Consider the following 140,173-nt stretch of genomic DNA (forward strand, 5'->3'; position numbering starts at 1 on the left):
TTCCTCCCAGCTCCATGAGCTGTGCAAGCATTCAGGGTTAGGCCAAACCACGGCAGAGCTGAGGATGCTGCAAAGATGAGTGGCTGTGGGTTGAGGGGAGCCCTCCCTTTTAGGGCCCCCTCCCCGCCCTTGGTGTGCAGGTTTCACCCCACTGGGTGAAAGAGCCCCCGGCCCTGCTCAGCTCCGTGCTCTGAGCCGTTGGGGACCGTTGAATTTGAACCTAGTCTGAGCCGTTGGACCACTGGCTGCCCTGCAGCCCCACTCACAGCACCAATGGATGCCCCTCAGGCTGCCCGGCCCTCCAGCCATCCCTCCCTGCTCCAGTTCTTCAGAAGCCTCCTTGGGTACTCACGGAGCTTGCTGGGGGCACAGGAGCCCAGAGCAGAGCAGCAGGAGCAGGGTGCTGCAGTAGGGCCCCGCAGCTGGCAGACTGAGCAGGTTGAACCCAGCCATGGGGGGATCCAGGAGCACTGCGAGGATGAGGAGGGGGACAGCATGGAGATGCTGCTGGGGGAGCTGCAGGAGGTCAGCCTGCAGGGATCGCTGGGCAGCAGTACCAGCAGGAGCTGCCTGACCACCGGCACCAGTGATGTGGAAATGGCAGTGGAGGGCAATGGGATGGAGGCTCCTGGTGGCACCGTGGCCCTGCAGAGCGATGGGGCGGCTGGAGAGGAGAGAGGGGCTGCAGATGATGCCGTCGTTGGCAGAGCTCTGGTGATGTAAGAGTGGGGGGATGGCATGGGGTTACACTCATTTCAGTGCCATACAGGCGGTGCTCTGCAGAGGGCTGCCTGTTTGGGTACTATGAACAGCCAGCAGCACATTTCACTCGGCAGCGCTGAAATGAGTCCAGCATTCCCAGGAAACATGTGCAGCATTTCGGCTGTGCCCAGCAGGCAGGTGTTCCCTGAAGCTCCCCGGGTTGCTCCATGCAGACTGCAGCATCGAGCAGCAACCTGTGCAGCACCAAGGAACCTGTACTGCAGCCCTTTGCAGTCCTTGGCCTCTCCAGGCTGCTGACAAGGGTTGCAGTTGGATTCTGGGTCACAGACAGCAGTGCTACTCCTGCCTTCCTTCAATTGTCCTAATTGCTTTGCCTCCAGGGATGAGTTCCTTCAAGGTCTGAGTGCTGCTGATGAAGATACCTGCTCTGCAAGCCCTGAGCTGATGTTTTCAATGGATCTTGACACTGAATGGGAGAAAGGGCATCTCTTGAAAGGTGAGAGGCTCAGAGAGAGAGAGGACTCCCTTCTCCCTCACCCCTGGCTGCTGGGATTGCCCAGGCAATGGTACCTCTCTCCTGCCTGTATGCTGCTTTCACGGGTCTGAGCCTTGGGGCTGCTGGCTGAATGCTGGCATTGAGGCTGTGTGTCAGAGGACATCAGCCAGGGGATTGCCCTGGGAGTCAGCTCACTGGGGTGGTACCCAAAGGCCATGGCAGAGAGCACAGAGCATCCCTCTCATCCAGCAATGGGAGGGATGGGGCACTGCAGACTGTTTCCCACAGTCCCAGAGCCACGTGTGCCACGTGGCTGCTCTCCCATCACTGGAGGACCTGGACCTGGCACTGTGTCCTCTGTCAGACGTTTGCTTGCTGTGCCACAGACAGCACGGAGGAAGGGAGGTGGCAGCCCTGGGGAGTCACTGCTTTCTTCGGATTTGTTTCAAACAGCAAAGCAGGGTGCAGGATCCCTGAAAGCGCAGCTGTCCCTGTGGAACAGGTTCATCAGTGTGAACAGACACCAGTGGACTTTGCGTAAGGTTGGTGAGAAGATGGAGTGTGGGGCTAAGGGAAGGACTGCAGTGCAGTGCCCTCAGGTCTGAGAAAAGGTGTAGGGATGGATCGGTGTAGGGGATGCTAACGATGACCACTGGCATTGCCAAGGCACAAATGCATCAGAGGTGGGGGCTTTCGGGGTTGTTTCTGAGGTTCTTTTCTACCCCTGTATCCTTCCTGGCTGAGCAAGCAATGATCTCAGGGCTGTGATGGGCAGCACATGGAGGGGTGTTGGGGTATTTGCTGAGAAGAGATGGATGTTCCTACAGAAGTAGAGACAGTGGCAAAAGCCAGGCCTTTGGGGTTCCCTTCTTGGTCTTACAGACCCTACTGTGACCATGGCTGTTTAATTGGGGCCAGGGGTCACCCAGCAGCTCCGGAGAAAGTTGCATGTGCAAAATTAGCTTGCTGTCTGCCAATCCCATTGCAATAGCTCCTGGGCTTCCCCGACACATTGAGCCAAAGTAAAGCAAGAGATGACCCCACAGAGTGGATCCTCGTGTGAAATGCGGTCTGAGCAGGGATGCTAATGATTACCCATAAAATCTGCACCAAAGCAGGAGCAAGCCCAGAGGAGGCCATAGCAGGAGGGGGATGGGTATCTGCAATCCAGACAACAAAACCTGGGCGAGTTTGCAGCAGAGCAATGAACCTGAAGTGAGCAGAGCCTCCAGCTGCTCTGCCAGGGCTCTGCGAGGTGCTGAGAAAGCAGCCGGGCCTGGTAGAGTTGCAGGAAGGAGCCGGGGTGGTGGGAGGGTTCGTGGTTTAATGCAGCTGGAGGATGGGTGTGGGGTTTGAGCAGCACCGTGTGGATATCGGGCAAATCCGGCCCCCTCTCTGCTAGCGGGTGCAGTGCACCAAATCAGCTCCTGGAGAAACGGTCGATATTTTGTTCCAGACAGCAGAGATGGACTTTGGGTCAGTGTTTTAACAGCAGCTCGAGGAGCTGCCTGAGCCTGTTTGTAAGTTTTTAAAGCAGATCAACAACCAGCATAACTGTACTGCACACCTCTGCCTGGGAAAACCGAGGGGACGAGAACTAAGGGAGCAGTTCTGGGAGTCCAGAGACCACAGTCCTGCTGGGCTTTGTCATTCACTCCCTGTGTGAGCAGGCCCAGCCTCTGCCCTGCCTGCCTCAGTTTCCCATCCAGACCAGAAGACATCCTCTGCATTGCACGCAGCACTTCTAAGACCTATGGATGGCAAACTGGGGTGGTGGCAGAGGGCAGACGTAGCATTGTTTTGTCAAGATCAGCCACTGGAAATAGCATTACATCAGAATCCAATTGCACGGAGACGTTTTGCCCACTCCAATGTCTTTTTTCTTTAATCCTTTTGCTGCAGGCTCGTGCCTCGAGGAGCTCGATAGAGCTGGAAAGCGAGGAGCAGCCGCTCCTGCGGGCGGATGAGAGCAGCCCTACGAGCCCCGAGCTCCCCGTCCTGCCCGCAGAACCTTCTGCAGCTCTGCCGGTGTCCAGGTGGGCTCCTCCCCCTGCGATGGGAGCATCTTTCCGCCGGGGCTGCGTCGGTCCGTCCCGCCTGGGTCTGCCGGTCCTCAGAGCCGTGCGGAGGGATCCCCTCGCAGCACCAGGTGGCACTCTCGGACTTCAAACCGAGCCGGGACAACGCAGCCGAACGCCGCAGACGCGCGTGGGAGCGTGCGGGGCCGCGCCGGGTCTCCGCGCCCGGCTGGGGGGCGGCGGGGATGGGAACAGCGACCCCCAGAGGCGGGGGGATACGGAGCCGTGGTGCTCATGCAGCACACAGCCGATGTGCTGACGGCGGGTCCGGCACAGCTGGGCTGGCTCTGCACTCTGGATGGAGAGAATTGGAGGATTCAGGCAAAGCACTTGTCGTGTGCACCAGATTTATCCAGTTTATTATTATTATTATTATTATTATTATTATTACTACTTTACAAAGAACCCAGCAGATCCAGGCCTTGTTCTTACAGCAGCTATTGGAGCTGTTGGGTGCTCATCAGACAGCTGGGTCCAGAAAGCCTGGTATAAGCCAGCTTGTCTCTTTCAGGAGTTGGAAGGGCTGTCAAGCTGTGATTTGTTTAGGACAAAAGAACTGAAAAATATACCTTCTGCTTTACACACCTCCTGGGAAGGGCAGTTCTGTGTGTCCCTACCAGAGGGCTGATGGTGGGGTGTGCAGGCTGAGGTCATCACCTCAGACCCCTGCCTATGGGAAGTGAAACCCAAACCGTTCTCTTCCTCATCTTTGTCCCAGTGCAGAACTGTTGCTCCCAGAACAATCCCTTCAAATTTTCCCTGTAAATCCAAATTTCCCTGTAAATCCAAATTTCCCTGTAAGTCGAAATCCCTTCAAATTTTCCCTGTAGATCCAGAATATTTCAGTACACAGAGTTGCCATCCTTTCCCATACTGTGGTCTCCTGTCTTTTTCCTAATCTTCTGGGAAAGCCGAGTCCATCACCTCCTGAGTGGCAGGGCTTTGCAGGCACAGTGACCACCTCTTTGACACACTTCTTTCTTCTGCCAAGGTTTTCCAAAAGCAGAGCAGCCGCTGGTGGCTTTGGGAGAAGCCAGGCAGAGCTGGGAGCAAACAGAGCAGGAATGCCTGGAGAAGGCTGAGGTCAGTCTGGAAGGGAAAAACCCGATTGGTGCCCTGATGTGGGAGCTGGGAGCCACTGTGGTGCTCTGTGCTCATTGCTTGTTGTCATCTGGTCAGAGGGGGTCAGGCTGTGCGCCACCTCCTCCAGCAAGTCAGGGCCAGTGTGCTGAAAGCTGCACAGTGCCAGCAGCACCGATCTGTTTAGATAAAGCTGTTCATTTCTGCAGAAACAGCAGCGCCTTTCAGTGAGGTTTTGTATTAGATGAGCCTGGTTTTAAGGCTGTGCCTCTGAGCAGCCTGGCTCTGCACTCCCTGCCTCAGTTTCCCCTCTCCACAAGGGGTTATGTGCCACCTCCTGCTCCCTACAGCCCTGCAGGGACCAATGCCACATTCCTGAATACCCCTGATACAGAGCTGATAAGGGCTCAGGGCAGTACCAGCGCTCCAACCCCAGATGCTGCTTTTGCTCCCATCACCCAAATGTTGGTGCCAATGGGACAGGCAGAGAGAGAGAGAAAAACACAGCTTCCTCCACTCTGTCCTGGGGCAGCTTCCCACTTCCCCCCCCCCCCCCCCCCCCCCCCCCCCCCCCCACTCCCCCGAGTTCTGTCCTTGTCCTCAGCAGCCACACTGGGGGATGGGAAATCCCGAATATTGTTGGAGATCTGAGTGCAGAGGCGGATTCTTTGTTTCACGCAGTGCGAGTTTCATCGAGTTGTTTGCTCTGCTTTTTTTTTCTTTTTCTTCCTCTCCTCACTGCAGTGTGTGGGCAGGCACACGTTTTCAGTGTGTAGGAAGGCACCTGGAGTTCTATTGGGTGCCAGGTTCTCTCTGTCCCTCTCCTATCCCCTGGGAGCTCTGGGGTGTGAGGCTGATCCCCAGGCCCTCAGCAGCTCCAAGGAGTCTCTGCAGACAAGTTCCCATCCACAAACACGATCCATGGGCAGGTGAGGTGGGGGGATGGCTGGAGGCCTGAGGTCAGCAGGGATGCTTCTGGTGTCTCCAAATGGCGTTGGAGGCTTCAAGAGGCTTGGTTTCATGCTGATGATTGCAGCACAGCTCCAGCACCCCATGGCTCTCAGTGGGAGATGCTGGAGGTGCCCAGAGCTGCTCAGCTGTGTCCTCCCTCTGTCCCCAGATGCAGCACCTGCAGAGGTGGGAGCAGCCGCCACACCGCCACTGTCCTGCATCAGTGCTTCCCCTCTGCTGTGCCCAACCCGCCCAGGAGCCCCGTGCTTCGTCTTCCTCCTCTTCTTTCCTTTGTGTTCATCATTCATGTGCTCAACACGTTTCCTTTCTGCTTTCTCCCTTTCCTGTTCCTTGGAGAAGGCCTGCGTGTCTCACCACGCCCATGGCGTGGACAAGTTTGGCCTGAGTTGGTTTCAATTGAACATTTTGTGTGAATGAGCTCTTCTTGCTTCTCCCTCTTTGCTCTCAAGTTCCCTTATTAAACAGTTCTCTGCTGAATTCGTATTTCTCCTTTCTTTCTTTCCTTCCACCTTCCAGATTTTTTCATGTCTTCCACTTTCCTCTCTGTAGTTTTTAAGGTGTTTTATGGATTAATTTTTTAATTTGGGGGTTAGAAAAGGCAAAGGAGAGGTGTGATCCTTCGGCCCACGATGGTCCCCTGACTGTTAAAGGTGACAATCTTGCAGGCAGTTTTGGAGTGGGGTTGGAGGACCCCCGTAGAGGAGAAGACCCTCTGCTCTTCATCTTCTGTTTGAGCACATGGGAGAAACCATGCGAGCAGGGCTGGAGGAGCTGCTGGCAGCCCGGCTCCTGCTAATCTGGGAATTGTATGCCAGGAAGCACACACCCAGCCGACCTGCCCCAGACAAAGCCTGCCGTGTCCGCACCGGCTCTCCAGGCGTTCCCTGCACGCCTTGGGATTATTTCAGAGTTATCCCAGCATGGGTTCCCTGCCCAGACTTCCACCTGCGTTGGCTGCGGGGTTGGAGCGCATTGCTCCCGGCATGGCTCACATGCTCTCCTTCTGCAAAATGGGGCTGTGCCATCTAAACTCTCCTGGCCGACCTGAAATAACAGTGGTGAGAGGGGGATCCCCTCCCTGCTCATCGTGCAGGTGTTCACTTTGGACCCTAATGATGGCAAATTAACCAGGGCCATCATTACTTTCTCTGGGTTGAGCGGAGCTATTGCGTCAATAGAAACATCCCACATCACCTCTCTGGGTAGCAGAACTCTGCGTCCTTGATGTGTCCTTAGAAACCTTGAGCTCCAAATAAACTTCTGCGGGATTTCCTGTAGAAAAGCACTGTATAAAATGTGGGTATTCTTAGCGGTGCCCCTCTGCCAGGTCGTGTGTCACACACCAGCACCGGGCGAGGAGATGCCAGGAGGAAGGGTTTGCCTCTGCTGAGTCACTTGGGTTACACACACTGCCCTGGGAAGCAGCTGCTGTCATATGCTAAATGAGGGCTGCTAGAGCTGACCAAGTCATTTCCACAGCATTCAAGCATCCCTGGGTAGCGCAGCTCTCATCCCCATGCCATTCCCACTGTGTGGGTGGGAATTGGAGGGGTCTACACGGAGCCACGCTTGGCACTGCGTGTGGTGGTGTTGGGAGCAGGCAGGGTGCATGCTGCTCTCCTCTATGAGGGCAGAGCTGGGTCCACCGCCACGGTGAGCAGCTGCACGCTCACGTGGTGCTCCCACATCCTGCACAGCGTATTTCAAGAGGTGCTGTTTACAAACACCAACACGGTGCTAGAGCAAGTGCTGCAACCTGCACGGTGTGCAGGAGCCTCTGCAAGCCTCTCTGCTTTCCTCACGCTGATGGGAGCTGCTGCAACGCGGCGGTTCTATCGCTGCTGCAGACATGGATGTGCCATGGGAGCACTCCGGCGCTCCATCCAATTTCCTGCTCCTTCCCATGTGTCAGTGCAGCCCTGCTGTGAGCTGCGTGCTCTCACTGCTTATTCCTCAGCCCTGCTCTGCTTTGCATGGGATGCTGCACCGACACGAGGTGAATTAGGCGGCCCTGTGCCCGAAATAACTTCCCGTCTGAGGTTTCCTGGTCTCACAAAGCTGTTGTAAAGTTGAGCTAAGAACGAGAGATGCGCAGATATTCTAACGATATGAGCCAACATAATAGGATATTTTCAATGAAATATTCATCTGGATCCTCAGCCTGAGGAAGGAATGGAGCTCTGCTGGCAGCTGTGGACTCACACTAATTTATTTTTTATTACGACCCATTTGTATGATGATGGCAGCTGAGAGGTTCTAGAGATCGCCTCCAGCCTAAGATCCCATTATTTCAGGTGCTCTAAAATCACAGAGCAAGTAGACAATCTGTGCCCCAAATCTGAAACCACTAAGGATGTAGCCTGGTATTTTTCAAAAACAAAGCTGCTCCAGCATGCGCAGCGCTTCCTCTGCACGGGGCATCTGCTGAGCTCTTTCAGATGAGCCTCAAAAGTCCCCTCTCAACCACTGGAATCGCTGTGAAAGCAATTGTCATTTAACCAACAAAGAGGGCTCAGAGCCCCAGCCCAGACGGGAGAAATGTTGGAGAAACAAAGAGCCCATTTTCGAGGACATCGTCCATCTTGTGTGTCCGATGAGAGAAGTGATTCAAGCCCTGGGGGTGAGCACCCGTGGGCAGGAATTTCTCATGGGCTGAATCCTCCCCTCCCTCCTCTGGGACGGAGCAATGCCCACTTTTATATGCAGATATAATTGCTGCTTTACACGCAGACTTGAATCCCTTTGCAAATGTAGGATGTGGGGGCATCTATCCCTGCTTGCCCCAACCACAGCCCTCCCATAGGGACACGTTGGCTTTGTGCAGTGGGACACACGAACCGGGGATGTCCCAGTATGGAAAGCTGAGCTGGAGGTGCACCTGGCTGGGAAAAGGAACAAGAAGTGGCCCCATCAGAGGAACCCACGGCTGTGCTGCTCGGCTGGGCCGTTCCCTCCCAGAGCATTGGAGCATTTTGCTCACTGAGAGCCGTGATTTTGATCAGAGGAAATGTTCATTACTGGTGAGCCAAACATTTGGTGTTAAAACAAAATGCCAGATGGGAAGTGTTCTTGATCCACAATAAATAACACTCTGCTTCACCAACACAAACACGTTGTGTTCCAGTTTGAAAGTCCAATGAGGCAATCATGTCCTGCCTCTGGATGGGCTTCCAATGATCCACACGGAGCCAGCTGTGCTGCTGGGACAGCATGTTTTCAAGCCATCAGCTCCCCAGGCACTGTGTGCCCACTGTGAGCCCCACCGAGGGGCCGATGCTCTCAAAAATCGCAGCCTAGATGCTGCTATGAGCCAGGAAAGCAGGAGCTGCATTGCTGCAGTGTGTGAAACAGCTTTTGGGGCTCTCAGTGCTATATAAAACCCAATATAATGTTACCTATAATTTTTAAAGCCAGTTCCAGTCTTGCAAATAAAGCACCTCTATGGTTCCCTTTTCTTCTCGTTAGCATTTATAAACTATTGCCAGCTATTCCTCTTCCCTCTCAGCTTGCCACTGACTTGCTTTGCAGCCCCAATTGATTCACATGGAGAGGCAGCAAGCAGCCTCTCCCATCCCATATCCCACAGCTCAGTGCCTGTGGGTGACTCAGCAGCACTCAGCACAGTGTGACTAACTCTTCCCTTCTGCAAACAGGGGTGGCAGGTCTTTGTTCAGTGCGTTCCCTGCTGTTGGTGGAAGTTGCTTCTAGACTCTTTTTGACCCACCCCAGTGTGACGAGATGGATTTGGGAGTGAGCGTGGAAACGTGTCCAATAGGGCACAATTTCTGTACACCTGAACCTCCCCTTCTCTCTTTGCTGAACAAGCTTTGGGCAGGAAGAAGCTGAGAACTTCTTTGGTCCAGCAACCTCTGGATGTGGGGAGAGAGAATCCGCTCCAAGCCCTCCAAGCAATGGGTGGGGAGCCTTGACAGGGGAGTGAGCTGGTGGGGGCATTTCCTATGGGGCTGCAGGGGATGCAGTAAGTTCTTTCCTATGAGAGTGGTGAGGTGCTGGAACAGCTGCCCAGAGAGGCTGTGGATGCCCCGTCCATCCCTGGAGGTGTTCAAGGCCAGGTTGGATGGGACCCTGGGCAGCCTGGGCTGCTATGAAATGGGGAGGCTGGTGGCTCTGCATGCAGCAGGGGGGTTGGAGCTTTGTGATCCTTGAGGTCCCTTCCAACCTGCGCCATTTTGTGATTCTGTGATTCTGTGATGTGATCCAGAGTGCCTGACCCCAAACAAAGACATCATGGGTCCCAAACTGTGAGCACCCATCCTGCGGGGTCTGCTCTTTCCTAAGCAGTTTGTGCCCTTGGGATCTGCTGTACTATGGCACATGAGTTTGGGATATGAACCTGGAAATCTTCCCCACCTCTGTGCAGGTGGTCTGAGAACAGACCCTGAGCTGCAGCCATGGGAACAGTTGGGCTCCTGAGCCAGTGCAAGGTGCTCGTGGGTGCAGCACTGCTCTGCACAGCTGCCCTCTGCTCCTAGATTTGCATCCCAATTCTGATGCACATGGGGATGTCGTCCTGCTGGAACAAAAGCAAAGATGCATTGTACTGCCCAGGATGGTAAGTGATGTGCTGGACACCTCTTGGGGGTGCCTGCTCCCAGCATCGCAATTGCTGAGGGATTTCTGCTGCCCAGGGATGAGTTAGATCTGACTGCATGCCGTGCTTGAGGCACAGCAGATCCTTTCTCCTTGTGAATACTTTTATCTGCTGTCCCTCTACTGATGAGCGTGGAACTTTTGGGATACGTGTATGGGACCTCACCCCATCGAGTACCCATGTCCCCATGCGCTGGGATAGAGGCACAGCCCTGAGCATCACCCTCCATCTGGAGCTGTGCCACTAGCGTGGCTCTGTGCCCTCACAGCACACTTCCTTCCAGCACTGCTCCCCTGCTCGGTGTGTCTCACTGTAAGGGAGCAGTGTCTGCCTGTCCCTCGGTGGGATGGAGCAGAGCATGGGGAGGTGGTGGCACAGCTGGGTTCAGCTGGTTCTGGCCCCATGCCTGCTGTAACCCAACCTCTCCTTCAGCAGCGAAGCGTGTAGTTATCTCAGCAAAGACTGTAATTAGGCTTCTTGGCACCAACTTGTCTCAAACGCCAAGCAGGAGGGAAGAACCTCAGATCAGCCATTTTACGTGAAACTTCACAGGGGGAAATGGAAGCTGGGGGAGGACAGGCCATGCCAGGTCTTTCTCTGCTGTGTCCCTCTCCCTTATGACATCTCAGCGTCCCACAGCAGGGACTGGTGCTGCAGTGCATCCCAACTGGCTGTGCATCCCCATCCCAGTGGGGATGGAGCTGCAGTCTGTCCCACCTCTGGTGCTGCACATGGGTGGCACTGTGCCCGCAGAGCGCATTTCCCCGCTCCGATAAGACGTCATTCATTCATTGCTGTGTGCTGACCACGGGCCAGGAACAGGGCCTGCACGGCCTGCTTGGAGGCAGAGGAAATGCTGCTTGGTGCAGCAATCCATCTCCAAAAGAGCGATTGAAAGGGGAGGCTGTGCTGCAGCTGCCGCTGGGCTGGAGCAGCTTGCAGCAGATTCCTCCAGGCTTCTCCATTGGATGGCACACACCGGTGTGAGAAAGGGAGAGGCAGAAAGGCTGCCCAGCTTGTGTGAGCAGAGCTGATCTGGTTTCACATATTCCTGGGGTTTCTCTTGAAAATGCCCCTGTCGCTGAGGCCACGGGGAGCAGGGAGGAGAGGTCAGGAGGTAAAGCAGTGTGTGCCCTTGGGATGAGCCTGCAGAGCTGCTAAGTGCTGTTCTCACATGGGCATGACTGGAGTGGGCAACAAGTCAGCTGATGTGCAGCAAAAATCTGCTGTGTAACTGTGCAGAAGTTTGCATGGAAGCCACAAAAAGGTGACAGGCACCATGCAGGGCAGTGACCAGGCAGCACTGCAAGGGAGGGTTGTGCAATGCTGTGGGTCTTGGGCAACAAATGGGTCAGAATGGGGAACAAGGAGGAGGGCTCTTGCCTCGCCTGCTCCGTCCCTGCTGCCCTCTGCCCTCCGTGCCCACAGCAAGGGGTACAGCCCCAGCCCCAGCCCCTGCTCCACCCACTATTAACCCGTATTTGCTTATTAGGGAAGTTGCAAGCCTGTGCAAACACTTCCATTTGTTCTCGATAAAGTGAAGGCAGAAAAATCGTGCCACGAGGTGTGGCTGGTGCCGGCGGGCTGCTGCGTGCTTGGGGTCAGGCTGCTGGGGTTCAGCTCAGCCCTGGGTGTCCCCAGTCCCCAATGTCACCATCCCTGCTGCTCTCCAGACAACAGCAGCATTTGTCCCAAACTCGGCCTGGTGTCGCTAATGGCAACTACTAATTGTTCTCTAGCTCCGTACTATATTTAATTCCCCGCTATTATTTTTTCCCCCTTTTAATCATAAGAAGCCTAAATTTCCTTGGGGAAGGTTATTGGCTCAGCGGTGAAATATACCTGCGACTTGCATGGCGCTGTGCCACGGGGGATTGGCTGTATTTTTAAAACCAAGTACAAAGTGTCTTCAATACCAGCTTGGCTTAACTCTTCCTGGGGAGGTTGGGGGGTTGCAGGGGCTCCTTCCCCCTCCACTCAGCTCCTGCTTCTCCCCCTGGGGCAGAGTGTGCCCATCTGTGCCCTCAGACACGGGGAGCAGAGGATGGGCAAGGAGCAAAGGTGGGTTGGGAGGTATGGCTCAGTTTTGTCCTATTTTCTGACGGCTTCTCTGTTCCTTGCTGGTGTAAACCCAGCATGCAGAGGGTTGTGTGACGGGGCATGGCATGTGCAGTGCGTGGGGTTTGTGAGCATAACTAAAGCCTTGACACCTTTGAGGATGTGGGCCAAAGTCATGCTGTCTGAGAGCTATTCTGGGGGAGCGTGGCTGCTCCTGTGGGGCTGCTGGGGAGGTACAGATGGGACGGGCGGGAGGGGGCTGTCTTTCATCTGCTCCCATTAATTAAGTCACCCACGGGGGGCTCATCCCAGCCCCGAAGACCTTGGGTTGCCTTTCAGACGGCTGCTGGTGGGGAGGTTTGGGATTTGCACTTGGGATTTGAGCAGTCAGTGCTGTCCTGCCTGCTCACTGCAGGGTGCTGAATCAGGAGGAGCACACAGGGGTGTGGAGGGCAGGCAGAGCCCAGGCAGCTTCTGTGCTGCATCCACGGGCAGCACTGGGGTCAGAGTGTGCCCAGAGCACGCTGACACAGGGGGCAAACCCCTCCTCCTAGGCAAAGAGTTCCCCTGTTCTCTATGGGCTGCCAGCAGAGCCTTCCCGCAGTGCACACAAGGGCCCAAGTGTCTCCCTTCCTCCTCCATGAACAAAGGAGGCTACAGATATTTTTCTCCTCCCATCTGCATGCAGCTTCACCCTTGCACTCCCAACCTTGATCTGGGACTCCCAGTGCCAACACTAGCTGGGGACCCGGCAGGGCATGGGGATGCTGTTTGGATACCACAACCCATCAGACTCCCCAGCTCCAAATGCCCAGCATCCCCATCCCACTCTCAGTGCTGTATCTGCACCCTCAGCCCCTGCCCAGCCAAGAGCTCCAGTTGGGCTCTGAGGGCTTTTTGGATGTTTGTGTAGCCAGTCCCACTCCACAGTGCACTGCAGTGTTGGGAGCACTCACTGCGGAGCCCGGCAGCCCAGGGCCATCACGGGGAGAGTTGCAGGAGATGTAGTTGCAGGGGAACCTCTGCCAAAGGAGCATCGTGTGGACAGGACAGTGGGGGCCGGGGGAGGGATGTGGCCCCTCAGTTGGAGCAGCTGCCTGCAAAAGGAGCAATTTCAGCATGGGAAAGGAATGTGGTTCCGGCCCCGCCAGGGATGAAGGCTGTGCCTGGGAGAGGGGTGGCTGCTGCAGCACTGACTCACCGGCCGCCTCTCCGCAGCCGCTTCCTCTCCGGGAGGCAGAAACTCCCAGTTTTTATTTATCGCTTGCCTAAAGTAGGGGGTAAGGAAGGAAACGCTCTTATTTTTAACTCCTCTATCTCCCCGGGACCTGGCTGTGTGGGGAGCGAGGCGGCCACCCAGTGTGTGTGCCTGCGAGCATCCCCAAGGCCGGGGCTGCACCACTCACCTGGGGCTGTGCTGTGCACAGAGCATCACACGGGCTGGGAGCAGCCCAGGGACCGAGCTGAGGGGACACAGGAACTTGTCAGCATTGTGGTTGTGGCTGCGTGGCGGGGCAGGGACGCACCACTAAAATGCTTTCTATTCTCTGTCCTCGGTGGAGTTGGTTGGGGATGTTTGGTCCAGAGCAGGAGATGCAAAGGAGAACGCAAGAGGCTGCGACTCGCTGCTCGTGTTCTTCTGGACAGGAGAAAGCAGGCCAGGCACAACTTGTGTTCAGTGCAAAGGAGCTTTTGGCGTCTCCTAGTGATTTCATCGCTCGGTGCTCAACAAACACAAGCAGCCCCCTGGGAAGGATGAGCGCACCGGGAGCCTGCAGAGGAGGTGCCCAGTGAGGATGTGGTGTGCACGGATGGGTGCACAGTGCTGCTGGCCGAGATGCTGTGTGTTGTGCCTTTGATCAGAGCGGCTGATTTGTGCACAGAGTTTGGGCCTCTGATTCCACTGGGGCTTTCTTTGAGCTCCTGTTTTGAAACCTTCATTTGCTTTTAGCAGCGGCACTTTTTTTTCTTATGATCTTCTTTTTTCCCCCTCTGTTGCCCTGAGATAAAGGCTTCTAAATTTGTCCTGTGCTGAAAACGCAGCTAATCCTGATGGACCTGGATTCGCATCTCCCCCAGAGGAATTGCACTAATTTTTTTTCCCCTTTGTTCTGCCAGGGGACCTGTCCGTTTCCTTGTGGAAAAAAATAAAATCCACTATTTAGGGCAAGGTTTAGGCTCCTGAAACCTGTGTGCTTGTTTGTGGAAAAAAAAAAAAAAAAGAGGACAAGAGAGAAATAAACGAGGAAAATGCATCATGTTTTTTTTTTCCTTCTCCTTCCAATATTGTTTTCACAGCAGTCAAGTTTTAATTAAAGTGTAGAACTAGGGCAGCTGTGCTGTCCAGAAGATGTTCTGAGGACATGCTCCTTTTCCACTGATGTTATACGGGGAGCCCAGAGCTGCTCACCCAGCCTGGTGCATTGGGTGATGGGCTGCAGGCACCAAGGGGGGCTTTGGGGACCGGGGGGGAGGGGTGGTCCTTCCTGCTCTCAGCTACCGGTGGTGATGAGGGGGGTGGGCATAATGAACGGGGCTGGTAGTTGGGGGTGAAGGGGGAAAGCTCGTGCATTGCACAAGGGGAGGTTTTGTTGATGGTGGAAGGGGGATGGAGAGGTGGCAGGAGGTGCAGCTGCTCCAGCACGGGGCTGGCTTGCTGGCAGCTGGGCTCCAGGGATTTTCCTGCCACAAGCACTTGCCTGGGGGAGAAAAATCCAGCCAGAGCCGGCCTGTCCTCACCTGGGGCTTTCCCCGGCTCCGCCGGTGGTGCGGGAGGAGCGCTGCCCCAAAAGCGGCTTTGTGCCTTAGGAGCGAGGCTGGAGGCTGCGTGTGCTGGTCCTGGGGGGCAGAAATGGGGCTGGGAGGGGGGGGCTGGGCGGTCACAGCAGCGGGGCAGGAGGGCACGATGGGTCGGGGGGCAGCGGGCGCATCCCAGCTACACCAGGCGCTTAGTTCGACGGTGGATGCAAAGTGCAGCCGCCTCCTCCCCTGAGCATTGCTGCCTTTCTCCGCTTTTGTGCAACACCCCGCGGGCCCCCATCTCCAAACAGCCCCCCAGCCCGGCACGGGACGGAGAACCGCAGCCCGTAGCGGGGCTGAGTGGAGGCGGAGGGGGGGGGGGGGGGAACTCTGCACCCCGGGAGCGGCACGGCGGGGTGAGCACAGGGCGGGTGCGGGCAACGCTCAGAGCGCTTCCGCCTGGCTGCGGAGAGCCCCACGTCCCCAGCTCGGCGACACGGAGACCGGCGGCAGTGGGATGCCGACCCCCTCCCTCCCCTCCAAGCCCACGCTCCCCTAAGCTGGGAGGCGGGGAGCAGAGGGTGGGGCCTCATTTTGGGTACCAACGCCCCCCCCCCCCCCCCCCCCTTGCCGTGCCGCTCCTGTTCTCCTCCCAGGCCAAAAATATTTGCATGCTTTTTCGAGCAGGACTTCCTGATTGCTCTCTATTGGCTGCAGGTAGAAAGCTGTGGGGAGACGGAGGCACGGACAGCCGGACAGATCTCATGCAGTGCTCTTCTTGAGCCTCTTCCTCCCACACTCCTCTTCCTCCTCCTCCTCCCTCCGCTGCCCGGCTCCTTTGGCTCGAGTCCTGCGCGGCACATGTAAAAGTTGAGCGAGAGCGTCCCGCTCCCCTCCGCTGCTCGCAGGGAACGGGCGAGGGGCAGAGGGCGAGAGCCGGGCTGGGAGAGCCCCCGGGCACGATCCTGAGCCCTGCTTGCTCCATGGTGCATTCGTGCCCGGGGAGGTGACGTCGGGAAGAAGAGACGCGGTGCCGACTCGAGGGCAACCATGAATGAGATGTCGAGTTTCCTGCACATCGGGGACATCGTCTCCCTGTACGCCGAGGGCTCCGTCAATGGTTTCATCAGCACTTTGGGGTGAGTGAGCCCTGTCCCGGCACTGCGGGTTTGCTTCTGGGGGGAGCGGGGAAGGGAAGGCAGTGCCGAGGCTGAACTGGGTGGGAAGAAGGGATTGAAACCCCTTTACAGGTGTTGGACGTGGGGAGGGCAGGATATGGAATCCCCTTTGCTTTTGTTCATTGCTGTTAGGGCGTGATTTGGCCCTGCAGCTCACAGCAGCTGTTGGCAGAAGTTGTTTTCCCATCTTTAGAGGGTTAAGGTGGGCTCGAACAGCAGGAGGGTCCGTGGGGCTGTGCATAAGGCTGATCGGGATGGTTTGGTGTGGATGGCAGAAGGAGGGTTCCCAGCCTGGCCTTGTGTGGCCACAGGCTGCTGTCCTGGCACCAGGCAATGATGGATTTGCTGCTCATCTCGAGGGCTGGGGGCTGGGGGGAGCAGGGCACGGCAGAGCTGTCTCCTTGCAGCCCCCAGGTACGCTAGAACAGAAGGGGATCTTGCAACCCGACCTCAGGGACCTGTCCCTTGTCCCTGCTGCTTTCGTGTTAAAATAACATTGGGGCAAAACCCCTGGGCTGCACATAGCAGGGACCCAAACCTCTCTTGCATCCCTGAGCACCAAGCCTGACGCTGCTTCTAGGACGTGAGTCTGTGCTAGTACTTGCCCCACAGTACATGTAGGAGAGGCTGAGATCAGGCAGGAATGCTGACTTGGATGGGATTCCTGGGGCAGGAGCTGCCCGGCTCTATAATCTGTGCTGAATGCACTTGCTCCCACATGCCTGTGTAGAACTGGAGACGTTCATACGTCGCCTACACGTGTACACACACCCACTGTGGGGCACACGCAGCCTCTTGGATGATGCCCGTTGGAGCCATGCCCCGGCCAGCAGCAGGAGGCTGCCCAAAGCTGTGCTGGTGGGCGCAGGCACAAAACCCCGTGCGTGCAGCTGTGTACGGTGCTGACGTTGGGTGTGGGATGCAGCAGCGCTGTGCTCAGCCCTCAGCCCGATGTCCCGTTGGGGTTGGTCTCTGTGGTGGGGTCTGTGTGCTCGGTGCTCAGCGCCTTCCCGTCCTGGTGGTGAGATTGGAGGTGGAGGAGCTCCAGCAGAGCCAGCACTGGTTATTAGCCCACGCAGCATGTCCCAATGGAATGCAAGGAGCCAAACAAAGAGATGTTGAGATACTTTCAGGCTCCAATCCCTTTGTAGCTCTGGCTCACTTTTCTGCAGGGTGCTTCTCTAGTCCTGCTTATACACATCTGGAAGGCAGGCTTGTGCTCCCAGGCCCCTCTGTGGCTTTTGCTGGACCCGCTTTTCCCAGGGCTCTGTTTTCTCTGGGTTATTTCCCACCCTCTGTTTTCCTGTTTGCCCCATGACTTGGGAGACCCAACCGCACCTTAAATCACTCCTGTGATAATGGACTGGGTGACTCACTGAGAGTGCTTCTCCCCAACCCTGCTGCTGCCTGCTTGGGACCTTATTTGGTTCATTTGCAAGGCAAATAGCTCTGCCAGCCCCAGCTGGGTGCTGCGTGCCCGGCTGAGCATCCTGCCAGAAGGGCTCCCTTCATCTTTCCTCCCCTATGGCAGAGGTTTTGGGGTGGGGGAGTCTGTGGTGGGATCTTTATGGGATGATGTAGAGTTTCCAGGTGCTCTGTTAGGGCGTGCACCCAATGTTCTGGTGCTGGGGCTTCCCTGTGCCAGCAGCCTGGTGGGGGAGGTGAGCTCTTCCCAAGTGCATTTCTTTGGGGTTTCTTGGATGATGTGGGTCTAAATGGCACCTAAATACAAACCCAGTGGTGCTTGCAGGTGCTGCTACAGGATGCACAGGGCTCTGTCTGCGTTTGGGATGCAGCAGTGTTTGGAGCCACCACAAGCTCTTCTTGGATGGATATGGCTGCAAAACACTCGGTCTGAAGCAGTGTCTATCTCTGCAGCCCGTGCCTTGCGTTAAGGCCAGTAAGCCCAGTGTTTTGCTGGTTCTGGTCAGAAGCAGTGAGTGGGAGAGTCTTTTGTCACCAGCCCAGGGCAATGCCCTGCTGCAGAATGGGACCAGCCAGCACATGAGGCTGCTCACTGCTCAGTCCCACCATCTATGGGATCTCACCAGGCTCTTAGCAGCCTTTTGAGCCGTGATGGTACCCTGGCAGGGGGGGATGTTGGGAGCCAGCAGCCCTGCTTCTCGTTGTCAGTGGGATGCTCTGGAAAGCAGCAGGGAAGCAGAACCAGGCCGCTTATCAACACTAAGCCTTAAGTTTTGTTAAAGTGGTTTCCTTTCTCCACGCATCCAGGGGGACTTTCTGGAGTGGTTGGGGCAGGAGCAGCCCCCCGGCTGTCCTCCACCTCTGCTCCCAGCCCCACTCACAGTGGGGGCACAAAGCACTCCTCCCGCACCCGCAGTGGGTGTTTGCTCTGAAGGAGGAAAAACATCACACTGCAGGGTGGGGAGTGCTTGTGTGCTCACAGCAAGATGGGGGAACGCCGAGCCAAAATACCCAAACATGCTCAGATGTTGAAGACGGAACAAATAGGAGGAGGCTATTTGAGAAGCATGGGGCAGGAGCTGATCGAGGTCTCATCCCTTGGTTCAGTGCCCTGGGAGCAACGCGTTCGTTTTGCAGAGCTGGGGGCAGTGGGACAGCTTGCTTTGAGGCAGGGAAGGGCTCTGCAGGGCTGCACGTTTGGGGCATGGGAAGCTGCCCAGGAGGTGCATGGAGATGTGGGACCCAGAGTTGGCTCATCTGCCTTCTGAGCTTGCTTTGAGGCAGGGAAGGGCTCTGCAGGGCTGCCCAGGCTTCGCTGCTGCAGGTTGAGGGTGTCTGAGGAAACAACAGCTTTGTGTTCAGAGGAAATCACAGGTACCTCCTGGGGACTTTGTGCTAAGGGAGCAGGAAGTTTTGGAACTGGGTCTGGAATGGGGACACAGCTGCTGTGGTGGAGTGCTCTGTGGGCATCATCTATACCAAGCAAACCAGTGCCAGGCAGGGGGGAGGGCTGGGAGACCTTGCTTTGGTTCCTGCTCCATTGGTGGATGTGGTGATGCTGTGTGCCCTGGGAAAACCACAGCCAGCGATGTCCCCATCTCGGCTTGTGTCCCTGCTGGGCCAGCACCGAATGGCAGGAGCCAACCAGAAGCAGTGAGACGCTGCTCGGGATTGAGCTGCCCTGTCCCTGCCATCCGAGGAGCTCAGGGACTGGCAGAGGTGGCAAACCCGCCCGGATGGCAGTTGGCTGTTTAGCATAAAACAACACCTTTGATAGCTGTAATTGCGATTGCAGGTGGATGTACAAGGTGGAGCAGCTGAGGGAAACACAGCTGGTGAAAGGGCAGCTGCAGCCACACTGGGTCAGGACATGGGGAGGAGACACTCGCCAAGCCAACAGCAGCATCCTCGTGGTGCTGGGACAGCGGGGGCAAGGCTGCATTTTTGTGGCTCACTTGCTTTATTTTTGCTTCATTTGCACTGCCAGGATGGCCGCCCCGTGGGCATTGTGCCCATCCCAAGCCTGAGAGGCTGACCCAGCCCCGTGCCTGGTGGCAAGCTCTGCTCTCCTCCTCTTCCTCTCCTCCAGGACAGCCCCAGCCGGCTGCTGTCCCCGGGGGTGTCAGGAGTGTCCAGCAGCCGCAGATTGCAGTGCTGGAAGAGCTGCTTCCCCTGACCTCCAGCAAAAGGCTCTGCCTCGTGCTGGCTGGTGGCCAAGGAATCACTTTGTGCTCGGTTTGGAAGCATGCAGAAAGCCCTGCTGGAACTGCTGCAGGGCTTAAAGCTAACCAGATGCTCGCACGCGCTGTGGGCAGCAGCATGCAGGGCTGCAGGATCACATCCCAGAGCGCCTCGAAGCTGCAAAGCACAAGGTTTGCAGCAGTGCTCTCAGCCTACAATGTCTTCCTCCAGGGGATCAGACACCGATGGCATTCTCTCATTAGCACCTGGGAAATGAAAGCCAGCAGCCCCACAGTTCTGATAGCACAGGGAGCTCTGCGTGGCGCTGGGGGAAGCACGTCCCAGCCCCAGCAGCAACCCAGGTGACTCATGTCCACCGTGTCAGGATCCTTTCTGCTTTCAGCAATTCTTAACTGAATAATGCTAGTCCGGAGTATCACTTAAAGAAAAATAATACTTTGCATTCCTGCAGAGTGTGTAATTGGAGCATTAAAGACACAGAAACTGCTCTGGGGTCATTAACTAATTAAGACTTGCAGCTTGGCAGGTCGCTGTCTGCACTGCTGCGTGGCACAGTGGTGGCACTTGGTGCAGAAGCTGCAGGAGATGGAGCTGGCACCTGTAGAAAGCTCCTGTGTTGAAAATGGGCTGCGTGGGTCAGATGCTTCCTTGGAGACCTTTAGACATGGTGGAGAACTTAGATATTGAACGTTTTTTTAAAGAGCAAAAATGAAGGCACCCTTCTGCTCCTGTAGGGGGTGGTGGAATTGAATCAGGCACTCACTGAGGGCTGTTGCTGCACTACGTAGCTCTCATTTGACTCAGGCAGTATGTGTGCCAGGCAGCACTGCAGAGTAATAGAAACCGAAAGAGCCTACAGCTGGCATTGGGCTGGGCTGAGGCTTTGCATATCTCCTGCTCAGTGAGATACGTGAGAGGGTTTGTTCCCTCTTTGCCACCCTTCTCGCTGTCCCAAATGCCCACAGCAGCATGGGGACAGTCCCAGCTCCTTCCCAGTCGTTGTGGAAGCAAGGGGCCAGCTGGGGAGCCCAGCACCCCACCACGTGTGAGCCAAACCCTGCCTAGCAAAACACCCGATGTCCGCTTATCAAAACCTCATGCGTTTTGATTGTCCAAAATCTGGATCTTTTCTCATAGTTATTAAACTGCTGCTGCCACCAAAAATATTCGAGAGATTGATTTTCTTTCTTTACTTGAAAGCTAAATTGAATCCCCCACGAGCCCCAGAAGCTGCAGCTTCAGCAAACCTCTCTCCTGGCAGCACCACGACGCCCAGTGCTGCAGCACAAGGCCTGGCTGCATTTTGGGGTCCTAATAGAAGGTGAAAGCAGAGGTCCCGCTGTGCTCTGGGCCGTGCATTGGGACATTGGCTGCTGCTCCAGCTCTACTGCCAAGGACGCAGCAGCACCAGGGTCCCTGGGGTCCCAATCCATCAGTGCTGAGGCCAAATTCCTCTCTGCCGAGCGAAGGAGAGGAATTTTCCCCTCCTCCAGAGAGCAGCTGGAGCTGCAAGTGGGATTTTTCTTGTTGCAAGCCCTCTGCAGCACGACATGCTCAGCTCCAGCTGCACTTTGCTGTGTTTGTCGGCTGCATCGAGTCCTCAGGGCAGTGCGGTGCCACATGCCCACTGCACCTGTCCTGTCCCCAGCTCTGCATTCCCTCGTGATTGCGTAGTTGCTGCATTCCTGCACACGCTTCCCAGCAGCCCAGACTCAGGTGGGGGCACGCTGCTCATTTCCTCGCCCCAGGCACAGCGCGGTTTCTCTCCTTGCCTTACTTCCCAGGGGCTGGCAGAAAGCAGACGAGCGGGTCCAGCCTGTCCCACCACTGCAGTGTGTTCCCTTGAAAGCCTCAACCTCCTGCAGAACCCGACGCCTGCTGGCTCTCGGGCCTCTGGGGCCAAGCAGAGGGATGCCTGGTGTCTGCCCGGGCTTTGCTGGTCTCAGTGACATTGCAGCGATGTCCTGAACTTGCAGGGAAGGTCCTCAGTGTGCAAAGCTGACCCTGCAGGAGTCTGGGGAAGTGAGGAGGGTGGCAGGGAGGAAGCACAGAGCTCTTTGTGTCTGATGGGTAGAGCCAGCACCTCCAATCAGATAATAATAATTTCAGGGGCCGTGCCACCTCCTGCAGCAGTTTACAGCCTGTGCATCCATAGGGTTAGCTCCCAGCTGAGAAAGGAGAACCATTATGTGAAAGCTGAACTCATCACAGATTTCCAGACTGATGGCAGCACGAAGCTGTGGGCAGCATCCCCACCCCTGGCCCAGGCAGCAGCCTGCTTGTGCACAGTGCCCTCACCCCAAGGCAGATTTGGCTCTGCTGGGCACAGCAGGATCCGCTCCTGCAGAGTGAGGGTGTCAGAGCCTCCAGTATGGATCGCTGAGCAAAGGCCCCAGGACGCAGCTCAGTGCTGTGCTGCTGTGTTTGCCCAAAGGGGCCATAAGGAAAAACCCATCAGTATCACCTGGGGGACAATGGTGAACAAGGAGCAATGAGATGCATTCAAGGCAGGTGCCAAGGAATGGCTGCTGGAGCTGAGCATCGTGCTGAATATTGGTAGAGTGCAAAGGGGTAGAAAACAGAAGACATGAGTTTGGATGCTTTGGAGCCAATGTGTGTTTGCTGCTTTGCTTGCTCGAGCCTTGCTGCTGCCTCTTCTCAAGCTCTGCTCCTGCTCTGTCCTGCAGGCTGGTGGATGACCGGTGTGTGGTGGAGCCGGCAGCTGGGGACCTGGACAACCCTCCCAAGAAGTTTCGAGGTGAGATGGGGCCAGGTTGGGGCAGTCCTGTCACTGCTTGGGAACAACTGAGCATCCATGCCAGGGGTGGGGACTGCAGACCCAGCTCGCCAAAGCTGGGAGGTGCTGCTTGCAAAGGACTTCAGGCAGCTTCTGTAGGCCACCACTTGGCCAAACCACTGACCATCCTCTCTTTGCTTCTGGGAGCATTTATGCTTCTCTTGGAACTGCTCCCAAGTAGGATGGTCCTTGGGACCCCACAGCCCTAAGGAGCAGAGGTGGCTGGAGGCTGTCCTCTGCAAAGGTGGGTCTGACTGTGCCTAAACACATCCTTAAGGATGTTGGCAGCATCACCTGGCTGCGAGCAGGGGACAGAGAGGGAAGAAAGGGCCCAGGAGGGAACAGAGAGAGTTGCAGTTGAAACAGACAAACTATTGCAAGGCAGGTCTGTTCTCACTCAGTACTAATTACATCTGCTGTGCTTGGCTGCACCTCAGAGTGAGCCAAGGGATTAAGCCGCTCTTTTACAAGGCATGCAGGGCGAGATGGTGAATCCTTCCCCATCCTCAGTGGTCACGTTTTGGGCTGTCTCCTCGGGGCTGTGCTGCTTCCTGTGCTGGCAACCCTGAGCAGGAGTGGGCCGTGATGGCCAGTCCAGGTGGAAAAGGAGTGAGTCAGTGGAGGGCTGGGACAGATGGGAAGCTAAGAGAGGCTGCTGGAGGGAGCAGCTCCTGCCTCCCCAGCTTTGCAAGCCCTGGGGCTGAGTGGTGATGCAGTGTGACCCTGGGGCTGTGCAGGGAGCAAACTGCTGCACCAAGTGCTGCATCTACCTGGGAACTGCTATGCTTGTGCCTGGCTGCCCCATGCGAAACACAGGAGAAAGGTTGTGTCCCAAAGAGCATCTCAGATGGGCTGAATGCCCAGAGCGCCCTGTGGATGGCGTGGCAGTTAGGGGATGAAACATTGCTGTGCACTGAGAAACCCCCCAAGCCAGTGCTCACGCTGCTGGATTTGAGGTTTGGTTTATGGCAGCCATTCATTTTACACCAGGTACCATAATTTCAGACCCCCTTTCCCAAAAAAAAAGCAGCTCTTTAAATATTGGTTACCCACCCTGCATCCTGCCCCAGCCCCTTCCGTGGGCGTCTTTACCTTCCTACAGCGGAGCGCCCTGCCGGTGCTGTCCCCTCTGCCGAGCAGTGACCTCCCTCTCCTTAGGACCATTTGCCCCTCCTCTGTGCATGGAGCCAGCTCCCAGGACATCTGCCAGCCCCACAGCCCTGACACGCCCCACAGCTTCTCTGTTCTTGATGGACTTTCACCTGGGAAGAGCCGGGAGCCATGGCAAACCCCCAGTCCTTCCCCTGGTCCCAGCAGCCACAGCGTCTCCCTTCCTGGATGTGGGTGGGTGCTGAATCTCTTTTCCAGACTCAGGTCTGCTCTGGGTTCAGCCCTGCTCCATGCAAACCCTATCAGGATATCCAGCTGCTTGTTTTAATGGCCGGAAAGCGAGCGGTTTGCCTTCTCAATAGCTATCACTGCGAGGGAGGTAAAAACAACTGGCTGGTGCGGTTTCCCTGCTGCAGCAGCAAGAGGCTTAAGAGGGCTGTAATGGGCTGTTGCCATCCCCATATCCTGCGGCTGGACCCTGCCCTTCCCAGCTCAGCTCCCACGCTGCTCAGTGGGTTTGGGGCATGGTGAGGGGCATGGGGCCTTTCTCCTACAGACCTACACGGTTTTTGGAAATGTCCAAGCCCATCGAGGAGCCTTTCATTGCTGTTTTCTTCCCCAGCCTTACATTCTGGTACATCAGGAAGAAGCAAATAGCATGTCTCAGTCCTGCACTCAGCAGGATTTAAGCCCACCATCCATCTTGAAAAAGATCCTTGGTACTCAGTTTCAGGGTCCCAAAACTCCAGATTCCAACAAGAATTTCTTTGGAGCTTTCCTCTGTGCAGCCAACTCCGTGCCTCAGTTTCCCTCCTTGCAACACATTGCTAAGGGACAGGGAGGTCGAGCAGCTCTGCATGCAGGGAGTGCAAGCAGCCAGGGGTTTGATTTGCGTCTATCTCTTAATAGCTACGTTAGATCTCTTCCCTCCCTGCTCAGTTTCTCTTTTGCACCAGGTCCTTTTGCAACCTAATTAGCAATTTAATGAAAACAACACAAGGTGCTGCAGGTGGCCCTGTGGTGCTGCTGGGAGGCAGTGGGAGAATGCAGCCAGGCATTGCAGCAGCTGCGCTGAGTCCCCGATTAGAAGCCCAGCATCACAAAGCCTCCCTGGCACAGGACATGCCATTAGCAAACAGACCTGTAAAACGAAATGTGAAACTTGGCTTCTCACCAGCATCCCGAGCCGGTGAGAACTGTGCTCTGGGCTTGTTTGTTCGTCACTCCCAGGTAAATAAATACGTGCTTGCCAGCAAGCCGGGAGCGGGGCCAGAGATGGAAGTGATTTTTCCTTTTGTGTCTGAAGTTTCTGCGCTGCTATTTCAGGCGTAATTCGGATGACCCAGGCTGAGGGTCCCTTCCTGCCCCCATCCCCACACAGCTTCCAACCCGAATCAGGGCTCACAGTGCAGCTGCAGTCTCCTGATTTCCACAGAGAGCTGCTCTGTGCTTTGATTCACAAAGCCTGGTCCTGGACGTCTGTCCTGACCACAGCATGGTGGGGAAAAGCATCCAAACTGGAGCACTCTGCAGGTTCCATCCACACTGCCAGCGTTTGGGAGGACCCAGACCCGTGTCCTCTGCATCACCCAACTGTCTCTTTTAGGGTGGGCCTGCAGCTGTTTGCAGCACCAATTTGTGAAGCCCTTGTTTGGAGCTTCCAGCACTGCCCACTGAGCTGTGAGCAGTCACAGGACTGTTGTGGAGCTGGTGTGTCCTGGTGGCACTTCACCATGGGAACAGCATCCTGCAGGGATGTGGGACATCAGGGCTGTGGGACGGCCTGCTCCTATCCCAGTCCTGCAGCCTGCGCTCCTCCTCCCAGCAGGATCTGCTCCTTGTGCAGCCCAGCTGTGCCTCATCAATACATTTTCTCCCCATGAAGCTTTCCTCCCCGAATTACAAGGCTGTTTCCGATGGGAACGCTTTTATTGCTGCTCCAAGAAGTGGAGTCACTGCTGAATTTCACTTTTCTCTGATCTGCAGCTCATGTGTGGGCAGTGTGACCCTCTGCCAGCCTGCCTTGTTGCTGGGGGAATGGAGAGCACTGCAGGGATGGGAGCAGTGCCTGGAGCAGTGCTGCTCCTCCCTGGTCCCATGGAGGACACTGTGAGGCCATGCAGCTGATGCTCGCCTTCCTCTCCTCCCAGATTGCCTCTTCAAAGTGTGCCCCATGAACCGCTACTCCGCCCAGAAGCAGTACTGGAAGGCCAAGCAGACCAAGCAGGATAAGGAGAAGATCGCAGACGTGGTGCTGCTGCAGAAGCTCCAGGTGAGCGGAGCTCATGGCTACCAGCATTGGGATCCAATTGTGAGCAGTCCCTGAGCAGAGGTCGGCTTCCAAACCTCTCACCGTGCAAATCCTCTGGTGTTTTGCTTCCTGGAAAGCTGCACGGCCAGCCAGGACCATCTGGGTTTTGCTGTATTCAGATGTCCGTCTGCTGTCCCACTGCCCTCTTCTTGCTGTGGATCTTTGTCCCGGGGCAGAGCTGCACAGAGGGACTGAGCTGTGGGGAGGAGGAGATGCTGGGGTGAGGGATGGCATCTGTCTGGCCATGCCCAGCCCTGTGCTGTCTCAGCCCCATAGCAGAGGAGCAGGGGGAGCTGCTACGAGCAGGACCTGCTCCAAAGGGCTGGGGAAGCGAAAGGCTCCTGTTGACTTCCATAAGATTTGGAAAAGGCCCATTTTAAACATTGCATAATCTCCTCAGACAGCTGGCAAGGCCCTGAGGATGATTCATAGAAGTGGAGCTCAGGCAGGATTCATTAAGTCATCTCGTTGGGCTCCGAGCCGGGCCTCTGTGCTCCCCCAGTTTTGCCTTTGCTGAGTGAGGGCTGAGGCAGCATCCGGCCAGGGCTGGAGGCACCAAGACAGGGTCAGCACTGCCATGACCATGCACACAGCTACACAGATCCCTGCTCTGCTGGGCCTGTCATGTTGGCAGCTGCACTGGCCATGGCTGGACGGAGAGGCTCATTTCCGAGCTTGATTGATTGAACCTTGCTTTGGATTTCTCTTCAAGAGGTCCTGTGATTTCCTTGCTCCATCCCGCTGCGCCTGATGCTGCGCTTTGGGCTCAGCAAGGTGCTACCTGTGCTGCTGTGCAGGCTTGAGCTCCATGGAGGCTTTTGTCCTTCTCCTGACGCTTCTGGGGCTGCCAACCCCAGTGCGCATCCCTGATGCCTCTGTCCCCACATGGACAGACTGCCCTACAGACTCAGGGCAGCCCATTCCCACTCAGTGAGAAAAGAATTTGTCCTTGTAGACCACCCACCCCATCCTCCTGCAGGGTGCAGACCGCAGCAGGATGGACAGGAATGGATGCTTCCCCAGCCCCGTCCCTCACTGTGGTTTCCCATCCCAGCTGCATAGGGCTGATGCTGCACCCTTGTGTCCCCAGAAACAGATTCCTGCCTTGCTCTGTGCATGCTGACAGCTCCCCTTCCACTGCCAAAGCTGCCATAGAAAATACCTGTGGTTTGGAGAGTGGCTGGTGGGCTCAGCCTGCTGCAAGCAGGGCCAAGCAATTACAATAGTTCTTGGGTGTTTTGGCCAATGTGGACCTCTCCACATCCACCAAGGCAGGCACAGACCTGCCACCAGCTCCAGGAATGGCTCTGCCTACTTGGAGCTTTCTTTTATTGCATGCTTGTTGGGGTGCTGCCAGGAGTCTCTGGTACCAGCAGCCCTGCTGGGTGGAAGCATCGCTCGTCCCCAGGTCCCTTTGGGATGCTGCCCCATATTGGGGAATTCTGGAGAAGCTTGTGCAAATTTTAAAGCTTGCATAGGCTTCATGTGGCTGTGCAGGGCCACAGCAAGGTGCTGGGCTCAGCCCTCGGATGCTGAGAACCATCTTATGGCTCTGGATGGTGGTCCTGGGGGACAGCAGGAGGTGTCCCCTGCACTTCCTATATCTCGGGGTGCAGGTGGTTCCCCAGGGTTCACACCAGGGACAGGAGGCTGTGACCATGATGAGCTCTTCTCCTTTTGGCATTCAGCATGCAGCCCAGATGGAGCAGAAGCAGAACGAGACGGAGAACAAGAAGGTGCACGGGGACGTGGTGAAATATGGCAGCGTCATACAGGTATGGGCGGCCCTGGGCTGTGCTGGTCGGTGGTTTGGTGGGAAAACACTCAGATCCAGCGACTGCAAGTTGGGCGGCTGCTGGGAAGGGGCTCACCGTGTCCCTGCTGGAGGTCCAGCCCTGGGATCTCACGCTGGTGGTTGCCTCCTCAGCTCCTGCACATGAAGAGCAACAAATACCTGACGGTGAACAAGCGGCTGCCAGCCCTGCTGGAGAAGAACGCCATGCGGGTGACGCTGGATGCCACCGGCAATGAAGGCTCCTGGCTCTTCATCCAACCCTTCTGGAAGCTGAGGAGCAACGGAGATAATGTGAGCGCAGGGCTGGAAATTCCCCCAAAGCAGATGAGTTCTTGGTGTTGGCCCTGACAGGGCTCACCTCCCTGTCGGGTGCCCATCTCATTCTCTGTGCCCTGTTCCCATTTTGCTTCCCAGGTAGTTGTGGGAGACAAAGTCATCCTGAACCCCGTGAATGCTGGGCAGCCGCTGCACGCCAGCAACTATGAGCTCGCTGATAATGCAGGCTGCAAGGAGGTACGGGGCTGCCTGCAAAGGGCCTGGCTTGGAGAACTTGCCTGCTTTTTCCTTTTCCCTTTTCTTCTTTCTTTTTCATTTCCCTCTCTGGGATCATGACCTCATTCTCTTGCTCCTTAGGTGAACTCGGTCAATTGTAACACCAGCTGGAAAATCAACCTCTTCATGCAGTTCCGTGACCACATGGAGGAAGTGTTGAAGGGGGTAAGGAAGGAGGGTTGGCCACCGGCCATGGGGACACCATGGGGTCAGAGGACCCCACGCTGGTCCCTTGTCAGGCAGGACATGCAAATAGCTGCTTGGCAGTGAGACAAGGGCAGCATGCCTCAAGGATCTTGATTTGCAGGAGAATTCATCACTTGGAGCACCTAACAGTGTGCTGGAATTGGGGATTTTAGTACCCACTGTCAGCAGGTACCCCAGAGGGCATCAGGTTTCCATCTGCCTTCTTGTATTAAGTTGTCTCTTGAGGACAATTTGAGGCACACATGGTGCCAGCAGTGTTTCTAGCCACAGGGACAGCTTTCAGCTGTTAAGCCATGCAGCAGGGCTGGCTGCTGCCTGGGAAAGGAATTTTCCCTGCAGAGCTATTGTTCAGGTCCTCCAGGAAGCAGCTGGATGGATATTGATTGTGAGGACCTTGAAGATCCCCATCCCCAGGCGCCTGCTTATCCCTGGCTTCCTCTGCATCCTCCTGCTGGGGCATGAATGCCATGACAGCATTGGTGAGCGGAGCCTCTGCCTGCTCCAGAGGTGCAAAGTGGGGAGTAGGAACAGAGAGAAGCAGTTTACACAAGTAAACAGAGTGATGGCATTGCAGAGTAAGGGTATCCCATGTCCCCACCACTCTGTACATGTGCAAGGTGCTTTCCCTCAATTCAGAGGGTATAGGATGGTAGAACTGCAAGAGCTGGCAATGCCCTGCAGCCAGGAGCTGCACCCTGCTCTGGGCCACGTGTGGGTGATCCCAGCCCCTTTGCAGGGCTGTGGGGCCAGAGGAGGAGCTGCACTGGCTTGCAGGAGGTGAACCACAGCCATGGGGCACGGAGCGAATGCTGCCTCTGTGTCCTCACTGTCACATCCCGGTGCCAGGGGGACGTGGTGAGGCTCTTCCACGCCGAGCAGGAGAAGTTCCTGACCTGTGATGAGTACAAGGGCAAGCTGCACGTCTTCCTGCGCACCACCCTGCGGCAGTCGGCCACCTCAGCCACCAGCTCCAATGCCCTCTGGGAGGTGGAGGTGAGTGGGGCTGAGGGATGTGGGGAGATTTCATAGTGCAGGCTGCCCCCCTCCAGCCCCTCCAGCTGTCTCGGGTCCGTACCCAAGTTTATTGACTTGTGGGCATTTTGAGGTAGGACGGATCTGTGTTGCTGGGGTGTTTGCTTGGGCAGCCCCACTCTGAACCCTCCTCTGCTCCTTCCAGGTGGTTCACCACGACCCGTGCCGAGGAGGGGCTGGGCACTGGAATGGCTTGTACCGCTTCAAGCACCTCGCCACGGGCAACTACCTGGCAGCAGAGGTAAGGGGGCAAGCAGAGAGGTGTAGAAAGATGCCCTGTCTTGAGAGGCTGCAAAAGCACCGTCCCTTAGAGCAGTGATGTCCTGTCTTGCCTTGTCCCCTCATGCCACGACATGGGGGCATTTGCAGGACAGCACCTGGCTCTGCTCCCATTTGCTTTTGCAGCATTCTGCCCCTGCAGGTAGAGATGCTGACACCGAGGCCATGAGCGATGTCGGAATTTGCCCATTTGTCCCCTCCAAAATCCCCTGCCCTGCAGTGCTACATGCACTGCCAACATCACTTCTCCCTCTGACCCTGGCACACAGAACTGGGATGTGGGGGGGTGGCTGGGATTTTCCTCTGTTTGCTCACCCTGGGCCAAGCTGTCCCAGCACAACCTTGTGAGATGGAAGCAGGAGATAACTCATCCGGTTGTGTTTAACTCTTCCTGACCAAGTTTTACCCTTCCTCATCCTCTGGTATCCTAGCCGGGATGTTAGGGGAGGCACGGACAAAATCTGAGCCTGGAAACACCATCTGCCAGGTGGTTTTTGCTCCCATTTAATTGTCTCAGTGCCTCCTGATAAAGATGCAAAGGGGTTTCTGCACTTAAAGAATGTGGTTTATATGACTGCTGCCAGGGGAGCAAGGCTGTGCCTGAGGGTGCTGGGTGCATCCCATGCCAAAGGTGTTCCAGCATTGCAAAAGATGACCAAAGGCAGTCACCCAGGGCCCCTTCTGCCACTGGCAGGTCTGCCTCCAAAATGGCTGCTGAACTGGTGTACTTTCAACCATAAGGCATGCAGGTGGCATCGGAGGAGGAAAGAAGATCTCCTCTCAGGCTGCTGCTGCCTGGCTTGCATTGCTCAGCGAGACCCCAGCCTGGGGCCTCAAGGGATTCCCAGCAGGAGCTCATCCTGCTGCAGTGCAGAGCCCCAGCTGTGAGCCAGGGCTCAGCCTCTCCCTCTCTTCTCTCATGGGGCTGGAGCACTCTGCACTGGGGATGGGTCCTGTCCTCCAGCCCCATCTGGGCAGGTTTCCTCTCCGCACTGTGATGAAGCAAGGCAGGAACAGGGCCTACACCCCACACTCGGGGCTTTGGAGGGGCCGAGGGGGAGGGCTGATAGCTGTCTTTCATCTCCCTCTTTAACTTTTCAGGAAAACCCAAGTTATAAAGGAGACGTGGCTGAGCCCAAAGCAGCGCCCACGGTGAGCTGTGTGCAGCCTCGCTAGCAGAAATGCTGCTGCCGCTGCCTGAAACCACGCTGCCTCTTAGATTCTGCCTGAAAACAGGGAAATGCTCCACAAGAGGGCCTGTGCTATGCTGCTGAGTCCTGCTTGGTGGCTGCCCCACCGCAGGGCTGCCCAGCAGAGCACCCCACATCCCGCACCGCAGAGTAGCATCCCCATGTCCCGCTTGCGAGGGGACCCCACCCACATCTGTTGGAGGGGTCCCAGTGCATGTTGGATCACCAGACCACGGGGGTGTGCAAGTGAAGCGCTGGTAGAAGAGTGATTTGGACTTGCAGGGGTTTTTTCTCATTGCCCTTAGTGAGGTTTGGAGAAGGGGTGGCCTCGTGCCGTGCTTGTGCTCTTGCAGCCCCTCCGTCTCTGCGCTGCAAGGCTCAGCCCAGCATCTGAGCAAAAGCTTCTGCCCTGAGCGTTGCTGCTGTGTGTCCTCCGATGCCATGTGTGCAGGGAGGCCGGGCTCAGTGGGGTGGTCACCCCACGCCTGGCTCAGAGCAGTTTCCCTGCTGCAGGGGGGGAGCAGCCGCTCCAGCCGCAGGAACACGGGGGAGAAGATCAAGTACCGGCTGGTGGCCGTGCCCCACGGGAACGACATCGCCTCCCTCTTCGAGCTGGACCCCACCACGCTGCAGAAGACAGATTCCTTTGTCCCACGGTACGTGAGCATGTGCCAGCATGGAGGGGTTGAAATAGAGAGGGAGGGTTGATCGTGTGCTGCGCTGGGGCCCAGTCTGCTCCCGGAGGGGCTTTGCTGGGTGCGCTCACCGAGGCGTGGTGCCGTTTGCAGGAACTCTTACGTGAGGCTTCGCCACCTCTGCACCAACACCTGGATCCAAAGCACCAATGTGCCCATTGACATTGACGAGGAAAGACCCATCCGCCTCATGGTGCGGCCCTGTGCCCTCCTTCCTTGCACAGATTTATCCCCCTGCTCCATCCTCCTTCCCTCCTGGCTTTACCCAGTGGCTCCCCTGGCTTCACCTGGGGACTGAGGTACCCTGATGGGCACCAAGTCCACAGCCTCCCCCAGTACCTCGAGCCCATCCTCCTCCTTTCAGGAGGGACAAACTGTGTTCCTGATGTCATCTCTGTGGTTGGCAGCTGATGGAGACACTCAGCGCAGCCCTACCTGTGTGACACTGCTTCTCTGTTCCTTCCCAGCTGGGCACGTGTCCCACCAAAGAAGACAAAGAAGCATTTGCCATTGTCTCTGTGCCTGTGTCTGAGATCCGGGACCTGGACTTTGCCAATGACGCGAGCTCAATGCTGGCCAACGTGGTGGAGAAGATGAACGAAGGTTTTCTTAGCCAGAACGACCGGAGGTAAAAAAAATAAAATAAAAGTCATTTTCCCGTGGAAATGGCCATGCCAGGGTCTTCCAGTGTTGCTGTGGGACGGGGCCCCTGGCTGGGTCTTGGTGCCAGTGCTGCTTTGCTTTCCTGCCTGCAACCCAAATCCACGCCTGCTTCTCCCAGGGGTCTGGCGAGGAAATCAGATAACACCACAGACCCACTCCGGCCCCTCCTTTGCTGCTAGAAAAATAAGCGAGGGGCTGGGAGATGGCCTCGTGATAGGGGCAGCCCAGTTAGTCACGGTGTTATTTTTAGGTGGGTGGGTTCTTGGTGTTTCCTGCACAAACAGAGATACTCTATGGGACGGAGAGAGCCGCTGCCGCCCTGCCAGCCCAGTGCTTTGCAGTGCTTGCTGTGATTGTGACTCAAGGGGCAGAAGACTTGCACACAAAACTCCAGCAGTGAATCACAAGCAGAAGCCTGTGGTGTTTAGCCTGGCACCTGACTCACAACAATAATTTCCTTAGGAAGCGCAGGGGCTGCAAAATCTCACGGTTGAGGGCAGCTGCGGGCCTTTCGCAGATGGGGAGGATCAACCAGCAGTGTCCTGAGCCCTGAGCTTTTTGGCCCTACACAATGTGCCAGCAGCATTGCAGGGAGCTGAGTGTGGGTGGGGTGTGCAAGTGGCTCCCCTGACTGGAGGGTCCCACCACCACGCTGTGCCCCTTTGCAGGTTTGTGATCCAGCTGCTGGAGGACTTGGTGTTTTTTGTCAGTGATGTCCCAAACAACGGCCAGAACGTGCTGGACATTGTGGTGACCAAACCCAACCGGGAAAGGCAGAAGCTCATGCGGGAGCAGAACATCCTGAAGCAGGTGAGTGGCCCTGGGGCTGTGCACCCAAGGAAGGCTGATGTCCTCAGAGGTCTGCTGCCCTGCCCTGAACCACAATAGAGACTGTATTTCCAAAAAAGCCCATGGAGGAAGTGGTACTGGTCTCCAGTTCACGCCCTTGAGTTCTGCCAAGCCATCTTGGGAGGCAGTGTGGAAGGCATGCAGCATTTATTTCTTTTGGACAGATCTTTGGGATCCTGAAAGCCCCCTTCAAGGATAAGGGTGGGGAAGGGCCCCTGGTGCGGCTGGAGGAGCTGTCGGACCAGAAGAATGCTCCCTACCAGTACATGTTCCGGCTGTGCTACCGTGTGCTCCGGCACTCCCAGGACGACTATCGCAAGAACCAGGTGGGTTGGGGGTGTCAACAAGAGCCCCCCTCCCACCTATGTGTTGCACAGCTCCAGGGAGCTGAAGAGGTCTTGTTGGGGCGGAGAGGGCATGGACAGATCCTGATGTACAGCTTTGAGTGCTCACCGCTCCTCTGCTCACTCCAGGAGCACATAGCCAAGCAGTTCGGCATGATGCAGTCCCAGATTGGCTACGACATCCTGGCCGAGGACACCATCACAGCCCTGCTGCACAACAACCGCAAGCTGCTGGAGAAGCACATCACCAAGACCGAGGTGGAGACCTTCGTCAGCCTGGTGCGCAAGAACCGTGAGCCACGGTGCGTGTCCTGCGCCCCAGCCCAGAGGGCTTTGTGCAGCATGGTGGTGGGGTGTGCTGCAGCAGGCTGGAAGTGGACCCCCCCCTTTCACAGCAAGCTGTCTCTGCCTTGCTCTCATTCCCAGGTTTTTGGACTACCTCTCAGACCTGTGCGTGTCCAACCACATTGCCATCCCCGTCACCCAGGAGCTGATCTGCAAGTGTGTGCTGGACCCGAAGAACAGTGACATCCTCATCAAAACAGAGTGAGTAGCCCAGCAGAGAGGTTTCCTTGTCTGAGTGCTTGCCCCTGCCTGCTGCCAGTTCTCACAGTGGCCCCATAAATCCCATAGTACCCCCGTCACCTCTTGAGATGCTGCATCCATAGGAACACCTCCAGATTTACTCCTTTCCCACCGCAGGCTGAGGCCGGTGAAGGAGATGTCCCAGACCCACGAGTACCTGAGCATCGAGTACTCAGAGGAGGAGGTCTGGCTCACCTGGACAGACAAAAATAACGACCACCATGAGAAAAGCATCCGGCAGCTGGCGCAGGAGGCCCGGGCTGGCAACGCCCATGATGAGAATGTCCTCAGCTACTACAGGTGGCAATCCCATGGTATCTTCTCCCCAGACAGGGTGAGGACATAAGGGTTGCGTAGCCTCACTCTCTCCTCCTCGTCCCCATGCAGGTACCAGCTGAAGCTCTTTGCTCGCATGTGTCTGGACCGCCAGTACTTGGCCATCAAGGAGATCTCCCAGCAGCTGGGTGTGGACCTGATCTTCCTCTGCATGGCAGATGAAATGCTGCCCTTCGATCTCCGAGCGTCCTTCTGCCACCTCATGCTGCACGTGCACGTGGACAGGGACCCTCAGGAGCTGGTGATGCCCGTGAAGTTTGCACGGCTCTGGACTGAGATCCCCACCGCCATCACTATCAAAGAGTGAGACACGCCGGGTCTCGCTGCAGCTTTGAGGGATATGGGATGGCAGGTGCCATCCTCTGTAGGGACTGGATAGGCACCAGCAGGGACTGGGAGGGGGGCACCTTCCCGACTGCTCGCTGCCCTGTGCTCATCCTGCTGTCTCCCCACGCAGCTACGACTCCAACCTCAACGCCTCACGTGACGACAAGAAAAACAAGTTTGCCAGCACCATGGAGTTTGTGGAGGACTACCTCAACAACGTGGTGAGCGAGGCAGTGCCCTTTGCCAACGAGGAGAAGAACAAGCTCACCTTCGAGGTGCGAGAGCTGCTGGTGTCACGGCGTGTTGTGGGATGTGGCGTTGGCCGTGGAGGCCATCGGCCTCATCCAGACCTTGTGGCTGCCTCTGTGACATCCCATGTTTGTTCCTCCTGCTCGTCCCTGAGCACAGCAAGGTCTGGAGTTGCCTTGTCCTTCCCCAGGTCGTCAGCCTTGCCCACAACCTCATCTACTTTGGCTTCTACAGCTTCAGTGAGCTGCTGCGCCTGACGCGCACGCTGTTGGGCATCATCGACTGTGTCCAAAACCCCCAGCTGATGATGCAGGCGGTCTACAGTGATGAGGTGACAGGTGAGTCTGTGCTCTGTAGGCAGGCATGGTTCCAGGGCAAATTGGTTTCTGCCCAGTGCTATCCAGTTTGGGCTGCAGGAAAACAAGCCACCCATTTGATCACATGGAAACTTGGGCTGGGGCTGAAATGAGTCTTTGTCACCCATTGGCAAGTCCTGTCAAGCCCTTGGCCATGGCTGAGAAGAAGCGAGTCCTTCCTGCTCATTTTCTGGTTAACATCCATAGTGTTTTCCAGTCTAAGTGGGTCTTTCTGTTGGTCCTCTCCCTCCTCTCTTTCTGTCTGCCTTAACTCTACAGGGAAGAATGTGAGGAGGTCAATCCAGGGCGTTGGACAGATGATGTCCACGATGGTGCTCAGCAGGAAACAGTCTATCTTCAGCCCTCCGAGCCTCAGTGCTGGCTCTGCCCCAGAGCCCGTGGACAGGGGGAGGAGCGTCGAAAATGAGAACATTGTGGTGATGGAGACCAAGCTGAAGATCCTGGAGATCTTGCAGGTGGGAGGAGAAGCATCATGAAGTTGCAAGGGGATCAGGGAGACATGGTTTTCTGATGCAAAGAAGCAGGTGACGTGATCAGAGGACTCACTTTTGCTTTCTTCTCTCTCTGCTTCTGCCAGTTCATCCTGAATGTGCGGCTGGACTACAGGATTTCCTACCTGCTTTCTGTCTTCAAGAAAGAATTTGTGGAAGTCTACCCCATGCAGGACAGTGCGGCTGACGGGACGGCTCCAGCCTTTGACTCCACAAGTAACTCTTCCCTTCGCTCCTGGCACAGCCAGGGACATGGAGGGGGTAGCTCCAGCAGCAATCCATACACTGGCAGGGAATTGGGGGATTGAAGTTTGTGCAGGGTGGATGAGGGGTCTCGTGTCCATCATGGGTGCTTGGACCGTGGTCTGCAGGGAGCTGGGCTGGCTCCTGCAGGAATTCTGTTGGTGCACGGGGGGTCACGTTGGTGTCCCCATTTATCTCCCTTTCCTCTCCCTTCAGCTGCAGCAATGAACTTGGACCGGATCGGCGAGCATGCAGAGGCCATGTTTGGTGTGGGGTGAGTCCCTGCCCCTGGTGTACAGTTAGCCTGGCTGGAGGGCTCTTCCCTCTCCTGCCCATACTTGCTGCTGGGGCTCAGAGCTGCAGGTGATGAGGAAGATGAAACTCTGAAGGCCCATGCAGCTGTCCCATCTGTCCTGAGAGGTGACAGAGTGCATGCCAGCTCCCACGTGGCTGCTAACACAAGCACTTTTGTCCTGGCTCCAGGAAGACGAGCAGCATGCTGGAGGTGGATGACGAAGGAGGGAGGATGTTCCTGCGGGTGCTGATCCACCTGACAATGCACGACTACCCACCACTCATCTCCGGCTCCTTGCAGCTCCTCTTCAAACATTTCAGCCAGAGGCAGGAGGTCTTGCACACCTTCAAGCAGGTAACCCTGGAGAGGCTGCATCTGATGGCCCCTTTGGAGGACATCTGGGTGAGGAGGGGAGTGGGGCTCATTCTGCAAGCAGCTGCACAGGGAAGTCCCTGCGAATGTCACTGCAGGTTCAGCTCCTGATCTCAGCCCAGGATGTGGAGAACTACAAGGTGATCAAGTCAGAGCTGGACAAACTGCGCACCATGGTGGAGAAATCGGAGCTGTGGGTGGACAAGAAAGGCAGCGTCAAAGGAGACAGCAATGTGGATGGGAACAAGAAGGAGAAGAAAGAGGTGAGAGCTGTGAGCAATATGTGGAACCAGGGTGGGTGAGGAGCTGGGGACAGACCTCTCGATGGAGCATGCATGAAGAGGAGGGCAGAGAGGGTCCTGTCACTCTCCAGGCTTTGGGGAGGTATGGTGGGACCCTGAAGCCATTTCTGTCCCTTGCAGCACACTGCTGATGAAGAGGTCATTGCTCCAGGAGAGAAGAGCAGCGAGAACTATCAGATAGTCAAGGGGGTAAGAAAGACCACAAGCTAACCCCAGGGCTGGCTGGTGCACCAGTGAGAAGGGAGAGAGGGAAACTGAGGGGAACTTCAGATCTCCTCAGCGGTTCAGTAGAAATGAATCCAAGCCAGGGCTCATTCCTGCCAGCTCAGCACACAAGGAGCCCATTAAGTCCCTGGGTTTGCAAATGAGACTCACCCTGGTGACAGTGGAGGGTAGGGGGTTGGTGATGAGTACAAACACTCTCTGCTTTGCACTTTAAGAAAGATTTCCAAGTGGAATGCTATGATCTGTGAGCGATACGCAAAGCTGGGCTTGAAGGAACCATCTGGGCTTATGATGGGCACATCTGGGTTTCAAGCAGGTCCCCAGGGCTGGTGGCCTGGGGCTCTCAGGCTCAGTTCCCCTTTGGCCAAGTCCTTCTGTCCCCAGATCCTGGAGCGGCTGAATAAGATGTGCGGAGTTGGAGAGCAAGTGCGCAAGAAGCAGCAGCGCCTGCTGAAGAACATGGATGCCCACAAAGTGATGCTGGATCTGCTGCAGATCCCTTATGAGAAGGTGGGGGGACAGAAGCCAGCTGGTTTCAAAGTGCATGGAGCAAGGGGTGGGAACATGGGGACATCCTGCATAGCTGGGTCCTGCTCTCCGTTTATTACCAACCCCAAGTGTTTGTCCTCTCTGCCCTTCTTCAGGGTGATGCCAAGATGATGGAGATCCTCAAGTTCACCCATCAGTTCCTGCAGAAGTTTTGTGCTGGCAATCAGGAAAACCAGGCTCTGCTGCACAAACACCTCAACCTGTTCCTGACCCCGGGGGTAAGGAGAGGAGACCGAAGGACTTTAGTATCAGTCCTGGGATTGAGAGCAGGAGATAGAAAAACCAGAAGAAGACACGCAGAGGAGGCAGGACCAGGACAGGAGGGGAGGCTGTGCCTCGCAGCCCCTAGCCTCACTCTGTCTCCCTGGTCCCACAGCTCCTGGAGGCTGAGACAATGCAGCACATCTTCCTCAACAACTACCAGCTCTGCTCAGAGATCAACGAGACGGTGCCACAGCACTTCATCCACTGCGTGGCCACCCACGGCCGCCATGTGCAGTACCTGGACTTCCTGCACACCATCATCAAGGCCGAGGGCAAGTACGTCAAGAAGTGTCAGGACATGATCATGACCGAGGTGAGCACCTCTTCTCCTGCCATGGGTTGTAAGCACAGGGCTCCTGGGAGGAGCGTGGTTCTTTTCTCCTTTGGGCACTAGTCTTCCCAACCACATGTTGGTTTCTCCCTGGAGTTGGAAGAAATACCTCTAAGAGATGCAAGGTCTGAGAGCCAATAAACACTTTGGCATCCTACAGGTTGTGATTTTTGATTGCACTGCAAACACCTGATTTTCCCCACGAATACACAACCCTTTTACCTCACCCTGGGTGCTCCATCTCATCGCCCCAGTGCAGAAGATGTCATGGTGAGTTTTTTCATCCTTCTCTGGAGCAGTGACTGGTGACTCTTCCCAACAGCTCACCAATGCTGGGGACGACGTGGTTGTTTTCTACAATGACAAGGCATCGCTGGCCACCTTGCTGGAGATGATGACTGCAGCCAGGGATGGGGTGGAGGAGAACAGCCCGCTGATGTACCACATCTCATTGGTGGACCTCCTGGCTGCGTGTGCTGAGGGCAAGAACGTCTACACTGAGATCAAGTGTACATCCCTGCTGCCCTTGGAGGACGTGGTGAGGGTGGTGACCCATGAGGACTGCATCACGGAGGTATGGGCTGCCCAGTGAGGAGGGTGTTGGTGGCTTTGTTCTGTTTTCTATTCCTCTGATGGTGCCTGCATCCCACTCCCTCCCTCCCTGGCAGGTGAAGATGGCCTATGTGAACTTTGTCAATCACTGTTACGTGGACACAGAGGTGGAGATGAAAGAGATCTACACCAGCAACCACATCTGGACTCTCTTTGAGAACTTCACCCTGGACATGGCCCAGGTGCGTGGGTCAGGCTGGGAAGGAGGGACACAGCAGCAATGGCTGCTGTGCTCTATGGGGAGAGCTTGGTGTCACCAAAGCCCCTTGACAAACAAGGGGCATGGGCACGACAGAGGCTTCTTCAGCCACACTATGGGCAGCACTCTGGCATAGACCCAGAAGCTGTGTCACCACCCATGCCCCCAGCTCAGCAAGGTGCCAGCAGTGTCCAGCTGTGCTTGTTCACCTGGTTCCGATGCCGTCAGCATCCTCCCTTCTCTTCACAGATGTGCAAAAAGCGAGAGAAGCGCCTGCCAGACCCCACTCTGGAGAAGTACGTGCTGACAGTGGTGCTGGACACCATCAATGCATTCTTCAGCTCTCCCTTCTCAGAGAACAGCACCTCACTGCAGGTAACGGGGTGTTGCATAGCCAGGCCATGCATGGAGTGAGCAGAGGGCTCACCCTTTGGGAAAAGGACTCTGCGAGCACCTTGTACTGATACAGAGCTGCCCATTCTCTCCTTCAGACCCACCAGACCATTGTGGTGCAGCTTCTCCAGTCCACCATGAGGCTGCTGGAGTGTCCCTGGCTGCAGCAGCAGCACAAGAGCTCAGTGGAGGCCTGCATCCGAACGCTGGCGATGGTCGGTAAGGAGCTGTGCTGGAGGGATGCCCTGCTCCCTGCCTGCTAGAGGGATGCAGCTGTTCCAACTGCTTCTGCTCCAGCAGCAGGCAACAGCCATCATTCCTACTGCAGCCATGGCAGGATGCCCTGGGGAGACTGTCTGCTGGGAGCAGGGAGCTTTGGCTCTGGGATGTGCCTTTTGAGCTCTGTGTTTTGTGTCTGGTGTGGCCAGAGGAGAGCTGAAGCTTGGGCTTGGTTGGGGAATTCCTGGTGTGTCCTTGCTGGTGCAGAGCCCAGAAAGAATGTGGCAGCTTTCTCTCGCCAAGACTTTGCCCTCAGCCTGCCTGCAGCTGCCTGACTCAGGACAAGGGTTGTTAGCACTGAGTCACCATGTGGAAAGCATTGCTTAGATGCTGGGTGGAGACACTGGCCGGAGATGTAGGATTCCCCTTTGTAATTGCAGCCTCTCTGCACTGGGCTTTTCCAACTGAAAACCAGAGGCGGTGCCTCTTCCCACCCCGTGCTGGGCAGTGGAGGCTGTAGGCAATGGGTGCTGCACTGGGGAGTGGAGGGTGGAAGTAGCACAGGTGCCACCAGTCTGGAGGGCTTTTCTCTTGTATTTTATTCATATCTTCTTTACTGCAAATGAAGAGCAGGTGAAAGGGTGCCCAGCCTGGGGCTGTGTGGTAGCCGATGTGGCAGCTGATGATTCATGGCTGTCCCCAAACCCTTCCCCCTGTCCTGCAGCCAAGAGCCGCTCCATCGCGCTGCCCATGGACCTGGATGCCCACGTCAGCTCCCTGCTCAACAGCAGCTCCACCAGCACCGTGCAGAGGAACACGTCCAGCTACAAGACGGCCACGCGGACCTTCCCCCGCGTCTCCACCACCCCCAACCAGTGGGATTACAAGAACATCATAGAGAAGCTGCAGGTATGGGGATGCGTGGTAGCAGGAAGGTGTGGGCATTGCAAAGTCCCTGTCGTGCGCCGACCTAAAGGTGTGCACTGCGGTTTGTAGGACATCATTAATGCCTTGGAGGACCGCCTGAAACCGCTTGTGGAGGCTGAGCTCTCTGTGCTGGTGGATGTCCTCCACCGGCCAGAGCTGCTCTTCATGGAGGGCACGGAGGCGTATCAGCGATGCGAGAGTGGAGGTTTCCTGTCCAAGTGAGGATGTTTTGCAGTTGCTGTGGGGTTTTTGTGATGGGTTGGGGACCTGCATCCTCTGTGGGTTGTGCATCCTGATGTGCATCTGCAGAGTGGAGGGGCGGTGGGATGGTGCCCCTGGGGACCTCCTTGTCCTCTTGGCTGCGTGGTGGTGACTCTGCTGTGCATGGCCAGGTTGGTGCAGCACACCAAGGACCTGATGGAGACGGAGGAGAAGCTGTGCATAAAGGTGTTACGGACGCTGCAGCAGATGCTGGTGAAGAGGAACAAGTATGGTGAGAGGGTGAGCATCGCGGCCCTATGGCACATCCACATCCCCAGCTCCACTGCTCAGCTGGCAGCTTCCTGCCCACTGCAGTTCTGTTCCAACGCTGTCACTGGGAGCCTTGTGACGTTTATTTGTCTTGGCAGGGCAACCTGCTGCGGAAAATGCTCCTGAACAATTACCTGCAGAACAAGAAGTCCAGCTCCAAAGGGGAAATCGTGGATGCTGCTGGGGGAGGTGAGTGCCCCTCTCCTGCACCTTCCATGTCTTACTGTGCTGCTCGTGCACGCCTTGAATGCCTGGTTCCAAACCATGGTAGGATCACACCCGTGTATGATCTCTGTGCTCCCACCTCCATGGGAGACAGAAGAAAGGATGGGCCTGGTAGTGAGTTGGCTGTGTTTATTTTCCTTCATCACTGCAGCATCACATCCATCTGTGTCCTCTCCTGCAGGCCAGGACCAGGACTGGTCTGCTATTGCTGCTGTCCAGTGCCGGCTGGACCGAGAAGGAGCCACCAAGCTGGTGGCTGACCTCATCATGAACACCAAGAACGAGAAGATCTTCCAGGAGAGCATCCTGCTTGCCATTCGGCTGCTGGATGGGGGCAACACTGAGATCCAGGTGCCTGTGGTGGCCATGAGTCCATGGGATGGTTTATGTGTGCATTGTGAAGCACATATGGGGACATATGCAGTATGGGGAGGACGGGTGCAGAGCAGTCCCTGGTCCCTGGTTGGCCTCTGGATAGCAGACTTTGCCAACATTTGGACTGCATATGTTTGCTCACCATCTGGGGGAGGAACTACAGACATTTCTCTGTTTTGGAGTTTTCCAGCTTGGTGACTGGCTAAAGCTCAGCGCTGGATGCTGAAAGGGGCAGGTTGTTGCTGACTGTTTCTGGAGTAATGCTGATGCCCTCTGCTGGGTATCACAAAAATGACTCAGAGTTGCAGCTCTCTGTTGATAACTTGTAGGTTATCTTGAATCCTTTATCATAGGGAAGCCAATAATGTGCAAAAACCTGTGGGGTTCCAAGATTGCAGCTGCTGTAACTGCTGCTTGCTCTGTCCCTAGCCCTGCTGTGGGTAAAGGAGAAGAATAGGCACAGGGCATGCTACACCCCTGTAAATCCAAAAGATTGCAACGCCAAAGGCATAGAAAGTAAAAGATTTAGGGAGAGGCTGGTAGTTGCTTGGTTACTTTCCTGGTAGGCTATCCCAAGGTCTGAAGTGCCACAGGCTACCAAACCAGAGGGGCGGGCTGGGGTGGAGACTCCAACTGTGCTTCCTCCACCCAGAAATCCTTTTACAACCTGATGACGAGCGACAAGAAGTCCGAGAAGTTCTTCAAAGTTTTACACGACCGGATGAAGAAGGCTCAGCAAGAGACCAAGTCGACGGTGTCTGTGAACATGAGTGATATTGGGAACAAACCTCGTGAGGACAAGGACGAGCCTGACCCTGGCACCAAAGGTATGGGGCCGTGTCCTCCCAGCAAGGCCAATGCCTGCCTCGTTGGACAGCCTGATGCTAATGGGGTTGGCTTGCCCCTAGGACGAGGAGAGACCTTCATGATGCCTGGCACCCCCTCCCGATACCCGCTGGCCTTAGGGTTTCGGAAGGGCCACGACGCCGGGGAGCAGGGGCAGAACAATGAGATGGGGGTGACGGTCCTGATTATGGAGCCTATCCTGCGATTCCTCCAACTGCTGTGTGAGAACCACAACCGAGACCTTCAGGTTGGTGCTGGGGGCTGCTAGGGGCTGGGGCAGAAGCCATACGGCTGGGGTGCAGGTTGGATGGGTTCTGCCTCCATTGGGTCCAAACAGGCACTGGCCACTCTGTGCCTCAGCTTCCTATGGATATAACCACCATTCCCTCTGCTCGGTATGCTGGAAGGAGCCAATCGGGGCACTCCTGTGTCCATGGGAGCAGGTGCTGCCCTTGAAGGGTCTGCACACACTATAGGAACGGCCCTGGGCCTGATTCTCCATCTCTGGAGGGGATGCTGGAAAGGGGGGTCAGGACCTGCTTCAGGCTCATAACTGCAGGCTTTGCACAACAGAATTTCCTGCGGTGCCAAAACAACAAGACCAACTACAACCTGGTGTGTGAGACACTGCAGTTCCTTGACATCATGTGTGGCAGCACCACGGGTGGGCTGGGGCTGCTGGGCCTCTACATCAACGAGTACAACGTGGCCCTCATCACCCAGACCCTGGAGACCCTGACTGAGTACTGCCAAGGGCCCTGCCATGAGAACCAGGTCTGTGGTGTTGTTGTGGGTCTGCATTGTTCCTGCAGCATTTCACCATCCATTGGGGTACCCAAGGGGGGTTTTGGGGGGAGTGCAAGGACAGCAGCAGGGATAAGGCCAGTTTTGGGATTCGGAGCATGAAGGAGAGCAGAGCGTGGGGAGAAGGGGTACGATGGTGCACAGGGATGGTGCATGGGTTTTCAGTGACTGCTGGGCAGTATAACATTGCATATAATGCTTAAATAATGCTATGATGGAAACAGTGTCATTGCTGGAGAGAGAAGGGGTTTAGGGCTCCTGGTTCAGTGCTGTAGGCAAGGCACCATTTTGGAGCTGGGCTGTGTTGGATGGTGAAGCTGGGAAGGATGGCAGCGTCCATGGGACAAAGCATTGCATTGTTTCCCTAGAGCTGCATCGTGACCCATGAGTCCAATGGGATTGACATCATCACAGCCCTCATCCTCAACGACATCAGTCCCCTCTGCAAGTACCGGATGGACCTGGTCCTGCAGCTGAAGGTGGGCAGAGCCTGGGGCTGGGGTGGGTGGCACATGTATGAGCCTGCTTGCTGGGCTGAGCTGTGGAGTGAGGCAGGCACTGGGCATGCATCAGGTCTTACATACATGAGCTGGGATAGGGCTGATGCATCCCCACCACAGAAGGTTTGGATGCCTTTAGCACAGGGGCATTTATGACCGACTGCAGTGCAAGGGATTTCTGCCCATCCTGAGGTCCTGGGCAGAGCAATGCATAGCTCCTCTCATCAAGGACTTCTCCCCACCAGGACAACGCCTCCAAGCTCCTCTTGGCCCTCATGGAGAGCAGGCACGACAGTGAGAACGCCGAGCGGATCCTCATCAGCCTCCGCCCACAGGAACTGGTAAGGGCTGAGCAGGGTGGAAGGGTGAAGGACCCCCGTGAACTTGCTGCTGGACCTCTGCACTTTCAGGTCCTGGCGGAGTTTCAACCCAAACCCACGTTGGCTGCTGCCCTACCAGCAGTCACACACTGTTCTGCACCAGCATCCCTCCTGAGGAGGAAAACAGGGTGAGGGGACCAGGACAAGCTCACCCACCCTCTGCTGCCTTCCAGGTCGACGTGATTAAGAAGGCCTATCTGCAGGAGGAAGAGTGTGAAAACGCCGAGGTCTCCCCTCGGGAAGTTGGCCACAACATTTATATACTGGCACTGCAGGTACTGATGCTGCAATCTGCTGTGACAGCAGTGACCCACCAGGCTGGGCTCCCACTCATCCATTTGCACATCTTATTTATCTACATTTCCTCCAGCCAGGCTGGGAGATGTGCTTTTTGCCTTCCGTGAAAACCTGGCATTGTGGCTTATTGGCCTTCCCACTCCAGTGCTGCAAAGGCTGCTCCATCCCATGCTAATGCAGCTCTTGTTGTTCCTTTCCAGCTGTCCCGACACAACAAGTCTCTGCAGCAGCTCCTGAAGCCGGTGAAGCGAATCCAGGAGGAAGAGGAGGAGGGCATCTCATCCATGGTACAGAAAGTCCTCGGGCATGGAGGCTGCCCCGCTGCTCATCAGCCAAGATTTGGTGGCTTTTGGTATTCCCAGGGTGAACTGGAGAAATAGAGGTTTATAAATGCCCGTGTAGCCAAATCAGCAAGCCCAATGGCACGTGCATCTGTTTAACTCAGCTGTGTTTGTACAGCTCCCTGGGGAAGGCTCAGCACTAGCTGACATCCTGTGTGCTTCAGGGACGGGCTGTGCCTTGCCAGGTTTTCCCCTGCTCCCCTTCTTCTGCCCTTCCCTTCAGAAAAGGAAGGGCTGAGTCCCTCTGCTGCCATTTCTTCCTACTGTACCTCAGCTCCTGAACAAGATTCAGCAGTAATATGATTTCCCTGGGGTTTAGGAGCATTGATTTGTAATTTGTGGATTAGCAGCTTTTGGATGTAATTATTGCAGGGAATCGAATGTCTGTCACCTCAGGGAGCACTCTTACCCCTTTGGGAAGCTTTAATTCATTTGCTTTCTCCTGAAACCTCATCAGGTTCGGTACAATTTGAGGAACGATGTTGTCAGTGCAGTTAGACTCGAACCCCCCCGGCTGTCCCTGCTCTCACCCTCTCTCCTCTCCCAGCTCAGCCTCAATAACAAGCAGCTGACGCAGATGCTGAAGTCGACGGCCCCAGTCCAGGAGGAGGAGGAGGACCCGCTGGCGTACTACGAGAAGCACACGTCCCAGATTGAGGCAAGACCTGTTTGGGTTGCTAGTACACACAGCTGATGGATCCCACGTGTGCTCTGGCTGCCTCGTGCCCCGTTATTCTGCACCAGGAACCTTCCCAGCCTGCTGCCCATAGGAAGCAGCTGCAAAGAGCAGGAGACATTAGCAGAGCCCATAGGGAGATGGGGGTACGCATGGACCCCCCCAGGCCCTTCCTCCCTCTCCCCAGAGCAGATGGGATGCAGGCAGTGGGGCAGCCCAGTCCTTGGTTGCTCCTCCCAGCGTAGCCATGCAAGTTTGCTGGGTTGAGTCGTACGTAGCATTAGATGAGTGGTGTGATATTTGGATTTGGAGAGGTATGGCTGGGTGTAGAAAAGCAGGAAGCCCAGCATGATACAGGCAGGATGTAAAGGCACCTTCCTTCTGCAGATTGTGCGCCTGGACCGCAGCATGGAGCAGATAATCTTCCCAGTGCCTGGCATCTGCGAGTTCCTCACCAAGGAGACCAAGTACCGACTCTTCACCACGACGGAGCAGGACGAGCAGGGCAGCAAAGTCAGTGATTTCTTCGACCAGTCGTCCTTCCTCCACAATGAGATGGAATGGCAGAAGAAACTGCGCAGTAAGAGCGAGCCAGACCTTCTCTTTGTAGCAGAGCAGCTGTGAGCTGGGGGGCAGCCGTGCTTTGAGGGGGCTGTGACCCCCCGTGGCAGACTGGAGATCTCCTTGTGCCCCTGGGAGGTGTATTTCCTCCACACCTGTTAGTGTAATTCCTCATAGCCTGAGAGCATCTTCCAACACATTCCACACCTGCAGCTGTGCTCACCTAGAGAGCCCTCTCTTTGTTTGCTTTCAATTGGCTTCTCCCAAGCCAGCATCTAGCAGCTACATTTTTGTTGATAAAGGTGCTTTCTTTGCACGATGTGGATCTCCTTAGATGCTTTCAGGGCTGCACCAGGACGGACTTCCTGGCTTAAAATAACAGCAGCTCAGTCAACAGTAAGAAGGCACACTATAAATACCGTGCTGTGGCTCAGAGGTAGCATGGCAGCACTGAAAACACTTGCAGATCCAGTCAAAACTATCTTAGGAATTCAGCAGGAAACAAGTTTCCAGTATGGATGGGAAATTGCTGGCTGTGTCTCCTCTGGGACAGAGAATCAGGTTGCAAACACAAAGGCACTGTTGTTTGGAAAGGCGTGAGGATATAAGATGTGGGAGACAGGGAGGAAGGTGCAGTGATGAGTGAAGCCAATCTGATTCCAAGGTGCCAAGGGAGGTCAAAGGGCCCAGAAAGCACAAAATGTGAGCAGAGACATTTTGAACTTGTGTTCCTGTTACAAGAGATGAGAAGGAAGCTTTTATCAATGGCGTGAAGCGAGGGCCTCACTGGCTGTGCTGAGCTCAGTTTGGGTGTCTGGGAGGTCACAGCCTTCCCTGCTGGCACGAGGTTGGCTGAGATGTGTGTCTGCCTCCTCTCCCCGCAGGCATGCCGCTGATGTACTGGTTCTCCCGCAGAATGACTCTCTGGGGAAGCATTTCCTTCAACCTGGCTGTCTTCATCAACATAATCATTGCTTTCTTCTACCCTTATGTTGAAGCCACTTCCATGGGTAAGTGCCCCAGTAGCTTCTGCTCCTTGAAGCAGAGGAAAAAGGGGATCCTGGTGTGCAGGGAGCGCTGTCCCTTGTTTGTGTCTCCTTGCCTTTGTCTCCTCTTGACTCCTAAAGCCTTTTCTGTTGGTCCTGGCAAGGGACTGAATCGAGGTTTCAGTTGCCAGCCCTCCCACGACTTCCTTCTTAGGGAACAGGCTCTTCTCCCTGGGCTGTACTTTCCCTATTTGGAAAATGGGGGAAGTAAGGACAGAATACGTACCAGCTGTCTGGAAATCTTAATGATCTACCGTGGTTTTGAGATCTCAGATAAAAGATGTTAGAAAAGCATATCAGCAAGGACCATCTCTCTGCAGTCAAGCACAATTTCTTTCTTCCTTCCCTCAGATAATCAGCATATTGGGTTTCTGGATGTTTTGGACAGTAACATGGTGTCTGATTGGCAACATGCATTTAACCTCATGCCATTTAATTGCTGTGGATCATCTCTTCCCAGGAGTGCTGGATTCCCCATTGATCTCACTGCTCTTCTGGATTCTGATCTGCTTCTCCATCATGGCCCTGTTCACCAAGCGGTATGGTGTCAGACCGCTGCTGGTGGCCCTGATCTTGCGATCAATTTATTACTTGGGGATTGGACTCACACTGAACATCCTGGGAGCTCTCAATGTAAGTTCTCAGAGCGCTGCTAGAAAAACAGCATAGCGTCTGATGGCACAGGAGGCTGTTCTGCACTCACGAAGCACAGCAAACCTCACTCCCTCCCGTTTCTGCTTGCTCTCCAGCTGACCAACAAGATTGTGTTTGTGGTGAGCTTCGTGGGTAACCGTGGGACCTTCATCCGAGGCTACAAGGCCATGATCATGGACGTGGAGTTTCTTTACCACGTTGGCTACATCCTGACGAGCGTCCTGGGGCTCTTTGTGCACGAACTCTTCTACAGCATCCTGGTACAGTAAATGTTTGGAGCACAGACACAGCCAGGCTGAGCTGTTAGGAGCTAGAAGTTTCCTGTGACACCTTGATCGATAACAGCAGTGAGAGCAATGCCCCGTGCTTCAATATTTGCGTAGGCTGATCTTTCTGCCTTCCGACAGCATCTATTACTGTCTCTCTCCCAGCCTTTTGCTATCACTCTTTTTCTAATCTCTGCTGCGTACTTTATCTGGGTCAGCAGGGAGACAACGTGAGGGCAGAGGCAGGGGGCATGCGTCCTATTCTTGGCTCTCTTGCTGAGCTTAAGTTCACTTCATTCTTCTGCAGTAAGATGGAAAACTTGAGTGCTTTATGTGAAAGTTAGTCCGTGTCTACTGAGCGATCCTAGATCTCGGGATAAAAGGGACGTAGGTAGGCCAGGCATTGTTACAGAAAAGCACCCTGCAGCATTTCTTTGCTCCTGGGTCCTTTCAGCTGTTTGACTTGATCTACCGCGAGGAGACCTTGTTTAATGTCATCAAGAGCGTGACGCGCAACGGGCGCTCCATCCTGCTGACTGCCCTCCTGGCGCTCATCCTTGTCTACCTCTTCTCCATTGTGGGCTTCTTGTTCCTGAAGGATGACTTCATCCTGGAGGTTGACCGGCTGCCGGATAGCAAAGCCCAAGGTGAGCCAAACCATGGACTGGTGTCCGTGGTGCTTGGGCTGGAGGGGACCGGCAGAGCACGGGTCCTTTGCTGTGGCTGCATCGCTGGGTGCAGTCGTTGATGGGTTGACGCACTCTTGGGAGAGCTGGTTTTGGGGCTGGCAGAGAAGATTCTGCCTGCACTGACATAGAGATCTCACGCTGCAGAAAACAAGGCCTGGGGGCTGGAGGGACTGCAGAGAAGGAAGTGGGCAGATAGGAATGAGTTCTGTAGCACTGCAGAAGTCTTACTGAAACTCGAGCAGAAGATGGATGACGCTGATGAAACTGTTGCTCTGGATGTTAAAAAAACAAGCAGCTTGTGTGTCAATCATAACACAGGGTTTTGGGGTAGGCTTTTACTCCTCTTTGCATCTGAAGTCTTTTTGGTATGCTTTTACAATCACAGAGATAAGTTAGCATGGAAAAAATATGCTCAGATTATTTGAATAAAGTACAGGTTTTTAATATACTTGGACTACAATACAGTAGTTTGGAGATTAGAGTCAAAAAATCTGGATGTTTTAAAGAGAGAATACCCTTGAAAAAGCAGCTGGTTGGTTGTTGCATCCAAGACTCTTAACTTCAAAGGATGAGAATATGGTTTTTATGCATCTTAGCCTGGAAAACTGGCAGCTCTTTCTGAACAAAGTTGGGATGTCAGTGCGATGATTACCCAGCCCATGACAGGGGGGTTGGAACTACATAATCTTTAAGGTCCCTTTCAATCCAAGCCATTCTATGATTCAAAACCTAGAAAAGGCTACGAGAATGGGGATCAAGATATTTTTTTTTGAGTTGTTTGAAAGCTGCAATGAGATGCAGGTGAAGAACACTTGTGACAGGAGCAAAGAGCTGACGCTCTGACAAGGCTGTGGGCTCTTTTACTTGCAGATGACCCCTTGGGGATGCATAGGAACATGGAGACCTTCATGGAGTCCTGCAGTGGTGACAAAATTAGCTGCTCCGCTGAGCCCACTGCTTTGCAAGGTAAGTGAGCTCATCAGAAAGGTCAGTGCTGTTAGCAGCAGGGTAGCCTTACAGCCTTGTTTGTCAGCGAGCTCTGAAAAATCCTACAAAGGACTGAAAGGTGGAAAAAATAGCCCACTTTTTGGCACTTATTAAGCAAAATTCTGCATTCCTTTACGTAAAAATGTTGAAATACTGATTTAATTTAGTTTAATTAAGGAAATCGAGTGCTTTGGGGATGCTCAGCCAAACACCTCCATTGCGAGGAGGAAGATGGAGGAGATGCTGGGGTGCTTGGGAGCTCCCATCTGGGGCTCTGCATCACTGCAGCTCATCCCAGAGCTCCGGGTTCTTTGGGACGGGCTGGGGTTCTTCTGCCCTTCTGTGCTCTGGCTTTGTGCTTTTATTCTTCCCTCTGGTGTTGTAGAAGCAGACACTGACCAGTGGGAACGAGCCTGTGACACGCTGCTCATGTGCATTGTCACTGTCCTGAACCACGGCCTGAGGAATGGAGGGGGTGTGGGGGACATTCTGCGCAAGCCATCGAAGGACGTGAGTGGGGTCCCTTCCTTCTGCCACTGCAGAGCTGCCCTTCCTCCCTCAAAATCACTTCCAGCTCTTTCCCCCGCTGCCGTCCTTCAGTGCTTTTGCTCATTGCACCCCCACGCCTCTCCTCACCTTGTACCCTCAGCCTGTGGTCCTTGCAGGATGGAGGGGAGGTTTGCAAGACATGTTTTTTCCTTTTGTCCACCTCAGGAGTCCTTGTTTCCTGCTCGGGTTGTCTACGACCTCCTCTTTTTCTTCATTGTCATTATCATCGTCCTGAACCTCATCTTTGGGGTCATTATTGACACCTTTGCTGACCTGAGGAGCGAGAAGCAAAAGAAAGAAGAGATACTGAAGACCACTTGTTTCATATGTGGTGAGTGCAGATCCTTGGCTCTGCGTGTGCAGGAATTGCCCCCACGTTGTTCCCCTCTTTAAGGTCAGCCTGTGACACGAGGGAAGAAGTGAAGCTTCAACCAGTTTTTAGTTTTCATTTGGTTCATAGCACAGCTTAAGTCTGTTCACCAGTGGGTCACTACAGCGTGAGGAGGCTTAAACAAGGACACAAACCGAGGGGGGAAATTATCCCTGTTCCTCCTGGCCTTCTGTTAATGAGGTGTTACACTGAATGCTGCATTGTGGTGTTCTTGTCGCCGTGTATCACTCCTGGGACCAGCATTTATCAACTGGAAAAAAAGCATATTGCTAAGGAAATAGAATAGAGGAAAATGTTCCAGAATGCTTTCAGTCATAGGAAGGCATCCAAAAAACCAACCCAACCATAAATATAGCTTCTTTTTTTCTTGTAAGATCCAGTGGGTGCATTTTGTTCTTTTAGATTATATAGGCAGGAAGCATAGCTAGTAGAACTTTAAATAGAAGCCTCCTGAATACACAACTGGGTTATTTTCCCTCTGCTTTGGATTCTTGTAGTGTGCTAAATGCCAACTAATTATTAAAAGCACTTCTTGAAAGTCACACCTGGGACAGGAGGCAATTATCTGTACTTCCTTTCACATTTGTTTGCTTGCTCACTTCTTACCTTGGCCTCCCCTCCTTTTCTCCTTTCTCCACCTTCTCCACACTTGACTGCCTTTCCCAGGACTCGAACGGGACAAGTTTGACAACAAGACAGTGTCCTTTGAGGAGCATATTAAGTACGAGCACAACATGTGGAACTACTTGTACTTCATAGTGCTGGTGCGAGTGAAGAACAAGACAGACTACACAGGTCCTGAGAGCTACGTGGCTCAGATGATAAAGGTAGCGTCCTTTCTGAGCAGCCCTGCTGCACCCTGCCTGCCCCAGAGGGATGTTTGAGAACACTGGGTTTGCCAAAAAAACCCAACGAGTTTTGAGAAGGAACTTTTGGAAAATATTTAAGAAAGTTGCTGTTCCGTAGTTCGTTCTTAGCTGGCTAATTCCCCTGTGCAATCTCAGCCAACGACGTGCTGTCTGTTTGATGTTGTGTGCTGTGCATAGAAGGATTGTGCCAGGCAGTATGGACTGTGACTGCAAGGTGATTTTGAGGCAAAAAGGGAAGGCAAGGAAATTTAGGAAAAAAAACCTTCTGAACCTGGACCCAGACTGGGGGGAAAAAAGATTAAAAGGGTAGGTGGTGGGAAATGTGCAGAGATGCAGAGAAGCCTTTGAGAATTTCGTTAGTCCCTAAGCATAGACAGACCTCCATGGAAATCCCACCGGGTCTTTTGTCTCCTTCTCACCCTCTCCCATTCTCCACGGTCCCAGAACAAGAACCTAGACTGGTTCCCCCGGATGCGAGCCATGTCTCTGGTCAGCAATGAAGGGGAAGGGGAACAGAACGAGATCCGAAATCTTCAAGACAAACTCAACTCAACGATGAAGCTGGTGTCCCATCTCACCTCCCAGCTGAATGAGCTGAAGGAACAGGTACTAAATGTTATAAAAACAGGAACGCTCGAATTAACACCCCACTGTATCAAAAAACCCTCTGCCCTTACCAGAATAGACACCCAACAAGAGCAGGAGGCAGAACCAGCCCACTCCTATTTAACTATGGATACAATTCAGAGGGCTCTTTTAGCTCTTCTGCAGGGAGTTGAGAATACTCGGGTCATGTGCTTTTTGATACCTCCTCATCAGCTGGAGCCCGACTCATGGCGTGTTCTGGCAGATACTTAGAGCAGCCCAGTCAGTCACACACCTGAGAAGCACACTAATGAACAGAATAACGGCCTGGTTTCCTACCTCACTTGTGTCCTTGTTTGAACTCCAGATGACAGAGCAGAGGAAGCGCAGACAAAGGATGGGGTTTGTGGATGTCCAGAATACCATGAACCACTAAGACACAGAAAAAGGATCAGCTTCACCCCCTGAAGGACTAAACACACCTATCAGATGATGAGGCTGCTTATCCCTGGGTCCCACGCATGGACATCACTGTCAGAGAAAGCAGGACCACGTGGAGGGGCTTCCAAGTCAATATTCTCCTTAGATTGCTTGTAAGCAATTCAGGAACCAATGGCTGGCGAGGATTCCTCATGATTCCTGGACCCACATGTTACTCCATGCCCTTAGAGGAAGATAAATTATACAAGACTTTTATTCCTCATTGCAATAACTCTTTATTTTGCAAATGTGGGGGGTTGTATCTTTATCTCCATGTGCTACATCTGGTGGCCTCCACCCAGGTGTAGTGTGACTAGCTGTAGGGCTGCAGTATTTAACTTATTCCAGGAGCATCACTAGTAAACGTGGAACTTTGCAGACCAGCCATCGTATTTGCTGTACCTGCTCCATGCTGCTTCCTGTCCATTTAAAGAATTCTGTTCATCACTTTGGTGCAGTAAAAGAGGAGCTAACCTCAGGAGATGGATTTGATAATTTAGCTCACCAAATGAGGATGAGAATCTAAGGTAGTACTGTGAGAACTGGCCTTTTGCCTTCTGTGGACAAAGAATATCTGGGGAGTAGTAGTAGGAAACTGCAGGTTTACAGGAGTTCACTGTGAAGGGGTGTCCTGTGGTTTAGATTCATCTCTGGTGTAATGTTTTACTTTTGTTGTTGTTGTTGTTACTTAAGAACTAAAGTGTAAATTGCCTTAACTAAATTAAAGACAAAATGAAGTTATAATAAAAACTTAAACATGGTAAAGAAACCTCCCTTCCTCTGAGACGCAGGGGGGCTGTTGTGAATAGAAATAAAGAGCAATCCAGATACGTGAACCAATGCAGGGCTGTATTACCAAAGGTACCACAGCCCACTGCCAACAATGTTACTGTGAAGAACTACCTGGAACACCAGCCTTGTATTCTGAAGCGTTCGATCAGAGCATCCTGCAAAGTTTCCAATTCTTTCACTACTTGCCAGGAAAACAGAGTTTGAACACACAGAAAGGAGCAGCTGTTTGTGCTGCCTGGAGCCAAGCAAAGTCCTGGCATAGCTGTGTTCTAGACACTCATCATTGCCCAGCCAAGCAGTGCTGCAGCCATCCCAGCTACAATCCTGCGCCTCTGCCTCCCAAGAACAGAGGTTGAGGCAAGCATCAAAGATTTAAAAAGCAATAAAAATAGGCCACAGCAATGGACTAATCACACCTGAAATTAATTCACGGCCCTATAGAGCAACACATCATGACAACCTATCTTCATCCCTCAGATCTGCAGTAACCCACACAGAGCCTTCTCTTCCCGCTGGGGGCAATCTGCATCGTTAGCTGAGCCAGCACCACAGCAATGCAGCACTGCAGACAAGGTGTGCAGCTGAGATCTCATCTGCACTCTTCTTACACTGCTCTGCTGTCACCATGGTAAACAGTCACCTCAGTGCTTTCTTGTGCTTTCCCAGGCTACTTCTCAAAAGCACCACAAACGTGATCATTAAGTTCTCTCTCCCTCCATTTCACTGTTAACAGTGCAAACACAGATAAGCACAGCTACCTGCCATCACTACTGTGTGCTGTCTTCATGAGCAGATGTAAAGCTTACATGGATGTACCTCCTTGCTGTGCACTTCCTGATGGTCTGTGTCTTATAATACAAATGATCTGGTCTAACAACACAGAGCTCTTTCCTTTCAAACTTTTACACCAATCCCACATGCCTTCATTGCAGATGTGTTACGGTAGGTCCTACATTTCCAAAAAGAAAAGAGCAGACATTACAAATGAAGGGTATAAAGTCTGAACAAAAAAAACCACAACGCTGTTGCTAAGAGGAATGAATGGTTTTATTCATCATGGCAACACAGAGCTATAGGAATATATACAGAGGAGAATCTGGGAGTCAGCCTATCACTTCGAGTCCTCTTCAGATTTCTTGGCGTAAAACCTTTCTCGCAATTTTCTCCACGTCCCTTTTTTCATGTCTTCCATCTGTTTCAGAATGTCTGCAAAAGGAGAAGGGGGAGAGAGAGAGATGGGGAAAGAGGAAGAAAGGCAGGAAAGCAAAGGGCTGACGGCCCTCTTATAAGAGCTTTGCCTTACAAATGTTTTCTTTTTTTGACTTTTTGTCTTAATGAATTTCTATTTCAGGGCCTGAGGCAAGTTTGTTTTCCCTTTCAATCAATTGTGCAGGGAGTCCCTTATCTCTAACAACTAATATTCAGTTGCCACGCACCACAGTCAAAGTTAGGAAGTGGAGCAGAACAAAACGGCATTGGCTTCCTGCACCGTGCTTAATAAATGATTTGGCTGAGAGTCTTTCTGCATTGTGGAACCCTGCTTTCTCTAAGTCTAACACGAGATAAGAAGCACTGAAGGAATTTGAACATGATGAAATGGAAGCCAAGAATTTTTTGAGCCATGTAGCAAACGTGGATTGCTTTCATGCAGCTCCTGCCATTCTGTCTCAAAGTGCCTCACAAACCCTCTGCCATTCCTGCCCACTGCAAAAAACACAATTGACTTTTTGTCCCAATTGATTACTGAGACTCTCCTCAATTATGCCTGAACTTTACACCTTTTTAACCATCCTAATATACCTGCATGGCAGTCCCAATCAGTCCTTTAGTCACAAGTGTTTAGTAGAAGTGATGAAGTGAACACCACAAAGAATAGAATGTAATTTATCTCCTGCACTGATTTACTCCCAAGTCACAGTATTAGTACCTGTTGCTAGGATCATCTTGCAATCCTGCACTGTCACTCCAGTGAAGCTTGTGTCTTTCAGGCGTGGATACTTCACAAACAAGCAAGTAGGTGTGAGAAGGAGAGACAGAACAAGGTGTTACTTGCAGTGCACAAAAGAGGTAATATGCCACCAAATAACAGAGCCCTACTCATTTTCGGTCAAGAACTAAGAATTGTGTTCATCCATAGCAAAAACCACCATCAGCACTGTTCAGACATGCCATGAAGGCCAGCAGTAAAACCAGGGAGACCAAAGGCACAGGCAGTGCAGCATCCATCTGACTTCTCATTCGCCTGCTGTATGCTCAGAGCCCCTGCTGGGAAGAGGCAATGCACTGCAGCAGGTGGTGACTGGCTCACTAAAGGGCTGGCAATGGCTAACAACAAACCTTACCTTGTTTTTGTAGTAGTTGTTGTGGATTCTGACTAAGCTCTCATACATTTGGTCACAGGTCTCAGGATCAGCAATCTGGAAAGCGACAGAAATATCACACAAGTCTTATTTTAAAACCTGCAGAGCAAAAGATGTCATTTGAGCTGAAAGTCTGCGAGAAGGACAGCAGAAGAGAAGCTCAGCGAGCTCCCAGTGCAATGCTGGATGCTGGTGACCCCTATTATGCTGCTCCCGAAGGCAGAGCATTTTCTTTCTCCTCCACTTCTGGCCAGCTTGGCCTACAAGAATAATGAGGCACGTAAGTTCTAGAAGGGACCTTGAGTTCTGCTCACAAAGATATGGCAGCTCAACTGTGAGTGCACAGTGAATGTGAAGATAGCTGGATGGTTTTTCCTCTCGTGCTTATTGGCCAGCACTGTGAAATCTGAGCTTTCTCTGCTCAGAGGCAAGTTTTGCCTCCTGTTTCATTCTAAGGATCAAACAGGATGAGGTACCAGGATGGAAGGTAGAGAAAATCCTGGTGCAGGCTAAAAATAGTTTATAATTGATTAGGGAAAAGCAGCACTGAGCAGCTTGCCTAGGGTAAATGGATTTCTATTTTGGTCCAGTAAGTTGGAAAGATTTTGCTAATACCTAAAACGCTCCTCGGTGCATCCGACAGGTGCCTCTGCCTCACAGAGTCTGTTCAGCACCATGTATGGCAGGTCGTCTTGTTTTTCTAATTTATAGTGGGGACCAACTTGACCAGAACTCTGCACTGCTGGCCAATGACATCAAACGCCAACGATTAAAATGGATACATGAATAAGAATAGCATCAGCCATAACAAGGCGGGATAAAATGACACAGCTCGTCTGTCCTTGGGGTGCTGGCATGGGTTCAACACAAGAAGGGTAATGCCTCCTCTGTACCAGCTTGGAACCCAGGAAAAGGCTCTCCTGCTACAGCAAGCAATGGCTACTGGAGAAGAGGGGATAAGGGCCAGCCAGGCTGCCAAGTGCCACCAAACTGCAGGTGATTTTCAGCTTTGCATATTTTACAGCCACTTTTCAAGTGACCCTGCTGATGTTTTCGTAATGACAGCAGAAATAGCCATTAAATAGTACTGCCTGGAAAAAAAATCAGCAAGTCTTCCTCCACGTGAATAAAACAGACATTTGGCTGACAGAGTATCCTGTAAGGCTCAAGCGCTTCTCTCTCATACATTCCTCCTGCTGACTGCCAGTACATTTCCTTTCGCTGTATTAAGTCTGTATACATACAAATTGACATCACTGCTGTAGGCATCAATTTAGGTTTTCAAGACCGGTGGCAGCTTGGGGATCTTGTGACCAATCGGTGCAGCGCATTCAGCTGTCCTGAGCGTGTGGAAAAGCAATAAGCACTTCCTGCAGTGTCTGCTGCAGATTATCCTGGTGACCAATATGGAATTAGGAACCTGTAATGGCACACTGTAGTAGAAGCAGCACATCTGGAACAGCGCTTTTATGCTAAGAAAGGGCACATCAGATACGTGAGGGGAAGGTTCTGTTTAACTGACTTCATTTCCTTTTATGACAAGGTCACCCATCCAGTTGAGGAAGGAAAGCCAGCTGATGCTGTCTTTTTGGATTTTGGTAAAGCTTTTGATACTGTTTCTCACAATATCCTTCTGGACAAAATGTCCAGCACAAAGCTAGACAAGAACAACCTACGGTGGGTGAGCATTTGGCTGATGGTTCGGGCCCAAAGGGGACACATCAGGCTGGTTGGTCACTGGCACTCCCCCAGGGCTCCGCTTTTAGGCTAGTTCTCTTCAGTGCCTTCATAAATGATTTGGATGTAGGACTAGAAGGTATTTTGAATAAGTTTGCTGATGATACTGAGCTGGGAGGAGCTGATGACACAGCTGAAGATGACTTCCAGAGAGATTCAGGCAAATTAGAGAGGTGGGCAATCAAAAACCAAATGAAGTTCACCGAGAGCAAGTGCTGGATTCTGCACCTGGTAAGAGGCAACCCTGGCTGTACATACATAGGGGGGATGAGACTCTGGAGAGCAGCCCTACTGAAAGGGACGTGGGAGTCTTGGTTGAAAGCAGGTTAAATGTGAGCCAGAAGTGTGGCCAGATGGTCAGGAAGGTCAACTCTACCCTGGTGTGCACTGTGCACAGCACTGCTAGCTGGTTGAGGGAAGGGACTGCCCCACCATGCACTGCATCAATACGGCCTCACCTTGAGCACTGAGGGCTGTCGTGTGCTCCACAGTACAAAAAAAGACATAAAGCTACCGGAGAGCTTTCAAAGGAGGTCTACAAAAGCTGAAGGGTGTGGAAGGAAAGATGTATAAGGAGCAGCTGAGGTCCCCTGGGTTATCCAACAGATGAGCTGAGGGGGGGGAGGCCTCACAGCCCTGCAACTCCTCAGAGAGAGCAGATGGACAGTGCTGAGCTCTGCTGATCGACCACAGAACGTGAGGGAACAGCTTGGAGCTGTGATGGGGGAGGTCAGGGGGTGTGAGGTGAAGGTTTTGCACCAGAGGGTGGTGGGCATGGCACAGGTTCCCCAGGACAGTGTTCATGGTTCTGAGCCTGCCAGAGCTCAAGTAGCATCTGGACAATGTGCACATGCCCTGATTTTTGGGCGGATCTGGACTTGATGTTATGAGCATGGACTGAGAGAGCTGAGGCTATTCAGTGTGGAGGAGAGATGGCTTTGTGGGAGATGTGATAACGGCCTTTCAGAAATTAAAGCAGGGCTGTAAGAATGGGACAGACTCTTCAGCAGACAGTGATGATAAGACAAGGGGAAATGACTTCAAACTCAAAGAGGGGAGATTTAGAGTGGATATAAAGAAAAAGTCTTTTACAGTGAATGAAGGTGGTGAAGCACTGGCACAGATTGCCCAGAGAGGTGGTGGAAGCCCATCCCTGGAGACATTCATCGTCAGGATGGACCTGGCAAAGAGAAGCCTGATCAAGCTGTAGATGCCCCTGTTCAGTGTAAGTTGACAGAATCACAGAATGGCCCAGCTTTAAAGGGACCTCAAGGATCACGAAGCTCCAACCCCCTGCCACACGCAGGGCACCAACCTCCACATTTCACAGCAGCCCAGGCTGCCCAGGGCCCCATCCAACCTGGCCTTGAACACCTCCAGGGATGCATGGGGCATCCACAGCCTCTCTGGGCAGCTGTTCCAGCACCTCACCACTCTCATAGCAAAGAACTTCCCCTGACATCCAACCTCAATCTTCCCTCCCTCAACTTCAAACCATTTCCCCTTGTCCTGCTGTTATCTCCCCTTCCCAAGAGTTGATTCCCCTCCTGTTTGTAGGCTCCCTTTAGGTACTGCAGGCTGCAATGAGGTCACCCCGCAGCCTTCTTTTCTCCAGGCTCAACAAGCCCAGCTCCCTCTGCCTGTCTCTGTAGGGGAGGTGCTGCAGCCCCCTGACCATCTTTGTGGCTCCTCTGGACCCCCTCCAACAGCCCTCTGTCCTTCTGGTACTGGGGGCTCTAGACCTGGACACAGCACTGAAGATGGGGCCTCACAAGAGCAGTGCTCATTAAAGGCCCTTTCCATCACTAAGGACTCTATGATTCCTCCCGGTTCCCTTCCAACTCAGGATACCCCACGATCCTGCCGTTCCCCAGCACCACCTCCCACGCTGTAAAGCACTGCAGCCCCACTCTCCATTTCCATTCATTTCAGTTCCAATTCTGCACCACGCCCTGCCCCGCCCCCACCGCGAGGACCGCCGCAAATGCGCATGCGCGGTCCCGCCCTTCTGCTTTCCGCCTTCCCGTTCCCGCTTAGGCCTTCGCCGCCCTCCTGGCGCATCTCCCCGCTCTCACCTGCGTGTTCTCCCCCTCGCGAAAGGCTTGAGCCACGCGTTGCCGAATGAAGACGCCCAAATCGCGCTGCCGCTTCGTCTCTTCCACCGGCCACTCCTCGCAGAGCCTCAGGAAGCGCCGGTACCTGGTGGCCGCCATGACGGTCACGTGACCGGGGCGGCGGGGCGGAGCCGCGCATGCGCAGTGCCGCATGAGGATGGGTGCGCGCAGTGCCGCGCAGCGTGGTTCGTTTGTGGGTGTTGTGCGGCTCGGCGGTGTCTGTGTGCGACATTGGGCCGGCAGAGGCGCCTCGCTGCTGGGCTGCGCGGAGCCCGTTGGCCAGCAGCGTGGCGTGAGATAGCTGCTTTGATGTTTTGTAGGAATGGAATGTTGTTTCTGCGTTAGATATAAAAAAAAAAGGGGGGGAGATTGATCTGAAGTAGAGCACAGTGTGTTTGTATTTTGTAACTTGTCCTTAGAAATGTGTTGTGAAAAGGTAGAAATGCCATCTATGTTGGTAACATGCTTTAGGAATACAGCTGCTGGATTACGTGATTAATTCTTGCTTGCAAAATGCAGTAGTTTTTAAATGTTGCAAATAGTGTAGGTATAGTGTGATGGACTAGAGAGCATGTTGTAGGGCTGTTCTGTTTGGGTAAGAGACCCTCAGCAAAAGAAAAACAGACTTAGCAAACATCAAAGCAGGCAGGGCTGCACACTGGCTGGCTTGCCTTGCTCTGGGCAGGTTGGGGTGCAGCAGGCAGGCATCAAGGCCCTCTGTCCTTCCAAGCTTATCTGTATGCAAGGACGAGCAGATGTGCAGAAACAGCGACCGAGTGTTGAGTGAGCAAATGTGAGAAGTTACTAATTAGCAATACATGCTCAGCTGCAACAATTGATGTTTAGCCAGTATCTGTGTGTTCAGCTGAGCATCAGGAAGATCGTGATCCTAAAGCACTCGGCCAATGAGGAACCAGGGGAGAAGGAGATAAGCGTCGAGTAATAGGGCATAAAAGATGGAATGCTGTTTTCTGGGTGCTCTCCTGCCTGCAGGAGGCCCACCACTGCAATTGTGAATAAAACCTGCTTTATCAGAGATACCGTCCTGATACATTATTTGGGTATTTCCAACAGTTTCTGCCTGCTTCACAACCTAGGGAGACCTGGCTGGTGTTCACAGAGCCATGGGATGGTTGGAGTTAGGGTTGGGAGGGGGAAGGGACCTTTTAGGTCACCTCATTCCATTCCTTATTATAGGCAGGGACATTTTCCTCCTGCCCAGGCTGCTCACAGCCTAACCCAGCCTGGCCCTGAGTGACTCACAGGCTCACTGGGCAGTGTGTGCAGTGCCCCACCACCTCACAGTAAGGAATTCCTTTTTCTGCCATCTCCACGGAGCACACGAGGTTTTGCTCACAGTGGTTAAATACTCAGAAACTGTGCTGGTATGTAAGGGAGGAAAAAGGGAGCGGGGTGATGCCTGTGCAAGCAGCTGGGATGCCTCCATTTCTGCAGGAGAAATGAGGGATGGCTGGGGATCACACACAGCCCAGCTGCTGGCACCTTTCTTAGAGCCTTCCTCATCCTTCCCTGCTTGCAGATCCCATGTCCTGCTCTCCAGAGGCTCAGCAGCAGTGTAAGGGCTGAGGTAGGTCTGCATGAGCACAAAAGCTGTGAGGTGTGGGCCACAATCAGCACTGACCACAGCACGTGAGTGTGAGCCAAGGCAGTGGGTGATGCAGGCTTTTCACTGCTGAAGCAATGTTTGTGGCTTTTTTAATAGTCAGCAGTGCTTGTGGGCAAGAAATATGCAATACTATGAACAATATTCAGTAAATAATGAGATATTCCCAGATGCACTTCAGGCCAAGTAAAATATGCAGCTGGGCCAGATGACTTAAATTTTCCAGCTATAAATTGCAGCAATTCTCCAGCTGTATGCAGTAAAATACAAGCGAAGGGCTCTGCCTTCAGATCTGGTATTTAAACTTGTGGGAATAACGGCTCTTTTGAAAACATGCAGCCCGATAGAAAAGATAGCATGATTTGAGGATGCTCTGGGAGTGAAAACGAGATGGACAACAGATGAGAGTTGCTTAGACAACTTTATTTGTATTCCCACTCCCCAGTAACTGGGTTCTGTACCCCTGTTCCTTGTGTAAGGACTTCCCCTTCAAGCTTCCCACACCATGCAGGAAGGAATTATGTTTGTTCCATAATAAAGTCTGTCAACAAAAGCTGTAAACATTGAATCAGGTTTTTTTTTGTTACCGTTTCCTCCAAACACACACATTATATTGGTACCAAAGAATTTTTAGGTAACCTTTAATATCCAGCCCCTGACATTTTTTTTTCTTGAATTCGAAGCATAAATACCTTGATGCGAATGACTTTTTGACTACTGACAGAATCATCATACTTCAGCCCCTCAGGAGCTTCTTGCTGAGAAAGTTCTGGAAACATGCTCTGTTATGACCCACGGGGGGTATTAAACCCTTTGCAGGGTCCACTTTTGGTCGGAGATCTACCTGCTTGTACACCTTCAGCAGGACAGAACCAGGAGCTCTGCAGCATCTGGCATATCTGTGCTTGAACAAAGCACCGTGCACCTGCGCTGTGTGGAGAAGTGCTTTGCAAGAGCAGCTCTGTGCAGGTGGAGCGTGAATGTCAGGGTGTGCATTTTTCTTCCACTTCTGTCTTTGTGTTCAGCCTATAGCGCTGAGCATGAGTTGAAAGTAATGCTGCCATCTGTTAAGACCTGCCAGCTCATTTTAATAGTCTCACTTAAATGCACAATATCTTCTCAGCTCGCTCGGCTTTGTGAGCGTGGTGGAGGTGAGCAGGTCCTATTTTATCATTAAGACTCTTTCAAGTAATGCTTTCTTTTGGCTTACAAATAAATCAAGGACAGCAGTAAAACAAGAAAGGAAAATAAATCTTCTGATTGATTGCAGACAGAACAGATTCTTTCAGCTCTTTGCTTTTTATGGTTGAGTTCAGTAATGGCACGTAGCAGTTTTTGCACTTTCCTAGCAAGCTGTCCGTGCTCTCATTCCAAACCATGCACGTGACATTCTGCAGCTGGGAGGATCCTATGGACCCAGTGCGGTGCTTCTCAGGGCCAACTCACAGGACGTGTCATTTTCCTTCTGAAATGTTCTGCAGGATTTTGATGAGGTTCTCTAAACCGAAAATATAGCCGTGGTCCGGCCCGTCGTAAGTGGTGTGGTTGCATTTGGAGCCTTTAAAAGTGGTGTGGGCAAAGTCTATCATGCGGACGTCGACTCTGGAGTGCGACGTGATGCAGTTTGTTTTTTGGAAGTGCCCCTGGAGGTGATTATCCAAAGGCGCCGTGCTCTCCTTGTGCTCCAGTCCATCGTAAATGATGAGAAGTGAGCTGGAGTAGAACCTGTAAGAGCTCTGCTTCTTAATGACGGAGAGCAGAGCTTTCAGCTTCTGGATGAGGGGCTCCAGGACGTCCGTTCTGAGATGGTTTCCATTGCACAGGAACTGCTGCAGGGTTTGCCTGAATCCCTCGGGTGAGAGTTTCCTTCCATAGTATTTATCCTTGCAGAGAAAATGGCCAGCATCCGCTTGGTAAACCTTGGGGAAAGAGAGCAACAATGCAGATTCAGTGGCTGCCTTGCTGTTCAGTTTTTTCACATGCTCTGGATTTCATCCTAATTTAAACATTTGGGACCCAGGCTGAGAAATGGGGCACAGATCCCTTGCAATGGAGCAATGCTGGCAGCGCACGGCAGGCTCCTTCCTTACTGTATCCCACCCCCTGTCTTTTCTGGAGATTTAAACTATTCAATTTAAGCCACTGGTGCAGATTCTTTTTGCATTCCAATAAATTACCCCTCTGTGAAACCTGTAGAGCTGTAAGTCATTGCCGTGTCATTACTGATTTATGGCATTTTCCCTCTGGCTACGTTAGGAGCCTGCAGTAGTACAGCAGTGCCCCAGCCGTGTTCCTGCTCTCAGTACAAGCAGCAATAATGCTGTTCTCTTAAACAGAGAGACAAGAAGATGTAGACAGAAATTTGTATGTATGTGAGGCATTGGTAATCCTGAGTTAGAACTGGAAGAGTGAATTCAGAATTAGCTCACACACCAGTTGTATTTTAAAGGATAATCTGCTCAACAGAAGGATGGCAGAGGCCAGGAAGGGACACAGCATTCGACGCTGTTTACATTGCTGTGCATGTTCTTTGTAATCATCGTTGTCATAATTATCCTTCAGGCGCAGCAGAACATTGTGAAACCCGTTTGAAAACTGTTGAATGGAAAAAATGTGTGGTTTCATTTTCTGGTTTCAGTTTCTGGGAGGGAGGGCAGCGATTTTAATCAAGAGGAACCATAATATTTAGCAGGAAAGAAACCCTTCCTTCTTGCAGCAATAGGATGAGGCAGCTCAGTGAAGGCATGTGCGGGGCAAGGGATGCCTGCTGCTTTTCCTCGTGTCACGAGCTGAGCACACAATAGCAGATGCTGCTGCTGTATACAAGCTGATCCTCAGCTGCTCCTACAGACAACCACCACCTGTGTAAGTAATCCCATCTCCAGAAGTCAAACAGAGCACGGGGAAAGGTTTGCCCTCCCTGTGCCATATCCTATGCTGTCCCTGAAGCATCCTGTTTAAGGATGGGATGCACAACCACGTGGGTGGCTCTCGCACTCTGTGTTTGTTGGCAGAAACCAATGAAACGAGTTCAATTTACACCAACAAAGGGGAGAATCCCTTCAGATCTGCAGCGTGGTTTCGAGCTGTGCGTTGGGCCGGAGGAGCAGGGCTGCCCTCACCTGCATCCCACAGATGCGGACGCCCAGCGATGCAGAGGTGCTCTGTTCACACTTCTTGATGTGCCGTGCTTTCTTCTCCTCCGAGGCGTCGTCCCCATGCTGCCGGGTTCCCATCTTTAAGTCCAGGATGCAGGGGTAGCTGTATTTCGACACCACGTTTTCAAGCAATAGGAACTCTGAACTCTGAGTTAAGGGAAACCCAATACTTTTAAATTCTAATTGAAAGAGGTCTTAAATCAGAGCAACTGCTGACGCTCTCCATAATAGCTCACAACTGTAATGAGACTTTCTGAGCCAGTTTTACCAACATGTCATTGCTATGGGCCCCTTGCTGCCGATTGCAGTTAATTTACTGTAGTACAGTCCTACCAATTAAAGCAGCAACAGCTCCATTCTCCAGTGACACCGCAGCCCCGGGCTGTCGATCCAGCACCTCTCCTCAGCACTGCACTTACTCCAATGGGTGTGGGGGAAGTTGTTGAACTATTACTCACATGACTGGTGGGTAATGAAGTGTAATAGGAAAATAAAAGGTGAGGCAGCTGCTAATTCCCATATAGTTGTGTTTTTTAAACGTATGCCAAAGGGATCTTTGACTTAAACTTGGATGCTCTCTTATGGGAAATGCTTTTTTTTCCCCTTCTTATTCAGACAGTGGGAAAGAGGGGTGCGTGCTGCTGCAATAAACCAGACCTCGATTATGAGCTCTTATCTGCAGCCAAGGCAATGCTGGAGGAGAGAGGGGAAAAAGGATACGATGCAGTTTGTTCTCGTTATACTTGGAGGACATGCGGTTCAGGTGCTGTCTGTGACAGTGCAGTCCCCAGGGGTTGGAGCTGTTTTTTTCTGTCTGGTTTCTGTTTGCATCTTCCAAAAGTGAATCTGTGCAGTACTGAAGGTCTGTCCTCAGTCGCATCCTGCCCGGGCAGCTAGGCAGAACACACAAAGGAATGTGTTTGGTTTATGAGCCCCAGAAGAGAATAGTCCCTCTCTTCCCCCTCCTCCCTTTTGTAGAACCTCAAACTTGATGAGGTAAATTTTCTGGGGCTCTCAGAGGGAACTTATTCATCATGTCCAACCTGCGGAGATCTTTTGTTACTCCCTAAAAGTAATTTTCGGAAAGGCAGCTATTGCTGGATGCCAATATTTTCTTTCATTATAATTTCAAAGTGTGCTTGGCTCCTATGAAAAGCACCATTCATAGCATCAGTGCCCAGGGATCTCTATCTACCGAACAGGCACAACACAGGCAATTGTCCAACAATGGGAATGCTTCCCAGTTTGGAGGGGCTGGCTTTGGGGAAGGAAGGGGGGGAGCAAGCAGGGTATTTGCTCTCCTTGCAGGGTCATCTGTCGGCCTTGCCCATCCACAATCCCTAAGTGCTCACACTGGGGGCTGTGCTTTCACGGGAGCAATATTGCACCCTTCAGTCACAGCTGACCTAAGCTTTTTCTGAACCAATTTGAGATGAAAGATGTCTGCTGGAAAGCTTCCGCAAGGCCTGAGGTCGGGCTGTGCTTGCAAGCACTGCGATGCCCATCAGAGCCAGCCAGGGATGGGGACAGGATGGAATCCCCCTCGATGTGCAGTTGTGTGGCTGAGCTCTGCCTGCTTGGCAGCAATGTGCCCACTGTGCTCAGCATCTCATCTCATGGGGCCTCCTCTCATTTTGGAGCTTGGTGGGTTTGGAGGCAGCAGCTTTAAAGCAGAGTTTGAAACATAAATTTGAGCGACAGCATCTCAGCCATAGCTGAATCTTCTCTGCTCTACCCACAGGGGGGAGGTGAGCCATGAGGCCAAAGTGCTGGATGCAACTTTTTGCTCTCCGAGGCTGGACTTTGCTTTAAACCAGTTGTGCCACCAAACCCCTCCTGCTCACACCCTACCAGGACCGGGACAGTTCCAGGCAAGGACTGGGAGAACATCAGCAGGGAGCGTCCTGCCCTCGGCACACCCTCACCTGTCCTTGAAGGTCTTGGTGAGCTGCGTGTGGCACCTCTTGACGAGCTCGGTGCCACTGCTGGCGCTGGCAGCCCACTTGTATTTGTGCCATATGTCACTGCTGGTGTTGTCCAGGCGGCCGCAGCCCTCGGGCTGCAGGTTGGGGCTGGCGAGCAGGGTCAGGTTGCCAAAGCTGTCCTTCTTGAGGTGCACTGAAACGACTCCTGAAGGGAAGGAGGCAAAGCAAACCGGAACGGGGTTGACCCTGTGACACCGTGGGTGCTATGAGTCCTCCTGGGCTCAGCTGTTGCCTCGTACTTTAGTGGGCTCACGCTGAGCCCAGGCTGATTTGAGACCCAATAAACACTATCAGTCTGAGGCTCTGGAAAACAGCCATGAGCTTTTCTAATGTTGCCTCCCCTCTTTCTGCGAAGCCTGCCTGCTCTGAACACCGTGTTCCTTCATTCTCCATTCCTTCAGGCTCCGTTATGCAGCAGCTGACCCAGCACAGACCCCCTGCCTTGGACCAGGAGCTCCTGCCTTATTTATGACGAGGGATTTAAGTTGCACTTTTGAGCACAGGGCAAGGTTGGAAATGCTTTGCATTAGTAGAAAGCAAAGGGAGAGCTGGGGAACAGGAATTTTACAAAGACAACCAGCATGCCAACTGCTTCATTTAATGGCAGAGCCCACAGGAGCAAGGGCAGAGGTATGCATGTGGGCTGGCAAAGCTGCAAATGAAGGCGATGCCATATGTTGTCATGGATGCATCCTTCCCCCAGCACCAAAGACCAGGATGCTGGCAGGGACTGGACCCACAAGTGGAAGAACATGAGCAAGACTGGTGATTATTAATTTCCACTCTCCGTGCTCAAAAACACCATTGTGTATTTTAGCCACGCGATTTTCCCTGACTCTAATGAGGATCACAGGGCACAAATGCCACTCAGCCCATCACGTATTTAGCCCATCTCAGCCCATCCCTGGCATCAGGAGCGCTGCCTCCGCGTGTCAAATGACAGCACAGGAATGGCCGTGCCTGGCGCAACAGACGGCTCTGACCTTTCTGGGAAAGGCTGATAACAGCAGTCCTTTGCTCGGGGCAGTGCTGCTCCCGCAGCCTCTGTCAGGGCTGTCTGAGCCTCTCAAGGCAGCGCAGGCACTTTTAGAACATCGCCCTTTCGCTCGCATCGCCTTTTCGATGCAGCCACGTGAATCATCCCGCCCCAATGCTTTCAGGTCTGGCTGCAGCAAGGCAGATCCAGACAGGACGGTCAGGGATGTTGGACCAACAGAACTCAGCGCTGGAAGGAGGCCCCGTTCGCAGCACATGGAGCTGGGTTGGGTCCAGCTGTCCCCAGGGTATCCTCGTGCAGTCTGTTAGTCATTGCGGGGAAATGCGTCTCTGCAGCTTACAAACAAGGCAGCTCTCTTTGCCCGAGCCAATTTGCCAAAGCAAATAAATACACAAACTGCCTTCTCTCCGTTTGAAGCGAGATTACAGTGAGCAAACACAGATGGGAGGATTTGCAGGGCCATGGCTGCTGGGTTTTGCTGACTGAGGGAAGATTCCCTTCCATGAGGCTTGGGGCACCCATTCCTTCCCCAGCCCCACACCTCACGGACCTGCAGGTCCCTCTGCCCCACAGCCCACATGCAGCCCACAGCCATTCCTTTCCCTCACTGTAAAAATCAGCATCACTCCAACTGGCGTGCCATAGAGGTTGGGTCAGATCCATTTGCCTTGAGCTGAAATGAGTGAGGAATACACACAGGCTGCTCTGCCCGTGAGCTATAGGTCTGGAAAGCTTAATTAGAGGGTGAGTAATGTTTTCAGCTCTCTCGGTCCTTTGCTCGCAGTTATCATGAGGTCAGGAGCTGTGCTCCCAACCCCCAGCATCACCCACATGGTCTCTAGCAGCGCCCCGCTCGTAGGAATCCGTATTACAGATTACAAGAGCAAGCAGAAGTCCTGCCCACTCCGATGCTTGCTTTGGGATTTCAGGGGAGGTGGACATGAAGAGAAGAAATATATTTTTTGCCTGAATAAAAGCGAACGGAGCCCTCAATTCCAAGCACAGCACTGTGCACTACAGCAGTGTGTAACCTTAAAATCTGCCCCAGTTCCATGCCTGCAAGTCAACAGAGCTGTGCTCATTTACAAAGTGCTGACAGTCTGGCCCTAAAAACGTTCTATACAGCATGAAACAAGTTCTCAAATACCTCACATTAACATGAAAATTAATGGGGATGTTGTCAAAGGCAAGGGAATGCGATCACCTCCTTCCACCTGGGAACTGCCTTTGTAAACCCACATCTCTGCCTTAAAATGACCTTTGTTTCCCCATGTGCTTCCTTAAGGGGTGAGCAGTTTTGCATATGAACACTCAACACTTTCTCTTCTGTTGCAAGGAGAAAACACCTATCTGGGAGCAAAGATGTCCGTAGGTCCTTGGCTTGCATTGTCACCCACAGTGCAATCCCATTGGGTTGGAAGGGGTCAAGGGCAGCTCGGGTGTGAGGTTTGAATGGTGACATTTGATCAACGCCGTGCGTCACATCAGCAGCACACAATGAGCCCTGAGCAATCCCCCAGCCTAAGAATAGAGGTGAGGAGTGTGGATGCCTATGGGTGGGGGTGGAGACCTCGGGGTTGTTCCCTCTGATGCTCATCACCCCCATGGGAAAATGTTGGCCCTTGGCAGACGTTCCACCTCTTTCATGTGCCAGGCGTTCGGGGCTGGGACGGCTGGAAGCAGGGAACAACGTGTGTCTCCCTGATGCCAAATTGGAGGAGAATTGGTGTTTAATTACCCCTATTGTGCTGGGACTCGCAATAGAAAGAGAGGATAAAAAGGTATTAATAAGCTCTGAACTGATAAGCTGGGATTGCTTAATGTCTTTATAACAGGAACGGAGCAGGACTCAGCTCTCTGGCACTGAACCCCAGCACCTGCTATAGGAAATCGCTCAGAGGAAGCCTGGTTTTCTTTCTTAAGCATCTTTTTAATATTGCCCCATAAATCTACAGAGGCCCCTGACTTGGTGGGGAAGGGAGAGATTGGATGGGAGACCTCAGCTGACACTCGAAGCTCCTTTCTGTACTGCTGAAGGACCAAGAGATATTTTAAGCTTTTATGTGACAGCTGAGCTTCTCGACTCTCACCAAACCCAGGGTCAGGAGCAGCAAAAGGGAGGGAGGAAGGAAGGGGGGGCATCTTAAAAGAAAAAGAATTAGGAGGAATGCGCTTGGACCCTCTTGCACTGCACTTGCATCAAGCGCTGCATTTCAGCAGCTAAATCTGAGACACACGGACTTGAGTTTTGTCTCTGCTTTTCCAGGATCAGTGCTTCCAGGAGCACCACAAGCAGCACCTGGTGGAGCAGCCGTCAAAGAGATGCTCCGTCCCCCCGGGCTATTTTTGCCTTGTTATGTCACCCCGGCTCAGAGGAGCGGCTCTATCCCGGCTGTGAGCCCTGCCCCTTCCCTTGCTCTCCTCCTTTCTGACGCAAACCTTCACCTCCTCTAACACCAAAGGCCACGAGGCAGAGGCACCCCTGAGCCCTGCTCCAGCTGCCGGCCCTTCCTTCTTGCACTCCGCGATTTCAGGGCAGCTCTGCTCTGTACTGTGTGGTCCCAAGTGCACGGGCAGCTCCTGAGCTGGAACCCACAGCATCTCCTTAGGAAAAGGTCATCACAGCGCTGAGCGGGAGCAGGCTTCCTAATTGGGGTTAATGGAATGTTAACGGCATGGAAAAAGACGTCTATTTGAGGCCTAGCACCCACAAAGGAATGAAAGGTATCCTGCACATGCAGCCTGCTTTGACTCGCCATAACAGAAATAGGCAGCACGTCGGCCTGGCTGCAGCCCTTGGAGTTGGCACAGCAGCACGGGGCAGTTTGGCGTTGGCCACACTCTGTGTCACTGCTTTTCAGCCCTCCCAAACCCGTGGCATCTTCCAGCAAGGTCCCCAAAGCAAGCCCTGGTGGAGGAGGCAGCCACTGTGTGCCCTGCCAGCAGCCTCACCAAGCACAACCTGCTCTGCTCTCCTCGAGGGGCTCCCAGTTCAGACCCAGCCCAACCAAGCTGTTCCCCACCGTACCTTTGTACTGAGGGGTGAACTGCCTCATGGCCAGGGGCAGCGACTCGTAGAAGCTCAGCTCCTGTGAGACCAGGGGTTTGCAGACCGTGTGCTCGTCGTACTTCATCATGCTCATGTGGCCGCCCACCTGGTGCACGAAGGGCTCCAGGAGCACTGCCCTCCTGCCCTCGCTCTGCCCCACCATGCTGCTCGGCCAAGGCTGTGGGTCAGCAGCGTGGGGAGGTCGCAGTGTGGGTCATTCCGTGCCCGTGCAGCTCCTCGACGTGGTGTCTGCAAGCAGAGGATATGAGAGAGCGTGAAGGCAGGGGTGGGGGGATGGACCACTGCAAAGCCACCGCCTGCAGTGGGCTGGAAGCAGCCTGGCCTCGTGTACAACACGGTGCTGGCGGGGAGCCCTGGTGTGACATGTCCCCAAAAGCCCCGATTTAGACCCGTTGGGGGCAAAGGAAACAGAAGGGGATGACTGAGAAGAGCTATCAAATTAACGCGGCAGCCTTGTGAAACCAGCTGGATCAGGGCGTTCCTTGGGCCAGCAATGCTGGGGTATTAATATGCTGTATTAATAACAGCCCTGCTGTGAAACAGCCTCAGTTTGCCTAATGAGACAGTGCTAATGATGGTCTTAGCCTTTCCCCAAGCCAGAACATTCCCTGTGAATGAGGTTTCTTAATAAAGCCTCTGCAAAACCCCCATCCTTGCACAGCTCCCCACCTCTCGACGCTACCAGGGGGGGCAGCAACATTCTCTACACCTTTGAGAGCACCATCCGGAGGGGATGTTCCCAACCAATTAACACCGTTGCACTGGGAATGCTTCCTGCACAAGCATGGTGTGAGGATGCATCTCAGCAGCACCCACAGCTCCCATCTGAACGCATGGATTTGGGTCCCAATTCCATCCCCAGGGAGGAATCCTCCCGTGGCTGTGGCAGGAGAAAGGAGCTGGTATAAGAGGGGGAGAAGTAAGATGGGAAAGGCACAGAAGCAGAGGAGCAGCACCTCAGCTTTACTTTGCACCCAGCAAACCCTCTCCCCTCTTTGCTTTACTCTTTGCAAGGGGCTGAGGATGCTCTTGCTCTGCAGAGGACTCCTGTAGCCACTGAGACAGACAGAAAGATGGCAGAGCTAACATTTGTGAGGGTTCCATGCCATCAATGTTCTAAAATCAGAATAAGACATTCCAGATCCCAAAATGTAACTGATGGGGAAAAAAAAAGACTGTGCATTATCCTTCCTTTGAGGGCAGCTCAGCGTTCCTGCAGCCCTCCCAAGGCAGAGTGCTGACATGGGAGGCTTTCCCCCCACTCCTCCAGCCTGGGGAGCTTGGCATCCTATTTGTGCTTGAAGGAACCCTGTGCTGCAAATGTGACACCTCTGAAGGTTTGTTTCCATGCACCAGAGCTCACAGGGCTGTCCGTGAGCATCACCACCTTCCATAGCCAAGTTCAGTAGCTAACAGACAGCAAAGGTTCTGCACCTGGAGGAGTTGGATGCAGTGGGCTGGTGGCACAAGGGGAGAAGGAACGCTCCTCCCAGCACAGCTCACTCCTTCAACACCCCCCCGAGGTGGTTTTTCACCCTCTCTTCTCTATTCTTTCATCACTGCACACCTCAGAGTGGAATCTCTGCTCTACAATTAGCAGCACCAGCTCAGGGAACAAAGTCGACCCGCTCAGATGAATGCTTTGCAGCCCAGGAAGAAAGCAGCACTTCATAGACTTTCTAGAAGTAAATAAAAGCATTTAGCATTGCGTTCAGTTGAAGCAGCTTTTAAGGAGGATTCTCCCTTCAAAGATGAAGGTTTGCTGGATTTTTGTTGTTGTTATTGAGAAAAGCAGAAAGCAAGCAGCTCGCTCCTCACAGACCTCAAGCTGAAATGGGACACTGGGAGTAGCTCCCATCTACAGCTCGAGTGGTCATGAATGCCAACAGATATCCACAGCCCTAAAAATATACTGAATTGCAGATTAATCTGTGTCCCTGACAATAAAACCCAAAACCCTGGGTGATTTTGTCCTCTAGCAAAAGTGAGACAGCCGTGCAGGCGCTGTGGGTGGAGATGGGGCTGAATATTTGGGGGTCTGCAGTGCTCACTGGGCAGAGCTCCTGGGGACACAGCATGCCAGGCTCTGTTCTGGGGCCCGGTATCAGAAGGCGCCGTGCAAAGAACTCTATTTACAGCACAGCTTTAATGCAGCCCGATGGAACCAAGCAGATGGCGTTCTCCAAGCGCCCGCCCCATCCCACCCTACTCACAACGGGGTGAAGCACAGCCTGGTCCTGGGAGCAGCTCTGCCCCAGGGTCTCATTGCCAGAAAGGCTTTGGAATATTAAAAAAGAAGAAAATCACCATGAAAACAAGTGCCCATCAGCACAGCCCCAGCTCAGTGCCGGCACTCCGGGGCACCTTGAGGCGCTGTGCTGCACAGTCAGGCTCTGTGCACTGCACGGTGCTGCTGGGTTGGGTTGATGGTTTTTATTTTGTTTTATTTTGCTTTAATTAAAAGGCAAGAAATGAACGTGGCTGTTAATTTGTGGAGATCCTCATGCCTGCAGCTCTCAGGTTGACCGGGATTCCTGGCCAGCTCCCGCACCCAACACCAGTACAGCCTGCAGGAGCGCTTTGTGAAGCCCAATTACCCCATTTCTGCCCAGTTTCTGGCCTTGTGCCTCTGAGCACCTCGAAGCATTGGCCACAAGGAACATCCGAGTGCTCCCAGCTCTGTGTGTTCCCAAACAGGGCTCACAGCAATGGGCTCCTCAACCACAGCCAAAGTCAGCACTGTGCCGGCAGCGAAATGTTCTGCTCTTGGCATGAAACCCAGCTCTAAGCACCCCATAAATCGTGACGTGCAGAAACCCTGAGCTCTTTTATCTTGTATTTCCTTCCTTGAAAGAAAATGACGTTCATAAACTTTACGGCCAGTCCCCGTGTCCCTCATGAATAAGATGCAAAGATGCAGTTTGCTGCACCAAAGGATTTATTTGGCGGCTCTGCCAAGCACAGGGTCATGGGTAGGGGGGGTGAGAGCAGAATTATCCTGGATGGAATGGCTGAAAAAGCACCCAACCCCATGCTGGGATCTGGGCGTGGGGATGCACAGTGCCCCATGGTCTGCAGCACCCACTGTACCCACAAATGGGCAGTAGGATGGGGACGTCACCTCCCCATATCTGCACAGCTCTGGGATGCACGCACCGAGCTGCTCCTGAGCCCTGAAAATAATCAGCTTTTCCACCACCATCAGTTGTTTCCAAGAAACAATTCTGCACCGATCAATTGCTCGGGCACAAATCAGAGCAATATAAGCACCCAAACTCTATCCTAGCTCTGGGCTCTGACCTGCCCGTCCCCCCCTGACCTTCCAGCCATTAATTCTGGGAGCTGTGCACACAGACTTGGCTCAGAACCTCCCTCCACTCCTCCGCACTCCTTAGCCCCACAGTACTGTTGAACCCATTCCAGCACAGACCCGTCCAGCCTCAGCCTTGCACTCAACCCCCTTCTGCCCCCCACCAACCCACCCTGTGCTTTCCAGCAATGCCAAGAACCTTTCGGAGAACTCAAAGCCAACCTTAAACCTTAACTCAACCCTGTAGCTAACCCAAAGCAAAGCAATGCAATGCAGCCAAACCTGAAGCCACAACACTCACTTTGCACACACCCCAGCTTGCTGCCGTCCCCTCGCTCCCCCATCCCATCCCACAGGCTGTGGCCATGTTTGGAGCACTTCTAACACCGCTCCTGGTGCCTCCAAGTGTTCCGCCATCCCCCGTCCCCATCCCTCACCTGCTGGCTCAGCCACTGGCTCTGGGATCTCAGTGCTGCTCGGTGTCGCTCGAGGATGGGAAATGAAGGAGCAGGGGGAGCCTGCAGACATTTGGGCCATCAGCTGACACTGCAACATTTCTGGCAGCACTCCGGTATGTCCAGCTGACAGCTGAGGTTGGGAGGGGGAGAAAACAGCCCCTGGTATTAAAGGAAAACAAAGCCGTGGGGTGAGGTTGGGGCTGAGGAAGCCACGTGTGGGGCTGTATGAAGCATGGCCACACTCTGCCTCCCTTGTGCAATGGCTCCAGAGGGAAATAACTGCAGCTTTATTCTGGTGCTTGCAAAGAAGCGATGGTGGTGTAAGGGAGCAGGCTGGAGCCTGCTGTGCAGCTGGGATGAGGATAGGTGCAAACCAACCCTGCAGCTGCTTGCTGTGGGAAATGGGTTGGGATGATGCAGGGAACGATGGAGCAAAGGAGCTGTGAGCGCAGGGAAGAGGCAGCAGAATGAGCAGGGATGCTGGGATCAAATGAGTCGATGAGCTCATAGGGCTGAGAATGGAAGAGGTATTTTTGGGAAGGGGTGAACCGTGCTGTGTCCAATGCAATGCAGCAGCTGAGAGAATTGGGGCACAGCGCCCGGCCCTGCCAGCGGCCTCATGCAGGAAACCAAGGCCGGGAGCAGAGTGGAAAAGTCCCAGAGCATTTCCTGCCAGCTCTGTGGGGACAGTGCGTGCCCCACGCTGTGCACCTGCCAGGAACCCAAACAGCCCTGTGGGATCCTCGCATGCTGCAGCCAACCTGGCACATCCCGACAAGACCCACTGCTATTTTGGGGTACATGCCATCTGGGCACCCCATGCTCACCCCCACCCCGTCCCCCATCAGTCCCAGTGATAATTCAAGGACATCAACAAATCAGTGCCTGCAACAGGGATGGCACTGGGAAGTGTGGGAAGGAACTCTGCTGCTGAGGAACCAATCAGTGGATGCAGTAATCGCCGCTAATTGGAGGGGAGCAGACAGGACCGAGCCCAACTTCGCCCTGGGAGCCCTGCATGGTGCTGGCACACACACCTCCCCTGTACAGAGCCTGCCCTGCTGGATGCCATATGTATTTTTAATGGTTATATTAATTGCAGTGATCTCATTTTGATGTCAGGAGCACTGCAGTGGCTGCTCCGTTCAAACCAGCACAGCTCGAGGCTGCTGCATCCCAGGAGGTGCCCCCACCACAGCTGCAGAGGCAATTACTCAGCCCCTTGTACAACACAGAGCACTCTAAGGGGAAAGCAAGCCCACCTCATATTAAAACTATGCTAATTAGGAACTAATTACAGCACACAAGGATATTATTACCCCGGCCAGCTTGAAAGCTGCAGCCTCCATCAGATGGAGACGTGATCCTAAGAGTGAATGCCCCCCAGCTCACGCTGGGATGCCACTACAGCTGAACCTCGTGCATTCCAGGCTTCACGTAGGAGTGGGTTCCTTGGTAACGTCCACACCGCAGAAGGCCCTCGGCCCAACGTGACCCGGCCACCCGCTGAATGTTTTCCTGTGTTGCTTCAGCTTGGACACTTGGAACTGTTTTGGAGCAGCGACGTAAACAGCACGAGCCCAGCCTTAAGGGAGTGCTGTGAAGAAATGCAGGGCAGGTGCTCTTCTCCATCAGAGGGGAGGTCACAGACCGGGGGTTGTCCTGCCCACAGGAGCCGGGGAACACAGGGGCAGCAGAGGTGCAGAGCACACAGCCACCCGGATCCCAGCCCAAGCGCGAGGGCTGCTCTTGAGAAGTTGAACAAAACCAAGGTGGAGATTCCAGCACAAGCCCTGGGAGAGATTGCCTGAGATGGGGGCAGTGCTGGAGGGAGGCGCCCTGGGGCAGAGCTCCCTGTCCGTGCTTCTGTTTCTCCAGTCCACGCTGATCTTTCCAGGAGAACTGGCACAGCGCCCCGACTCCGCATCCCATAAATAAAGCTCAGCATCAGCTGTCATGTCAGCGGGAGACAAAACATTTAACGTGAAAGGCTTTAAATGGAAGCAGGAAATGAAAAGATAAAGGGCAAATTTTATTTTAGATTCCTTGTTGGTACATATTTTCCTTCCTGACAGTGAGGGGATGCGACGGCTTTATCGGCCCACTGCTCGAGAACCTATTTATGGAACCCTCACGCTTTGCAAGAAAGTGGGAGCAAATGCAGGTTGGAAGCAGAGCAGGGAAGGGATGAACCCACTGTCCCCTCTTCCCTGAGTGGACTGGGAGGCTGGGAAAATTGCTGGTGCCATAGAAACTATCAGCACAGGCTGCAAGGAGCGGGCAGGAACGCGGCAGTGAGAGCAGCACGAAGCCACCTTCCTTGCTGCCCATGGACACGAGGTGGGCTGCCACAGCAAAAAGCCCCCAGCACGTGCCATCACACCAAACAGAAGATTCTTTCCTAACCTCAAATACGTTTCAGTTGTAACTTAGCAACCTGTGTTGGGTGAAAGCACCAAGGAGGAAAGCAGGTACTGAGGAGGGCTGGAGCCCCACACTCCCTTTAGTCCCATACCTTAGCAACAGCTCAGTACCAGCAAGGAGGTTGGACAAGCAGGGCCGTCGCACAGCCAGCACCTCTCACTGCTGGGAAACTGCCCCTCCGTCATCCAGACCTACATGGTGAGATTAATTAACGTTTCTTCCACCCAGCAGCAGTGAGTCAGCCCTGCCCATCACACAGTGATGATTCAGAGCTCTGTCGCTGTCTCACGGGCGGACTTTGAAGAAGTGGAGGCTCACAGTGCATGTATTGTGAGTCAGTGACACTCAGGTGAGAGAGGAATCGAAAGCAGAGCCCAAGGACAACTCCAAGGACTCGCCAAGGTTTGCCCATGTGTGCTCTACTCACCAGGCAACCTTGGAAACCTTGGGTATCTGGTGAATTATCTGAAACGACTTCTAGCCTTCATCCTTGATATCAAAATCCTCCCTTTCATAGCACTGCGTGATGGCTTTGCTTGAAGAGCCTTAGCCCTTGGGACACCAGGAGGGAAGTGCTGTGCCCAGGGACAGGCACCAGCCCAAGGCTCAGGGCAGGAAGGGATGTGTGTCCATCCCACCTCTCCTATATGACACCTGCTACTTCACATCCCCAGAAAAGGACCTCAGGATCCTCAGGACCACGACCTGAGGATGCAGCAGTGCTCAGGACCTGCAGCAACTTCGAGGAGAACCAAACTTCATGCAGAGGCTGCTGATGTTGCACAGCCAATGCACAAGAGATCTGCCTGCAAAAAACGTGGGAAACTCATGATGCTCCCCGTTCCCACAGCCTTACAGCTCTGTGCCATTCCCCATCTTGAACCAACGCTTTACGAAGGACCACAGGAAAACCCATCAACCCACTGAGCTAATAACTGCAGTACCCCAATCCTCAAAGCTGTCAATCTCTTCAAAATGCAGCTAAACGAGACAACTGCCTTCCACGCACTCCTTAATGCCACCTATTCCCAGAACACAGATTGAATTTGCAACTCAACACTTGAGCCTGCTGGCTATTGAGATCAGCGAGCGTCACAAGGATCCATGCTGTCTCATTAGGCTGTCATGCAGTCCCATGCCATTTCCAGGGTTATACTTAGAACCCACCGTCTCCTTGGAGCAGGATCTATTTGATCTGCGTGAGCAAAAGCAATTGGAACAGCCTGCAACTCTTCCACAGAAATAAAAGGTAACAAATCATTCGTAATAAATTTATTTTATATATTGGTTTACAGAGCTAAACTGAACGGATAATAAACAGCACCAAGCCAGTGAGATTTGTTCTACAAAACAAGTTTAATACAAAAAACATGACTGCAATGCATAACTCCTCACTCCGTGTTTGGATGGTTAAAAACAATCGTAACTCAAAACCTGCAAACAGTTAAAAAAGGCTTAATTACATAGGCACTGGTGTTTGGGAGAGCTTCTGTAACAACAGTGGAGATCTCACCACAATGTTTTAGAAGAATCAAGGCTGCCTTCAGTTGATGCCCTATTTAGTGGTAAATGACTAGAAGGCCGTTCCTGAGTCTCCTCTCTTGTTCAAACACCTTACACGTGCAACCAAAAGCAACCTATGGGCTAGGAGTGAAACCCCCACAGAACAGCTCTCGTGTGACTCATCAGGCCTCCCTGCAGAAAGCTGCTCTCCCCACTCCCCCTGGCTGATGAGCAGCAGCAGGTACTGCCAGGAGCCCCTGCCACCCTTCTGCAGAAGGAGGCACAGGTGGAACGCCCCACCAAACACCCTGGGGGGGGAGAGGGAGGGAAGAGATTTCCCAGACTTCATCCTGGGATGCGGGCAGGGTGCCCACCCTGTGGGTGGCATCGCCGATCTGCAAACCTTGCAGGAGGGCTCTGGCTGCCACCCTGAGCCCAGCTGCCCAGCAGAGCCTGGAAGGGAAGCTCTCCATGCACTCAGCATCAGAGCTGAATGCAAAAATCCACACTCTGCTCATGAAGCTGCTAAACCCACCGCCGACACACACTGCCACTGGCTTCTCTCTGCAGGTTTTGTTAGCTTAGGCCAGAAATGAATTTGGTCCTCGCTGTCCCAGCGGTGTCCTGTCAGCGGTTTGATGACACAGGGAAGAACAGATTAACAGTATTTTTGCCCAGTCTAAGCTGCCACACTCTGGAGATATTTTCTTTGAAGAAAAGAAAACAAAACAACACCCCCCAAAACAACAACAGTCCTACGCAGGACACAGAAACAAACTTAACTAACTAGATGACTGCAGATACAAAACACAACGCCTGCAGCACCAGAGGACGGGCTGCTGCTCCTTCCACCTGTCGTGAGGCTGCAGGAACATGGATTTGGCACCCCCTGACAATGCACGACCCCATGCATTGTACGCCTCTGCTCTGACCCACAGCACACACATTGCAGCTGCCCAAGATAAACAAGTACATTCAGCCCCAATAGACATTCCAAAGCTGCTATTTAATAGCCCACGAAGCAACCCCTTGTAGCCACAAGAAAGCGCTTCCTGAAGCTTCCTATATCCTTCACTTCCCACCCAAATTCCCCCCGCCCCCCAAGAAAACATAAAGCACAGAATTTGCAGACTTAAAAAGTGGAACAGGATAACAAATGCTTCCCTCCACACCCCCAGCCCAGCCCAAACCATCAAGGCACGTCAGACTGCCCTCCCTCTATGACTACCTTTGCCTCATTTTATTTCTTTTTTTTCCTATTATTTTCCCCCCCCACTTTTGAAGGGTGAAACAGACACAAACATTCTCCCTGTTGGGAAGCAGCAAGTGCTCTCATTGCTGTCTCTGCACTGCTAAAAAACAAATGCTAACAACATACATCTCAGCTGCCACCCTAAAGTTTCCATGGGAAATGCCAACCTCCTTTAAACACATTCCATGCTGGACGCTGCCTCCAGTTGGCTTTTGCAGAATTGAGGTCAAATTTTAAGAACCATTGTCAGAGAGATCTCAGGTCCTTCAACATTTAAGGACGCGTTTTTTTAACACGCTGCTTTAGGCCTGCTTGCCTACAGAAGCCAGATATCTGCTGGAAGGTTAACTGTGGTGTGATTCTAGCTTCCCACCAGCTCAAGCCCATCTTCTTTCTAAGCCAACATTATTGCCCTGGTTGTTTTTTTTTGTTTGTACGTGAAGATTTTAAGAAAGAAGAGCAAACAGAGACGTGCAATCCCCAACCCAAGGAGGTTGGGACCGTGACCTGCTCTTTCCCACCACCAGAGAAGGGACTGCTCCCTTGCAGAGGTCCTTTTCAACAGTTGTTCTGCTTCTGCTCTTCTGCTCCTCTTTAGTGCTCTGAATCTGAGACATAAGATGGCTGAGTCCATCTCCATACGAGCATGTCCTCTCCTGCTACTCTGTGTGACTCTGTCTGAATCCGTGACTCATTTGAGGCCAGAAACTCCACAGCTCTGTTCCAGACGCGCTTCATTTTTTTCCTGCAAAAAAAACAGCAATGAAAAAGAAAAATAATTATATTCTCAAAGTGCCTTCCTGCTTACAGTAATTGTAGCTGTTGATCAAGCCACTGCCAGCTTCCCGTGCAGACAGTAAAGGAGATTAAACCAGAATTCAAGTTGAGAGGTGATTTCAAGCCCAGCACATGAAAGCACAAATCCTACCAGTGGGGAAGAGGAGACCCTCTGGCAGCACAAACAATTGATGACTGCCCTGAATGTCAAGCTCAATTCACATTGCAGAGGGATTCCATCAGCAAACTGCCCCCACCTTCAAAGCACAGGGAACTCTCAGACAAGGGACACAAACTGGAGCTCCATCCAGTTTTGCAGTCTAGTAATTCTAGGTACTACACAGCTATCAATCAAAGCCAGCTGAAATAACTCCTGGTTGTATCGTGACTGATAAAGAGGGAGGATGTTTGAGACTTTGCAGCACGTGCAGTGTTCTGTGCTGTCTGGAGAACAAAGCAGCTGAGCCTAAGCAAAATGTTGAAAAAAAACAAAAAACGTTTTGCAAAGATGAAGCATCACAACCCAGGCTGCTCCTCCTGCCCCACCAACTGCGGCATAACCAACTGCGCTTCCGTTCTGAAAAGGCATCAGAATCAGACAGCTTGCTCTGCCTCCCATTCAGAGCTGCCTCATCTGAACAGGAAACTTTGCAGGCAGACAGTGTACAAAATCCCTTCAGAAGAGCCTCCCCAAAGCCCCATTCAGCTCATGGGAAGGTTTGTTCTGTGAGATTGCAGCACCTGCCTGGAGAACAAGGCACGATGGCTGAGAAACAGGATGGCATCCTACATAGATTAGACAAAGGAGGAAAAAAAAAAATTAAAAAAAAGATGCTCCAGGCCCAGGAAAAACAAAATCCAATTACTGTGTGATAGAACAATGACAATACACCAGTGTGACTGCAAAAAATATCAGCCCCCTGGACTGTCACATTAATCTACAGCAGGTTAATATATAGCCTGGGTTTTATCAACATCCTTTATGAAGTGAAAGGCCAGACAGACTCTGCTTGCTTCCCATCAATTGTCTGCTCGTGGTCTGTCATCCAGTAACTATGGTTTTGAGTTGAGTTGAGTCATGCCATGCTGACACCCCTCTAAAAGAGCAAAGCTCACCTGCTCTGAGGAGGGATGAGGCTGTCCCGAACGTGGAGAATGCCCACGTAGGGGTAGCGCTCCAGGTTCCGTTCCCATTCCTTGTAGTGGTCCTGGACAACAGCTGCAGGGCAGAAGGGAAAAACAAGGAGAGATTTCAACACTGCACAGAGGAGGAGAGTGTTAACTGGGTTTACAGAGATACTGGACTCTACCTATGATCTTCTTCACCATATCATACATGGCTTGCTCCTCTTCCTCCATCTTCCGCCAACGATACCGAAGGAAGATCAGGATCCCCCACAGAGTTACCAGACCTAGAGGAATAAAAACAAACAGAATTCAGTAGGGACATACATGTACTTCCTCGGTGCCAGCAGGTTTCTTTTTTTACAACTCTCTGGAGGCAGCTTTCCTCCTCCCTGCTTCCCAGGCCTGCTTGGAACTGCATCCGAGCAGTACATTTTGTTCCTGCCACAGAAAAGCATGTGTGCATGTGAGCAGAGGTGGCCAGAAGGCCTCATCACAGACCTTCCTCCCCCCCCCAAAACATCAGCATGACCACAGGGCTCTAATTCTCTAAATCCCAGAGCTACCTCTTTGCTAGAGGCCTCCCCTACAATAATCACTTAGGAAGACTGTCAAGCTCCACTGCTCTGCAGATAGGTACTTGATAAGGAGATAAAGCCCGGGGCTCCAGTGCCAGCCTAAAATTCAGGAGATCTAAATTGAAGGTTTAGCACTGACAAATGTCCCCATTACGACAGGAGCTAACTTTAGCATCTCAGTCTCTACAATAAACATAACTATCCCCTTTCACCCTCACCTCATCTGGCCAGATTATAAACTCCTCCAGCCAGCACTCATCTCTCATTATCACCTCGCTCAGTAAGACCTCTGTCTCAGCTGGGGCATGACAGACTCTTCCCATAAAACCTATAATACTTGAAATGCTACAAGTCATTACAGGAGAGTCCAGAAGATTTTGTAGTTTAGTGCAAGAAAAGAAAGAACAAATGAATCTTTTAGGTAGGTTAACATACTTATTTTGCAGACCACAGTAATGGGTACTTGAGGAATACTCAGGGAGCTAATCAGCTTGCTGATTTAAAGTAAGTGTTAAGCACTCAGCACAAGAGCAGGGCTACAGGTCTCTTTCTGCTGCCAGAAAAAGGTTAATTAGAAATTAACTCGTTGGCAGATTTATTTCACCTCTGCTAGTAGTTTCATATGGCTGGAAAAATACATGGGTGCACGCGTGTTCATCTCTACAGCCAGCAAGGGGAGAAGTCGATCAGAAACACTGACAACTTACACCAGAAAAACAGGAACAGGTTCATGACAGCAGTGATCACCGCCCGCCAGAAACGGCAGCTGAGCCCCATCTGAGGATGGGCCGATTCCAGACAGACCACCTCCTCCACTCTGCTGACGGGTTCGGAGGGGTCTCCGCTTTTCAACCTGATGGGAAGAGGCAGAAAATCTTCACTGAAGAACGCAAACGCTCCAACTGCAGTCTTTAATCAAAAGAGGGAGAGGAAGCAGACTGCAGATGCAGTAACTCGTTCTATGCACCACACAGAAAATGCACCAACATCTTTGCACCTCCTCTTTCCAGAACATTTTGGGACCGGCTGCTTAGCAAGGACTGGATATGGCTTCAGAAAAGGCAGCAGGGCTGGAACTCCCACTGCTAAACTGAAATCTCCCTCTGCAGACTCTCTGACAGTACCTCTCAGCGAGCAGAAGATTAAACTTTAAATTGGATTCCCACCTCCCAGCACAGAGAAATGGAAATGTTTACTGAGTCACTCATCAGCAATTGCAGAGAGCAGTTGAGGGAGACTGCAAATGTCCGTAGAGGTTGCGCTGTTTCCCTCAGTGCTGATGAGCATAAACAGTTTAGCTAGGAAAGTGACAACACATCAGCTGTGTCTGCAGTGAGAAATGGACACACCCTCAGAAAGCATTCACAGCAAAATCGATAACACATCCTCCTGCAAAATCACTTGCACACACCTGCTGTGCCAGCCGAGATGCTTTTAGCTCACTTCTTTCTGTACAGACCTACGCTGATGTGGTTTCCTTGTTAGATCCTCTAAGCCAACAGGCATCAAGCAATCCTAGCGAGAGCCATCAGATTCAGAGCAATGAGACCAAAGGGGATTTCATTTTTTTTTAAGCTAATTCATTCCAGGTTTGCAATGAATGACTTACTAGACAATGTCATTCTCTCAATTTATTAGTGCAGATCTCACCAAGTGCTTTGGTTGCTGGATTCTACAGCAGCAGACACAGCTGTTTCCCACCCCTCATCTTATTGACAATCCACACTCCATACTTTAAACATGCAGCAGAATCACTGAGCAGAGCTCATTTCCAGTTCTGCCTCTCAGATTGGCACCCAGAACACCAATCTCACGTAGAAATGCCACCCTCAGGTTGGTAAGCCTGCTGAACACTCACTCTGCACACCATGCAGACTTGGTGAAAGTAGATCCACTTGGCAAACAGCCCAGAAAACTGCTAATTATGAAAATTAAAAGAGAATATATTACACTACAAGGCTCCTGACACAAGCACTGCCCCTGTACAAAAATACGGCCCAAAAAGCAAATCCAAACCTGCCAATAAGAAAACAATGTCTTGTCCTGGGAATTTGCCACACGCCAAGAATAAAGCAGCAGGCACTGTCTGATCATTCAGCCACAGCAGCAGCTGCAGAATTCTTTTTAGGACAAGAAATCAAGCAGTGGAAATCAACACAAACTACACCCATGAAGCTCTAGTATTACTACCGTTGCAATTCGTTTAATCAGAGATACATTTTATTTATGCAGTATTATGCAATATTATACAATTTATGCAATATTGAAATGCAAACAAATGTTAGGCTTCAGAGTTAACATGGAGTGGAGGCAGCTGACACTTCCCAGAGGCAGATAATTATGTCTGTGGAAACTGCATAACAGCCTCTCATCAGATTACGGCCCGAACATTGTATTTCTCAGCTGAAGAAACCAGCACTTGTGCCATTCCACATGTACAGAAACAAGTGGCAGCCAAGAAACCCAAGACAGAAAGCCCCACTGGTGACTGACCAAGCTGCTATGCAGTCACAGTCTGTTGGTTTTGACATCTACTGTGCATTCTGCCGGAAAGAGAACTGACACTAAAGAAAAGATACCATTCAACAGTCTGTTTCCCTCCCCTCCTCACAGACTTACTTGCCCCATGAGATCCCAGGGCACGTGGGTTGTTACCTCCTGAAGACAATGCTCTGCTGACCTGTACAACCCAACCCCTTTGCTGAAAGGGGGCCCACAAAATACCAAAGCTCTGTTTTTGCTAAGAGTACTGAATAAAAGAGTGTCTGGAGAACAGCGAGGACACAGGCAAGTTTAACAAGCGAGCTGCCCTCCCAAGACACCAGAACTCTAAGCCCTGCTGTAAGCACAACGTCACAGTGAACAGGCACAACATCAGGCTTGAACTTCATTGCAGAGCAGTGTGTTCGTGAGCACGATGTCCCCCACTGCAAGGGTTGGGAAACACACTGAGAAGGAACGTCTGCAGCTGCCAATCTGTTCTAGGACCATACGTTTTATTTGGAAGCACTGACAAAGCGTGTCTCTGATTACCTTTGAAATCTAATGGAGCTTTTTGTGCACAGCACACAGGATGTCAAATTACACATCAGCCGAGCCGAGAAAGATCATTTTGGAACAGCAGGCTTCCACTTACCATATTCCTAAATCCTTGTTACTGTTCAGTATCCACTTCAGGGCAGCTTCAAACTTCTGTGGGGAACCACCAGTTATGTTCTGTGAGAAGAATCCATTAGAATGTCAGTCTCCCATTCATTTAAAATACTGAATAACGTTATTTCCTAACAGTTATGAGAGAACTTATTCTAAGCAGTCTGTCCCTAGCTTAATTCTTATCATAATTCTGCAAACTGGAGGGAGGAAAACTAAATCTGAAAGTCAGTCTGGACTGAAATCTTCTGACTCTGGTAGATGATGCGTGAAGCACTCTGTAAAATAACACTCTCCCAGACTGGTAAGGCTAACCACTAAATACAACATAATCTTACTGACAGTTTACCATGAAAAAAATGGAATGCTGGATCAAGGCAGTCTGTCTTCTGACACTTTGGGGTATAGAAAGATTTTTCTTCTGCCCAAGCCTCAATCCTGGGAAATTTCTGGTTACAAAAGACTGATGGCCATGGCAAAAAAACAAACCATTAAGTTAGATTTACAGGGCTTGAATCAGAGATGTAGGGGAAGATTATTTTCAAACGAACTGCTGAGAACCAAAGGGGAAACCAGAGGTATGGGAAAGAATCAGAACAGGATGGGGAAGTAAAACAAATGGCAAATTGCTTTAGTATCTATTATTTATTGCCTTGTAAGAGGCATAGCACCACGTTACAACAACAGCTGCTCACAGCCTACTCACCACCACGTGGTCCCTTGCTTCACTAACCCAAATGCATTTGCTTTTTAGATTCTCAGGGTTTCCGCATTCAAAATTACCTGGTAAAAAAAAAAGTCAAACAGAAATAATGTTTAGAAAAAAAGAACCCCTGACAGTTCAGAAATACACTCAGCTGTCCAGAAACAACATCCTTTAAATGCAGCTACAGCTCTGGGCAAAACGACTGCAAGGTGAGATTTATATGGTAGGCAGGTTAAGATTATGACTATTAATAAAGTGCTCAGCCACTGGATAGAGGTTGGGGAAGGGCAAGAAAACCTCATGCTTGAGAGCATGAGCTACTCAGCAAAGACAGAGGGAGGGAAAAATACTATTTCTCTTCCACAGAATACATAACCACCTCTCTGACATAACGGCAGGCAGAGGGGCTTTCCACTATGCAACAGAGACTGCAGTGTTGAAGTGTGATCAACACAAAATGCTTCTAAGAAGCCTATATCTCAGCTCTACCCTTTGCCCATGCAGAGGAATACTGGCCAGGAACTTGGGCTTCTAAATCATCCTTCACAAAGCTGGCCACACAAGTGTGCTGAGAGACCAGGCAAAATTGGTACTGAAGCTTTAGAAATCGTGTGAAACTCAAGAATCCAAAGGATTCAAAAGCATTGGGGTCTGAAATCTTGAAAATGGAACTTAGGCACTGTTATGATTAACATTATTATGCATCTTGCTGAAAGAAAAGTTCTCACTTGTCTGCTGAACTGCTGCTAGAGCAGCTTTCTCTGTCAAACAGCACTTGTTATGGATCGGACTGGCACACACGTAGTACAGAGCGTTCAACTCCTGCAGTCAGTTGGCTCCTTAGCCAAGTAAGCCTGCCTTGCTCAGCACAGAAAACTTAAAAGAAATCCCATAATCCGCTGTCACATTTCAGCAGAGAGATGACAACTTCTTAAGTCAGTCCGACTCCATGTGTAAGAACGCACTGATTTACACTTACCTGCCTCTGAGCATCTTGAAGACAATTTCAAGATGCTGTTACAAAAGAACCACAAAGCTGAAGATTTGCACCTCAAGTTCCCAATATATCGAGTGCAAAGAAGGACCACTCCACAAGAGCACAGTGATAGCATTAGCTAAGCACTACTGAGATCAAAAATAAACACACCTCGTTCTGTTTTGCTGTTACCTGACTTTCTCAGAGCTCTATGAGTGGAACTGACTGTTCCAGAAATCCCTCTCTTCAAATTAAGGTTGAAAATGTCCAGATAGCTGAGAGAGTGTTTTACAACGACAAATGGAACTCACCAGCTTGTACAGACAAGTAGTTATACAACTCGTGCAGCATGTTCATCACAACGTCCTTCTCTTTGGCTTTGCAGAACTGAAAGTCAGAAACAGGTAACACACATGAACAGCCTGGCAGTTACGGGGCAGCAGTCAGACTAGCCAGCACCGTCACAACAAAATGCCAGCAGAGGGGTTTTAGCTCAGCTATGCATCACCAGTTCAAAGTGAACACACCTGCAGCAAAGCTGCAACACAGCTAAGGGTTCTGAGGCCGAGTGGAGCTGGCACATCATGTGGAAGTGCCACGGAGAGCCCAGCTCACACTGCACCACCAGCCATCCCCTCAGACAAGCTGCATCCATCACCTCTGTGTGTCCCAGGTGTCACAAGGGACCAACCATAACTCCAAATCCAAAATTTTCTTTTTCCAAGTGAGGCACCATGATTAAAAAATAATAATAACAGGGCTGTGCAAACACTTTACAATGGAGTTGAGGGAACGAGCTGGATTAAATCCTGCATTGCTAAAGCTGAACGCAGGTACAGCCTCTTCAGCAAATCCTTATCGCTTCTGTTACCACTATTAAAGAAATTGATTCACATAAATGGGAATTTAATGTTTTATCTTTTGGAGTCTTGCACACAATCCTAACTTAATCGAGCTCATTAATTCCAACTCATCAAATCACGAAGATAAAACTAATAATTTCACAGTGATGTGATACTGGTGGAAGCTTCCCAGAATAATTACTCTTCTATGAGAATCCCATCCACAATATTTAAAGATAAATAAATATATGCTTACATCATCTGTTCTTTTGTCACAATCCACAGGCAAGAGATTAACTATGGGAGAGAAAGAGAGTTATCTGGCTGCAAAACAAGAGCTCTGATCAAGAAAATAACTTTTTTTTTTTTTTTTTTAAAGACTCTACCTTCAAGCCTGATTCTGCTGTTTTTAATCTTACTCTACACGGTACCTTGCTACACAAACAGCACATTCAAAGCACTGCCTTGGAAGGCAGCAAAAGAAACAAAATTAGTTTTGTACCAGGCTGTAAATGATGAACTCTGTTCTGCTGGAAAGTAAAAATTGTGGCCAGAATGTTTTAACAGCTGAAGTAGATGGCAGGAGATGGAAATTTCCACTGATCATTCTCAAGTGCTGCATGCCATGGTCACCTGAAATACCATGGCAATAACAAGAGTTTAAATCAAGTCCCTGAAGGCAAACACAGGGGATATACTTCAGCATGAACAGTTAGTTCCAAAGATTGTGGCCTCTGGTTTAAGAGCTGACTCCTGTCCCAACAATTGGATACAGGCTGGCCACAGGTCATACATCTACGTGCAGTGTGCCCAAATTAAGGACCAGTACCTTCCAACCCAAACCTCTTCTTTCAGTTCCAAGTCCTGAAGTGGCATTAATTCCATCTAGCTGGGATATCTGCTTTAAATGCAACACAGAGGCCATCGCAGGGCTGTGCTTTGCAGAGGCTAATGTTAAAACACAGGACAGCTACACAGGTGTTATACTACACAGCCAATAACCATAAAACACCTCCTTGGCCTGGCTTCCTTTTATGGGCAAAACCCAACAGGGTTTTGAAGAACTGAAGGGAAAAGTAAAAATAAAAAAGAACACACACTTGACTTATTTTCAGTGATGAATGAGACTTCCCAAAGGCAATGGGAGAGGGAGACGGAGATGCCAAGTGAGAGAATGATGTATCCGATAGCAATGGAAGTAACAGAGGGAAATCAGAAAATAAAAGCAAATAAAGTTAAAAAAGCACAATTAAACTGGTACACGTACAGCTCTCCTCTGTCTGTTCAAGCCAGCCTGACCCAATCATCTTCACCATGAGGATACCCAGAAAAATCAGCAGCAGCACCAAGCTGGCGAGGAAAAGGAACTGGGAGAGGTAGAACTCGAGGCCTTTGCGCTTTCCTTCCATCTGCTGCCTGGGGGCTGACCGTAGGAGCTGAGTGCGGGGTGTCACCACTGCAGCAGATGCATCCCACCGGCTGCCCGAGCCCAGCCCTGTGCCACTCACAGCCCTCCACGGCAGCCGTCGGCTCAATCCCTCTCCCCAGCTGCTGGTTTTTGGCTCTCTGTCTGCCTCCCTTCGAACGCTGGGCGCCAAGCTCTCCTCTCTCCTCTCGAATGGGTAACTCAACCCACTACATCCTGCTGAGGTTTCCCAATGAGTGCTGGGTGCCACCCTGCTCTCCCGTCCCCACCAGCTGTTGGAGAAAAGCCCCTTCCTTTCTGTCTTCCTTCCCCCTGCTGTCTCCCACTGTGCTGGGGAGTTCTGCCCTGCAGTCCGCCCTACTGATGTGTCCCAATGGCCCCTGGATGTCAGACCTGCGCTTTCATCACTGGAAAAGGACATGGAGCTGAGCCTTCCACTTCTGCCCGCAGACGCATCCCAGGAGGACACGGAGCTCAGCCCTCCCACCCCATCCACGGACGACCCTATCCCAGCCCTTGCACTGAGCCCCTCATCTCTACTTACAGACACGTACCACTGGGACTCGGCCCCCCCAAACCCATCCAGGGACGCCCTCGGCCCGCCGCTGAGCCCCTCGCTCCCCTCTGCAGATGTGCTCCACTGAAAGGAGCTCGAGGCCCGATAGCCATCATCCAGAGACGAGCCCATCCCAGCCCTGAGCCCCCCGCTCCTCTCCAGGGAGGAGCTCCACGAGGAAGGTGCGCTCAGCCCCCGGAGCCCATCCCGGGATGTCCCACCCTCGTTCCTACCGCCGAGCCCCCCGCTGCGCCCGGGCGGTGACCCTCGTGGGTCTCCCCAGGACAGCCTGCCTCCCTCAGCGGCCTCCCAGCGGGACACGGGCGCTCGTCCTCTTTCCTCCTCTTCGTCCTCCTCCATCCCGTCCTCCTCATCCTCCTCCTCTCCGTCGCGGCCGGCCCTGCCGGGGCTGAGGCTGAAGCCGAGGCGCGGCCGCGAGGGTGAGGCCTGCTGCGGCCTGCCGGAGCTGCGGCCCGGGCTGGGCGGAGCGCCGCGGCCCCTGCGCTTCGCCGCCGCCACCTCAGCCCGCAGGCAGCTTAGCTTCTTGATGTAGACCTTGCGGGTGGTCTCGGTGATGGGCCCGGGTCGGTAGCCCAGCGCCAGCAGCTCCTTCCGGAGCTCCGCGTCTGTCAGCTCCGCCATGGCCGCGGCGCTGACGCCAGGCCTAACCGGAAGCACTCTGTCAGCAAGGAAGGGCGGCCGCCATCTTGAGGAGGGCCAGCAGCAACCTTCTCGCGGCCATCTTGAGAAGGGCGCACGCTGCCCCCGCCCGGTGCCATGTTTATACGGGAAGTGCGGGGTGGGCGCCATATTGGGAAGGGCGAGTGAATGCGCCGACATCTTGTGAAGGCAGGTCGGTGGCTCCGCCATGTTGGGGAGGTCGAGAATCCCCTCAGAGCGGGTAGGGCTCTGAGTACAAGCTGCTTCCCACCTCAGGAGAGAGAGAAATGCAGAAAGCGAAGTGCGAAAGCAGCCTCAGCAGGGAGGCACAGCACTCAGAAGCAAGCGAGGAGCCGAGCTGCTCTCATTCCAAGCTAAAGTGATTTTTGATGCTTCTGGGGACGTTTTTGAGGAGAAAGAAGTGTCTTTCCCTGCCTGCTGCAGGCCTTTTCCTCATCCCCCCCCTCGCTGCCCAGTGAGTGGCACTGCGGGCTGGGCAGGACTGAGCTGGGCCTGGGGGGATCTGTGGGAAGGATCTTCCTTACAGACCCGCAGCTTCAAAAGGCAAAACCAAATGTCAACTAGAAAATTTATTTTGGCACGGCCGTGATGTACAGTAATTGCTTTTTTCCCCCCTCTTCTCCCACCTGTAAAGAAAGTAATGAAAGCGGCTGGAATACTATGGCTTAGTATCAGACTTTAATTAAAGATAATTGAGAAAGTGGTGATGGATGCATGCAGGCTGCCCGCGCATCGCCATCTCCGTGATGGACGGATGATGCCGACCCGTGGGGCTGTGCCAGAGCTCTGCCTGGTCCCCCAGAGCAGCAGCATCCTTAGGGACTGATTGCCTTCAACGCAAGGCAAATCACCCAGGCTTCGTTCCACCTTTCCTTCTTTTCATGCTTGCTTTGCTGTCACGGCCTTTTCATTCAGGGCAGCAGACAGGGCTAGCCTCGCTCTTCCTGAGCAACCAGATACTGAGATTTGTTAATCTGGTTAGCAACAACAAATGTACGCTGTGGAGAGGCCAGGCATGCTCAGCTCCGATGGAGGTGTGAACGTGCGAAGCTGAGCCTGCCCTGCTTGCTGTCTGGGAGGCACAACGGACAGCTAATAGTTTGGGGTGGTGTTGAATGTAAATACAGACATAAAATGTGCTCTTAGTAGAAGTTTCTGTAAACTCGCGGCTTTCAGACAGTTTGGAGAAGCTCTGCCTCGGCTCTTCTTGCTTAGGAGAAAATGAGTAACAACGAAAAGGGAAAAAAGAAAGAAAGAAAAAGGAATGGATAAATAAAAAGGATTCTTTTTAACTTCTTTTGCTTGTGGAGGTCAGGGAAGCTGCACCAAAACAGAGTTTGTCCCAGCAGCACCATTGCATGACCTTTATTGCGATGAACATGGGAGTGGGATTTGAGGGCTGGAGGACTGCAGAAAAGCTGTGATTCCTTTACAGGAGGGAGATTGGCAGCTGGAACAGATTGTGGAGAGAAATCTACTGCCTCTCTCACTTCCTCCCTAGCAAGACAAGCTTAGGGAGCATCACTACCCTGAAGGTATCTGATTATCATGGAGAAGAAAGCAGAAAGCCTCTCAGAGATGACAGAGCCCAGTAGCCCCATGGAAAAGCATCTTTTTGCTCCCATTAGCTTGCCAACAGTGCTGATGTTGAAGCCGATGGCAGAGCTTCTGCTTTGTGCAGAAGAAGGGGCATCATCCACGCAGCCCTGGGCAGCAGCAAAGGCTGCCAGGCGAGCACAGCCCTGCCGATGCCACAGATGGGCTGTGATGCTCAGAGATCCTTGGCTGTGGAAAGCCAGTTTCCAGCCCACGGCTGGAATATCTTGGCTGTAAATACCCTGAGATGGCTGTGGGAAGATGGGACAGCAAAGAGGGGACAGCCTCCACCTTTTCTGCTAGCCCGGAAGCTGCCTTAGGCCTGCTGGCAGTGACTCAGCTGTCATATGGGAAGAGCAGGCGTGCAGTGCCGCCTGCTTCTCCTTCCTAAAGTACTAAGGCAGGACTGGTATAAGCAGAGGGGTAGAAATAGCTCTGCACAAGGTGCCTGAAGAGGGGAGCATGCTGCATCCTCCAAAAAGCATGGCAGCAGATGCACCTTCCCATCCCTGACGGAGGGCTGCTAGAGAAACTACCATCCCACCCCCATTGCTTACCCCCTGGCATTTGGCCGACAGTCCTGCATATGTCACTGGGGGAAGTGTCAAATCTTTCTTGAGAGCCGACTGTGCTGATTTAACACCCTGTCACTCACAGCCGCTGCACAGGTGTGACCCAAGAACACCAATTCTTATCCCTTGATCATATGTCGTATCCTCAGCCTGCTGAGCCTCTTATTAGGTTAGAAAGTTGGTGCCACTTTCATTCTTTTCTATCTGTTTTCTTCCTCCTCCTCCTCCTTTCTTGCCTCTCTCCCTCAGTTGTTCAGTAGCTCATTCTACCATGAAACCATTTCTCTGTTTTTGGAGCAAGCAAGATCTTCCTCACCTACTTGCAGCCATGGACTTCAGTACTGCTGAACAAGCTGCACCAAAGCAGCCTGCTAGAGCACTGGGTGTACACATGCATCCTGTAACTCAGAGCCCTTTCTGCTTGTTAACCAAAGAAGTTGCCCTGACTGCAGCAGTCATGCCTGAGATGAGATGATTGGGTGAATATCTGCTTCATTCCCTTTACTCGAACGTCTGAGCTTGGAGAGGGTTTTCTTCCAAAAGCTGAAGGTTCCTTTGTACTTGGTGCATATTTGGGCTGTTCAGTTACTGTTCCAGAAAGGGGCTTCATATGGTTGCTGTCACAACCAGCCATGCATCCCACAGTTCATTTAGAGCTGGGCCAGCTGGGAAGAGCACACAACCAAGGACTGAGTTGAAAGCAGACAGTGCTGCTGCAGTCCAGGAGTGACTTGTCTGGGTCGGAGTGAGGGAGCAAAGGCAGACATCTCAGTAAAGTCACGTTAATGGATCTGCTTATAGAAGCGTCCTGTAACATCATTCTTGTGGGAAATGGGCCAAGAAGCAAATCCCAAAGGCTCATGTTTACTTTCCTATTTACTGTCACTAGGCAGTATTCCTTCCTCGATGCCACAGGTCAGCCAAGAATCCTCTTCAGTGAAAGCGAAGGGCAAAATGGGATGCAGTAGAGAAGGCTCTGCCCTGTAGTGAAGCTTCTGCAGTTTGCACTGCAGGTGGAAACTCTTCTTGTTTTCCTATGGCAAGGCAACATTAAGCCTGGGGTAAGGATCTGGGTCTTTCAGAAATACTAAGTGCCCCTTGGAAGCCAACAGCTTGCTCTCTGATCTTGCTGGACAAGGTAAGCATGGTACAACTCTGCCTGCACTTTCCCTGCCAGACCTCCCTTGGGTATCAGTCTACCACAGATTGATTTGCACTGGCTGAGCTCCTAGCCCAGCAGGACGTGCAGTTGCTTTCATTTTTACCCTAATGGAATGTATTATTTTCCACCCGCTCTGACTCTTTTACAGTGATTTCATAGCTCCACCTGCCTCAGCAGTAATCCCTGCAAACTTCCAGTTACACTGAGCTGATCTATCTGTGCAATAGGAGTATGCCTTCGAATCAAATATTAAAACTGGAATCCATTCTGTGCTGGATGTTGCATTATACATTGAGAAATTTCATTTCTCCAAGGGATGGCTTGCAGCAGAGAGCACACTGAGGAAGTAGAAGTGTGTCTGTGTTGTTCTAGCACAAACACAGCTATTCAAACGAGCCGCAGTAAGAACAGAATTTGTGTTAGATCAGGAGGATAAAATTGGATTGAAATTGGATATATTCAAGTACATGCCATTGATCTCATCAGTCCTTACTTTACATATGTTAGATTTCCTGCTGCCAGTATAGAGAAGCACCTCTAAAATAAGCCAAAGGTATGTTAAATGGAGAGCAATATGTTCAAGTGGAATTACGATGTCACATCTAGATTTGTGTGAGAGCCAGAAATCATGTTGGAGCTCCGTGTTGCTTCACACTGTGTCTCGATCACATCATGGCTATGAGCGTTCCTGGTGATGTTGCTCAGATTCATGTAGGCTGGATGAGCAAGACGGGGTTAAGACTGCAGGTAGGAAGAGCACAGCTGCTTTCTGCTGGCTGTGTGGGGGTGACCTCCTGTGAGCAGAGCTGGGTAAGGACTCCCACCAGGCTCCCAGCACTCCCAGTCCTAACCTGGCACCAGTATGCCTTGGTAGCCCTGTAACCGTGCCTCAGTTTCTCTCCTTGCCAAAAGGGAGGCCTAAAACCTATTAGTTTGCAAAGGTTAATTACTCAGGCTCTTCAGCATGCTTTGCACTCGTCAGAAGGACGATGATTTCTCTAGAACTGGAAACCCTCCTTCTTATCTTTCCCACACTTGCTGCTTGCCATCTGGCTGAAAAAAAGGCACAAATCCTTCGTTTAATTACACTGCGCATTTTATTATCTCACCTCAGATTTTGTTGTTAATCTCTTTTACAGATTTCGTGTACATAAGTGGAGCCTTTTAGTTTCAGCAAGCTGCATCGTTTTCTCTTCTGACGCTGCTGGTATCAGTCAGCTGAAAGAGAAGAGAGGAAAGAACAAGTGTCCTTAAAATTTGTCATTATGCTTTATATATCATTTCCTCCTCCTCAGCTCCTCACCTAAAGAGCAAGGAGGCAAACTGAAATCAGCACAAAGCAGAACAGCAGCTCCCACAGAGATGAAAAGACCTTCTTGTTGGGGCGTTTAAGCCCAGATCAGACCAAGGTCCGGAGAGAACACAGGTAAGAACGCTCCCATTACCCTCCAAATCTGGAATAGCTGCATCCATCATGCCCCTGGATTTTTCTTTTTGCAATTCCCATATGCTAGGAGCAGATTCCAGGGCTGGAGTTGTTAGCACTCAACACCTTTAGTTGCAGCTAATTCACTCATGATAAGCCCCTGTGTAGGGATCAAGGTGCTCATAGACAGCTGCAGGTGCTGAGGTGCCTCACCTGTGCAGGTTTCCTTATAAGCTCAGCTGGAAATTGCATCCTAAAGACTGAGGACTTTTGAGAAGGAGGAGTGGGGAGGTAGGAAGCAGCGCTGCTGGAAATTGTTGCAATGCTGCCAACAGCCAACATCAGCTCTAGGACACAGACAGCTCTCTAAGAGAGCATATAACCTTCCCAGAAGGGAAGTGTGTGCATGAGAGAGAGTGGGGTATCTGAGGACTCTGTAAAGTGAGCAAACATGACACAAAAGCCCTTCTAAGGAATATAAATATCTCCATGATGATGAGCTGGTGAGAGGAGAGAAAGGCAGAATTCCCAAGGCAGAAATCAACCCCCTGCCAGTACCGTTTGGGGTGTCCTGTAACACCTCTGTGAGCAGTTTCTCCAGGACACCTTGGTATTTTTCCAGCTGCCTCAGTATGAGCCGCATCCCAGCTCTGACAGGAACAGCTAGCTGCAGAGGAAAGAAGAGCATCAGAAGGAGGAGCAGAGCAGAACATGGGCAGGCATGTCAGGGTGCTTCAACCCCACTTTGCTCACGTCAGCTGAGGGTTTGGGGTTGGTGTGAGAGGAATAGGATGATCATTTTATCAGGGAAAAAAAAACAGTGTTTTGGACTCAGCCCCATCTACTGCTGATGCAATTGTGTTCTGTTCAAAGTGCCAGAGTTTTCGTGTATTGGATCATTTCTAGTCTGACTCAGAAATACAGATAAAGGCACTACTGGCAACAGAGACTGTAAAGAAGAAAAATCATTTCTACACCTTATAATCCTCCACTATCTCACACTTTGACCCTTCAAAACATCAGCTTTACTGATGCTGGTGAAGCATCCTGCATAAGAAAAGGTGTAGGATGAGACATCTCCCTGCCTGCAGCCTGACCAGCTGTGAGCCCTGGCTCAGATGTACCCACAGTAAATAGAGTTGTTCCAGTCATGGCTGGAGGCACAGGAGGGCTCGTGGCTGCATGAGCGCTGGATACTGGGAAGTGCCAGTTATTTAATGCTTTGAGCTGTGAATCCTTGCTGTTTAAATCCTATTATTGACTGCTGGTGCACCACGTTTGGGAGAGCAGTTGCACATTGACCTGCATGTTGGCCGAATTCCGTGGCCTCTCTACCTGTCCTGTGGTTTGGGCTGGACCTTCACACTCCTTTTGTTGGCAGAGGCCAGTTGTGCTGACCACAGGAACGGCTGCACTGACCGGACAAAGAGCTTCCTGCATTCAAGTGGAAAAGCACAATTTTCAGACTTAGCTAACCAAGTAAGCATGCCTTTGAGGGCTTAGACTGGCACTTAAATCCCTAAAATTGGCAATTTTCTGCTCTGTATACAGCCTTTGGGGGGTGCAGCTGTATGAGCCCCAGTTTATAAGTAAGATCCTGCCAGTGCAGAGGGCTGTGAGATAGGAGGTGAGCGACACCAGACAGCTGATGCAGAGCTGCCTGAAAGAGTGACAAGTTAAAATCAGACCTGCTGAGCTACAAATTACTGCCTTGCAGTTGGCTGGCATTCCCTGAATGGCAAAGAAAGACCTCATGTTGTTTCCATCTTCCTGTGCGAAGGTAGAGGCTAGGTGGGTCTGAGGGGTGTCCAGGCTGCTCAGTGTCTAAGATAATTTATGGTATGGAGGTAAAGTTCTTCTTTGATGAAATCTTGCTGGGTTGCCTGGCAGAACTGGTAGGAAATGGGTGATATTGCTTTCCATGACTGTGAGCTCCATAACACCACCCACTGTCTTCTCATGCGGCACCTCCAAGTGCTCATTGCAGCCAGGACCCACAGGACATCTCTTGGGCTGTTTGTCCCCACTGCATGTCCTCAAAGGATCCTTAGAGCCACACGGTTCAACGTACCTGGATAGTCTTCATTCCTTCGATATCTGCAGATTGCTCAGAGAAGCCTTCCTCTTCCAGCTGCTGCAGAGAGGTCAGGGATTTCTTCTGCCCTTTGTTCCTCTCCTTTTCCTGCAACCCCACAGCAGAGAGCAAACAAGGCAGTGATACACAGCATCGTGGGAGCACCAAGCACGCTCTATGGCATCCCAGTGATGCCGTGTGCCTTGAACAGGACACAAAACCCAAGCAGCTGGTGGTCTAACTGCTGCCTGGAGCAGCATGGTTCCCTGGGTGGGTGTCTGGGAACAGACCCATCAGCTGTGGTCATCACAGCCTTGGGGATCGTAATTCTGATATGCAGGAAGGGCTGCAGTGCTCAGAGTAAGAGTGAGTTACAGGATTGCAGGCAGTGATCTGTAGCAAACATGACAGTACTGGATGACTGCTTTGATCTGTGCAGGACAACGCTGCCAGCAGGAAGAGATTTACTGATCTTACAGAGCTATTCCGCTGGCCCACTTCTGGTTCTCTTCTGCCACAGTGGCACAAAGTTTAATGAAAGCCTGCACCCCCTCATTGCAGATGGAGAGTTCTGTGGATACATTACATATTGCCAGCCTTTCTTAGAAGTCTGCAAAGTCATCCTATCACATTTATGGGGCTAAGCTTTGCTTCAGGACCCTCTCTTTCTTCCTAACCCAAACAGAACAAAATAAAGTTGCTTTGGGATAAGACCAACACGACAGGACACGAAAAATGCATCACTGTCTGTGCTCAGTGCCATGACTGCTTGCTGTGCTCTCGCTTTGTTTCAAACGTGTGCTCAGAAAGCTAAGGCTGATTTCACCCACGTACCTCTGGAAGCCCCTCAATCACCAGCAGACGCATAGCTAAAAGGGTAACGATGTATGAACCATCTGGGGACTGTGCGTGGGTCCGTGTCCTCTCCTTGAAGGAGGCTGAAGGATGTCTGCGCTTCCCACAAGAAGAAATCACTATCCAGCAAGCAAATAGGTATTGGAAAAAAGATTTCAGCCCTGTATCAATGGATTGCAGAGTGCGGGGGAAGCTCCCTTTGGCTGTGTTTAAGGAGAAGATGCAGTCTCTGAGGCTGCCAGCCTGATAGCTTTCAACAGTATTAGTTTCACATCAAAAGGAAAACATTCTCTCTGCACATCCCAGAGGTGACAACCATCTGGAGGATGGTTAATTATTTGTTACAACAAAAAGACCCATCAACGTGGTGATGGGAGGCTGCAGCTCCTTTACAGAAATTACAGCCACTAGCACAGAAGAAAGAAAAACGAGACCTGCTACCAGCAGATGATATCCTACACAGGTTTTCTATTTCTTATGTAAAGGAGTCCCGGATTTTCCTTTCTACTCTCACACCTTACAAATTGTCTCTGCCATCTCCCATAGCCCTCAGCTTTGGAACGAGCTAGGGACTGCCGAAGTCTCATCTCCTGTTCCAGCAGAAGGGGAGATGGTGGGAATGGCAGTGGCAAGGTACACGTGGCAGAGCTGAGCAGGAAGAAACCTCTGTGTCATTCTCCAGTGCCTGTCTCATGGATTACCTGCATTTTCTGGATGTCGCTCTGGGTGAAGAAGGGCACAAAGCCTTCAGCCTGTTCTGCCAGCACTGACATCACGTACACCAGGAGCAAAGCAGCCGCCGCCTTCTTCGAAACCATTGCGAGAGTCTGCACAACACGGGAAGGAGGATGCCAGGGTAATAATAGAGGGGGCCATTTAATGAGAAATCCCTTTGGCTTTTCATCAGTTGCAATCTAATTTAGCCACCGGCTAACTAAAGGTATATTTACTCTTCCAGATGCTCCTGAGCTGAGAATAGAAGCATCTTGACTGACAATTCTCTCTCAAACCGTTTCTTGTAAACAGATTTGTTCTTGAGCAATATCTCCAGAGACTGAAAGCCCAGCCCTTCTGTACTGTTAAAGACTCCTCTGTTCTGCAAGCTTTAGCCCTCCAGCTGTAGTGGTTTAAGACCTGCATACATCCAGAGCAAAACACTCCCGTCAATCCCTCTGACAGCAAGGCAGAGAGTGATGCTGCAGGAGAGAAAGAACGTACTACAGCTGCGTTGTTAAATTTTGTTTTCGTATCTCTCACCCCTGAAAACCTGCATTGATGGGCTCAATCTTTTAATAAGCCTCATTGGGTCCAAGAGAGCTGCGAAGGGCGTTTGCCAGCCTTGCTCCATAAAAGACAAGTATAAAGGGCTTTAAAAGCTACCTTCTGAAGTGATTTAACAGTGACTTCAGATGGGAAGAGAACTTATATAAACATTAAATGCTCTCTTTAAATATTAAAATATTCTCTCTGGATGCATTTAATGAAGTCTGGTCCCGCAGCTTAACCACTCTACCTGATTGGAACCTGATCCTTAATTAGTTTCAAAAACCTCTCTGTTTGGACACCATTAAAAAGACATCGTTAGGTCAAATTTGACCCCTAAATTAGATTTCACATAAATATCAGCTAGTATTTAACTGAAGGCAGTGGAAGTTAATAAGTATTCCCCTCTGCCTCACTTCCCAGTCCCATCCATTGCTGCGTGCCAGGCCAGGGAGGGTGATGGGAGCGGGTTTGGATGCAGCAACCAGGCAAGGGCAGCTCCTCCCTGCCTGCAACATCCCAGCTGTCAAACCAGGAGTTGCTGCAGTGATCAAAAGGGGATTTTCTCAGGCTCTCCCCCTTGTAATACAACATGTTGATATGCATATGTGCTGATAACACGGTGTTATCTCAGTGTCATCAATCTCTTGTGTGGCTTCATTTATTCCAAGATTGTAATAAAATACTGCCATATACAAAGAGATAAACTCAGTCACCTCCTTCATCTCTTATTGACTAGCCCTCTGCGAATTGATTCTCACTCTTCCCCCAGAGAAACACCCCCGCACATTACTCTAGTCAAAAAAATATCTTTTATGCATGTCCCTTCCTTAGTTTGTAAGCAGGACATGTCTTCCAGACCTGAGATCATCGGCTCAGTGCCTCTCCAGGCAGATACGTACCTTGTTGTTTGTGAATTTGCTTCACTGCTACAAAGAGAAAGCACAAAGCAGAAGGGTCTCAAGTTCAGAATCAGCACAACAAAGTGCTGCTGTCACATGAGGCTGGGTGAACCAGTGCCCAGCTCTCCTTATGGCTGCATAACTTGGGGTGAAATGCCTATTTGGAGGCAGGATGGTGAACATCCGCCTGGTTCTGGTGTGAGAACAGCGACAAGATGGAGCTCAGCTGATGCAATGCCTTCCAAAAATTCGAACTGTTGCTGTCTGTAGGAACTCTGTGACTTCAGTTCGAACTGTTCAAAGCAGCTTCCCAAGTGCAGAGGGCACCCAGGTCTCACCGTGCCTGATGGGTGCTCACAGTGAGCAGGAGTTGATGGAATCAATGCTCCCACTGTGGGAGAAGAGCACAAGGCACCTTTCCCCTTGCTTAAACATTGATTTCATTTCCTCTCCTTGTCAGAGCTCTCTCATGTTCAGCAGCAGCTGCTGAAGCCAACACCAACACCAGCACCTATGTGAGAGCACACAGCTCACCCCGCTGAGCCTGGAAATGGAGCACAGACACAAACACCCACCTGGAGAGCGCTGCCCGGCTCAGACCTCTTCTTGTTCCGTGTCACACGGGCTGGGATCCTGCCCTTATATACCCACACACAATCACATGCCTGCACAGTGCCCACACTCCCCAGCACTACGGAGCAGCTGCCTGGCATGCATGGAAACGGGTGCACCAGATGGGCAGCACCTTTATCTGCATCAGGCTTTTAAGAGTTTCTAGTTTCCAGGGTGATCCCCATCCCTGCCTCCCCAGGCTGCTGTCTTTTGGTGGCAGCTATTCTCTGTATGGCCCACAGCCACAAAGGGCCCTGAGAGCAGATCACACTCTGCCTCTGTTTCCCCATCTATAAGCTGGATAACTTCCCCTCTCCTAACTTGTCTGTTTAGATTGTGAGCCCCCCAGGATAAAGCTTTTGTTGTGTGGGTATGTCAGCAGTCCAGTGATGTCATTCTTAATTGTCTTTGTCCTGTAATGTTAACAAATCATGGTAACAACAAAGCCACTAAAATCAGCACAAGGCAGAATGATGCCTGACCCCTTGCATTGCAAAAGCACTGATTAAAGGCAGTGAATACCCACCCTTGCAGGATCTAAATATTAATATAATAAAGAAAGCTATCCATGCTAAAGCTATACCAAAAGCTTTATAAAATGAGTGGAACAGTGGGGAGATGCCAAGGCAGTATGAGGGATTTATCTGTCCATTCTGAGTCCTCCTGTGGCCCGTTCCCTTAATAACAGCATCTCACAGTCCTGAACACAACAACACCCCTCAGGGACACAACTGTCCACCAGCACCTCTCTCGGTACAGATGAGGCACAGAGATTTGTCTAAGATCTCATAGGGTTGCCTTTGGTCCCACAAAACCATCAGGCAGATGCTGATGCTGGAGGATTTGGGATCAGGTCCAGGTGCTGCTCGCAAATCGGCGGCTCTGCACGAGGAATCCCAAGAGCCAGCAGCCTCAAGTGGGGGAGATGCAAGAGGAAAAAATGAGCTGGGGAAGCAATGAAAGCCTCCTGCATCAAACAGCTCCATGTGGCAGGGGAGCACAGCGGTGCTCTGCGTGGATGCTTGAGCTGTGAGCAACATTTGCTGGAGACAAGAGGAAAAGAGCTATGGCCCAGGCCTCTAAAATGTCTTTTCTCACCCATTTCGGTTGCAGCTGGTTGATATGATGTGTACACACACACCAAGCGCTGGGCCTCGCAATGGCCTCACTGCTGCCACTGCAATCAATACTGCTCAATTTGGGCCAAATTCTTCCTTAAGACACATGGCAGTCGCTAAGATCCCCGTGCATTTATTGCAGCTTATCGCAGCAAAGCAGGCTTGGAGATAAAACTTCTGGAGTGGTGAGCATAGTTTTTCTCCCTGGGACCGTGGCTATGTGTGCTGATGAAAAGGGGATGACCAAGAGTTGTTGACTCGGTTTGTTCCTTACCCACCTTTGCTACAGATTTTGTGCAATGCCCATTTGACACCAGTCCCTGTTTTAATTGACTTTTTTCAGTATCTCTATAAAGTCATGATGGATGCAGCTGACGAGTCAGCAGATGGTGTTGGGAAGTGACAAATCACCAGGAAAGGTCACTTCTGCAAAGCACTAAACTTTCCCATGTCTTTTCCCCTTTTACCTCAAAAATGTGTCTGGCTGGCAGCTTTCCCATCCATCTGTGATGAAGCTCTCCACTTCATCGGAGAGAGCAACCTTTAAAATAAAAAGAGAAAATGGGAATTAATCATATCTGAATTAGCTGGGTGCTGTCGGCCAGGTTTGCCTCTTCATTATGCAAGCGTGCTCAAAAGAGAAAGGAAACAGAACTGAAAATAAGGGCCTGACTCCCACCCTCCACATTTTCCCTTTACATTTGCCCATAAGGACAGGCTTGGCACATCATTGCAGACGCAGAATGAGGATACATGAAAATAAAAGTCACAGCTGGAATTCTGACCCCCAGCATCGTAACGGGAGAAGTCTGTCCTGCTGCAGCCCCATTAACGACTTGCAGTCTTCAGGCTCCTGGAAGTTCTCCCGGTTTTATGAAGCAATATTGCAGCAGAGGTGAGAAGCTTCACAAAAAACGGATGTGCAAAATGGAGTTGCTCTCAGTTCTGTGAAGTTAAACGTCTGCCATAATTGGGAGTAATTTAACAGGAACCGGGCAGTGGCAGCGAAGTCTGTAAAGCCATGTATCAGTAGCAATGTCAAGGAATCCGGGGAAAGTGAGTTCCCTGTGCCAGCAGCAGCGAGCATTTGTCTCCATGTCCTGCACTTTTCCCTCCAAGTCGCAGTGTGCTCGGGGTTTTTTTGGCAAGGAGGCTGCATGAAAAGCAGCTCTAGGAGCCAGCACTGAGCTCCAGTCCCAGGCAACAGCAGCGGGCACAGAGCAGGAAGAGTGTGAGCAGCTGAAATATTCTGCTCTGCCCTGCACCTGGGCAGGGATTTTGGTGCCCCCCAGTGAAGGCCGTAATGTTGGATATCAAGCCATAGCAATAGCCCTGATAGCTGCTATGGAATGAGCTGCCCCCTGTTCCCCACTATAGAACCTCTGTGCATGGGGCTGGCATATACAAGAAGGAACATCTTACCTTCGTGCTCGGCAGAGCCTGGTTTGCTCCCACAGTTCCACCAGACCCACAGCAGGATTGCGTGGGTCTGCCTCCCCCAGTCCCTAACTCTCCTTTCCCCATGGGAGCGCTGGTCTCACCCCACTCCCATCAGATAATTTTTGCTTGGGTCAAAAACCAGGCTCATGTGCTGCTGAATGTGACATCTGCAGTCACGACTGAAGTCGATGTGGGTAAGGAACTCATTCCAGGCTCCCCGCTTTGGAAGTAGGAGCAGAAAGCTTTCTCACAGCCCAGGCAACATCCTCCAGCTGCTGTCTCTGCATGGATGCATTACAGATTTAGCAGGCACTGCTGTCTGTGGCTGCTGAATACTCCTAATGAATAAAGCACCAGTGGCAAATTTTAATGCAGTTTTCAAAATATTCATGCTGGATAAATGTCTGAAGGATCACAGGCTTAAAACACATGTTAATTTGCAGCATAAATATTTTAAGCATGCAAACATTCCCCTCCTGTCCCCACTTTTGCTTCACGTCCACTTCCATTTCTCCTCGGTGGCCTAATTCATGGTAATGCAGGGAGAGAATCAATAGCAAGGATTTAACTCCTGCTGATGCCCCAGAACAACTCACCCTCCTGGTTCTAGCAGCTAATAATAATCTCTTGAATTAATGGGGAATTTGTCTCGTGTTGCTCCTCTCTCCTCTCACTCTGCTGCCTGGTTCCTATGGCCAGAGGTTCCTTGTGCTGCCAGGTGCAGATATGGGGGAGGAAGTGGAGGCTTTGGATGTGTGGCAGACGAGGAGCATCCCAACACCACCTCCCAGAGGTGACAAACTCGTGTACCTGCAAGCACAAAGCTCAATACCAGCATCTCCAGATGGAGCAGCACCACCACAGCAGAGCCATGGGTGGCCCTGGCTTACATCCCTGCGCCTTGCTGAGTTCCTCTGGGCACACAGACAACCCTGAGGGCCTCCATCCATCGTTTGGAGCCTGGCACATCTGTGCTGCAAAGCCTCTCTCAAACCAAGCCTGTGCTGATCAGGAATGGACATCCCAGAAGTGGAGGCATCTAGAAGCTCTGCCTGCTGCCTCCACTTCTCCAGACCTGCAAAGGTTATAACATGAAATGCTTCTGGACACAGCCTGATGGATTTCACTTCTCCACGAGATGTAGAGGAGAATCAGGGGCCGAAGTACCCCATTTCCTGATCATTACATTTCATTTAAGAAAAAGAAATAAAGCACACCCAGATTTCTATGCTTATAAAAACATCATAGCCTCTCACACAGGGAAAAAAAAAGAGGGGGGGGGGAAATGATTCCTTGTTTTGTTTTTCTTCATTTTTGGTCATTCCTTTGCCTTCCTCTCCCCAATCTGAAACAAGTGAAGAGAGCAAAGAGAGGAGGTGAGAAAACAAGATGGGATGCAGCTCATCTGTTTCCAATTTGGGTTTCCAAATCCAAACCACCAGTTTTGCACTTAAAGGCTCAGGAATATTTTTAGGAACATTGGAAAATGCAGCCTCATGCGCAGTGGGGGCTGAGCCTGCCTCTTCCCTTGGCTGTCTCTGCAGTCCTTGCGCCGAGCAGCCCCATCCTGGATTCATCCAGCAGCCCTGAGGCTCTGGAGGAAGGGAAGCCGTTCAGCATTTCAGGAAAGGAGTTTCCCACCCCACTCGCAAGGAATATTTATTAGATTTGATGAAAGACCAATTTAGCCTTTACATGCACCAGGCACCCGCTGACCTTTTATTTTCATGCTACCTCTTTGTACCTGCCCCTACTGTTCTGCATCAAATAACAATATATCAGGTTAAGCATAGCAAGACGAAAAGCTCAAGCACTGAGAAGTGCATTAAATCGCTGCTTTGCAGGGCTGCTTGCACTGCCAGATCAGCAGGAAGATGATGTATGATTTTCTTGCTCACGCAGGATACAGAATGCAGCCCTGTGATCCCCTTTGCAGGCAAAGTTTGCAGGTACACCCTGTCTTCCTGCAGAAGGCAGCAGTGGTTTTGCTGAGGAGGGAAGGGGAGTAAAAGCAAAGGTAACAGCATTCAGGATCCAACCTCCAGCATTTGCAGTTTTGGGCCATGGAGATTATCCATCCACGGGAGAACTGTAGCATGAAAAGACCTTGCTGCTCTCAGTGCTGCCGGCTCCCATGAGATTTCCTGATACGGTGGACTGGATTATGCTGGATGGCCAGGATTTATCGCTGCTTTCAATGGAGAGTCACCCTTTTCATTCCAGAAACCCTTGGCCGTTAATAGTGGTTTATCTGCAACAGGGGAGAAGAGTTTGCTGCTGCTTTATCTCCTTTCAGACGTTCACGACAGCAATTCATTCTGCAAGGCAGCAAGGAAACAGGGTCAGATGTCTTCAGGGTGAAAAAGGCTGCACATGGCAAGATAATGTGCACACTGAGCACACTGGGAGAAACCCAGAGCCTAGCAAAACACTGCAGGCCATGGGAACACCCCCTGCAAAAGTCAGGCAGAAGCAGAATGATCTGCAGGGGTAGGTGATGGTTCCAGCACAGGACTCAGATTTGACGAACCGCCTGCTTAATCTGTGCATCTTTTGCTTAGGTGATGAATAGCAACCTCAGTGAAAGCCTCTCAACCACAAAAGCTTTAGAAAGCTGAACAGTAAAGATTGAGAATTAAGGAGAATAAATATTAATGAAAGGAGTGGGAAATTAATCATTTTTTCCAGGTGATCTTGCCATTACATTGCTCAGCTGTGCAGGGCTGCTGCATTCACCTCCTTTCTTGAGCACGTGCCCTGGGTCCTGGTGGGAGCACTGGGATGTGCCACAGCACGAGACCACAGATTGCATGTGGGAAGGAAAATGAGGCAATGAATGGGAAGGGAATAGGAACTGTAAAAGAAAAGAGCCGCTTTACTAGCACAGGATTCAGCCTGCAACAGGAATTGGTGCAAACCCTCCTCTGGTTTTGATGGCCTGAGGCCAAGCACAGCACCAGGCTTAGCTCAGCCAGGCACAGCCCAGAGCCAGCACTGTTATGTAAAGGGATGGGGAGAGCTGGGCTGGGCTGGATGGGAGCGATGAATCCAATTATGGGATGAAGGGCAAAGGGAGGGAAGGGACACATTTGGACTGGAGCAAATCTCTAGAAGGCTTTAAAGCAAGAAGAGGACAAAAATGAATTCCAGTGCGAGGTGCCCAGCCTTCAATTGCAGCCAAGAGAAATAAGAGCCCCAAAGTAGGGCATAAGGCAGGGAATAGGGCTCTGCTGGTGGCCAAGGCAGCTGTGTGAGGGCTTCTCCTCAGAAGACCTAAAGTGTCTTTTCTGGGAGCACCCACCTGGCTGCCCACGGATCCATAGAGCTGATGGAGCACAGAGGTGGCCCCACAGAGCACCAGGAACGGCTCCTCCAAAAGCAGCAAGTAAGCCATCTGCACACATTTCCTCCATGCTTTTTCCCCAGAAGATTACTCCCATCTGGCCCTCTCACGGCAGTCTCCAAGTTTCTGCAGAGAGAACCAAGGGCTGTGCACTGGAAATGGAAAAAAAAATAAAAAATGACCCAGTTATGACAAAACAAAACAGCGTGTATAAAGCATCGCTGCAGAGGGCTGCAAGCATCCACAATAAGGCCCCGAGGAATAACAGAGTTCAACTTCGAATGGGGTTTACAAATTAAAAAATAAAAGATTATTCCTGTTTGCCTAAGCCCCATTTTTCTGACTGCTCAGCCCTTCTCAAAGCCGTGGAAAAGTGCTGCAGAACAAAGGTGGTGGAGCTGCACTCCTGCAAACCTTCGGTGTTAAACGGAAAATCTTCCTTTTCCCTCTCAGACATTGCAGTTCAGTGTCTGCCCCTGGAAGAGCCTGAAGAGCAGAGCCCTAGCTTTCCCTGCAACCCTTCTCTAACTCCTGCTTGTGGTGAAGAGCCCATAAAACAGAACAAAACCAAGCAAGGATTTGATTTTTATTTTTCAGTTTGCAAGGCAAGGATCTCACAGCAGCAGGCAGCAACTTCTCACTTGCATTGCCCATCACCCTTATCAGCGTGCAGCTTGCTCCCTGGCACAGCTGCTGATATGCAGAGCAGTGGTGGTGCTGCTTTGGTTTGCTGGGCAGTGCTGGCTGCCCATCCTGGTGCTGCAGGGCCGGTGAGGCTGTCTTGAAAACCTGCCCACTCTGCTACAGCCCTTGTTTAGCACTTAGTTAAAGGTGTCGACAGCACCATGCTGAGTAGTGCAGGTTTGCAATTGAACCGGGATTGCTCAGCTCCTTGGCAAGGAAATGTCAGTGCCCAAGGAATTCCCATCTCTCCAAGGAAATCCTGTGGTTTTTGCAGGGATGTTACCTGGATCAGCAGCAGGAGGAAAAGCGGGGGAGGTGATGGCGCCCCGCTCGCTTGCCAGCACTGCACACATGAGGTATGGGTGGCTGCTATGAAGCTCTCCCTGCTTTCTAGCTGTCTTCTAGCCCTGGTGCATCCATTCCCTGTACAGCTGTACTGGTGAGAGCCTGGAGATGGGGTGTGAAAGGAACCTGCATGGAACCCTGGAGACGGGGTCCTTCTGCACAAAGCTCCTGGTGCAGAAAGCAACGCAAGAGACAGGCTTCTGTGCATTCTTATTTTTGAGGAAAGAAGCGAGGGCATGGCACAGAGCCTCTCTGCACCACTAGGTCCTTGTCCTGGGTGGATGCAGCCATGCCAGTCCAAAGGAGCAGCAAGCAGCCACAGCTGAGTTAACCCATGCTGGGCAAGGAGCAGCCGACCAAACCACACTGCAAACGCATCTCTGTCCTCTTTCTCTCTGCCACACATTTAAATCTATTTGATCTCCTGGATTGATCTCCAAGTTTGTGTGCACACATCCTGCTTTGGACGGGGCAGCTGGCAGCGCCTCACCCATCACGTCCTGTCAGCTCCACTCAGCCTCACCTCCACCAGGAGCTGCTGGGAATGAATCCAATTACAGGATAAAGGGTTTTCTTCCCCTCCATATGGTCTCCATAACACTCTGGCTTTATCTCGCTTTAACCCCTTTCCTGGTAAGGGAGCTCACAGCCTGGCATAAGCAGCTCAGCACAGCGGCTGCACGTGGCTGCTATCTGATATGGGGAGGTGAGGTCTTCCAGGGGCAAATGCCCAAGAGGAGGAAGGAGCCCCTCCAGTGGAGCGATGCAGAGCAGTGCACTGCAGAACCATCCAAAAGCACAGAAGCAAACGCATCATTTTGTATTCAGTGTTTGTATCTGGTGCTCGTGGCCAAGGTTTAAAGTGCTGTGCATTAGTTTATCAATGGAATTTAAGCCCAACTGCTTGCCTCAGGACTGACTTCTGTTGCTTTCACGTTCCCCTTGCTCTGTAGATCATTGCATGTTTCCCTGGGCAAGTTGCTCCTTTGCTTTTGCCCAAGCAGCAGCGAGCAGTGTGCTGCCTTGCACAAGGACAGAGACAGCAGAAGGCTCCCAGCCACCCCCTCCCCATGGCTGTGTTACTGAAACCCGATGAACCAACCGTATCAGCTCGGTTATTTGATTATAATTATCATTTCTTGCTTTACACGGGACATGAAAGCCCAGAGAAGCTCAGGGCTCCTTCACGCAATGTGCTGACAAACAATGAATAAGAGAATCTCATCTCAAAGAGCTTAGCAAAGCAGAAAAGCCTGCATGAGGGAAGAAAACCCTTCCTTTTCTTAAGGACAAACACAAAGAAACAAGCCTCTCCTCCTGCATTAAACAGGGCCTGGATTTTGCTGTTGCTTTCTTTGTCATAGATTTCGGCACAGAAAGCAATTGAGAGCTCTCTGGGAGACAGCCCGTAAAGTTTCCCTGCTAAGAGACACCAAATTAAAGCCATCACTTTCCATTTCTGTGACAGGGACACCGAAGGAAGCGAGGTTGCATTCAGGACACGTCCTGGAGGAACCAGCTAACCTCTCTGGTGTCATTTTCTTCTGCAGAGTTGATTCGAGGCCTTCAGCATTGCTGCGCTGGCCGCTGACCTGCAGAGAGCTCTAAATCCACATCGACACCGACCTCGGGGGATCAGCCAAAACACCAACCTCAGCTTGTGAGGGAGAAAGCTGGGTCCTCGAGGACGGCTGAGAAGGGACAGAGCCACGTTCAGACCCTCCAGCAGGACACGTGTGGCTCCTTACCTGCTCCGTGTTCAGCTCCCCAAAGCGAGAGAAGTCCAAGTGAAATTCATCTTGGTCCCACTGTTGGCAATCCTGCATGTGGAAGGTGTCTGGGTGCCAAGCATGAAGCCAAAGTCGTACCATGCATTAGCTGGAATGCAGAAAGAAGAAGGTTTGTTCTGGTCAAAGAACTTAAAAAATAAAGAAATCAATAAATGATGGTGATGGCGATTATACCAGTAATAGTCCTACTGATCTTTTCCCACAGCATCAGTTCACAATCCAAAATAGACTTTCATTTTACCTCCTCCTCCCTCAGACCCGCTTCCTTCGTACAACTATATTACCCTTTAGAAGAATATGAGGCACTATAAAATGTGGCAGAAAGTCTCACAAAGAAACATTGGGAGGTGAAAACGAACTCCCCTGTGAGATAACCATGTTTTTATATAAAGCTTTGGAGAAAAAAACAGATCTTTCATGTGCTCCTGGCACAGACAGCAAAGTCCACGTCTTTTGAAGATGAACAATCACTGATATTTTCTATCTGAAGAGTTGCCTTCTAGCATAGAAGTTGGGAGTGGCGCACCGGAATTGAGATTCACATCTGCACGTGCTTTTTTATATGCAAAAACATGCTCAACTGAGTCAGAATCCTGACTGGAGTCAGGAAAGGCATGAAAGAGGTGAAAGCTTTGAGAAGTAGAGCCACAGGACTGCTCCACACAAACCTCTTTCCCTCGGGGATGATCTCATGGAAAGTCTAAAAGAGACCCAGACTGGGAATTTCACGGCTGGCAGTTCCATGGGATGAGCAGGGAAATGCTCCTGAGAGGCACAGACATCCCATGGGATCACTTTTCTCAGGGCACCTGAGGCTGCTGTGACCCACTTACTCTTGCCATGTCCTACTTCTGCTCCTCTGACCCGTGCAGATGGATCAGTGGGCCAGCGATTAGGGCATCATCCATCCTACCCACACCCCTCAGCCTTCTGCTCCTGCCCTCTGGTTCCAAGCCATTCCAGTCTTGCAGATCTCATTCCTCCAGCAAGACACTGTTGACTTTTTCCATCGACGTTGCCTTGGTGGAGGGCAGCAGTGGGAAGGAGGCTAGCAGCTTACCGCATTAACAGATCAGGGTCATTAACGCCACCAGATGTCAGAGATTAATGGCAGAGCTTCACTAAGGCGCCTTAGGCAGGTCTCATGGAGAAGGAGCACCCATGACCCAGAAGGAAGAAATGGGGAAGAGCTTGGGCAGGATGGAGCATTGGTGCTCTAAGCTACGGCTGACCCTGCTGAGAAGGTTTCATGATCCTGTGTGCTCTGGAATGGGAATCCCACACTATAAGATGAGTGCTTAGAGACCAGGAGAAGTTTATTTCCACCCCAATGCGCCTACAAGCTGGTGCTGCTCTCTCTGCACCATCTCTGGAAGGAATTCAGGACATCACCAAGGTTTCCTTTCCTTCCTCCACTGCATTCATACTCTGCTTCTCCAGCAAACTGCAGTACCTTGCCAGGCTGCTTCTAGTGTTGCGGCCAACCCTTCCCAAGCCCTGCCAATCCAATTAAGACAGCTGCCCAGCTACCTGGGGTGGGGAGGAGGTGCAGGTGGGAGATGATCATCCCCACCTCCTCAGGACTAGGAGGAAGAAAGAAAAGGATATCCAGCACTTTGCACTCTAGTGCAATCAGGGTGCAGCACAGCCGAACTGCCCCCCAGATGTTCTGTTAACCAAGATGGCAGCCTTTGGGCTGGCACAGCTTCCCCTCCTGTCTTTGCCCACTGCTTGCATGTAGGGCGCCCTTACTCGCATAGGCAGAGCCCAGTTGTGATGGAGACACGTACCTAAACCACGTCGTGCTCACAGTGTACCAGGCACCTGAAGCACGGTGTGGCCAATCTCTCTCTGCTCTTCCCCCCAGCAACTTTCCCAAGGGCAGTGAAGCAGAGCTGGGTACCCCTAAGGCCCCAAACACTTCTATGGAGTCCTTCAGCCACCCAGGGATGCCCCAAAGGCTGTGATCCAACATGGACTCAAGCAGAGACCCATTTCTCCCATCAGTCATCCAAAGGACCTGCTCCCCAACTCGCCACCTCTCCTCCTGCCATTGCCCCTCTTCCAAAGGTCTCCCCAAGCCCTTCCCTTCCTTCCCACAACTCCTTAAACAACGTTAAACACTTATTGCCAATTAATACGCTTTAATGCAGGTTTTGGGGCCAACTGGCTACTTAGAGGGTGCTTAAACCATCAGCCCCTCTCAATCCCGTTGCCCTTGTCATACAAACTTAGCCTAGCCCCTAATCCGGCCTCCCCCCTCCTCCCTCGAGGAGGCCCAAAGGTATAAAACCTCCCTGGGCATGCAGCACCAACGGCCCTCAGCACGGCGCGGGGCCAACGCACCACCTCTCCTTCCCCTGGGATTTACTGGTGTTCTTAGTCATTAATTAAATTTCAGAGCTCGGGGAGGGATCTTTCGGTGGGGTGCTTATTTATTTATTTATTTATTACCATTAGTTTGGGGATTCCCTCCCTTTTTTTTTTTTTTTTTCCCTTTTTTTTTTTTTCCGGTAATTGGGGTTGAAACAAAATTCATTACCATAGAGCACTTGATTAAAAAAATACCCTTAAAAGCAAAGCAGCTGCCATAATACTGGCAGGATGAATGGGACAGAAGGTATCAATTTTTACGTGCCTATGTCCAACAAGACAGGGGTGGTGCGAAGCCCCTTTGAGTACCCCCAGTATTACCTTGCCGAGCCCTGGAAATACCGCCTTGTGTGTTGCTACATCTTCTTCCTCATCTCCACCGGTCTGCCCATCAACCTCCTCACCCTCCTGGTCACCTTCAAACACAAGAAGCTCCGGCAGCCTCTCAACTACATCCTGGTCAACCTGGCGGTGGCTGACCTCTTCATGGCCTGCTTTGGCTTCACCGTCACTTTCTACACAGCCTGGAATGGATATTTTGTCTTCGGTCCCGTTGGCTGTGCCGTGGAAGGCTTCTTCGCCACGCTGGGAGGTAATGGCTGCAGAGTGGGATGTGGGAGTGAGGCTGGGCAAAGGGTGGTCTTGCTTCTTTATAGGGCTTTAGAAACCCAATCCCGTACCTCGTGGGGCTGATGAGATGGCCTTGGCTGCATGGGGCAGAGCTCCTCATGCAAGGTGCTTCTTCCCTGTGGCTAGAAGATGGAAAAGATTCATGCAAGCTTGATCTTGATGTCGAGAAGCACCCATCTCACCACTATAGCACGATCACTGCAAGGAAATGGGAGGGGTCCTGGTTTGCAGAATTAAAGCTGGGGTTGTTTGGCCAAGCTGCCCAGCATGAATCCAGGGGTCTTGGATCTAAGTTGCACAGCTAGCAAAGACCTGCTGGGGATGACCAGCCAATGTCCTGGAGTCAACATCGTGCATCTTCACCGCCTTGTTCCAAGGTGAAGCATGTGGTAGGATTCCAAGGGGAAAGAGATATCCCAGAGTGGGAAAGGGACCACAAGGGAATGGGTGTGGAGAGCAGGACTGCAGGACAAGGAGAGTGGTGACAGCTCATCTCAGGGCAAAAAGAAGCTGAGGCAGCCCCTACCAGAAGAGGAGAGCAGCAGCACAGAGGGCAAGGAGGATTCCAGGTTTAGCAACAGCTGCTCAGCTCAGCCCCACTTGCATTTGATTTAGTTGGTCTTGGGAGCTTCCTTGTTCTCTCAGGGACACGAGTGTAGCTACCGCTTGTTCCTTCAGAAAGCCCCTCTGCAAAACAGAAAAGATTCACTTTGCACCCCCGGCCCACACAGCCATCCAGGCCCACACAACACCTTCTAATTTATCTGACAGCTGCAAATCTTTGTGCAGAGACTCACAGCCTTAACTTAACTTTTTTTTCCCCTAAATGGGATATTTCCTGCAATGATGCTGGTCTGAACAAAAGATGGATATTCTGTTAGGCAAAACAAAGCAAGGCGTCCTGATCAAAGCCAAGGACCAGGGAGTGGTTTGTCTTGGATGCAGGAGACCATATGGGTCTGCACCATCTCCAGTTGTGAAATCCTGCATTACTTACACTTCCAATTTTCCTAGCTAGTAAAGAGGAGGCTCCTAAGCACAGGGAGGAAAGCTTGATGGGAAGCAGTCACTGAGCAGCAGGTCTCCAGCGAATCCTAGCACAGGGTGTAGTTATCAGCAGATTATCACAGCTGGGGGCATTAGCAGGCTTACAGCACCGACTAAACGCTTCCAATCCCCTGAAGTTTAATTATCCCTTATAAATACATGTGCATGCATGCCCACCCACACAACCACCCCCCGGTTCAGCACTGGTGGAAGACTCATGAAATACACATCGAAAGGCACCAACAGGTTTGGACACATCTGGTGTCTTTACCGGAAATTACACTTCCTTACACCCAGGTGGAATTTTCTCTGTTGATTTTTTAAATGATTAAAACACCACAGTGATCCCCTCCTCCATCACCAGCATCCCACTGAGGAGCAGATACTCCTCTCAGCTCCCAACCTTCTGCACGTTTGCAATAGATTCTCAGTTATCTAATAGGATGCTGGTTATCTGATCCCAATCTCCTCCTCTCTTTACTGTGCCTGTGAAGGGAAGACCAAGGCTGGAGGAGCTCTCACCATCACCAAGCCCTCTCTCTTTCCACCTCTCCTGCAGGCCAGGTTGCCCTCTGGTCCCTGGTGGTCTTGGCCATAGAGCGTTACATCGTTGTCTGCAAGCCCATGGGAAACTTCCGCTTCTCTGCCACCCATGCCATGATGGGCATCGCTTTCACCTGGGTCATGGCCTTCTCCTGTGCTGCTCCACCCCTCTTTGGCTGGTCCAGGTGAGTCGGGGTACACAACCACGTTGGTGGGACAGGAGGTGTGCTTATGGACTTCCCGGGCTTCACTCAAACGGCAATGGAGTGTGACAGGGAAGTGTGAGCTCAGACATAAGACTCATGAGGGCTCGGAATCTCCAGCTGCAGCAGCCCCCCATGCCCTGCCCTGAAGGGCTTCTCTAGGCACTGCTCATCCCATCCATGCTATGAAGTGTCCATTTCTCCATGCGGATCCTAAAGGGTGTTTGAGTTACCAGCCCAGTGGACAAGACAGCTCTGAGCAAACCTGATTCATCCTGCTGCCCCAGCATTGCTGCTGGGAGCTCCGCAGGACTTTTCTCATTATTTCTGCTGTGCTTTCCCTGCATCCCATCCATCCTTCTCCCAGCATTGCAGTGAATTTCACTCACACTTGCACACATCTGGCTCCTTCAGGCCCCCACATCCCCTGCCAGGATGCATCACTCAGTGCACAGGGGAGGAATAAGTTGGAGGTGATTACTCTAATGCTGCAGCTCCAGCCCCAGCCAGTACCCTACAGCAGAGCTCCCTGCAGGACATAGTGAGCCCCTTCCACTTCCTTGGGCATGGGCAGGAGGTAGCTCTGGGGCAGCAAAGTCCCGCCACCACAGGCCTATGATGGGACAGAGGCAGACAGCCCCTATCCGGCCTTGGGTCGGCATCCCTGGCCAGGCAGGTCGTTGGCTGAATTGCAGTGTACCCTTAAGCCAGGGCTACAATGACATGAGCCCAACACAACTGCAGGGATTGAGCTCCTGAGAGCTCACCCCAGTGAGCCAGCAGCTCCCATCCCTGCTCAGCATCCCTCCATCTGCAGAGGGAGCGAGCAGGTGGCTCCTGGCAGGCAAGTGCTCAGCCACGTAGGAAGGAAATAAATAGCCTGCTGCCTGTGGGAGGAAGCAGTGTCACAACAAAACGATGCTGCGCACCCAAGCGCAGTGTGTCAGCGTGGTTCAAGCCATGGGATCTGTGCTGCAAAGCCAGCAAGGGCAGGAGCATGGGACAACGAGCAGGGTGCAGAGAAGAAGCCAGGGAGCAGCTCCCACGTGCGCCATTCTGGGAGCAACCTCATCCCTGGGGCAGGTGGTCCCAGGGTAGAAACCTTTTGTTGTCCTCAGGGAGGATCCTGGTGATGGTCTGAACATTTCTTGCTGGCAGGTACATGCCGGAGGGGATGCAGTGCTCCTGTGGCCCCGACTATTACACCCACAACCCTGACTACCACAACGAGTCCTATGTCATCTACATGTTTGTCATCCACTTCATCATCCCAGTCGTGGTCATCTTCTTCTCCTATGGGCGCCTCATTTGCAAAGTCCGAGAGGTAAAACCCAGAGCCGGGGGCAGAGAGGTGGATGGGGAAAGGGTGGGCAGAGCAAGCAGGGATGGTTGTGTGGAGCCATGGGGGAGTAAACCGGAGGGCTGCCCCTCACTGCTCCACACCTGCAGGCAGCTGCACAGCAGCAGGAGTCAGCCACCACCCAGAAGGCAGAGAAGGAGGTGACACGGATGGTGATCCTGATGGTGCTGGGCTTCATGCTGGCCTGGACGCCCTATGCTGTAGTGGCATTTTGGATCTTCACCAACAAGGGAGCAGACTTCACCGCCACGCTGATGGCAGTGCCTGCCTTCTTCTCCAAGAGCTCCTCTCTCTACAACCCCATCATCTACGTCCTCATGAACAAGCAGGTGAGATGTGCTGGGGCACGACCCCTCCCCTGCCCTGGGCTCTTGTGCCCATGGGCACCTCGATCCCTACCAGCTGCATCTCAGCCTGGGGAGCAGCAGAGCTCAGGGCCGCTGGCAGTTCTCAGCCCCACAGCACACCCTCACAATCCTCGAGTGCTGACACTCTCCTTCTATCTTCCCAGTTCCGTAATTGCATGATCACCACCATCTGCTGCGGCAAGAACCCTTTTGGTGACGAAGATGTCTCCTCCACTGTATCCCAGAGCAAGACTGAGGTCTCCTCCGTCTCCTCCAGCCAAGTTTCACCTGCATAGACCATGGACAGTTTGAACTGGGTGACGGCCGAGCTCGGGGACCGAGACATCCCCACACCCACAACCACGTCCCACTCAGTCTCTCCCCTGTACGCTGCAGCCCTCCCCCGCTGTCCTGCATGCTCCTGCCTGGCAAAGCAGCTGTGCATGTGCTGCTGCTGCTACATCTCTTGTCCCCACCTGTGTTGTCCCCCTGGTGCAAACATGGCCCTTTGAGCTCTCCCACAGCCCTTCCTCTGAGCACTGCACAGCCTGCTCATTGACACTGTGCTAAATCCATCCTGGCACAAGAACATGGGAAGGGGGGAAAGAGAAATCCCAGGTTGTTATGGGGAGAATGGGGAGTGCCTTTGTAGCACCTGCTGGTCCAGAGGGGAGAACTGAGTCTCTGGCCCAGGCTGTGTATGCAAACACCTCTCCCAGGGTTCCCACTCGCACATGCAGAGCTGCAGGGTGGGCAGCAAGGAGGAGCAATACTTCTCCCACCAAGGCGCCACATCCATCCCATGTTCTTCACCCTCTATAGCATCTCTGCAGCACCAAAACCCAGCCAAATCCCTTCTCCAGCTCCTGGGAGCTGCTCCGCATTTGGGGATAGTCCCTACCCACCCCAAGTGCCAGCAGAGATCCCTGCTTGTTCGCATCACACTGCAACAGCAGTGGGAAAACCTGAACTTGAATGTTGTCCCCCCTGCTCCCCTGTTAGCGTCCCCCTCCCCCTGGTGCCCAAGGGAGAGTCTCATTTCCAAAAAATACAAAGCATACAAAGACAGCACCACCGCAAACCCCAGCAGCACAGCTCTGTGCCCACAGTGCTCCCAGCTGCCCCATCCCAGCACCTGAGGATCCATCCCTGCGGGGCTGCACATCCCACTGACGGCACCGCCGGCAGCAATCGATACCCGCGGTCTTTATAAATCAATATAACAAATGGAGCTGTGAGAGGGCTCTGCTTCAAGCCCGACTCCCTGTATCCCCAAGACAACACTGTGGATATATATATTTTTGTCTTGGAACCTGTAAATATTTGCTCGCATCCTTTGAAGTCTCTATCTTTCTTGGCCCTTTCCTTCTCCCAGCTCTGAGGCACAGAAACTGTCTCTCACCTTGGCTGCAGCTGGACACGCACCGCCAGCCTTGGAGGGTGGCACCAATCCCCAACTGCTTTCCTGTACATATTTTATAAATAAATAACATCGTGTCAGCACAAGGACTTCTACAGCTGAGAAGTAGGGATTAAAAAAAATAGGAAATAAACAGAAGCAGCACGGAGAAAAATAAAGATGCTCAGTCCTCGTCTTTTCTCTTTGGGCTGCACTGATGAGATGTTGATGTCTGGCCAGCAAGTCGCTGTGCTGCTGCTGGAGATGAGCCTGGAGCTCATCAAAAGCCAGGAAAAGGGGATCTGTGGGGTACTGAGCCCAGGTCACAGAGCTGAGACCAGTGATCATCCCCACTAATGTAGTGGTTCTATTAGCACCAAAAGGGTTGAAGGCAATGAGAGGCATGGGGAGGGCAGAGAGTAGCTGTATCACAGCTGGGGGCAGAGCTGCTCACTGCCCAGTCCAGCAACAGCCATCATTTTTTTCCCTTTCGTGTTTAAGCATCCCTCACATAGCCTTTAAATAAAGCCTCATTGGGGTGCTTTCTGCAGAGTACGAGTTCCCCTCTCCTCAGGGCTCTTAGAGTCAGCAGCATTAACAAATGGGCAGACAGGGAGAAAGTGTTCCCTTTGTCAGGGAATTTGTAACCACGGGTGATGCCAACTGCACCCGCTGCCCACATCCACCCCCTCCTTTCATCATGCCCCTTCCCACACATTTTTCCTATTCCTTTGGTCCAAATTAACCCAAACCCGTGGGAAGCCCAAAGCTTGTCCCCTGGGCACGGATGCAGGAATAGAAGCTCTGAGCACAGCTGTGCCCCCAGCCCCAGCTCCCCCTGCACCCAGCAGGACCCTGTCTGCATCAGCCCAGCATCCAGGACGCAGCACAGGGAACGCTGCAGCAGTGGGTCTCAGCACTGATAGCTGTGCTGAATGGCTCATCTCTCTGTCCTGGCTGTTGGGACCCTCTTTCATTGCACCACCACAGCACCGTTTTCTTCTGTGAGGTGAGGGAGGAGGGGTAGAAGCACGGCAACTGTTTTACACGTGGCAAGCAAAGGAAGCCCACTTGGCATCATCCCACCTGTGGATTTCTGCAAGCAACGTGCTTGGGAACACAGCCCTCTGTAGGCACACAGCCCTTTGCTCCTGGGCTCTCATGTCTTGCTTTGTATAAAACATTGCATCTTTCGGTGACCGCTTCTTTGTGCAGTGATGCTGGGAGGATGGGAACTGGGGAGGGAGAGCAGCCCACGGAGCAGGGACACTGCTGTGGTGGTCTGAGGGTGTGCAGAAGAGGAAGAACAGATCACCCTGCAATGGTTCTGCTCACGGTGCTGCAGCTGGCCGGGCAGCAGCAGATGCTTGCAGCCATGCCTCCTCTCGCCAGCTGCTTTACCAGATGGGCAAAAGCTTTGCAAAAAGTTAGGTTTTCACTTTGTAGTTCTGTTTTGTTTTCAAACCCTGCAAAGCCAGCAGAGGTCACAAGCACGTGGCCCATCCCTGCAACCAAAGAGGTGCTTGGCAGTGGCAGATCTCCTTAGCAATAGCTGTGCCTCCTTAATGCACCCAGCCCACTGCTCAGCTCTCCCTCAGAAAATCCCTGCAAACACTCCAAGCATCCAGCCTGCAGCTCTGCTTTCCCCAGGGCATGGCAATTTGGCTCAGAGTGCAGCAACCACACAGCCTGCCCCAAGAAAGCAAGGCCTCCCCTATAGCCTTCGTGGATCCAATCTCAGTGCCTGAAAGCATCCAAATGAGAGCAGGTCTCCATTTCTCCTTCCCCACACTTTGTTTTAAACACCATTGGAGGTGTGAACTCATAATTTTCCCGCAGCCACGCTCCCCTCATTCATCAGATCCAGGGGCTCTTAGAGATGTTCTTTATTGATCCAGCACTTACTTATATGTGAACAATAGGAGAAGATGGTTAGTTCACTTATTAAATTTAGAGAGCTGACAAAAGCAATCAGAAGGTGTAACACTTAAGAGGAGATTATAAGGAGAAGCAGCAGTAGCCCACATTCCTGACTCCGTGTTTCAGATTGGTTCGGATGTGTATCTATGTATTTTTGCTGCTCAGGTGGCAGCATGACAAAATGGTGCACTTGCATGCATTGCCCTGAGGGGGTTGTCACTAACTGATGGTGCAGCAGCTCCAGCCTGAATTCCAGAGGCTGTGCATGGGTTGCATGGATGGGGACCATCCTGGGGTCTGAGAGTCCAGCAAAAGCACCTGAGAACTGGAGGCAGCTCCAAGCATGGGGCAGAACAGCAGTGCAGGGTGGCCCCATTCCTCTGGATGGGAGCTTCTCATGCTGGAACTGTGGTTTGCTGATGTAAGTACATGAGTATTTCTGAGGATTTGGGAAGGCAGACAAATGGGAAGCTGATTTCAAGATTCCTTAACTCATTTTCACGCAGCTCAGCTTAATTCATCTTCATTAGGTTTCCTTTTCACTGAAGTGCCTCTCATTGCAAGGACAAGGCATCCAGTGGCAGACTTTTTGTCCTTTGAAGTCTGATGAAGCTCATGTGCAGATCGTATCTGAAACCAGCACACTGGGCTGGCGTAGCCATGGAATCAGCACGTGGTTAAACAGCTGGGGCAGGAGATGCCTCCTCCCCACACGTCCCAGGGAGCTGCCAGCCCCAACCCCCCAAGAAATCACTCACAATTTATTTCTTTCTCCTTTTCCATAAATGCATCTATACTTTCAGGCCCTGCTTGCTTGCAAACAGCGAGGATTGTTGTAGTCTCCCTCACTGACAGCAAATAATTGCTTGCGGAGCAGACACCTCCTGCAGCCCGCGGTGGCTCAGCCCCTGGCTACTGCTGCCTGAATCCACACGCAATTGAGAAAAGCAGCCAGACATAGACCAGAAAACTGTGACAGCTGGAAATTTGGGCCCAAAGGGCATTTCAGCATCTTAACTCTTATCCACGCTGCAGCTGGGATTGCTCCTCCTTACCGGAGTATTGTCGTCATCTGTTTTAGGAAAACTGCAGTAATTGGCTCAATTCATTTGAAATCGGTTGTCGTTGCTGCAAGCAGCAGCCAGGGGAGAAGCAGCTTGTAGTTAATAACATCCCTAATTTGGAGGCATCCTCATGGCTGAGGGAGGTTCCAGCAGCAGTGAGGACAGACGTGAGGCTGTGGAGTGTGAGAGCAGGACCCATCCGGGTCCCGTCCTACCCTAGGGCTGACTTGGGCTCCTCCCAGGATGGATTTATCACATCGGAGTGCAGAAGCAGAAGCTGGGATGTCAGAGGGTACAGCCTCATCCATTTGTCTCTGCCAGAGGAAAGCATCTCCTTGTCCAGATGAGCCAGCAGCTCTGGGGGCTGCAAGAATAAGAATCCCTCCTTCCCTCTGCACTGTCCCATTCAGAGGGGGTTCAGATCGCACCCCCACCCCACTCCTGGTGGCACAGACCCCAATCCCCATGGGGAGAAGTTGCAGCCACACCGCTTCAAACAGCGTTTTTGGAATAGCTGCAGATAGTGGAGCTTGGTAAGGTCCAGATTCCCCCCTGCTTGTGTACGGCCCTGCAGCCTCTCCTTCCCAAGGCTGAGCCCAAAGGAGGTGCATGAGCATCCACATTGCTGCTGCACGCCTGCATGGACATCCCTGCCTGCACGAAGCCTCTCCAGATCCATCGCTGCTGCATGTGTCACGTTAGCAGCAATAAAAGGATTCGAGCAGCAATTCCTTACTTTTATGAACAAATGGCCCTGGATGGATGATTCAGGCAGCATTCAATTGCCAGCAAGAAAGTGTCAGCAAAAATCCAGCCTCTTTCATGTAGGTGGATAACCGCAAATAAAAGCAGGGAATTATTAGCACTTAATACTTGGTGGGTTTTTTACTCCCTAGTGCTTTTCTCTGGTAGATGCCAGGCACTTCAGATAAGCTAACAGGCAGGGAGGCTCGCTCAGCTCTGCAAAGAGGCAGTGGCAGCTTCACGGTGACAGCTCCAGGCACCAACACAATCCCCATCTCCATCCTCATCCTCATCCTCATCCTCATCCTCATTCCTATCCCCATTGCCTTCACCATCCCCATCCCCTTTCTCATCCCCATCCCTGTCCTCATCCTCATTGTCATTCCCAATTTCAACCCCATCCCTATCCCTTTCCTCATTCCCATCCCATCCCCATCCCCATCTCTATCCCCATCCCATCCTCATCCTCATTGTCATCTCCAATCTCATCCCCATCCCTATCCCTTTCTTCATTCCCATCTCCATCCTCATCCCCTTCTTCATCCCCATCCCCTTTCCTCATCTCCATCCTCATCATCATCCCCATCCCCACCCTGGGCTCTCCTTCTGCCTGACCCCATGGGATGGCACCAGCCCCTCTGCAGAATGCCTTCCCCATGGATCCAGGGCTGTTTGCAGCTTTGAGCAGCCCTGCAGACACACGCCAGCCTCCTCCAGACTCTTTATTTCCCCTTTATCAAGGCCGCCTATATTTTTCTTGTTCATCAGACTGACAAATGGGCAGAAAACAGACTCCTGGCTATTTCCTGAGCAGGCTGCCCACTCCTCCTCTCCCCTCGGCAATGACTGAGAGCTGAAGAAGCAAAAATGGCATATAAATTTCCTCCCTCCTTTAATAAATACCTCTATTACTTCGTGCTTTCCCCAGCTCTCTGCTGGCTGCTGTGGGCTCACTGCCCGCCAGGCAGACGTGATGCACTGAAACTCAAATTTCTATGGTGGGAAGCAGGAAGGATGCAAAAGGCTCAGGGCAGGAGGAAACCCTTCCCTTGGGTGTCTGCAGTGCAGGGAGCCCAGTGGTTCAATGCGTATGGAAAATGGGACTGGGATTTGTCCTTTCTCCAGAAATCCACCTGGGTCTGAGGGTGCCCTGATGCTGTAGATCTTGTCCCAAGCACCCCATACACCCTATGGCAGGTATAAGAGCTAATGGAGGGAATCAAACCATGCACAGCCTCACCAAGATGTCGCAGTGGGAGCAGAAAGGTTGGGCAGCAGTGGAAAACCCCTCACTGAAGTGATTTGCTCTTCGGTCAGCAGCGAGCAGCAGGCTTCTGGTGCTGCCTCTCTGCTCCGGAATAGACGTGGTGCAGGTGGCTCCTGCTGGAAAAAGGGCTGATGGCAGAAAATCGTGGTGTGTTGGGAAAGATGGAATCCTCTTCCACCCCTGCAGAAGGCTCCCAGCATGAGGAAAAACTGGGGGACCCAAAGGAGAGGCATTCTTGATATAGGGGCTACAAATGATGAGCTGGATCTGCACTGGAGCAGCCATGTCCAGCTCCACTGGACTGTGCAGGGCACAGGGATTTGTCACTCTGCAACCCTCCTCCCATGCTGGGCTGCCTCGAGCTCCCACAGATCCCACTTCTGCAGGGGGAGAAGTCAGGAGAGCTGCTGCCATCGCAGACCTGAGCACTGCAGCAGAACAGAGACCTCACCTCACCCCATCCCTGTCCCTGCTGGTCTGTAGGGAACAGGCAAACGTGGTCAGAGCAGCAAACACCAGGAAAAGCTGCTGCTGCTGCCCACGGGCTGCAGAGGGGATTTTAGTAAAGCACTGCTTCAGGCTGGCTGTGACCTCAGAGATCAATATACATCCTCATTACTGGCACTGCTCCTTGTGCCACCCTAATGCAGATGAAAAGTGCAAGCAGGAAATGGTGCTTCGAGTTCCCTCTGAAGCAAGCTTGCTGCTTTAATTTGGGTCTTTTCAGCATAGGATAGAGCCTCCTTTGGGGAACATCAGGGGAGCACCATCACCTGCTCTGCGCTCTTCTTCACCCATGCACTGGAAAAGGAGCAGGAGAGCTCACCATCACTTCTGGCCCCAGCTGTGGTTTGGGAGCTGCAGGAGCAAGCATCGACCTCCAGATCCATTCAGACCCAAGTACGTTGCAGCCAGGAATGCTGCTGTCCCCTTGTCCCACAGCACAGCCACCCACGAGCTGCTCTCAGCTGCTGTCACCCTCAGACTGAATCAATGTCAGTGCTTTGCGAAGCCTGATAACCCTCACTGTGAGCAGCAGCGTTAGGGGGTGGCAGCCACCCAATTCCAGCCCTTGGTGTATTGTATCCTTTTCCTGGAGTGTATTTAACATCTAAATCTAACAAGCTCCTAAACAAGTAATAGCAGCAAGTGGCAGCGCCCAGCTCCCAACCTGCAAGTGGCATTTCGGGGGCCAGGTTGCCATCAGCACGAGCAATGGGAAATTTCTCAAACGTCTCTTTGATTTATGGCTCTCGTTAATTCTCCAGGAGCCCTGCGAGCCGCCCTGGGTGCACGGAACCTCGGAGGGATAAATAATTTAACAGGTGGTTAAATATTCCTTAAGGTGCAGAGAACATCGGTGGGAGCACGGATTTCAGGGGATAACACAAAACTGCAAATTGGGTAGATGAGGTGGGAGGGAAATGGCCTGAACTCAGCACTGCTGTCAGCTGGTGGCTGCAAAACAGCAGTAGGATAGGGGCAGCAGGAGGGCAGAGCCATGGGAGGGAAAGGACAGGGCCACCCCACTGCTGCTGCATTGCCACCCAGCAGGGACCGCGGAATGGCTTGGGTTGGAAGGGATCTTAAAGGACTTCTACCCCCAGTGCCATGGGCAGGATTGAGAGCTGGGAGCTGGTTTGGTTGCAGGTATAGGAGAAAAACCAACCCAGATGTGCTCTGCCAGGTCTGCCAGCCAAAAAACAGTGAAATGGGGAGCACAGAGGGAACAACCCGCTGCCCTTGGATGCCCTGCTGGAACAACACCTGGTTTGGTGGCAGATGCTGGGTAAAGCAGGATGTCTGGGGGATGGTTTACCCCCCTGAGGCACAGAAGTTAGAGTGCATCAACCTCATGCACTGGAGAGGAGCAGGCAGCCTTTGGGGTGGTGCTGCCTGATGACCATGGTGCAAGAGCCACCGTCAGGTGACCAAAGCAGAGCAGAAGAACAGAAACAGAGGGGATGACCAAGAAGCCCAAGTGCTGCCATTACAAGACTCCATCCAGACTTCAGTCCCCAGTCAGGAGGTGCTGGGGCTCCCAAGAGCCCCAGAACACAGCATCCCCACGGAGCTGAGCCAGCTGCGGGGGAGCCCAGCAGAGGTAGATGGCAGCAAAGCCTGTTTCTTGCGGCAGCCAGGATGTGACAGCCCCGTCGCTGCTCCATCACCATCGAGCCACGCACTGCAGCGGTATTTAACGGCAGTCCAGTCCTTCGTTCTGCCCACGGTCTGGTGAGTTTTCCATCTCGTGGCTCCTTTCCCCCGGGGTTCACTCCATCAGCATGACTCAGAGATCAGGATGGATCTCAGCCAGGGAGAAATTCGGTGTCTGCGTCTGCTGAGAGCCAGAAAGGAGAGCCCACGTGCAGCCCCTGGCCCCAGAGGGTTTATCATAGCCACCCCTGATAAATGGATAATGAATAATTCACTGTTGGCTTTGGCTTTATGAAGTATTCATTGCATTCTAGCTTCCCAAGGTAATTAACTATCCTACGAGCCCCATGTAACACAACCCAGCCATGATCCATCTTTGAGACTTCATTAGCAGGTCCTTGTGCCACTTCAATAAATTAATGAGGGATAAACATACAAACAAAGCTTTCTCCTCCTCCCTGAGTGCTCAGCCACCATGGCACTTTCACCATGGGGATGGGAAGGCCACTGGGGTGGGTGACAGAGTGGCACTATAGGGCACAGGACAAGCCCCATCTCCCCAGGTCAGTGGGTACCTCCAAGAATTGGGCAGCCCCAAAGCAGGTCATGCAGGGTGCTCCAGCAGAACTCCCTGTGCATACGGATGCATTCTTGTTTAGATAACGCGTTTATCAGTGACTCCAGCTCACCATCCCATCACTGCTGGTAGCCCCTGGCACAGCAGGGGACCACCACCTGCCCAGATCCATCACACCCAGCCTCCTACACAGCACACTGGGATCTGGCACCTGATAGCAGCTCTGTGCCATGCTCACGGACTGTTTTGAGCAGGTGGGACAGGCACAAGGCGTGTGCTGCCACCAGTGCCAGCCCAAAGGCGAGTGTGCCGCAAGGTGACACGGCTCACGCTGAGCGCAGACGGGGCTCGTCACTTTGATAGATGGGTAGAAATTTCCTCCAGCCTCCGTTGCTGAGTCAGCCTTTCTGACTTCAATAATTTACAGCAATAAACAGGGAGATAAGAGCCAGAGCAAGAGGGGGACGCAGCGAACCTGGGCGAGATGAGCGATGGCTCTGCCAACAGCGCTGCGCGCAGGGATGGCACCGAGCAGGGCATGTAATTAAGCCGACTTCTGGAGCAGAGCTCAGCTCCAAAATACCACCCCAAAACCTTGCACCAGAACATCCAACACAACGGCCTGTCCCAATGCTGGCTTTGCAAATTTTGATGGTGGCTTTTAAGCTGAGATCACTCCTCATCGCTGCTGCTCGGGTGCCTACCCCGGCTTAGAGATCAGCACAGATACCAAACTGGCTCTGCTAAAGCCCAGAGTACATCCCACCAGCCACAGGGCTCCTACAGAGCCTTCCCATGGCCCAAGCAGCCCTTTATTAAAGGCAAGGAGGCTGCACATATCCCCGTCTGGGTCTCATTCCCTTTCCAGCTCTCTTTCCCACCACCTGGCAGCTTCACGCTGCATTTCCATGCAGTTATGGAGGCATGTCACTCCACTGTCACTTACCAATGCTCAAGATGCCCATTCCCAGGATTTGGGCTCCATTGTGAGAGGCTCTGCCTCTCTGAATGTGTCCCCGGTGCAGCCTCAGCCTGTCAAGTAGAAATACTTGCCTTGTTGGACACCTGATTGAATTTCTCCCTGGATGCCTCCGACTTCTCCACGCACAGCATGGTGACTCGTGATGCTCTGTCCCTGCGGTACCCAGGTTGGCTCCTGGCATCATTCCTGGGCACTCTGCCGGGCTTCTCAAGCACGGGGACAAGGCACAGGGGCTGAGCTGTGGCAAGAGGCACACTTCTAAAAGCTGTGATGAAAGAAACTGATAGCCCTAAGCTGGAAAAATGCTATCTGCCCTGCTGATGGATGGGGATTTATAAAAACTGAGCAGCTTGATTGAGAGTATCCTCTGTGCTGGAGAAAGCAGCTCAGCCCCTCTCCATCCTGAGGGGCAGAGGGGCTGTCCCTGGGGGGCCACTTCCAGCAGAAATCACCCCAGTGGGGAGAGTATGTGCACTGGAGCCATGTAACCTGGCCTTGGACATAATAAATTTTCCTAGACCTATAAAAGCGTTCTGTTGTGTTATAGGCCATGTTAAGGATAAAGAAAAGAGTTAATATAACTACTATACGAGAGAGAGAAAAGGCAGCAGCGTCTGGCATAGCCACAGCCAGATCCTGCACTGAGTGGGGCTGGGGTAGCATGAGCATGGGTTGGGGTTTCAGCCACCCTGTGCCACGGCCACGCACTGTGCTGGCTGCAGGGTGACCTGAAGGTGCTGTGCAGGCTGCAGGCTGCTTGCTTCAGTGCACCTCGTCGGTGAAGCAGAGCCAACGCGTGCGATTTTCGTTATGTAGCATCAAAACTGAGCTCCAGCTTTGGCAGTGTCAATGCTTATTGTTTTCAAGAAGTCTTGATGGCTGTGGGGATAAATAAACACAAACAATGTGCTTGCAAGCTGAATCACATCCTTAGCAACATTATGACTTAATTTGAATATGCAAAAGAAGGGGTTTGTGTTGGGTGTCCCCCTCCCATTTTCTTCCACTTGGCAGCATTTGCTCTCTGCTTGTTCTCACCACCCACCTCCCATGAAGGATGCTGCAGGGCTGGGAGCTGGGGCAGTTCCATGGTCCAACCATCACCCATGGGCATGGCTCCATGCTTCTCTGAGCTCCTCTCCTCTGTCTGTCCCACCCCCAAACCCAGTGCAGGTTGTCCTCCTCCTCCAGGCTCAGTGACGCTCCATCATTCGCCCCGCCGGCTCCACAGATGGCCCTACAGATGGGCAGCCGCCCTTTGCACGTGGATCCTGTCAGGTTTAAAGTGGAAAAGCTTAATTAAGCAGTTGCCTGTGTACAATTACATCCTTAATTATTCCCGCGTTTCGCTTCTTTGTTGTTCTGTGTTTGCAACAAGTTTTGTAACCATTGGAGGCAACCCCTGCCTGAAACAGGGGTTTTTCTTTTTCTCTCCTTCCCTCCTGCTTCACATTAGGGATTTCTTCTGGAGAGGGCTTTCAACAACACCCCATGAGCCTCAAACCAAACTGCTGGGGCCACGTTTGGAGGACTCAACTCCCACTGTGGTACCAAAAGCTGAGGCAGGTCTCCCTCCATCACCTCCAAGAGCCAACATTCCCAAAACCAAAGGGAAAATGATCCAGTGGAACCAGCCACCAGCCCTGGGGACGTCACTCCTTGCCACCACCCCATGGACACGGGTCCTGGACACCCAATGTGGAGGAAATGCTGTAATTTGTGGTGGTGCTTTTGTGATAGGCAAGGAGCACTCAGCAGCTGTAAAGCTCCGGAGGCAGAGCTGGAGATGGGGGTGGTTTTATTGTTTGTAAGGCATTGAAATTTTGCCATGTTTATGAAGGTTTTAATAATAAAAAAAATCACCAAACATCTCTCACTTCTCTAATTGAGCGTATTTCAAAGATGCGTTCCCATTTCTAATATGCAGGTATGTTTATACCAACATCAGTTAATTTTTATTTACCTCGTAGTGAAACTCATCTTCATCCTTAATTCCCAGAGCCATATTTGCCTTGGAATCAGAATTGGACCTAACAATCAGCCGTATATTTAACGTGCCATTAAATCCTCCGTTCTGCTTTCACAGCTTTCAAACCAGGCGGTTTAAAATACAGCAGCAGCCCCGTTCTTCCCAATGTACCTGCAGGCCAGGCAGCAAAATGAATCTTCATGAGGCTGAAAGATGTCAAGTGCTTGGAAAGAGCCCAGAGAGAGCAAGAGAGGTGGTTAGGGGCTGCAAAGTGAGAGGGAAGGAAAGAAATAGCAAAGCTGTGGCCATTGAGGGTGGCAGAGGGACTGAGCATGATGAGATGGATGCTCCCTCCTAACCCTGAGATTGGGTTGAGAGAGGAGGAAAGAGGAAAGGGGGGAAGGGAAGGGAAGGGAAGGGAAGGGAAGGGAAGGGAAGGGAAGGGAAGGGAAGGGAAGGGAAGGGAAGGGAAGGGAAGGGAAGGGAAGGGAAGGGAAGGGAAGGGAAGGGAAGGGGAGGGGAGGGGAGGGGAGGGGAGGGGAGGGGAGGGGAGGGGAGGGGAGGGGAGGGGAGGGGAGGGGAGGGGAGGGGAGGGAAGGGGAGGGGAGGGGAGGGGAGGGGAGGGAAGGGGAGGGAAGGGAAAAAGAAATGGGAAAGGAAAACTGGGAAACTTCATTCCCAACAATGAGCCTGGAGAGGGGAGTGATATCTCTCCATGGAAATAGCCCCATCCATGGGGACCAGTGGTGCCTTGATGTGAGTGAAGAGAAGATTAGGAGACAAGTGGATTACAGCCTGTAATTAAACACCCAGGGAGGAGGTCTGTGATGCCACAGAAGCCTTTAATCTTGCAGTCAAAGCTTCCCAAAGGACACAGGCAAGGCAGCATTGCTGAAGCCTCACCTGATCGTGCCTCTGGTTATGGAGCACAAACATGAGCTCAGTGCAGGCATCCAGCAGCACCAACTACTCCCTCCTGCCTTCAGCACAGCAGCAATGCAGGGTGATGCTCCCATTCTGGGAATGCGGTGGAGAAACGCACCCCAAAATTCTGTCCCCATGGATGCTGAGGAGCCGGAGTGAGAGCAGCCAGGCTTTGTGCAGCTCTGTGGCTTGACTCCTTTTGTGCCCTTTGGCTGAGCACCCTGCAGAAATTAAACTGGGCAGCATCAACAGCGAAAAGCAAATGTAATATTTCAAGGCACTTCCAAGCGTAACAATCTTGGGTACTATTAATAACACTTGTGAGGAGTTTTCCTTGAATAGATATGATTTTTATCTTGACAGTGCCTCTTTAAATCATTTTTATCCCCACAAAGTTTGCAAGGAGCATATTTTCTGGGTGCCGTTTATCTTGCCAAATACACACCACCTCTGTTTGCTATTCACTCCCCCTTTAACCATCACTGATAGGACCTGATCCCACCCTCCTTTTCACACCTGTTCCCATCCCGAGATGATCCCCTCCCTCCCTCCATCCCTTTGACACCAGTTCTATTGGTGGCAGCAAAATGAAATCATGCACTCACATCCCCGTGGCTGCGAAGCCATCAGGAGGTGGGAAGGGGTGGACGCTCAGCTGCCAAGCATCCTCAGTGCCTGCCCTCCTCTCATTCCTTAAGTTAACATTCAATTTTGTAAAACCATAGAATTTTCCCCTAAATTCTCTGAGGTTTTGCTGTGTTTGTTTTTAGATAGCAGTCACATCCCTTTTGTTGCTGCCCAGGACCACATGGTTGCAGAAATGCAACCTATTCCCCAAACCAACCAGTGCAGCACGAAATCCTCCCCCTCCTCCCTCCCTCTGCTGTTGTGCTGCAATAAACATGGATTTCAGGTGCTCTCCATGCACCTGAGATCCTCCACCACCCCTGGAATGGGGCACCCAAATCTGGGACAGGCACCAGCTGGCATGCTCCAGGAAACGTGTGGCTTTGGGCAGCTCCTTCATAACTTCCATAGCTTCCAGCCCCAGGGTATTTAAATCAGCCCCCATGAGTTGCACCCCAGGGCAGCAAAGGGAGGCAGGGGATCGCAGAGGTGCTCACAAGGGCTCCTCCACCTCAGCTGCATGGGAACACTGCGCTCCTTGCAGCTGGAGCGAGCAGGGCTGTGAGTGATGCGCGGCCGTCAATAAATCGATGGCTACATCGACATGCACGTAAACAAAGAGAGAAGCCAAGTGGAAACAAAGCTGAGCCGAGAGCAATGGGGCTGGCAGGGGGTTGGAGGGGGCAGCTCCCATGGGTCCGGCACAGCCCCAAATGGCTCAGGGCACAGCTCAGTTCCACCAGCTCCTTGCAGAGGGATGAATCCCTCAAATCTGCCCAAACGACTCACTCCCTTCTCCACCTGCTCTTCCTAAACCTGTCCTCACAGCACTGGTTTCTCAGGCGTTTCTGCAATGTGCATTCAGTGCCGGCACAGCTCGGCCCACGGTGCTCTGTGTGCCACAGTCCTGAGCTCTGGATGCACAGCCAAGCCCCAGCACTGCAGCATCATGGGCTTCCCCAGCAGTGTCCTCAGGAGAACAGATGGACAAAAGGCACACAGAAGCCTCGGGGCAGGGAAGGCAGAGCTGGGCAGCAAGGAGGGGGCACCCTGCTGTCACATCCATCACTTGCCTGGAATGTAAGGCTTCTTCAGTGGAAAACACAAAGAAAGAGCAGATCCTCTTAGAAAACACCAATTCTACTCTTGGAGTCCCACATTTCTCCTTTGGAAGGGCTGAGCTCAGGCACAGGGAGCACAGAGGTTTGTGCAGGCACCCAGCAGAGCAGGCACTGGGATGCAGGGATGCATGCGCAGCACCACAGCGCTCCTGGCTTTAAATGCATGCAAAGAGCATCCCTGTAAGGGACCACGGCCCGGAGGGAACAGCACCGCCTCTTGTTCTGAGCACTCAGCCGCACCGCTCAGCATCGCGTGCCGAGACGGCAAACAGCGGAGCAGAAGGTGGAGCAGCCCCGGGTGAAAGCAATCGGTTGCAGCGCATAATTTAATTGGAGCAAGAAGGGAGGAGGCAACGAGGAGCGCCGCGCCGAACAAAAAGCAGATGAGAGCCGGGAGTAATAAAATATTCCAAACCAGATTAAGAAATTACAAGTGGGGAAGGCAGCGCTGGGCACGGCGCGGTCCCCCTGCAGCTGGGGCTGCGCGCCCCTCCCGGCGGCACCGCGTGCTTTTATCGGACGCGGCAGCCTGCCATCCTGCTGCGAAAATAAATCTGCTTTTGGTGCATGATGAAAGCCAAGCACTCCCGCTTCCCTTGTTTCTGAAAGCTTCAGAGGGCTTTTTAAAGGAACACCTGTTACCAGGACCTGGTTAATGACTCATTTGGGGAATACTTGAGGCTTGTCTGTGCTTAATAGGTTTTGTATATGCAGAGGAGGGGACCGGGCAGGGAGCAGGTGCTGGGAAGCAGCCGGTTCCCTGTAGGATTTGCTGCTTGGAGCAGATGCCTCACCCTGTGAGGATGGGACCGCAGCAGCAGCACAACTGGAGCTGGAGCTCCCAGGAGAGCTTACTGCGCTGGAAGCATCCAGGCACCAACACCCACCGTGCTGCCCGTGCAATGGGTGCAATTGGCCGGCTGGCAGCTCGCAGCTCGTGCCCTTTGCAGCGGTTGGCTGAAGTAACAAAATTCAGGCTTGTTATCTCATTCTTAATGCAAATACTGGTGAAAGATGGGAGTCCCCAAGCTCTGGTATATTCACTGCCACGCACAACTCCCTGTTCCCTAAGCCTGGGCATTGGGAGCATTGGGGTGATGCAATCCCTGGGTGCAGGCTCCATCACAACTTCATCCTGCCCCAAAATCATCCACGCAGATGCAGGAAGCAATGCAGCACGAAGGTAAGCATCCCTCCCTGGGAGCAAATCCTGCACTCTGCCCACTGGCTGAAGGAGCACACAAACAGGGAGCGGCTGTTCCTGCAGGAAGCTTTTCCTCCCCGAGGTGTGGGCAGGAGGCATCTCCCTGTTGTCAGCAGCACTGCCGTGCCTGGCAGTGGGTAATTAAAGCCTTTTATTTGGCGCCTGGAGGCACGAAGGCATCAAGGACTCTCATCAAAGAAGAAACCCAGCGGGCTGGCTTTGTGCAGAGGGGAGGGAAAAAATGCCAAGGCTCCGTGCAGGTTTAAAGAAAGTTTTGGCTCCATTCTCCTTTCCTAACGCTTCAAATCCACCTTGCGAACAACTAATCCCCATTTATACAGCGCTCTGCAGCACTCATCTGGGTGAAGCCCAGCTCCTCCAGCAGCGCCAGCACGAGGGGTCAGCCCAGCATGCACCCAAGAAATTCCATCCCTACAGGAATTTCTGCCATTCCAACGAACCACACACCCTGCCTGGAACTGCAATCCAGGGGTTCATCCCTCCAGCTCTGCCGCAGCATCCTGAGGTGCTCAGGCACCATGCAGAGGACAAAAGCTGCTTGAGATGGGCAGGAGGATCTGCGCCTGCAGAGCAGAGCCAAGATGATGCTGGGTTCCTGCAGTGTTGCATGGAGGGGGCTAATGCGTGCTGCTGGGGGACGTGGACAGGGCTGAATGTTCCAGCCCTCGCAGATACCAACAAGCCACATAATGTCATTTATCATCTTTAAAAATACGTGGAGTTGGCGAGAGAATGAATTATTCTTCATAACCCAGTTCCTAGGATATTTTTACTGTGCATCATAAATTATAATACCTTTTTATTTTTGTTTTATAGCCTGTCCCCGGCCAATTCTGGTGATCTACATCCTCATTTCCCCCCAAGTGCCGTAGGAGCCATCTCTGACTGACTCTCTCCTCCTTCCATCAGCTCCCCAACCTCTTTCCTCCCTCATCCACTCATGCACTGCACTGAGAAAGGGGCTGGGGAGCAGAAAGCACCACTGTCCTGGCAAGGAGCAGGGAACAGGGGGCATCCCTGCAGCAATTACAGTGGGAACTCGGTCATAAAGCAAAAAACAGAGGGAGGAGAGGTGAATGTTTATCCCTGAGAAATATGGAGATTTGCCATGATGAGGCTGGCTAAGAACATTATATTCAGCATGCTAAGCCAGAGAGTTTCAGCAGGTTTATTCAGGGCTCAGCGTTAGGCTCCCTATCAGCAGAAAGGCTTTAAGTGTGTCGGGGATTTACGGGCAACAAGAGAAGAAAACAGGCGGCTCCTTGGGAATAGCCCTGCAAGGCTGGCGTCTCAGACAGGGCCGTATTTCACTGCTGCTGGAAGGTGCTGAGGGGCAGACTGCCTTCCCAAGGCTGGCACAGGGCTGCTGGGATGAATGCAAAACCCCCCAGTTACAGTCATTCACATTTTTAGCCTGTTTTCTCGCAGATCTGTAGCCTTTCCCCAATCCCCCTACCTCCCTTTCCCTATCTTGCCCCCTATGCCTTTCCCTGCAACCATTCCTGCAGCTGCCCTGACTTAAATCCCAAACTTCCTACAGCCATAAAGTGCCACAACGATTTACAGTTCTCCAAGCTAACTGCCAGAAGACAGATAAGCACCCAGCAGGGGAAGGCTTGAACCATAAGGGTGCATCCCCCATTCACTTAAACCAGCACAGGGGGCAAGTGGGAGAGGTTGGGAGAGGCACAATACCCTGTAAGTGTGGGGCTGAGGGTGGTAAGGTTGGTGCTGCTGTCCTTCCCCTCCACAACTGGGGCTACTCAGGGAAAAACGAGAGTACAGGAGCAGGTTAACAGCCAGGAAGACGATTGCTAACAGCACAACCAGGGGCTTGTTCCTTCTTTCTTTATTGCAGGCTGAGCGATTACTTGTAGGTAGTTAAAAAGCAGGAGCTGCATGTTATTGCAGGGGATGCTTGGGAGGAACAGGAGGCTAATTAATGAGCAGCTCCTGCTTGCTGCCAGGGGAATGATCCCAGGGGCTGTGCTGGCAGCCAGAGCGGGTTTTAGGAAGCGTGTCGAGGCAGCGCAGCACTGGGGATGGAGGAGGGTTGGGATGAACCTGTTGCTCTACCAGCAGTGTTCCTGGTGCTGCAAGGAGCTGAGTTGCTCAGAGCAACTCAGCCAAATTGCTGCTGGTCGCTGGGGGAAAGGGAGGATGGTAGATGCTTTGCTTTTTGGTGGAGTAAATGTGTCCCAGTGGGGACGTTTCTCTGGGGCTCTGGCACCATTGAGCCCCACTTGCAGCCATGTCAGAGGGGTCCCAACGTGTGATGGGGCTGCAGAGAGGAGGGCCAGAGGGTTCACCCAGGCACACCTGGGATCTTTGCAAACTGATGGATACAGGACCAGCCCTGTGGTGCCCGAAGCCATGGAGGCACAGTGTTGGGGCAGCCACGAGCTGCCAGCTCTGCAAGGCAAGAGCAGTAGGATAGGGGTGGGTGGGAACAGAGCAGAAATGACAAATGGATTTAATTCCTCAGCAGACACCAATCGGAGGGGGTGATTAATGGGAAGAGCACCTCGGCGTGGCCTCGGGTGCACAGTGAGCTGTTTTGGCACAGGATGAAGCAGCAGGGAGCGGTGCTCGCAGGTGCAGACTTGGAGCTGAGTTAGGGCCCGTCCTTGCAGCTGGGGACACAAGATGACAGCCACACACATCCAAACCCCTCCTGTCTTCTCAGTCCCTCTGACCACCTCCCTGACAAAGCTGCAGCAGGATGGGTTGTGCCAGACACCCTATCACTGCCCTCTCATGCACGATCTGGGGAATGGAAGACCTCCCTTCTGTCAGGGAAGAGGTGGTCCAGGAGTGCCTAGGCAACACCAATGTTCACAAATCCATGGGACCCGATGGGATTCATCCACGGGTGCTGAGGGAGCTGGCAGAGGTGATTGCTGAACCGCTTTCTGTCATCTTTGAGAAGTCTTGGAGGACGGGGGAGGTGCCTGAAGACTGGAAGATAGCCAACATCACCACGGTCTTCAAAAAAGGCAAGAAGGAAGACCCAGGCAATTATAGGCCAGTCAGCCTCACCTCTGTCCCTGGAAAGGTGATGGAACAGCTTGTACTGGATGTCATCTCCAGACAACTGGAAGAAGAGGAGGTTATCAGGAGCAGTCAGCATGGGTTCACAAGGGGGAGGTCGTGCTTGACCAACCTGGTAGCCTTCTATGATGTTGTCTCTGGCTGGGTGGATAGGGGGAGAGCAGTGGATGTAGTCTACCTTGATTTCAGCAAGGCATTTGATACTGTCCCCCATGAAATCCTTATAACAAAGCTGAGGAAGTGTGGGATAGATGAGTGGACAGTGAGGTGGGTTGAGAACTGGCTGACTGGCAGAGCACAGAGGGTCGTTGTTGGTGGTGCAGAGTCTGGTTGGAGGCCTGTAACCAGTGGTGTCCCCCAGGGGTTGGTGCTGGGTCCGGTTTTGTTCAACATCTTCATCAATGACCTTGATGAGGGGATAATGGCCACCCTCAGCAAGTTTGCTGATGATACGAAGTTGGGAGGATTGGCTGACACGCCTGAAGGCCGTGCTGCCATTCAGCAAGACCTGGACAGGCTGGAGAGCTGGGCAAAAAAAAAAACCGGATGAGGTTTAACAAAAGCAAGTGTAGAGTCTTGCATCTGGGGAGGAATAATTCCATGCACCAGTACAGGTTGGGGGATGAGCTGCTGGAGGGGAGCTCTGCGGAGAGGGACCTGGGTGTCCTGGTGGATGACAGGTCGGCCATGAGCCAGCAGTGTGCCCTTGTGGCCAAGAGGGCCAATGGCATCCTGGGGTGCATTAAAAAGAGCGTGGCCAGCAGGTCGAGGGAGGTGATCCTCTCCCTCTACTCTGCCCTGGTAAGACCTCATCTGGAGCACTGTGTCCAGTTCTGGGCTCCCCAGTACAAAAAAGACAGGGATCTCTTGGAAAGAGTCCAGCGGAGGGCCACAAAGATGGTGAGGGGCCTGGAGCATCTCTGCTATGAGGAAAGGCTGAGTGAACTGGGTCTGTTCAGCCTTGAGAAAAGAAGACTGAGAGGGGAGCTGATCCAGGTCTATAAATATCTAAGTTGTGGGGGGCAGAATGGCGAGGCCGGACTCTTTTCAGTGGTGAGTGGAGACAGGACAAGGGGAAACGGCCGGAAACTGCAGCATAGGAAGTTCTGCACAAACATGCGCAAGAACTTCTGTACAGTGAGGTGATGGAGCACTGGAACAGGCTGCCCAGGGAGGTGGTGGAGTCTCCTTCTCTGGAGATGTTCAAGACCTGCCTGGATGCTGACCTGTGTGACCTGCTGTAGGGAACTGCTTTGGCAGGGGGTTGGACACGATGATCTCTGGAGGTCCCTTCCAACCCCTACAATTGAATGATTCTGTGATTCTGTGACTCCTCACCTGGGCTGATGCTCTGCTATTTAGCAGTGTGCTTTTGCAGCTTGGAAAGCAAATGGGATCCTGGACTCCATCAGAAGAGGGGTGGCCAGCAGGGACAGGGAGGTGATCGTCCCCCTCTGCTCTGCTCTTGTGAGGCCCCAGCTGCAGTGCTGTGTCCAGGTCTGGAGCCCCCAGTACAAGAAAGACAGAGAGCTGTTGGAGAGGGTCCAGAGGAGCCACAGAGATGATCAGGGGGCTGCAGCACCTCCCTACAAGGACAGGCTGAGGGAGCTGAGCTTGTTCAGCCTGGAGAAAAGAAGGCTGCGGGGTGACCTCATTGCAGCCTTTTGGTACCTAGAGGGAGCCTACAAACAGGAGGGGAGTCAACTATTGGAAAGGGGAGATAACAGCAGGACAAGGGGAAATGGTTTGAAGTTGAGGGAGGGAAGATTGAGGTTGGATGTCAGGGGGAAGTTCTTTGATATGAGAGTGGTGAGGTGCTGGAACAGCTGCACAGAGAGGCTGTGGATGCCCGTCCATCCCTGGAGGTGTTCAAGGCCAGGTTGGATGGGGCCCTGGGCAGCCTGGGCTGCTATGAAATGTGGAAGTTGGTGGCCCTGCCTGTGGCAGGGGGTTGGAGCTTCGTGATCCTTGAGGTCCCTTCCAACCTGGGCCATCCTGTGATTCTGTGATTCAGACAGAGTGATGATGCTGGAGGACTGCAAGCAGCCTGGCTGGGTACCAGCAGACACATCCCTTGTCCCCATTCCCCGCCTGGAGCTGCTGGGTGGCCCCCACGTCCCCATGGCTCATTACTCACCCTCAGCTTTGGTCTGACTCCAGCTGGCTCTGGCATCTGAGTAGGGAGAAAATCCTGGGCTTCATGGCTCACTACAAGTGCCAGAAGCAGCCCCTCGTGGATTGGGCACAGCAGCTGTTAGCGCTGATTAAAAAAGGAGAAACCCAACAATTATCAGTCTGTGACAGCCAGATCTGCTGCCCAAGCCCAGGCTGTGCACCCACCTCCATCCTCCTGCTTCCTCCCTGGGATGCCAATACACAGAACACACGTGCATGGATGGCACTCCACCCTTCATGCATGTTGCATGTTGCATGTTGCCTGCATGCCTGTTGCAAATGCCTGTTGCATTTGCTGCATGCACACTGCGATCGCATGCATGAAGGCTGGAGTGCCATCCATGCACGTGATCGCAGTGTGCATGCAGCAAATGCAACAGGTTCTATTGCATAGAGCCTGCATGTGGCCATGGTGTGCATGCAGCAAATGCAACAGGTTCTATTGCATAGAGCCTGCATGTGGCCATGGTGTGTATACAGCAAATGCAACAGGTTCCATAGTGTAATGATGTGTGGCTGTACATGCAGTTATACTTATGGGCACACAGCAAGGCTGCAGGTTCCACCACACACAGGCTGTGAGCATGCAGCTGACTGGTGCACCCCCCTTGCATGCATGTCATTTTGAAGCTTCTCCACTGTGCAGTGGTCTGTGTGCAGGAGTGGGCTCAAGGTAACTGCCATGCTTCTCCATCTCTTGCTTCTTGGCAGGCTGCATCTCTGCAGAGCTTCTGAACAGCCTCCCCTCCCAGCGTGCCTGGCCTCCTCATTAATACCTACCGCCTGAATTATTTACTACAAACAGATGTTAGAGTTTAAAGAGTGTTAAGAGGATATCCTTGGCTAATCAATTTATTTTTAACTGGTTCGTGTATTTATTACAAACAGAATTTGGACGGCGGGTGCCATTTTAAATTATCCCTCATTCATCAGAGCTCTGCACGTGCCTGTGCTGTGTCCTTGGGGACCACAACCAAGCCACAAATCTGTCATTGCCGGCCAAGGAGAGGACTTATGCATTCTCTCATGTTTTCATGAGACATGGAAATAAAATTCAGCATGAAATACACTACAGAGCTCTTCTGGAAAGGGGGAGAGAGGAAGGAGACATTATAAGGATGGAGTAACCCAAGCCAGGTGGAGGTGGGCTTTGAACATCCCTCGTTTCTTGTAGCCCTCTGAGAGCCTCTCAGAGCCATTTGTGGGACCACCCCTGGGTACCAGGCACCTCTCTGGGAGCACAACACCCTGCTTGTGATTCACAGCACTGATGACATAACTCAGAAATGCTAACTCTGGGATAAGGCCGAGCAAAAGACAAAAGAAATGAGGTGGGAGTAAGGTTTGCACCACAGCTACTGTATGCAAATGCAATGACCACGAACCAAGTGTGGTCTCCAACCTTTTTGGAAATGAGAAGCAGGAACAGGGATAAGGGAGCATCCTCCAGGCTTTGTGCTTTGGCTTGTCACTGTTTCCAAAAGAGACAGGGGAAAAATTAAGGGGAGATGTTGTAGGAAGGGGAAGATAAATGGTGCTGGGAAAGATGAGGAGGAGGAGGAAAGGAGGAAGGCTGGAGCCAAAAATTCAGAGGAGGGACTGAAGCTGTGCACTAAAGCCACCCTGAGCTCACCCAATTGAACAGAGCGCAGGGAGGAGGAAACCCAGAGGATAATTTCTTGGCAAATTGCTCATTTGTCTCTTTCAGTCTCCAATGCTGGGAAGTTTTCATGGCAGTCAAGGCATGGATCTGATCTCTGGGGTGAGCAGAGAGAGCAGTGCTGGTAATTTAGTGGGCAGAAGGCATCTCTTCCTAGAAACCTCCTCAGAAGCACCTTAAATCTGAGTAAACCTAATTCATAACCACAAAGCAAGGAGAAAGGAAGGAGACAGGAGGGAGGAGATGGATGGGGCACCTCATCACACCTCACTCTGCATTGCCACTGCCATCAGGGTACTGCTGGCTGCTGGTGCAGGGTGTTACAACCCATGGGCTGCTACACCCTGTGCAGGTGCTGCTGTGTGTACAGGGACTCTGCTCTCACCTGGGGAAGAGCATGGATTGCTGATGTGTGAAGGCACAGTACAGGGCATCAAGGGGATTACTGCCAAGGGAATCAACAAGCCAGGAGCCTGACCAGCCATGATGAACGCCTGCTCCTCAATTCTGCTCATCCATAACTCACAACAGCTCCCAGTGGTCAGAGTGACAGTGGCTGGGAGCAGTGTGCTGCGTTCTTTGGCAGGGATCAGCCCTTAAACTGCAAATCCAAACCCAGACCACCCATCTACGTGCCAGGGCTGAGTGAGGCCTTCCTCCTGCAGCCGTGGTCCAGAGGCAAAAGCCATTCCCTTCTGGGGAGGGTGTCCCACAGAGCAGCAAAGCATGTATTGGTGGCCATCCCTCTGCACAGAGCTCCTCAAACTCCTTGCACCTGGTCAGTAGGCACTCAAGGACCTGCAGATTTAGCACAGCTCAGTGCTTAGGGCCATGCTGGGTGCTCAAGCCCTGGAGGAGTGGACAGGCTTCAGCCCCTTTGCCAGCACCGGCTCTCAGGCAGTCAATCAAAGCATCAGCTTGAACGTGTTAAAGGCCCGTGTCTGTCTTTATTATAATCACAGCACTACACCTTGTCACCACGCGTGCCCTAACGCTGCGATGTTTTGCACATGATTTCACCAGCTGCTGCTACAGGCATTAGGGAGCTGATGCTCTTTCTCTGCTCCAGGTGTTTGTGTGCTTGCTTGCAGTTAAGCCTCTCTTTACACTTGCTTCTCTTTATTTTATTTCCTTCTGCTTTACAGAGCGGCTGTCCCCCCTTCCCTCCATGCCTGGGAGCGCCTTTACCAACACTCAACCAAAAAATGCTCAGAGCATCAGACAAGCAAAGCTTGGGCCCAGGGAGAGGATGACTCAGGGTTCTGCTGAGTTAACGTGCACAGTAGTGAG

The 140,173-nt window shown here is 52.3% G+C and overlaps 7 protein-coding genes across 7 annotated transcripts; 2 read left to right on the plus strand and 5 right to left on the minus strand.

Annotated features, from left to right (window-relative positions):
• Positions 1 to 15,808: 15,808 nt before the first annotated feature.
• On the plus strand, positions 15,809 to 52,691 carry ITPR3 (inositol 1,4,5-trisphosphate receptor type 3; the record flags this gene model as incomplete). Its single annotated transcript, XM_079546492.1, has 58 exons — positions 15,809 to 15,897; positions 22,251 to 22,321; positions 25,621 to 25,742; positions 27,470 to 27,556; positions 27,709 to 27,867; positions 27,991 to 28,089; positions 28,210 to 28,293; positions 29,182 to 29,328; positions 29,513 to 29,608; positions 30,748 to 30,798; positions 31,350 to 31,492; positions 31,625 to 31,724; positions 31,999 to 32,159; positions 32,863 to 33,004; positions 33,208 to 33,369; positions 33,517 to 33,689; positions 33,814 to 33,933; positions 34,090 to 34,272; positions 34,360 to 34,611; positions 34,766 to 34,910; positions 35,075 to 35,222; positions 35,520 to 35,716; positions 35,839 to 35,968; positions 36,212 to 36,269; positions 36,479 to 36,644; positions 36,761 to 36,925; positions 37,085 to 37,153; positions 37,574 to 37,699; positions 37,834 to 37,956; positions 38,115 to 38,315; positions 38,656 to 38,907; positions 39,002 to 39,127; positions 39,394 to 39,519; positions 39,636 to 39,756; positions 40,481 to 40,665; positions 40,753 to 40,901; positions 41,076 to 41,184; positions 41,313 to 41,403; positions 41,621 to 41,790; positions 42,467 to 42,641; positions 42,723 to 42,907; positions 43,234 to 43,434; positions 43,833 to 43,943; positions 44,210 to 44,305; positions 44,518 to 44,619; positions 44,842 to 44,928; positions 45,530 to 45,640; positions 46,046 to 46,238; positions 47,104 to 47,229; positions 47,726 to 47,898; positions 48,015 to 48,179; positions 48,640 to 48,832; positions 49,745 to 49,840; positions 50,247 to 50,371; positions 50,576 to 50,741; positions 51,468 to 51,628; positions 52,115 to 52,276; positions 52,623 to 52,691. 58 exons carry the CDS (start codon positions 15,809 to 15,811, stop codon positions 52,689 to 52,691), a joined length of 7,995 nt encoding a protein of 2,664 aa, XP_079402618.1.
• Positions 52,692 to 54,638: 1,947 nt separating this feature from the next.
• On the minus strand, positions 54,639 to 59,837 carry UQCC2 (ubiquinol-cytochrome c reductase complex assembly factor 2; the record flags this gene model as incomplete). Its single annotated transcript, XM_079546250.1, has 4 exons — positions 54,639 to 54,733; positions 55,455 to 55,524; positions 55,870 to 55,944; positions 59,700 to 59,837. The coding sequence occupies 4 exons, from the start codon at positions 59,835 to 59,837 to the stop codon at positions 54,639 to 54,641; spliced, it is 378 nt and encodes a 125-aa protein (XP_079402376.1).
• A 2,979-nt stretch (positions 59,838 to 62,816) lies between these two features.
• Positions 62,817 to 70,714, minus strand: IP6K3 (inositol hexakisphosphate kinase 3; the record flags this gene model as incomplete). The annotated part of the gene is made up of 5 exons (XM_079546363.1): positions 62,817 to 63,281; positions 64,485 to 64,660; positions 65,241 to 65,413; positions 66,446 to 66,650; positions 70,531 to 70,714. The coding sequence occupies 5 exons, from the start codon at positions 70,712 to 70,714 to the stop codon at positions 62,817 to 62,819; spliced, it is 1,203 nt and encodes a 400-aa protein (XP_079402489.1).
• Positions 70,715 to 80,113: 9,399 nt separating this feature from the next.
• LOC306955273 (LEM domain-containing protein 2-like) lies at positions 80,114 to 88,053 on the minus strand (the record flags this gene model as incomplete). The annotated part of the gene is made up of 8 exons (XM_079546535.1): positions 87,930 to 88,053; positions 87,143 to 87,218; positions 85,856 to 85,932; positions 85,136 to 85,215; positions 82,707 to 82,852; positions 81,607 to 81,708; positions 81,413 to 81,515; positions 80,114 to 80,264 (listed from the first exon to the last, which is right to left on the minus strand). The coding sequence occupies exons 2-8, from the start codon at positions 87,186 to 87,188 to the stop codon at positions 80,114 to 80,116; spliced, it is 705 nt and encodes a 234-aa protein (XP_079402661.1). The 5' UTR covers positions 87,189 to 87,218; positions 87,930 to 88,053.
• Positions 88,054 to 88,338: 285 nt separating this feature from the next.
• LOC306955189 (uncharacterized protein) lies at positions 88,339 to 90,297 on the minus strand (the record flags this gene model as incomplete). Its single annotated transcript, XM_079546436.1, has 3 exons — positions 88,339 to 88,346; positions 88,941 to 89,089; positions 89,654 to 90,297. The coding sequence occupies 3 exons, from the start codon at positions 90,295 to 90,297 to the stop codon at positions 88,339 to 88,341; spliced, it is 801 nt and encodes a 266-aa protein (XP_079402562.1).
• A 4,646-nt stretch (positions 90,298 to 94,943) lies between these two features.
• Positions 94,944 to 98,839, minus strand: MLN (motilin; the record flags this gene model as incomplete). Its single annotated transcript, XM_079546437.1, has 4 exons — positions 94,944 to 94,969; positions 95,651 to 95,759; positions 97,164 to 97,274; positions 98,723 to 98,839. 4 exons carry the CDS (start codon positions 98,837 to 98,839, stop codon positions 94,944 to 94,946), a joined length of 363 nt encoding a protein of 120 aa, XP_079402563.1.
• Positions 98,840 to 112,122: 13,283 nt separating this feature from the next.
• LOC306955139 (green-sensitive opsin) lies at positions 112,123 to 116,317 on the plus strand (the record flags this gene model as incomplete). The annotated part of the gene is made up of 5 exons (XM_079546378.1): positions 112,123 to 112,483; positions 114,128 to 114,296; positions 115,473 to 115,638; positions 115,764 to 116,003; positions 116,186 to 116,317. 5 exons carry the CDS (start codon positions 112,123 to 112,125, stop codon positions 116,315 to 116,317), a joined length of 1,068 nt encoding a protein of 355 aa, XP_079402504.1.
• Between the last annotated feature and the right edge of the window lie 23,856 nt (positions 116,318 to 140,173).

The sequence above is a fragment of the Tetrao urogallus genome (assembly GCF_951394365.1).
Source record: "Tetrao urogallus genome assembly, chromosome: 24".
Lineage (NCBI taxonomy): Eukaryota > Metazoa > Chordata > Aves > Galliformes > Phasianidae > Tetrao > Tetrao urogallus.